General features: G+C 29.9%; 10 protein-coding genes and 5 pseudogenes across 18 annotated transcripts; 5 read left to right on the forward strand and 10 right to left on the reverse strand.

Annotated features, from left to right (window-relative positions):
• Positions 1-11,558: 11,558 nt before the first annotated feature.
• On the forward strand, positions 11,559-12,737 carry LOC149519164 (heterodimeric geranylgeranyl pyrophosphate synthase small subunit 2, chloroplastic pseudogene; annotated as a pseudogene).
• Positions 12,738-13,958: 1,221 nt separating this feature from the next.
• LOC111302263 (uncharacterized) lies at positions 13,959-15,901 on the reverse strand. 2 transcript variants are annotated; one of them, XM_022898191.2, is made up of 3 exons: positions 15,566-15,900; positions 15,409-15,457; positions 13,959-15,281 (listed from the first exon to the last, which is right to left on the reverse strand). In XM_022898191.2, the coding sequence occupies exon 3, from the start codon at positions 15,269-15,271 to the stop codon at positions 14,705-14,707; it is 567 nt and encodes a 188-aa protein (XP_022753926.2). In that variant the 5' UTR covers positions 15,272-15,281; positions 15,409-15,457; positions 15,566-15,900; the 3' UTR covers positions 13,959-14,704. The 2 variants fall into 2 exon arrangements, with proteins under 2 accessions (XP_022753926.2, XP_089616464.1); XM_089760338.1 differs by lacking the exon at positions 15,409-15,457 and having other exon boundaries at positions 15,566-15,901.
• A 6,647-nt stretch (positions 15,902-22,548) lies between these two features.
• Positions 22,549-23,742, forward strand: LOC111288851 (aconitate hydratase, cytoplasmic-like; annotated as a pseudogene).
• A 5,525-nt stretch (positions 23,743-29,267) lies between these two features.
• On the reverse strand, positions 29,268-29,689 carry LOC149519165 (ATP synthase subunit gamma, chloroplastic-like). The gene has a single exon (XM_089759620.1). The coding sequence runs from the start codon at positions 29,538-29,540 to the stop codon at positions 29,403-29,405; it is 138 nt and encodes a 45-aa protein (XP_089615746.1). The 5' UTR covers positions 29,541-29,689; the 3' UTR covers positions 29,268-29,402.
• A 2,607-nt stretch (positions 29,690-32,296) lies between these two features.
• LOC111287281 (aconitate hydratase, cytoplasmic-like) lies at positions 32,297-39,584 on the forward strand. Of its 2 annotated transcripts, none has more exons than XM_022877696.2 (20): positions 32,297-32,647; positions 33,185-33,289; positions 33,489-33,649; positions 33,732-33,824; positions 33,931-34,116; positions 34,290-34,451; positions 34,764-34,908; positions 35,003-35,145; positions 35,253-35,309; positions 35,393-35,475; positions 35,552-35,627; positions 35,907-36,092; positions 36,442-36,509; positions 36,628-36,746; positions 37,221-37,342; positions 37,726-37,824; positions 37,912-38,391; positions 38,632-38,730; positions 38,860-39,102; positions 39,191-39,584. In XM_022877696.2, the coding sequence occupies exons 1-20, from the start codon at positions 32,347-32,349 to the stop codon at positions 39,257-39,259; spliced, it is 2,997 nt and encodes a 998-aa protein (XP_022733431.2). In that variant the 5' UTR covers positions 32,297-32,346; the 3' UTR covers positions 39,260-39,584. The 2 variants fall into 2 exon arrangements, with proteins under 2 accessions (XP_022733431.2, XP_022733432.2); XM_022877697.2 differs by having other exon boundaries at positions 35,396-35,475.
• A 6,625-nt stretch (positions 39,585-46,209) lies between these two features.
• LOC111287117 (calponin-like domain protein) lies at positions 46,210-52,293 on the forward strand. The gene is made up of 8 exons (XM_022877365.2): positions 46,210-46,365; positions 46,477-49,168; positions 49,263-49,400; positions 49,485-49,664; positions 49,953-50,147; positions 50,780-50,878; positions 50,954-51,547; positions 51,648-52,293. The coding sequence occupies exons 2-8, from the start codon at positions 46,493-46,495 to the stop codon at positions 52,005-52,007; spliced, it is 4,242 nt and encodes a 1,413-aa protein (XP_022733100.1). The 5' UTR covers positions 46,210-46,365; positions 46,477-46,492; the 3' UTR covers positions 52,008-52,293.
• A 638-nt stretch (positions 52,294-52,931) lies between these two features.
• LOC111286987 (RNI-like superfamily protein) lies at positions 52,932-56,459 on the reverse strand. The gene is made up of 6 exons (XM_022877111.2): positions 56,258-56,459; positions 55,971-56,098; positions 54,565-54,734; positions 54,420-54,497; positions 53,806-53,950; positions 52,932-53,692 (listed from the first exon to the last, which is right to left on the reverse strand). Exons 1-6 carry the CDS (start codon positions 56,370-56,372, stop codon positions 53,279-53,281), a joined length of 1,050 nt encoding a protein of 349 aa, XP_022732846.1. The 5' UTR covers positions 56,373-56,459; the 3' UTR covers positions 52,932-53,278.
• Positions 56,460-56,613: 154 nt separating this feature from the next.
• LOC111286986 (AUGMIN subunit 4-like) lies at positions 56,614-60,557 on the forward strand. 2 transcript variants are annotated; one of them, XM_022877109.2, is made up of 13 exons: positions 56,614-56,788; positions 56,880-56,927; positions 57,022-57,147; positions 57,784-58,119; positions 58,309-58,405; positions 58,698-58,743; positions 58,832-58,925; positions 59,080-59,151; positions 59,297-59,355; positions 59,525-59,593; positions 59,679-59,730; positions 60,137-60,214; positions 60,290-60,557. In XM_022877109.2, exons 1-13 carry the CDS (start codon positions 56,666-56,668, stop codon positions 60,365-60,367), a joined length of 1,278 nt encoding a protein of 425 aa, XP_022732844.1. In that variant the 5' UTR covers positions 56,614-56,665; the 3' UTR covers positions 60,368-60,557. The 2 variants fall into 2 exon arrangements, with proteins under 2 accessions (XP_022732844.1, XP_089615752.1); XM_089759626.1 differs by lacking the exon at positions 60,290-60,557 and having other exon boundaries at positions 59,679-59,735; positions 60,143-60,212.
• A 30-nt stretch (positions 60,558-60,587) lies between these two features.
• LOC111286985 (calcium-dependent protein kinase 2-like) lies at positions 60,588-66,404 on the reverse strand. 6 transcript variants are annotated; one of them, XR_016341562.1, is made up of 10 exons: positions 66,311-66,404; positions 64,903-65,720; positions 63,659-63,802; positions 63,371-63,523; positions 63,016-63,131; positions 62,476-62,643; positions 62,273-62,400; positions 61,513-61,612; positions 61,285-61,432; positions 60,588-61,128 (listed from the first exon to the last, which is right to left on the reverse strand). XR_016341562.1 is itself a non-coding variant. In XM_089759625.1 (9 exons), exons 2-9 carry the CDS (start codon positions 65,630-65,632, stop codon positions 61,361-61,363), a joined length of 1,611 nt encoding a protein of 536 aa, XP_089615751.1. In that variant the 5' UTR covers positions 65,633-65,720; positions 66,311-66,404; the 3' UTR covers positions 61,130-61,360. The 6 variants fall into 6 exon arrangements, 3 of the variants coding, with proteins under 3 accessions (XP_089615751.1, XP_089615749.1, XP_089615750.1); XR_016341560.1 differs by having other exon boundaries at positions 65,810-66,404; XR_016341561.1 differs by lacking the exon at positions 66,311-66,404 and adding an exon at positions 65,836-66,226.
• A 2,467-nt stretch (positions 66,405-68,871) lies between these two features.
• LOC111286984 (G-type lectin S-receptor-like serine/threonine-protein kinase LECRK3) lies at positions 68,872-71,676 on the reverse strand. Its single transcript, XM_022877107.2, has one exon. It carries the CDS (start codon positions 71,447-71,449, stop codon positions 69,005-69,007), a length of 2,445 nt encoding a protein of 814 aa, XP_022732842.1. The 5' UTR covers positions 71,450-71,676; the 3' UTR covers positions 68,872-69,004.
• Positions 71,677-77,093: 5,417 nt separating this feature from the next.
• On the reverse strand, positions 77,094-77,741 carry LOC149519166 (G-type lectin S-receptor-like serine/threonine-protein kinase LECRK4; annotated as a pseudogene).
• A 17-nt stretch (positions 77,742-77,758) lies between these two features.
• LOC111288853 (G-type lectin S-receptor-like serine/threonine-protein kinase LECRK4) lies at positions 77,759-81,899 on the reverse strand (annotated as a pseudogene).
• Positions 81,900-92,295: 10,396 nt separating this feature from the next.
• On the reverse strand, positions 92,296-95,130 carry LOC111288678 (G-type lectin S-receptor-like serine/threonine-protein kinase LECRK3). The gene has a single exon (XM_022879659.2). It carries the CDS (start codon positions 94,922-94,924, stop codon positions 92,477-92,479), a length of 2,448 nt encoding a protein of 815 aa, XP_022735394.2. The 5' UTR covers positions 94,925-95,130; the 3' UTR covers positions 92,296-92,476.
• Positions 95,131-106,631: 11,501 nt separating this feature from the next.
• LOC111288023 (G-type lectin S-receptor-like serine/threonine-protein kinase LECRK4) lies at positions 106,632-109,602 on the reverse strand. The gene has a single exon (XM_089759621.1). The coding sequence runs from the start codon at positions 109,242-109,244 to the stop codon at positions 106,803-106,805; it is 2,442 nt and encodes an 813-aa protein (XP_089615747.1). The 5' UTR covers positions 109,245-109,602; the 3' UTR covers positions 106,632-106,802.
• An 18,985-nt stretch (positions 109,603-128,587) lies between these two features.
• Positions 128,588-131,463, reverse strand: LOC111288116 (G-type lectin S-receptor-like serine/threonine-protein kinase LECRK3; annotated as a pseudogene).
• Between the last annotated feature and the right edge of the window lie 12,716 nt (positions 131,464-144,179).

Below are 144,179 nucleotides of genomic sequence, written 5' to 3' on the forward strand. Positions count from 1 at the left end.
TTATTTATTGGGTAGGTCGTGGATCCATATGGCAGGTACTGTTTCATCCTTATTACATCAGAAAGTTAAATTCATTGTTAAAGAGAACCTAACATGTGTGGTAAGAGAAAAAATTTTATTGATAACTCAATTGATAAATACTCTTTATGTAAAATTAACAGATAAAGCTCTGAAATGCTCTTATAAATCTTTCGAGATTGCCAATGCAACATATATAGCTAGAGGATCTAAATTGTATTCGTCACACTTGTCTACGATAACTAAAATGGTAGTCAAATAGCTTATCAAGATAGGATGGTAACTTGAAGTCGAACTTGGGAAGAACCTGCAAGGAATCACAAAGCCATCAACCATATATGAAAAAAAAAGACAGATTTAACTGGGATATAAGCCAATTAGAGGGGATAAAATAAGAATGATGAATGAAAAAAGAGATATAAGGATAGCTAAACTTAAGAGACATGAGCTAGAGTCAGAACCTATGGTCATTCTATACCCTTTATGATTTCTTTTATTTAAGAGGATATATTTATCTAGATTTATCAAAAGCCCTAATACAAGATTCGTGAAAGAATTTTCAGAGCTGGTCATTCAAATGGTGGATGATGGAGAAAAGAAGAGTCAAAATAAAGAGCTGTTTGTGTACCTTTATCTTTTAGATTTTGAGTTGGATAATTAAAAAGTTATAGAGTTGTCTGTTACTTTTAAAACTTTAAAAAAGTAATGTACTATGAAACTTTAAATCCATAATTACTTTCTACGAGTATTAAAAGATCTTTTATGGTATGTTTATGTTTATCATTTTAATAAAAGACTTAGAAGATGCATCCGTATTTTTTCTATTATTTTCATCTTCATCTTGCTTTTCTTTTTTTTTTTCTATCATTTTCTTACCATTCTATTTTTGTGTGCCAATATTCTCTTCATCTTACCCTTTGTAGGGTTTCAAATAATAAACACGAAGATAATCATGGTAATAATCTCATATTTGATTTTGAAAACTTAATTCATGTTGATGAACTTGATAATGAGAAAGATTCAGATAACTACACACTGCCTCTTGATTTGTTAAAATTAATAGAATTTGAAGATAAGCCAATTGAATCCCATCAAAAAATTATCAAATTAGTGAATATGAGAGATGATAAAAATAGAAAAGAGGTTAAAGTTGGTATATTTCTTTTACCAGCTGAAAGATAGAAGCTAAAAGAGCTGTTCTGAAAATATGTAGATGTGTTCGCGTGGACTTACCAGGATATATCAAGACTCAGCACTGATATTATAGAGCATAAGTTACCTTTAAAACCAGGATGTAAGCTGATGCAGCAAAAGCTAAGGCGCATGAAACCAGATATGTCGTTAAAAATTAAAGAGAAAGTGAAGAAGCAATTTAATGCTAGATTTTTAGAGGTGAAAAAAATCTTGAATGGGTAGCCTATATAGTGCTAGTTCCTAAGAAGGATGAAAAAGTGAGAATGTGTGTCGATTATCAAGATCTGAATAGGACAAGCCCTAAAGATAACTTTTCTCTATCTCACATCGATACTCTAGTGGATAATATTGCTAGACATTCTATATTTTCCTTTATGGATGGCTTCTCAGGCTATAATCAAATCAAGATGACTCGAGATGATATGAAAAAAACTATATTTATGACCATGTAGGGATATTCTATTATAAAATCATGCCTTTTGGATTAAAAAATACTAGTGCTACTTATCAAAGAGCTATGATAACTCTCTTTCATGACATGATGCATAAAGAAATAAAGGTATATGTGAATGATATGATTACGAAATCTCGTGAAGAAAAAGATCATGTAGTCAATCTCAAAAAACTGTTTGATAGGTTAAAAAGATTTCAGTTGAAGTTGAATCCCTTTTAAATGTATATTTGATGTCAAATCAAAAAAACTATTAGGCTTTTTGGTCAGTGAAAGAAAAATCGAAGTGGACCCGAATAAGGTACAAGCCATCCAAAACTTATCTCCTCTTCGTACCTTAAAAGAAGTGTGAAGTTTCATAAGGAGATTGAACAATATTGCTCGTTTTATCTCTCAACTCACCTACAAGTACGATCTTATTTTCAAGCTTTTTAGAAAATATGATCCAGGAGAATGGAATGATGAATGCCAATAAGCTTTTGACAAAATCAAAGAATACTTATCAAATTCGCCCATATTAGTACCACATGTTCCAAAAAAGCCTTTGATCTTATACTATTTGAGTAAAAAATTCACTGATTATGAGTTCAAGTATTCACCATTAGAGAAGATATATTGTGCATTAGCCTGGACAACTTGAAGGCTTAGACAATACATGCTTTATCACACTACTTGGCTCATAGCAAAGCTGGATCATAGTAAATATATCTTCGAAAAGCTCTAATTGATAGGAAGAATAGCATAGTAACAAGTTATGCTTTCAGAATATGATATCATTTATGTGACTCAAAAAGCTATAAAAGGAAGTGCCATAGTCGAGTTCCTTGCTAAACGTGCTGTCAAAAATTATGAACCAATGAACCTGAAGTTTCTAATGAAGATGTGATGGCCATTGAAGAAAATGAACCTGTTGGAGAGTCTTGGAGGATGTATTTTGATGAAGCTGCTAATACTTTGGGTCATGGTATTGGGGTAATTTTAATATCTCTTGATGGGCACTATTATCCCATTATAGCTAGGTTAAATTTTAATTGCACAAATAATGTGGCTGAGTATAAGGCTTGTGTTATGGGTTTGCAAGTAGCAATTGAAAAGAAAATTAAAGTATTAAATGTATTTGAAGATTCAGCTCTAGTCATCTATCAGTTGCAAGGAGAATAGGAAACCAAAGATTTCAAGTTGATACAGTATCATAAGTATATCTCTTAGTTGGTCAAACAATTCAAAGAAGTTCAATTTGAGCATTTGCCTAGAGAGAAAAACCAAATTGCTGATGCACTAGTTACTCTAGCTGCAATGATTAAAATAGATACAAATATTGAAATCCAACCCATTAAGCTGGATGTGAAGGATGAACCAGCACATTGTTCAGGTGTTGAAAAAGAAGTTGATAGGAAGCCATGGTATCATGACATCATGCAATACATTAAAAGCCAGCAATACCCAGAACATGTAACAAAAAATGATAAGAGAATTATTAGAAAGTTGGTTATGAATTTTTTTCTTGATGGAGACGTCCTCTATAAAAAGGGTCGAGATCAAATACTCTTAAGGTGTGTGAATGCAACTGAAGAGAAGAAGATTATTGAAAAAGTGCATGATGCAGTTTGTGGGGCACATGCGAATGGCCATATAATGGCTAGACAAATTATGAGGGTTGGATACTATTTGTTGACAATGAAAAGTGACTGTATTGATTATGCCAGAAAATATCATAAGTGTCAAATTTATGCTGACAAGATCCACACTCCTCCAATAGCATTGCATGTTTTGACTCCTCTATGGCCATTCTCTATGTGAGGTATGGATGTCATCGATCCCATCACTCCAAAAGCTTCAAATGGACATAGATTCATTTTTGTGATGATTGATTACTTCATAAAATGGGTAGAAGTCACATCATACACTAGTGTGACCCGATCTATGATATGTAAATTCATTAAAAAAAAAAGATAATATGTATATATGGGCTTTCAGAGACAATTATTTCTGATAATGCCAAAAATTTGAATAGCAAAATGATGAATGAAATTTACACTCAGTTCAAGATTCATCACCGTAATTTGACATCATATCGTCTAAAGATGAATGAGATAGTGGAGGCTGCAAATAAGAATATGAAAAGAATCTTAGAGAAAATGACTGATACTTACAAAGATTAGCATGAGAAGTTACTTTTTGCTTTACATGCTTATAGAACATCAGTTCAAACATCTACTGGAGCCACTCCGTTCTCTTTGGTATATGGAATAAAAAGTTGTGCTACCGGTCGAAGCAAAAATTCTCTCGCTGAGAGTCCCGATGGAGGTAAAATTATAAGAAGTAGAATGGGTTTGAAATTGCTACGAGCAGTTGAACCTCATTGAAGAGAAAAGACTTAAGCATTTTGTCATGGTCAATTACATCAAAAGATGATGATGAGAGCACATGATAAAAAAATTCGTTCTCGTTGCTTTAGGGAAAGAGATTTAGTGCTGAAAAAGATCTTTCCAAATCAACATGATAATCAAAGAAAATAGACACCAAATTGGAAAGGCCCGTATGTGGTGAAAAAAGCCTTTTCTGGTGGGACATTAATTTTAGCAGAGATGGACGAAAGTGATTTACCTACTTCAGTAAACTCAGATGCTGTGAAAAAATTTTTACTTGAAAGAGAAAAGAGAAAAAAAAAAGTAAAAAATAAAAAATAATAATTCATCTAAGCTGAAAACCTAAAAAAGGTAACTTAGATGCGAAGAAAAAGCATCATTCCATAATACAAGGGTAAGTGTAGTTTAATGAACTCTGAAGGATAAAAAAGTCATCTAATTTAGTTTTAGAAAAAGAATCTGAGAATATTTTGTTCATGATTATCTTATGATCATTATTTGGGCATCTTTGTTTCAACTTAAGTACTTTACCATGCACTTGTTACCAGTCTAATAAAATATGATATTTTTCTTTTGGAAATAACACATATCCATTCTTTTATTCTCATTTTTTGTCCTTTATACAAATAAGAAAAATATGTGATTGCATTTTATTGGACTTGGATTTAAAATAACGAAAAGAAAAACAAACATAAAAGATCTTAGCATTATTTTTTAAAAATTGACAAAGGCAAATGAAAAGGGATGAGAAAAGCATGACAAGGCATTAATGTTGCAGACTTTTGAAGAAGAAAAATATTATGGTCAGATGTTAAGAACAGATTGGTCATATAAGAATTTTGATAAAAGAAGATAAAAAGCGAGAGATTTCGAGAACCTTTTTATTATAATGAATAATTTTGATTGCATTACATGCATTGCATTTAGAGCACTTAGTACATGCATCCATGAGCAGTTTTAATAAGGATAGAGACTTTCTATTTCCTAATAAAAAATAAGATCAAACAAAAAATTTCAAAAGAGAGAAATTTACTTGTTCAAAGATGAGAACTCGATTTGAAGAACATATGAGATTGATTTTAAAGTTGTTGAACCTCTACTGAGAGGAGCTTTTTCAAGATAAGATTTTTAAAGTTGTTAAGCCTCTGCTGAGAGGAGCTTTTCCAAGATAAAATTTTAAAGTTGTTGAGCCTCTGCTAAGAGAAGCTTTTCCAAGATGAGATTTTAAAGTTGTTGAGCCTCTGCTAAGAGGAGCTTTTCCAAAATGAGATTTTAAAGTTGTTGAGCCTCTGCTGAGAGGAGCTTTTTCAAGATGAAATTTTTAAAGTTATTGAGCTTTTGCTAAGAAGAGCCCTTTTCAAAATGAGATTTTAAAGTTATTGAGCTGCTGCTAAGAGGAGCTTTTTTCAAGATGATTTTTAAAGTTATTGAACCTCTATTGAGAGGAGCTTTTTAAGATGAGATTTTTAAAGTCGTTGAGCTTTTACTGAGATGAGCCTTTTTCAAGATGAGAATTTTTAAAGTTATTGAACATCTACTGAGATTAGCCCTTTTCAAGATGAAATTTTTAAAGTTGTTGAGCCTATGCTGAGATGAGCTTTTTCAAATGAGATTTTAAAGCTGTTGAGCCTCTACTGAGAGAAACCCTTTTCAAGATGAGATTTTTAAAGTTATTGAGCTTCTATTGAGAGGAGCTTTTTCAAGAGAATTTTAAAGTTGTTAAGCCTCTACTGAAAGAAGCCTTTTTTCAGATGAGATTTTAAAGTTGTTAAGCCTCTGCTGAGAAAAGCTTTTTCAAATGAGATTTTAAAATTATTGAGCCTCTGCTGAGAGGAGCTTTTTCAATATGAATTTTAAAGTTGTTGAGCCTTTATTGAGATGAGCTTTTTTAAGAGAATTTTTAAAGTTGTTGAACTTCTATTGAGATGAGCCATTTTCAAGATGAGATTTTTAAAGTTGTTGAGCCTCTACTAAGATGAGCCATTTTTCAAGTGAGATTTTTAAAGTTGTTGAGCCTCCGCTGAGAAGAGCCCTTTTCAAGATGAGATTTTTAAAGTTATTGAGCCTCTGCTGAGATAAACCATTTTCAAGATAAGATTTTTAAAGTCGTTGAGCCTCTACTGAGAGGAGCTTTTTTCAAGATAAGAATTTTTAAAGTTATTGAGCCTCTGCTGAGATGAGCTTTTTAAGATGAGATTTTTAAAGTTGTTGAGCCTCTACCGAGAGGAACCCTTTTTAAGATAAGATTTTTAAAGTTATTGAGCCTCTACTAGGATAAGCCCTTTTCAAGATGAGATTTTTAAAGTTATTAAACGTCTGTTGAGAGGAGCTTTTTTCAAGATAAAATTTTTAAAGTTATTAAGCCTCTACTAAGAGGAGTTTTTTTTTCATATTTTAAATTTTCAAAAGTTGTTGAGCCTCAAGTGAGAGGAGCATTTTCGATTTAATGAGAAAAACTTTCTGAGTAGTTTATGTTCAAAAAGAAGAGAAAACGAAAAAAAAAGAAATATCTTTTTGGATTTCGGACAAAATTGTTGTTTTTGTCTTTGTCCTATTCTTGATTCTCAACAATGTGCAAAGAGAGGTAGCTGTGGACATCAAATTTGTCCAAAAAATAATAATAATAATAATATTAAATACAAAATACAAAAAAAACCAAAAAAAATAGAACATAAAAAAATGAAGGATGGCAGTGGTGCCTTCCCTGGCACCACTGCCACCATACCTTACTATCTATCCTTCATCTTACCCTACCACCTATACTCTAATCACTTATCCCGCTTGTCATAACGTCTAGATCCGAAAATCTATCGTGAGATATTGACTTAAGGAGTTATCACCAATCTTTTTTTATCTAGGTGCGATTAACTACCTAAGGAATCTATCCTTTCAGAAAACACTTAAGTTTAAGGGTCCCTAAAAAAATAGGTTCGGGTCTACTAACCAGAATAGGGTTCGGGAGTTTGGTTATGTGTGAGGAAGGTTATAGCACATTCATAACGTCCATCAAAAGATGGTACCAGCTTAATTTTGTGTTATCCAATAAGCTTTAAAAATTTACCAAGTAATTAATTATTAAAAATTATTCTCAATTGACTCTAATACTTTAGCAAAAAATTGAAAAAATTCCCTCACCTCAAGAGTATGCAAGAAAATTATTGTTTCACTTGCAGAGGCTCCATTGTCGGATTATTTAACATTAAAAAAATTTAAAAAAATATAAAAAAAGAAAAAAATGATTACTTTTGTGCAGAAAAAATTGATACTTTCAACTTTTCCTCAAAATATTTTTTAGAAATTTTAATTTCGAGGAAAATTGATACTTTCAACTTTTCCTCAAAAATATTTTTTAGAAAGCTTATTTTCAAAGAAAATTAATACTTTCAACTTTTCCTTAAAAATATTTTTTAGAAAGCTTATTTTCGAGAAAAATTGATATTTTCAACTTTTCCTCAAAAATATTTTTTTTGAATTTTATTTAAAGAAAATAAAATAATAAAATAAAATAAAAATAAAGAAAAGTAAAATAAAAATAAATAAATATTAAACAATTCTAATATAATAATAATAATAAATAAATAAATAAATAAAAACCTGGGAACGGCTCGACTTAGCGACTCAATTTGGCTTGGCTTGAAGAAGAAAAATGGCTCAGAGACGCGACTCGAGGGTGTCGGCTGGGCTCGGCTAACGGCTCGGAGACGCGGGTCGCGCAAGGTTGAAAGCGGATTGACTATCGGGTCAGGTCAGATCTTGACAAAATGCGCGGATCCTCTAGGTTACTAACGCAAAAACGACGTCATTTTTGGGAGGGTATATAAGGCTGAAAGTCAGTTTTTTTCTTAAAATCCCTTCTCCTCTTCTCTCTCTTCCTTTTTTTTCCTCTCCCATCTCTCTAAACGAACGAAGAACTTCGGTTGAATTCTCATCGGATTTTAAAAATTTTCATCGAAATCTGAGTTTTTTGCCAGAAGTTCGTCGAAAAACTAATTGGTTTCTGGATAGGTGCTGAAAATTGGGAATCTAGCCGAAAAATTCAAACTTCACCGGAATAATCGTCGAAAATTTCAAACTTCGCCGAAAAATTCAACCAAAAATTCACCAAAAATTTTAAAAAATTCCCACTGATTCCTAATGCTATTCTAACCCACAAAAACTCTTTTTTAGCTTTCTTTTCTTCTCTGTATCTGCATTTCTCTATGCATTTTTTTCTGTTCTTTCAGCACCTATTTATAAGGATTGATCAGAAGAGTTTCTGATCAATCTCAACTCTTTCTTGGATTTGGATTCAATCTTTGAATTCAATCCCAACTCTGCCAATTCCCAAATTACAGCCAAATTCATTCCAATTTTTTTATCATAATCTTAATCTTAACTGAAAATTAATCAAAATAAAAAGATAAATATATTAATAGATAACAAAAAAAAAAGATAAATAAAAAAATAGATAAATAATAATAATAATAATAAATAAAGTAGATAAATAATATAAATATTAATAGATAAAAAAATAAAAACAAAAATATATATATTAATAAATAGACAAATAATAAAAATAAAAATAAAAGCCCATTGGGCCAGCTAATTGGATCTTGAATCAGACCCAATAGGCTTAAGCCCAACTATTGGACCAGGCCCAATGGCCTTAGGCCGGGACCAAATAGGGTGTCTACACCACTGCCTAGCCCTACCACTGTCAGATGTTGCAAAAAAAAAAAGAGGCATGGGGCTTGTGCTTGCACTTCCATGCCTAGCCCTGTGCCCTTCTCTAAAGCATATGCACGGTTGGAGCTCTATAAATAGAGCTCCTAGCCAAACCCTTGATGAGAGAAATGAGAAAAACAGAATAAAAAAGAGAAAGCTGCAAAAAAAAGAGAGCTTTCTGCCTAAAAAAAAAAATTCAATACAGTCCTCCCCGTAGGGAGAAACCTAGTGCCAAGAAACTTCTTGCACAAAGAAAAAAAAGTCAGTTTCAAGAAAAAAAAGAGAGAAAAAAAATGGAGGGGTTTAACCGAAATTTCAAGATCAGATCTAGGAAATTTGAGACTCTTTTTGGTTAAAAGGAGGTCGGTTCTATGTTTAGGGTGTTTAAGGGAAATTTTAGGAAATTTTAGAATTTTTCGACACCGATGATGGCGGTTGGAGCTCGCAACCGGCGAGGATTACGACGGCTGTCACGACGGATGGCCATCGGTCCCAGATTGGTCTGAAAAAAAAAAGAGATAGGGCATTTTTTTTTTGTGAAAGGGGAAGAAATGACCGAAAAAAAAATTTTGGGCTCTTATATATGTTGCTAATAGCCAAAACGATGTCGTTTCAATAAACACCAAAAACGAAATCGTTTTAAGCACCCAAGATTAGCGCGTCAACTCGTGACCCAACCTGGGATCCGTGCACCCGTTTCTCTATCAGTCTCTGATCGGTCTGACTGAACCAGAATCAAACCGCTTAGATCGATCGGAACCAATACCGAACCGCTAAACCAATCAAACCGTGCCCAGATCGAACCGAACCACTAATCGCACCCAAATTGTCTAGCCAACGGGATCCGCATTGACCGGTTTGGTTTAGGTAAAAAATTTATTTATTTATTTTCTTATTTTTTATATATTATTTTATTAATATTTATGCATATTAAAATATTTATATTTGATAGATTAAATGATGAAATATTTTTTTTTATAATTTTGTTAATTTTTAAAACGAACTTTAAAAATAAAATAAAAATAAATTAATAATAATAAAAAATAAGAAAAAAAATTTTATCCGACAATGAGATTCAAAGGTATTCCGAGTAATGATACCTACGAAATCTCTAGATGAGAAGATTTTTTAAAATACTATCAGTGTATTGGAGTATTTATAAAAAAAATTTAATACAATAAAAATTTTCTTTTTTTCTTATAAAATAATAATAATAAAATTAACTAATAAATTAAAAATAGGTAATAAAAAATGAGAAAAAAGGAAATTTTGCCAATTATGGGATTCCAAAAGTATTTTGAATAGAGATGCTTTAAGAAATTCCTAAGTACGAAGATTTTTTCTTAAATATTACTAGTGTATTGGAATATTAATATTTATAAAAAAAATTTAAATAAATAAAAATTTTTCTGTTCTTCATTTCTTTTAAATAAGAAAAATAATAAAAATTTATAAAATTACCAAAAAAAGAATAAAATGTGTGCATTAATATGGTAATATTCTGCATTGCATGCACGACATAATTTTTTACAAAAAGTAAATTTGAGCCTTCAAAGGTGAAATTCTAAGGTATTCCAAGAAGTGATGCTTAAGAAATCTTTATGTGAGAAAAAGTTCTTCTGATGTTATCAACGTATTGAAACATTTTAAGAATTATTTCAATAAAAAATATTTTAATTTATCTTTCTCGAATAAAATTTGAACAATAAAAAAATAATAATAAATAAAAAATCAAAAAAATTATTTTTTCAAACACCGAGAATGAGACTATTTTTAATCACAATGAAAAGATAACACATAGTTAAATGGTACCGTTTTTAAACTCGCATCGTGGGGGTGCTAATCCTTTTTCACGAGTAACCAATTCCCGAACCCAGACTATTTTGCAGACCATAAAATTATCTTTTTAATAAATTTTAATTAATTTTAAAATCTTATTAGAAGGATAAATTTTAATAGGTGGCCAATCGCACCTAACCAAAAAAGATTGGTGACGACTCTATTTTTCGTTCTTTTATTTTTGTTTTCAAATTCGTCGGACAGACATAAAACCATTACGATAATATACTAAAAAAGAAATTTATATTTGATGTATTATCAATATATAAATTTTATACACTATCAATAAATGATGATACTATTTTGTTAAAAAGTAAATATCAATAATTAAATTAGATGTACAAAAATTAATATTTTTTAAATAATTTATTTATTAATAAGGTGACATCATTTATATACTTAATTCTACCACCTTTGTTTTTTTTTTTTTATATATTTTTTTGGTAAATTCGTCTTTTATCTCATTAATAAAAAATATCATCCGATTCACTAATAATATATATAATTTATATACTAAAAATACATCAAATATAAATATAAAAAAATAATTTTTTAGTTTTTATTAAACTCATGTTTTTATCAAAATTTTAAATTTATTTTTTTATTTTTTTAATTTCAATTCACCATATCGTAAAGTTATCAAAAATATTTATTGAATTAGTAGGTTTTAGATTTTTTTAGTTGAATGATTGTAATAAACTAAAGTAATTTTATTAACAACCTAAATTTTGGCACAATTGTACAATCCATGTTGACCGAACGCATGACCCAAAAAGTTTTTTTTTTTTTCTCTCTGGAGAGAAAATAATTAAATAAATAAATAAAATTTTAAGGTTATAATGTTAAACATGTTTCCCAAGTGTGGCCCTCACAAACCATATAAACCTCATAATCCAATAATAATTCCAAAAATGGTCATTATAAATATCTAACTTGGAAAAAGACCGACATCTCAAAGTTTATAAATGTACTTTAGCTTTTCTCCTCCACAAATGTACCCATTAGAGCAAAAGGCAAAAGCTCATTTCTTCACCTTTCTTTCCCTTTCTTTCCCTTTCTTTCTCTTTTAAAGCTTGAAGCTTCTGCTCAATTTCGCATCCATGGCAAGAGCTCTGTCAATTGTCAATGGCAACCCAATGTTCCATGTTCGTTGCAGACCAAATCCCAGCCGTCCATGTCCTTTGGTATTGCCTTATAGGCCTCTGAAAGTTACCATGTCATGCAACCAGTCTTATTGGACCTCCATTAACGCAGACATTGAAGCTCATCTCAAGCGGGCTATCACGGTAAGAGAACCTCTCTCTGTTTTTGAGCCCATGCACCATTTGACATTCGCCACCCCTCGAAGAACTGCACTGGCGTTATGTGTGGCTGCCTGTGAGCTGGTTGGTGGCTACCGGGATCAAGCTTTGCCGGCGGCATTCGCACTTCAGCTCATGCACGCAGCTTCATTCACTCATCAGCATCTTCCATTGACAGAAAGCTCTAGACCCAAGTCCACGATTCAACATGCCTATGGCCCAAACATGGAGTTACTGATAGGGGATGCAATGATACCATCTGGGCTCGAACTATTGGCTAAATCAAATGATCCAACCCAAAATAACTCAATTCGGGTTCTCCGTGTGATGGTTGAGATCACAAGTGCCATAGGTTCTCAAAGAATGATTTATGGACAGTACTATGAAGTAGAACTTTGTCAATCGGACAATAAAGGCTCATGTCACATTGGTGAGATCGAACGTCTCTCTGAGAAATATGAAGGAGCATTCCATGCATGCGCAGCTGCCTGTGGGGCAATATTAGGAGGTGGAAATGAAGAGGAAATAGAGAAAATGAGAAGGTATGGTCTATACATAGGAAAAATGCAAGGATTGATGAACAGAATTGGAAGCAATGACAAAGATTTGAAAGTTTTGGTGGAGGAGCTCAGGAACTTGGCTACCAAAGAATTGAGAGGCTTTAATGACGCAAAGGTTGAAGCAATATCTAGTTCTTTTGAGTCTAATCTGATATATGCTTAGGTCTAAGGTTTTTCATGTGTGGAGAGACATAGAATAGAGGACTAGACATGATAATTCATATATATTTATATTATGTAAAATATTGATAGTTTATATTTTTGTGTTATATTTTATATAAAAATTATATGTTATAATTTATATCGATATAAAAAACTTATTTTATTTTTATTAAAATTTTAAACCATATCATTTTTTAATATTTTTTTGTATTACGTTATTTGTCATATTTTAAATTATTAAGTCTACAACATAGACCTTGAAACATTGACTGTATTATAAACTTCTTTATATGTTAAAAAGTTTAAGTTATTGGCAGAAATTGAAATATTTTGTGTTCTAGGATTTGAAGTTTTGAAAAATGAAGAGAAGTGTTTGTTGTTCAAATAATCTGGTTACCACGATGTTTTCTGGTTCACAAGAACAATGATTTTGTGTGGTGAATATGTGTTCCTGCCAAATGCCAGGATACTAGTTGTGTGGCCTTGTTTATCTTACTTGTTTTGTTCCTTTTTAAATGGAAGTAAATGCTTGAATTGTTTCTTTCTAACTTGAAACATTGAAAATCTGATACTAAGAAGATACATACTTTATTGAGCACAAAAAAAGCCGGTCCTGAAATTATCTGAAAAAAAGAAAAAAAATACAAAAAAAAAAGAAGACCTTAGCTCATATATAATTTAGAAGAATTCAGCTTCTGGAAAGTCCCTTTCACTTTGGACTTGGGTTCAGGGCCAGTGATGAAATGTAGGCATTGGTCTATTCTAGTTGATGTGATTGCAGGCCTTAACATAGCTGAAGGAGCCCAGTCCACTTCTCTTAGGCTAAATTATTGACGACATCTGATATTGCCTAAATGAAAAAATAATTTATTATGAATTCGTTAAATTCGATATAAATAAATTTATTTTGATTGACTCGAATAAGGGATGTAATAGACAAAGCTAAAGAACCCCGCTAAAGAAAAAGGAAAAAAATTTTGATGACATCTTTCAAGTAGCAATCAGACTTGTTAAAAACGTGCTTTTAAGTCTAAATCAATGTTAGATTTCTTTCAACTTCAACCAAAACTCCTCGAGAATCTGTTTTCTTTTATAATTATTGCTATTAACAGTAAACAAACGAGTTAGTTGAATGTGAAAGACCTCACATGTGATTCATGGCATGACATATATCGAGAAGGTGTTGACTATTCATCAGATCAAGTTATTTGGATAAATGGGAAATTAAAGAAAGATCTGAAGTTGGATACCCAAATACACAAATTTCCCATTTTATTTTGTGATTTTTCATTGAATGAATTGCTTATTTGCCTATAGAGAAGCACGAAAATAATACGAAAAAGATACAACAATATATGGATTTAACAAAAATAAAAAAATATATTTTGTATTTTTTTTATCCATACAAATTATAATTTGTAATTTTTGTATAAAATATAACAGAAATATACGAATTGACGGAAACAAAAAGGAGCATGATGAATAATTCTATGGTCCGAACTTTGGTACTTAGCAAGGCATGCCCAAGCATGTGACTGAAATGGACATATCAGACATTGGCTGAGTTGATTGAGAAGGTGGATCAATCCTGGCTTATGTGAGCTTCATTTCATTCTGTTCGAACTCTTTGATAACATAATGCTGCACGTGCTGATTTTTTGAAGTACCATGAAGCCAAGTATCTTGTCTGATTTGTGTTTTGCTTTTATATGGATGTTCATGTCAATGAATACTGCCATTTAGAGATTGTTTATCCTCTTACTCAAAGCTTTCTGTCCATGGAATTCCCAAATTTTTATCATCATACTGACTTCAAACCACAAATCTTTGCCACCAGTTTGAAACAAGCTTCAGCTTACTAATAATATAAATCACTATATCGACTCAATTCAACTTGAATATGTTTTAAAACACATATGGCAATGATCATCGATTCATTCTTTTTTTTCACACAAGAATTGATCTATAATACCCTAATAAATCCATTCAACCCCCCCCCCCCTATACAACATTAGACTAACAAAATACTAGCATGAAAACTGAAAGAGAAATTCTTTCCATAATGACATTACCATTTATGATAACAATGATGTGGCCTTGATAACATCATTCAAGGAAACCTGTTTTTGTTAAAACAGCATTTCTCACTTTCCTCAAATCCCTCCCTTTGAGTTTTCTGCCAACACCTTCAAAAACAGAGAAAGAAGTTATCTGACTCCTTGCAAGTCTCCTGGCAAGAAATTCATGTGGTGGAACCTTAGAATTGTATTCATCATCATCTTCTTCTTCATCATCACCATCACCATCATCATGCCATGAGTCATTCCTAGAAGAAGCCTTCATTGACTTCTTTCTAGAAATCTTTGACCAATCAGGAATGTTGACAGGAGCTGATAGCTGTTTGACTCCATTAGCCTCATGACTGGAACTAGAAATAGAGCTGCCAATATTACTGCTGTTATTGGTTGCAGACAAACTTCTTGGGATCATTCTTGCAGCACTAGGGAGGTGTCTTCTAACAGGAACAGAAGATTCAAGGGATTGGCCAACCATGGAAGTAGAATTTTTTCTTTCCTTGAGAACTGCCCAAACATCTTCTTCCTCAAAATCCACATCTCTCAAGGATCTCCATACACCACTGCCCTGCCTGGAAAAAGTATATCTATCTTCCATTGCTGAATTCCTACAAAAATATCATAGACTTCACTTTCACACAAATTTATACAATCACACAAAGGGTTGCTTTGAAGAAAACCAAAGACTGATCATGTGGGATCAAAAACAAAAGATTTATTCCCTGGATTACAAACCTCCAAAAGCCACAACTTTCCCAAGATTCTAAACAGGTTATACTTATATCTGCATCAATTAAAAAATTCAGTCAAAGAAAAACCATGCACAAGGAGAAGCTGCCAGGTTCATCAGAATCACAGTAGCTTCCAAATTCAGATATTTTAAGAATCTTACCTACAGAAGATTTGATACAAAACTTCAAAGATGGCAGGTTTTTGCAAGGGACTCAAATAGGCAAAAGTAAGGCAAAGGGCAGTAAACAAGGAACCAAGGACTAAGAGAGACCTTACTTTTTGCCTTTATAAATCTGTTTCTTTCTTTCCTATTTAATAGCTGCCTACTTTCTTGAGTATTTTCATTTAGTCCTTGAAATAGCTGACTTTGACAGAGAAGGACAATGGAAAAAAAATGAAATTGCAGGGAAATAGAGCTAAGATCTGTTTTGGTGCTTTGTACTGACTTTCTTTATAATCAATCATACATGACAATGACTCTCCCTGGGTGACTCAGATATATACATGAATGAATATCTAAATGAATCTTAACTGTAAGCCATGGAGGATTCAAGATTATTTTTCAAGGTGTCCACTTATATTGTATATACAAAATTATGTACGTATTGATTAAATCTAACAATTCGTATATTCATATTATATAAAATATTGATAATTTATATATTTATATTGTTTTTATACAAAAATTATTTATTACAGTTGGTATTGATATAAAAATATGAAAAATATTTTTTTATTAAATTTATTTATGATTTTTGTTAAAATTTTAAATTATATTATTTTTATATTTTTTATTTATATCATTTTTATTTTGTGTTACATGTTTTTGAAATTACATGATTGAATACCAATTCTGTCTACATTAAGAGTGTTCAAGAGAAAATTTTTTGTATTCAAAAAAATTTCTTTAAAATTTCTTATTTTTAAAATTTTGAAGATGTCCTTGAACACTCAACTTAAAAAGATAAATCCGTCTATCACTGTAAGTACCATTTTTAAACAAAGTACCCCAAAAACTTTTCATTAAAGATAAAAAAAAGTTGGGTCCTGACAGAACTAAAGAAATTAGTAAGCTGTTCGTGCAATTATTTTTTGTATTCAATAAGTTTGTGATTTAAATTTTAGTATTTATAATTTTTTTTATTATCATACTATGATCTCATTTGTATAAAAAATATATATATTTAATTATTAAAATATATTTAATAATTATCAGCTATTTTTTCTCTAATTTTTCTTATTTTGGGGAAGAAATTAACAGATTCTACTAATAATTATCTTGAAGATATTTTTTAATAAATCTGATAATTCATATATTTATATCATTTTTATTTCATATCAAATACATATAAAATATAAAAATTATCATATTATAATTTTTGTTGATACATCAAATACGATATATAATTTTTTATTTTTATCAAATTCATATATAATTTTATGTCGCTTCATATAATTTTTTCATATCATTTTCATATTGTATCTAAAATTATTAAATTTACTTTTTAAAAAATTGTATTAAGTAATTTATTTTTTAATAAATTAAAATCATAACATTAACGTTTATTAATTATGACATTTACTCTTTAAAAGGTGTTTTTTGGACTCTAAGAACAAAATTTGAGATAAAATATAGAAGGAACTGAGACTTAAATTTTATACTTGGAAGGAGACCCTTCTATGTGCTATAGTGAACCACTAAAAAATTAAAAGGTTTGGTTATCCGTACATGTTATTTCAAGAAGATTCTTATATATATTTGATTCCATCAAACATTAGTGGTTGGAACAACTAATGAGCAAATTAAAAAAAAACATGATTAGGGTTTATTAATGTTCATGTTTTTCTTCATGTAGAAGTAAATTGAAAAGGGCATAGATAAACAAATTCATAAATAAAAATTTCAATAGATTTATAAATAAATAAGGAGAGTATGGAGATGAACAATTTTTTTGTTTTTTTTTGCAAAATATGCAAATATTAGTGTTATTTTTGTGATGGTTTTCCTTTTCATGACTCTATGTTGATTTTATATGATAGCTTGGTGCTATTCTTAGTTGGATATTAATTATTTATAAATATCCCAAAATGCCTTTTTTATTTTCTTTAATTAAAAAAATCATAATTTAAAAATAAAAAAATATGAATGTTAGAAATTTAAAATTTGAATTTATTAAATATTATTTTTTGAAAATAATCATATAAATAAATCGAATTAAATTTCGAATTCAATGCATATTTATTTATTTTTTTATGCATCTTCCACGTCACTCTTTTTTTTTTATTGACTAAACTGGTAATTAAGAGAATTTGTGTTTTTATTGGTTGACTTGAGCTCGATTAATCTACGAAAAAATTTTAAAAAATAATATTTTATTAATCTATTAAATTTGACGTACATTGACCTATTTGAACTAACCTGAAAGAGAAATATATTGATCGACACCTAAGAGTTTGGTAAAACAGTAAGGAAATTTCAGGGAAAGAGCTGGAATGCTTTTACTAACCTTAAAACTTTAGAAGATTATGCAAGTTGAAGATAATTTTCCAAGGTTACATTCAAATAATGTAAAAAAAAAATTACTTAAATTACTTGCTAAAATATTAGCCAAGAGCTTGATTAAGTCAATAATGATGTCAAATCAACTTTTCATTTAGAGCACATTGCTAGTTTAAGCCAAAGAAAGGCAAGGCAAAAGTGTTTTGAAATGCAACAAATAATAATTAATAAAAAAGAGGAAAGGAAAAAAGGTAACTCAGTCATAGTCAAAATGAATACAAAATTGCTTGGAAAAAAAAATTACAGTCAATATAAACAACAGTATATAAGATTATGTAAAGAAAGAATTGGATTAAAATGAAATTTGTTATTATAATGTGGCTTAATATTAAATTTTACTTTTATTAATAATTTATTATTTTATTTTAATTTTATAGATTTTGAAAAAAATAAAATTAAAATATTTTTTGAGACATTTTATTAATTTAAATTACAAATTTTATCACTATATTTTTTTAGAAAGAAATAATATTTTTAATATGTGAATACGAAATTTAATTTAATCAATAAATAAGGTCTCTTTTATATTAAAAAAATGCATCCCATTTACCAAAAAAAAAAAAAAGAGAAAGGACGAATACCCTTTCGACACTCTTCATGATCAAATCCAACAATTAATTTTGAAAAAAAAAATAATGGAATAAAAATATTTTACAGAATATTTCGTTAATATAAATTGTAAATTTTTATCAATTTTATTATTTTATGTTTAAAAATCAGTAAAATTAAAAATTACAGTGACAAATTTAACCTTAATCTCAAAATTATTCTTAGATTATTTCATGGAAAATCTAACATGAATTCAATTGGATAGTAAAAGTAAGTAACATTGGATTTTAGAATATATTCTCATGATTAGATTCGAGACGATTAATTTTATGAATTGAAAAGGGAATTTTTATTGGCAAATTCAGAAAAATGTGACCCACATGCTGAGAAAAGAGAAAAAGTAAACTTATATATAGAAATCTAAATCAACCAATGAAGATTCTTCACTGCTCTTTCACTGATTTTCAACTTTTTTTTTTTTTCGTTTTCTTCAAAAATAAGAAAGAGGAGATTCTTGGCTTTGCTCATTTGTGTCAAAATTTTCTCCGATAAGATGCTCTACGGCGGCGTAGTGGGGAAAAATGCACGAGTTCGAACTTCGACGGCCATGAAAGGCTAGATGTGCTCTTCCTATGTGGCGGTGGGTCCTCTTTTCGGTGTCCTACCATGGAACCTAACAATTCGTACATTTATGTTCAAATATTAAAATTTATTTTTATTATATTTTATACGAAAAATTATATTTTATGATTTGTATTATATAAAAATATAATTTTTTTATTTTATTAAATTTATATATATATTTTTAAAAATTTTAAATCATATTATTTTTTTAATCATATTAATATCATATCACTTTATCTTGTTTTAAATTATTAAATTTTCAGCCAACACGAGTAAAAAAAAAAAAATTTAGATTTCATTTGAATGCATGATTAAAGAAATTTTTATTTGATATCATTTTATGACTGAATTTTTAAAGGTTCAATATGAAGTGAATTCAAATAAGATAGTAGAATATTTATTAACATCCTTAAATATAAAAAAAATTAAATAAAAAAAAACTTTTAGACATTTCAAAATTTTTCATTGAACATTTTTTTTATTAAATTGAAAAATTGTACCATAAAAATCTTATGTGCTTAATTTCAATCATTATAAATGTGAAAATAATTCAAATAAAATAATCGTGATTGCTTTTAATTTTAGAATGATTGTCATACGTAGCAAAGTGCATGATTTGATCATTTTAATTGTAAAAATAATCCCATCTTAATGAGAATACATGTCCTGCTAAAGTAAATCAAGATTAGATTGTTTTACCTGTTTAATTTTAGCTCTTGATTATGAAAAATTATGAGTGCTTTTTTAAAATAAGAATATTTCAACTATTTTAAAAGACTTTGTAATACGAGAATAATAAAATGAATTGTAAATATTAAAATTTAAAATTTAAATTTATTGAATGTAAAAAATTATTTTTAAAAAATAATTATATAAATTAATTGATTTAAATTATAGAATAATTATTTTATTAGGATCATGACAAAAGGGGTGATACATTGAATGAGAATGGTTAGAGCGTAGATTTGTTTCTAGAAAGAATTATTGCTTGTGAATTAAAACGACTATAAATCCATGCTGCAGGATAAAAAATATCACAAGTCCATTGAATTGATACTTATGCCTTCCACTGTAACCAACTAGAATATCAACAATATTCAATAATAAATACATAAAAATTTAATTCATATATATTTTTCTTATGTTCTTTAAAGAAAAAGCCGACCATTGTTGAAAATTTTGAAAGATGAGCACCATTGACATTCTATCATATCATGTTTCCAAAGTGATTTAATTTCCCATCAATGAAATAGTAAATAATTTAATTAATTCATCTATTTATATAATATAAAATATTAAAATTTATATATTTTATTATATTTTATATAAAAATTATTTATTATAATTTAAATTAATTTAATTTTATAAAATTTATTTATAATATTATTAAAATTTTAAATCGAATTATATTTATATATTTTTTATTATAATTATATTATATCAACATTTTATATTTTAAATCATTAAATTAAAAGAAAGTCGGCAGAATAAAAAGCCAAACGTACGTCCTTTCAGATTTTCCTTGATATGAACATTCATCAAATTGATCACCTCCCATTAATTAGATATAGAGGAAGAAAACTCCAGGTGAGCAAAAGCTTGGCTAAGAAAGTCTTTATAGCACATGCTGACAGTTCCCCCACCAAACTGCCATTAATGGCTTAGACAAGAGCTTGATTGACTAAAGTTTCATAGATAGTGAGATTAATTTGATAAAAATAAAAATAAAAATAATTATAATTATGTATGAAAAAAATAATAAAAAATTTATATTAAATATATTTTATTAAAATTAATATTTTAATTAAATTGATGATGCAATAAATTTAATTGTATTACATCGAAAGTATAATGAGAAGAAAATAAAACAATCATGAGTAAAATGTGAAGGATTTTAGGATAAGAACAAGCTTCCATCTATCATTCTTACATGCAGCAAAATGGTCATTGCATCCAATCTGATCAACTCAACCTATGATTTTTTTTTTCTTGTTGTCTTGAATAATTACAGAAACGTGACTAATATTTATGTCTAGTTCTTTGTTTTTTTTATGAAAATGTTATCTTTCCAGGCAAAGTTACTTTAATTCTTCGGAGTTACGACACTCTCATGAAGGTAAAAATGTTAATGGCAGCCACTGGCCTGTCTGGTCAGGATCCATCTTTCAGAAGATTTAATGAAAGAACAATTAAAAACGAATTAATATTTTATAAACTGTTAATGTAATTTTTAATTTTACAATCAGAATTTAAAAATTGACATTCATATTAGTTTTTGAAATTGTATAATTGTATGCTAAACAAAGTTAATTAAAATGTCTTATTAACATAGACCTAATAATTTTAAATAAAATATGATAATCAACATGAAAATAATATAAAATAATACGATTTAAAATTTTAACAAAAATTATTTATGAATTCGATAAAAATAAAAAAATATTTTTCATATTTGATATATTAACATGAATTTAACATAACAATTTTTGTATTCTACATATGTTTAACATGAAATGGATACAATTAGAATTCTTTAACATGACATTGGTAACATCTTCTGTTTGTGTACGAATTCTTTATGCTGTTATCAACTTTCAAATTCACTTTATGGGTGGTGGGAAAAGATAGAGCTTTATATCAGATTGCAATTTAATTGAATCCGAAAGCATTGATGAGTCTGAAAGTCATGCTTGAAGCTTTTATATTGTAAAGTCCAATCATTTTTAATAGATAATCGTTCAAAAGGTATCAATCTAAGGATTTGATTAGTGATAACTAACAAAAGCACCATACTTTCCAAGCATGTGGTCTCTTTACTGATATGCTTAATTTTCCAAAATCTGGAATACTATTATCTTTAATTAGGGTTTTTTTTTTTAAAAAAGACTATTTATGTATCTAGATTTGCAAGACACCAGTGCAGCAAGAATCCTGATTTCGAGTTTGAAGATGGGAAGAGTTATTGGCTCGGATGATTTACTCTGTTTTGCAAATATGCTTGGATACTTCGCAATCTGGTGAATCGTTTAGTCCTTTGAGAAAAAGCCCATAGGAACAGGGTAAAAGCGTTTATTTCAGGGATATATGGCCTAGAGGGAAAATTTATTAATTTAAAATACGACATGATAAAACAACACGAAAATAACACAAAAAGAAAAGCATTAAGGTGATATGGATTAAAATTTTAATAAAAATCATATATGAGTTTAAAAAATATATATTTTGAATTTTTCATGTCGATTCAAATTGTGATATAATTTTTATATAAAATACGAGATGAAACATGTATTGTCAATGTTTAATAAAATATGAATACACAATTAATAGATTCAAAAACTAATTGACAGAAGGGACACAATGATATTGTCTAACACATGTGGAGTTCCATGTTGTAGCAGGAGGCTTAATCCAATGTGTTGCCTGATATGTGCTTATGTAGCTATCAGAGAAGGGAATCCTATGCGGAATCAGCCTGATGTCCCTGCTTCCACTCCCTACTCTTGGGATCCGAACTCGACATATATTCATGATCCTCTTTGCTTAAAAAACATGACTGTTGAACCACCAGGTCCACATGAAGTGAAAGATGCTTACTCAATCTTGGTTATAGTATTACGACTGATCATAGTTCCCCAAGGTAGCCCTGCTGCAAAATATCTTCTGCAGGTGGGCAAGACCGGAGGGACTTCAATACCTATGGCAGCTGTCCAGTCGATGATGAAGTGATGGCAAGGGGTGCTGCATTTGCCAGCATTTGCCAATATCCGCATTGTTAACGAGTTCTTGAAGGGAGAAATGAACCCAAAGACAATTCCCATTCCCACAGGAGATAAGCTTGATGTATATGATGCAGCAATGGCGAGTGTCATATTTACTAAATATTGATCATATACTCACAGAGGTACAAGGCTGCTGGCCAGGGCACTGTTATCTTTACCGGAGCAGATTATGGAAATGGCAGCTCACGAGATTCGGCTGCCAACGGTACAATGTTACCGGTGCAGACACATGCTGATTGTTCCTTGACATTCGAGTATCATTTTTCGGTTTCTAGCTTGTCTTCTCTGTTATCTCTTATTCACCCTTACCCAAAATGGTTTTTCTGCTTTGTGCAAGGAGTCAAAGCAGTGACTGTTAAGAGCTTCGAGAGAATCCATTGCAGTAATCTGGTTTGTATGGGGACCATTTCACTTCGTTTCAAGCCTGGGGAGGATGCAGATACGCCAGGATTAACAGGTCATGAGCACCATACAATTGACCTTACAAGTAAATCCGTGAGATAAGACCAGGCCAAGATGTTGTGTCATGAGCCAACCTTGTATAGACCATGATTGGGCTTAGGTTGTCATGAGCTACCCATGTATAGGGTCATGATCGGGTAGAGGTGTCAAGGAGGAGGGTAGATCTTTTGTGCTGAGAAAAATATCTCCAGTTCAAACATTGTAATGGTTAGTGGTAGCATAACTAAAAAATCTCATTTGCTCTTTAGAGGGATGAACAGTAGGTGTATTGTTGGGCTGCCTCACTGGTTAAGGTATGTGCTAGGCCATCTGTCAAGGGCTGCCCCTTTGGCCCCGACAATGGTAGGAAGTCTCGATTTACTATTCTCGATATTAATAAAATATTTCTTTTATTCGGAAGTCCCGAGTGTTGCCTTGATGCGTTTTCCTTTTCCCCGATATAAATGTGTCTACTTGTGTATGCTTGAGATTAACTCGTGGCTTATTGTTGCATGTTCAAATATCGAGCCATCTTTGGTTGACTTAGGTGGAAGCGTCCATTCAAGTTCCACACGGTCTATTGCTTCATTGAAAGAAAGCTTAGGCCGTGACATGTGGTATTAGAGCACGATTGAGAAGTACTAAATAATTGATGAAATGGCCATAAGTGGTGGATTCAATTATCAACAGAGACTTGAGGAGCTTGAGGTTGCAATGGCCGTGCTAAAAGCTCATGTGGTGAGCAATGATCAACTGAGGGAGATCGAGACAACCCAGCGAGAGTTGTCTAATACTCTACATAGCTTGAGTAAAGAGGCTAGAGATACCTTGAATGTCCTTTAAAAGGAGTTTGAGGGGCTCAGAGCGCAAGTGAGCATCTTACAAATGGCTATGGCCAGATCGAGTTCTAGCTCAACGAAAAAGGGGAAAAAGACCAAGGTGCTGGAGCCTCGATGCTAGAAGGGGCGAGAGATGCCAAAGAGCTTGAAAACTTCTTGTTTGACATGGAACAATACTTTTGAGCTGTACACATGGATTCAGAGGAAGATAAGGTAGCAATGGTGTCGATGTACATTACGAGGGATGCCAAGCTATGGTGGCGTTCAAAGTTTGTAAACGATGAGTGCCCAATTAAAACTTGGGCAAATCTGAAACAAAAATTGAAAAACCAATTCTGACTCAAAGGAAACTTCAAGAATTGGTTCAAACGGGAACAATGTGAGAGTTTGTGAGAAGTTTTTCTACCTTGAGGTTGGATATTAGAGACATGTCCGAAAAAGACAAGATATTCTATTTCCTTGAGGGCCTCAAGCCTTGGGCCATAATAGAAGTAAAAAGATAAAAAGTGCAAGATGTAACCACGGCCATGGTTGCGACTGAACGTCTCCATGATTATAGTGATGGCTCCTTAAAATGAAAAAAATCTTTCATTAGGTGGCAGTAACTCCAATTTTAGGAGTGGGGAAAAGATGATGACCAGAGTAGATCGACCTTTCAGTGGAGGATCTGATAGGAGGCCCTTTGGTCGAGACAGCACCCAACCCAAAGTAAACAATGCAATGATTTTCAAGCCCATGCAATCGCTAGCTTACTTCTTATGCAAGAGGCCATATCAGGTGGCTAAATGCCCATACAAAGGAGCCATTGATGCCTAAAAACCTCATCTTAAGAGTCTACAAAGCACCGAAGACAGTTGAAGAAGTTAAAGATAAGCCAGCTAGGATGGGTTCAATAAAGTTCCTCAATGCCCTCCATACCCAACTAAACACGATAAAGAAAAAGCAAGGTAGAGGCCTGATATATGTGGACCTAATACTCAATGAGAAGGCCATAATGGCCATGGTAGACACGAGTGCAACTGACACCTTCATCACACCAGAAGAAGCAAAAATGTGTAGTCTCAAGTTCAGTAAAAACTATGGGCAAATGAAAGCAGTTAATTCGTCAGCCTTTGCGATCAGTGGAAGCTTCAAAAGTGTGATAACCAAGTTAGGGCCATGGGAATGAAAGGTAAACTTTACAATTTTCCCCATGGATGACTTTGATGTTGTCATCGGATTGGACTTCATGATGTTGGCTCAGGTGATCCCAATCCCCGTCGCTAGTTGTCTATTATTCTTAGGGGAACACCTCATTGTGTGGTGCCGGCCACAATCTTGTTGAAGAATAAGAATAAAGTGATTTCAGCTTTATAGTTCAAGAAAAAGGGTAAAAAGAGGGGAAACCTCATTTATGGCCATGCTGATTTACAAAGTAGGATGGAGTTGGAATCGATACCCGATGGGGTGAAAAAAGTGTTGGAAGAGTTAGAAGATATGATGCTAAGGAAATTGCCTCAAGTCCTACCCCTTCAAAAATCGATGGACCATGAAATTGAGCCCCTTCCAAGAGTCAAACCCTCTATAGGGCCCCTTATTGTATGGCTCCACCAGAGTTGGCTGAACTAAAGAAACAGTTAGATGAGCTTTTATAGGTCGGATTTATTAGGCCATCCAAGGCAACTTTTGGAGTACCCGTGCTATTTCAAAGGAAGCATTATGGAAGTTTACGGTTATATGAGACTACAGGGCCCTGAACAAAGTCAACGTAAAAAACAAATATCCTATCCCTCTTATTACATATTTGTTTGATCAACTAAGTAAGGTCAAATACTTTTCCAAATTGGATTTGAGATCTAGCTATCATCAGGTCAAAATTACAAAAAGAGATGAGCTAAAAACCACTTATATAACTCAATATGGTGCATTTGAATTTCTTGTTATGCCTTTTGGACTGACTATTGCTCTTGTCACATTTTGTACATTGATGAATAAAGTGTTCTATGACTATTTTGACAAATTCGTAGTTATCTATTTAGATGACATAGTGGTATGTAGCTTTACTTTGGAAGAGCACCAAAAACACTTGTGTCTCATGGTTCGAAGATTACAAGATCGTTAGTTGTATGTGAAAAGAGAGAAATATGCATTTGTCAGACCCAAATCCACTTTTTAGGTCATATTATCGAACATGGCCACATTCAAATGGATATGGAAAAGGTTAGGGCTATCAAGGAGTGGACAACACCGAAAAATGTTAGTGAATTTTGCTCTTTTTTAAGATTAGCCAATTATTACAAAAGATTTGTAGAAGGGTACTCTCGCAAGACAGCCTTCACAGAGTTATTGAAAAAAGAGCATAAATGGTGTTGGATAAATGAATGTCAAGAGGCTTTTGAAGGATTGAAGGAAGCCATTATGGAAGACCCTTCTTAGCTCCCCCTGACATCAAGAAGCATTTCGAAGTTCAAATGGATGCATTTGATTTTGGTATTGGGGGAGTGCTTTTACAAGAATGTAATCCAATAGCATTTGAAAGTAGAAAGCTAAGCAAAGTTAAGAGGAAATATACGGCCCAAAAAAAAGAACTCTTAGTGGTAATTCACTGTCTGAAGACTTGGTGACATTATTTGTTGGGTTCACACTTTGTCGTGAAGACGAACAATATGGCAGCTAGCCATTTCCTTACCCAACCAAGGCTCATAATGAAGCAAGCTAGATGGCAAGAATTTTTAGTTGAGTTTGACTTTTGTTTTGAGCACATTGCTGAAAAGACCAATCAAATAGCCAACGCATTGAACAAGTGAGTAGAGTTAGCGACCGTTAGGAGAATTACCCCAATGACGACTAGTAAAGTTATGATAAACGTTCATAAGTTAAATAAAGATAATTTGGGAAATGACCTACAGCTAGTGCCATCCTGAAATTAGTTGAAGAAAGGAAGTCCAAGCACTTCTGACAGGAGAACGAGGTTTTGTGGACAAAGGGCCCTCGCTTGTTTATTCCGAAAGTAGGAGGTCTAAAATAGATGTTGATGAGGGAATGCATGACACACTGTGGGTAGGATAACTAGGTTGGCAACGCACTTTGGCTCTATTAAAATAGGGATACTATTGACCTCACATGCGACAAGACATGATGGATTATACAAACACTTGTCTCATTTGCCAACAAGACAAAGTTAAAAAGAAAAAACTTGCAGGCATGCTTAAACCACTACCGGTGCCAGCTAGACCATGAAAAAGTATCTCTCTTGACTTCATTTTGGGTATTCCCAAAGTTGACGATCTTTGGGCTATTTTGGTGGTGATCGACCGTTTTTCAAAGTATGCCATATTCATCCCTACCCAAAAGTATTGTACTACAGAAGATACAGCTCGACTACTATTTAAACATGTGATCAAATATTAGGGCTTTCCTCAGAATATTGTAAGGGATAGGGATCCAAGATTCATAGGGTCTTTATAGAAAGAACTTTTCAAGATATTGGGGTCCTAACTCAACATCTCCTCAAGTTACCACACCCAAATCGATGGCTAAACTGAATGGTTTAATGGGTTGCTGAAGGAATACTTAAGGCACTTTGTTCAAGCCAATCAGAAGAACTAACCTTCGTTATTGGATGTTACTCAACTTTGTTTTAATTCCAACAAGAGCTTTTCCACTAATAAGAGTGCGTTTAAGGTGGTCATTGGACAACTACCAAGGCTACCTTATACGTCCCTGGAGTAATATGGAGGAAAAAATTTATGAGCGTTCAACCTCGATAAAGAATGGAGATAAAACATAGAAATTACATAAACCTATCTAGAGAAGATGTCGAAGCAAATGAAGAAATTGGCAGACAAGGGTTACAGGATGCAACAATTCCAAGTTGGTAATTTGGTTCTTGTCTGACTAGTCCCCGAACAAACTAGGTTCTTAAGGAAGCGAGATTATAGATTGGTGCACAAATATGAGGGTCCTGTAAAGATCCTTTTTAAGGTGGGGAATGCTTCTTATGAAATTAACCCACCAAAGTGGATGAAGGTGCATCTAGTGTTTCATGTAAGCAACCTAAAACCTTTCCATGCAAAACCTACAGATGCTAGCCCTCAAAGTGTCAACCAGGGCCACCATCACCATAAAGCCACCTTCAGAATGTCAGGTTGAAGAGATCCTAGCTGACAGGGAATCTAGGATATCTTGAAGACTAGTCCGTGAATACTTAGTGAAATGGGAAGGATTAGGACCAGAAGAAACCAGTTGGAAAAGAGACCACGACCTCCAAGTATTTACAAGGAAGATTGAAGAATTCCTAGTCAGTAAGTCAACGAGGACGTCGATAGAATATGTGGAGGAGGATGTCATGAGGCAATCTTGTATGGGCCATGACCGGGTAGAGGTGCCAAGAGGGGAAGGTAGATCTTTTGTGCTAAGAAAAATGTCCTTATTTCAAACATTGTAACGGTTAATGGTAGCATAGCTCAAAAATCTCATTTGCTCTTTAGAAGGGGTAAGCAATCGGTGTATTGTTAGGCTGCCTCACTAGTTAAGGTATATGCTAGGCCATCCGTCAAAAGCTACCCCTCTGGCTTTGAGATGGTGGGAAGTCTCGATGTACTATTCTCGATATTAACAAAATATTTTTTTATTCAAAAGTCCTGAGTGTTACCTCGATGTATTTTTTTTTTCAATATGAATGTATCTACTTATGTATACTTTAGATTAACTTATGGCTTGTTGTTGCTTGTTTAGTTATCGAGCTATCCTTGGCTGACTTGTATGGAAGCATCTATTCAAATGCCACACAATCTATCACTTCATTGAGAGAAAGCTTAGCCTGAGACATTCAAAGGTATGCCAAGACTCAACAGTTATAGAAAAAGAAAAGTGAGGGTTTTCTGACTTTCATGAGAATGTCTGCAGGTGGAATTGGAATACTTTAATCATGGTGACAATGGCATTCTTCCATATGTTATTCATGACCTGAATAACACTTTGCAATCCGCGTTGATGATCTCTTTACAAGTTATATGAGCAAAAGTTGCAACCATAAATCAATAATAGAATCGTTGAACAAAAATTTCTCTTTATTCAGTCCCCAAATAAGAAGCTCAAGTTACCTGCTATGGTGCAATCATAATTTCGTTGCATATTTCAGCAAATCAGAATGTTTTCATCAAAAGGTTATTGGAGAGGAGTAAGATACAAGAACGAAAGAGTAAAAATGGTCAAACCATGAAATTATGTAAGTGCCTCAGCTCCAGCAAAAATCTCCAAAATCTTATCAGTGATCATTGCCTGTCGTTCCCAATTGTAGACAATTGAAAGATTCTTCTTCAATTCAACTGCATTATTAGTAGCATTACTCATTGCATTCATCCTGGCCACAAGCTCACTCGCCAAAGGTTCCTGCAATGCCCTCAAGATCTGACTATTCAAATAAAGTGGAATCACGGCATCAAGAATCTGAACTGGATCTTGCTCAAACTGCGTAAGAGGCGAAATTCCCCCTCCTTCTACCGTCACACTATCCCCTCCTCACAATCAGCTTCCCTTCCTTGGTTGTCAATCTAAACAACTCTTCCATAGCATTAACACAATTCCCATTTACATAAAAAACCTCTCCTTTCAATGACACACCAAAGATACAAACTTGGTATACACAAGCTCAACGTTATCAACCTCTTCAGCAACAAATATGAAAAAAACATAATCAGCAATCATTTGAGCCTCTGTAGCTGTAGGAAACCCTCCTCCTTTAACAAACCTACCAACCAAAACATGATCTTTAAGCCTAAACTAAGAATTTCCTACACTAATAACAGTATAATCCAATCCAAGACCCTTCAATTCTGCAATCAGGCTCTCGGCCTTTTTAATCACTATGTTGCTGAATCCACCACAAAGACCTTTATTCACCAGTTATAACAACTAGAGCTACTTTCTTTACAGGCTTAATAACAGTTAAAAGGAAAATCCATATCATCACATTGTAAATTTTCTTTAATGGTTGTAAAGGAACTCAACTAAAGCCTCAGTAAAAGGCCTACCATTGAGCTCTTCTGACATTTGCAGCTGCCACCAGCTTCATTGCTACAGTGATTTTTTTATAGTGTTTTTGAATATGAGAGAATTGGAGAAATGGGTCTTGGTTAAATTGATAAAAGAGTAGATTTTTAGAGTATCGATTTGTATAGTATCTATTTTAATAAAATACAAAAGTTATTATATCATGATTTGTATTAAAATGCTAAACATAAAATATATTTTTTAATATTTACTAAATTCATATATAATTTTTGTAAAATTCAAAAGCTAAAAGTGAAACAGGACTATAAATTAAAATGCATAATTATCTCTTAAACAAACCACATATTTGATAACATTTGGTTCCATAGTCCTTTAGTTAAAAGTGTTTCTGGGTATCCTGCTGAAATGATTTCAACTCTGATATGACAGTTTATTGTTTCTATCCTCAGGAAATAATGGAACTTGAAGCAAGACAGGAACATGTTCGGCATTGCTGGGAGTTGAACAATCGTCAAATGGAAAGTGGGTGATACAAAAAGTTTTACAACATGACTAAAACATTGCTGAGAATTGAAGCACTTGAAATACAACTTGCTCAATTGTTTGTCATAGTGGCTTATCTTTCTCTTAATCTGATTCCCATGTTTGATTTCCTTTTGGCATCATGTTGTAAAAGTTGTAGCCAGAGATATAATTTAATAAAAATTATATATGAATTTAATAAAAATAAATAATATATTATGTTTATCAACATATAATAAATATATATTAAATATGATATGAATAATCATAAATCTTACTAATTCTATTTTTTTTCACTAAATTAATTGCAAAAGAGTGACAGCTAGAAAAAAGCACTAAAACATGCCACTTGGCAAATGGCAAAAAGAATTTTCTTGGACCAACCTTGCACTTGCTAATGTGGTCCTTAAAAGAACCAAAGAGATGCCTTTAAAGACACAACTGCATTCTTCTACTTGCGAAGGGCGCCATTGACCAAAAAAATAAAAAAAAAGCTTCTATCCCCTCAGCTCTAATTTGTTTAAAATTTATCCCTCAAAAGCTACAAAGGGATTAAAATTTGAATGGAAGTACATTGGATCACCTGACTTGTCAACAAGTGTACTTCTTTATGTTACGTGCATTAATTAGTAATTAACTTGACTTAAGCTATAAACATTGTTGTTTTTTTTATTCTAAAAAATAATTTGTAAAAAGCTGTATGAAAACCAAAGAAATTGAGACCAAACTTGAAGATATCGTTAATAGTAAAAATCATAAAATTTATGAAAAATAATTTTACGAAAATTATTAATTTCACTTATGGTAATTACGGTAAAGATAAAAGGAGCAAGATCACAATCTTCTAAAAAAGTTTTAACCCTTTTATTTTATAGTGATTAATCCCGTCAAATTTCTATTTTAAAATTTTTATTGAAATTATTATTTTGATGTTTTTACGCAATCTTTTGCTTTTACTCCGCATGATAACGATGATATCCTTAATACTCCATCCATCTCATATTATTTGTTATATATTAACTTTTACGGAATTAAAAAAAATCAATTTTAAAGTATTTAATATTAAATTAAAAATTTTTTTATAAAATCAAATTTTTGTAATTTTTAATGTCAAAAAAATAAAACAATTATAAAAATATTTTTAAAGTATAAAAATGTTTTTAATATTTTAAAAAATAAATTGCAATTTTAAGACATCATAAAAAAAAGCAAAAAAAATAGACAAAGGGAGTAAAAAATTACAAATACTAAAATATAGATCCAAAATCAATTAGATTTCTTTTTCAATAAATAATTTATATGAGCTAATTGAATTATTTTATATGTATTTTGCTTTTTGAGGTGGGAATCTTGGGCGTGTGTCTAGCACGCACCAATGTTCACCTTAATCTTACAATCATTCCTCGGATTGGAACAAATTAAGATAAATAAATTTTGAAATGATTAAACAAAAACAAGGCAAAGGTTCAAGTCAAACTTTTTCCCTAATCCTTACCGTTTATTCTCCATCCAACGGTCCACATAAAACCCCACCATTTTTCTCCTCGTATATAAAGCCCATTTCGCTGTCGCAGTTGTCTCCCGTTTCTCCTACGAAGCTCACTGACAACAGAGAAATTTGAAAACCTTAGCGATGTATTGTAGGGCGCGATTTGGTCCGAGGCTAGCTTCGATGTCGACGGCGTCGTTTTCATCTTCTGTGTGCGGTAGGGTTTCGTCGCCGATTGCTTCCCAGTCTTCTGCTTCTTCTTCTGTGTCGTTTTGGAACCAGAAGTATCGGTCTTTGAGCTTCTCATCTTCGCTCTGGTCGTTGCGGTGCTCGGCTCCAAGGTGGAGCCACGGCGTGGATTGGAGGTCGCCTGGGAGACTTCGAGCTCAGGCGAGGATCTCTGGTCCGGTGATGGAGAGGTTCCGCCGGAGAATCGCTACTATTGGTATATATAACACTTTCGATGTCATTTGTTTAAATTTGATCTTTTTTTCTTCTTGCATGTGTTTTTTGTTTGATTTTTCTTGCAAGTTGTTGCTTTGGTGATTATTTGAAAAACTTTCTATGTTAATCAGAGGAAATAAAACTATTTTGCTGTTGATTTTGTTGAAAATTTTGTCTTTTAGGACTCCCTGGTTTTTTCATTAATGAGAAAATTGGCAGGAAAAATTAGATCAGACAATATAAAACACGACACTGATATGAAAATAGAACATGAAGATGACACTTTAGCAATAATTATGTGTGGGTTTAATAAAACTGAAAAAATATATTTCATGTTTTCGTATCGGCACAAATTATGACATGTAATTTTCGTGTAAACATGGTACGAGTATATGAATATCAGTACTTTACATGACAAGAATATGCAAATCGTTAGGTATACGGGAAATGGTCTTGTTTATACTCCTTTATGAGTAAATAAAAGATTCATGTTTAAAGGTGGGTTCTTTTTCTTATGTGTTTCTTATAATCTATGCAGCTTCTGAACATCCTTTCAAGGGGGTTGTTACAAGTCTTCCCAAGCCTGGAGGTGGAGAGTTTGGCAAATTCTACAGCTTACCCGCTTTGAATGATCCAAGAATTGGTATGCTGCCACAACTCATACTTCCAATCTACTTTATTTCATTTTCATACTCTAAGGGGATTCTTTTCTATGTATCCCATGAAGTTATGCATTTTACTTACCAGAAAAGGTAATGAATATTGTGCCTTAAGATATTCATTCAGATACTTCTAGATATGATCACTGCACAAAATTTACTCTTTTCTTTTTCATATTGCAGACCGCCTGCCGTACTCGATAAGGATCCTTTTGGAATCTGCTATCCGTAATTGTGACAACTTTCAAGTTACAAAGAATGATGTTGAAAAGATCATTGATTGGGAGAATACATCACCGAAGCAAGTTGAAATCCCCTTCAAGCCTGCTCGTGTTCTCTTACAGGTTTGTGGCATAATGTGAATGTGAATCTTATCTTTTAATTTAGGATGTGTTTTCACATTGTAACGTTTCTCTTTTATGCCAGGATTTTACTGGAGTGCCAGCTGTAGTTGACCTTGCTAGCATGCGGGATGCTATGAAGAATCTTGGCAATGATCCTAAGAAGATTAATCCATTGGTTTGTTATTGACCCTTTCATGCACCTTTCCCTTCTATGCTGTGGTATGGGTACCTTAATCAGCAGATACTGCAACATGTCATTTAAAGAATTTTTTTGCTTTCAGGTTCCAGTAGACCTCGTCATTGATCATTCAGTTCAGGTTGATGTTGCAAGATCTGAAAATGCAGTACAATCAAATATGGAACTTGAATTTCAGAGGAACAGAGAGAGATTTGCTTTCCTTAAATGGGGTTCATCTGCTTTTCATAATATGCTTGTTGTTCCTCCTGGTTCTGGAATTGTGCACCAGGTAAAGACATGTTGCATCTTACACTTACACTGGGATTCTTCCTCTATCAGTTATTATTGGGTCTTGTAAGGGGCCATACTTAGGACTATATGCTGAATTGAATCAATGCCTCACTTTAATTTGGTTCTGTTTTATTGTTTTGGAATTGAGTATGTTTCTTGATGAATTTGTAGGTTAACCTGGAATACCTTGGACGTGTTGTTTTTAACACTGATGGAGTACTCTACCCTGATAGTGTTGTTGGTACTGATTCCCATACAACTATGATTGATGGGTTAGGAGTTGCTGGTTGGGGAGTTGGAGGGATTGAAGCCGAGGCAGCAATGCTTGGCCAGGTAATCTTTGCCCTCTTTTTCTCATATATATATATATATATATATATTCACTCAATATAGAAATTCCTTTGTTGGTTTGTTCTTCTAGCAGTATGCATCTTTATTTTTTGTTCTTCTAGCAATATGCATCTTTATTTTTCTATGTATCATTTAGTCACTTGGTTTCCAATATTTCGTGATTCATTTTCTTTTATAGCTATTCCATTGTAGACTTGACTTAAAAGTGCTTTCATCTTTCTCTAGGCATTATTATCTAGCTGAAAGCTTTGGTTTTACTATTGCTTCTAATGCTTTATTTTGCAAAGTTGACAGCCTATGAGCATGGTGTTGCCCGGTGTTGTTGGATTCAAGTTGTCTGGCAAATTGAGTAATGGTGTCACAGCTACCGACTTGGTTTTGACTGTGACACAGATGTTGAGGAAGCATGGTGTTGTTGGCAAATTTGTTGAGTTTTATGGTTAGCTCTATGATTGCAAATCTATCAAAACTGTTTAACTATTAATGTCCATTGTGTCTTTATTATCTTTTTTATAATTTTAATGTGTATGTAGGTGAGGGAATGGCTGAATTATCATTGGCTGATCGAGCCACAATAGCAAATATGTCTCCTGAATATGGAGCAACCATGGGCTTCTTCCCTGTAGATCATGTAACACTGCAGTATCTTAAGTTAACTGGTAGAAGTGATGAGACAGTGAGCTCTCTTTTCCTTCAACTTCCTATCTTGTGCTAACTTACTTAACTGAGTTTGCTTGATTAAAGTTTTACTGGGTGGTTTGACATATGCTTATGATACATCAGGTGTCAATGATAGAAGCTTATTTGCGTGCAAACAAGATGTTTGTTGACTACAATGCGGTATTGTTTCCTCAACTCTTGTTGATAGGAATGTAGATTTGAATGGTATCATCATTCTGACATTATGGGCCTATTTCCATCAGCAGCCTCAACAAGAAAGAGCATATAGTTCTTACTTACAGTTGGACCTTGCTGAAGTTGAACCTTGTGTCTCAGGGCCAAAGCGGTATGCACATTACCTCTTTTCTTTTAATGTTTCTTTATTATCTTTTATGATTCACGGTTTTCTTTGAGGCTAACAGGCCTCATGACCGAGTTCCTTTGAAGGAAATGAAGGCTGATTGGCATGCATGTCTTGATAACAACATTGGATTCAAGGTTTGACACCGACAGCTTTGTTCCAGTTGGTTCTCTTGTTTGATTTCTTTTCATAGTGTTAGTTTATCAGAAATAAGTTCAAACTTTGTTAAAGGTGTTATCTTTAAGTTTAGAGTGCTACCCCTCCTTGTGTAACCTCAGGCCCAGTAAACCTCCATGCTTAAAAAAAACTTATCGTTTGTACATCTTTCATCATTTTACAAGGATAAAACTTTGAACACATTTAATACATTTATTTAGTGTACGTTGTACCATAGTTTAGTAATCCTTTCGTTGCAGGGTTTTGCAGTGCCAAAGGAGGAGCAGAATAAAGTTGCTAAGTTCACATTTCATGGCCTGCCTGCTGAACTTAAGCATGGGAGTGTTGTAATAGCAGCTATCACAAGCTGTACAAACACATCAAACCCTAGTGTCATGCTCGGGGCCGCGCTTGTTGCTAAGAAGGCTTGTGAACTAGGTTTGGAGGTTGGTTTTAGCTTCTTGAATGTGTTCTCTGTTTTTAGCCATCTGAGGCATGAACATTATCTGGGCTTGGAAATTAAGTGGTAGGAAGTAAATTAAACTTGAAACATTATCTTAACTTTCTCAACTCATGTAAAGATTTGGTCATTTTGGAAGTAATTTTGGATTATAATTGAGTACCATTCTCTCATATCATCATCCCTTTATTTTAATCTTATTTGAGTATGTTTTTGTGTTGAGTTATCTTTCCTCTGTTTAAGAAAAAAGGACACTAAACCTCAACAATGCTGTAGCTGGAAGATGAGTCTTCTGCATTATACCTTAAAATTTATTTTGCATTATTATGTCCCAGGTCAAGCCATGGATTAAAACAAGTCTTGCTCCTGGATCTGGAGTTGTGACAAAGTATTTGCTCCAGAGGTATGTTGATTGCTAATGATATTTCCTTTAAGAAGTTAGTTATCCCTATTGTCTTTCTGCCATATCCCTTTAAAAATAAGAAAACCGTCATACTTGACTCTTGTTTTGGTGTCTGTAGTGGGCTGCAAAAGTACTTGAACCAGCAGGGCTTTAATATTGTTGGTTATGGCTGCACAACTTGTATTGGGAATTCTGGAGAACTTGATGAATCAGTTGCTTCTGCAATTTCAGAAAATGGTAATTCCTTTTATTATACACAAAATATGCTTCTTCATTATATAAGAATTGTTGGAAGTTCTCTTCGTAGTTTGGGGTCCGTTTTCGGAAGTGTGATGATTAGGGGATAATCTCCACTGATAATTAAAAGTCTATGCGGTTTTGTTTATAGTTAAATTTTCAGCAAGTTGCTAAATGTGCTGATATTTGCTGTTCTAGAATTTAGGCCAATCCTTATCTCATTTTAATTCAAGGTTGTTGCCTTCTTTGTTGTTCAAGTTCATGTCATGATCTATATATTCCTCTTGGTTGTTTCCTCACAAATTTGATTGAAGTTTACTCATATTGGTTCTTTTGGTTTTTCTCTAATAATCTGCCTTCACCAATCTTTGGCACTTGCTTTTTACTGTCACTATCTTTCTCATTTTCCTCAGCTTTTGTTCTCTGCTCACTGTAATTTATCTTCACTGACAACTATCTTGATTACTGTTTCAGATATCATTGCTGCAGCAGTTCTTTCTGGGAATCGAAACTTTGAAGGTCGTGTTCATCCCCTAACAAGAGCTAACTATCTTGCTTCACCTCCATTAGTAGTTGCCTATGCCCTTGCTGGCACGGTATGTATATGATCATTACCTATATTTTCCTTGTTTTCTGTTCATTTTACTAATAATAGAAGTGCAGCATATGGTACATTTTCTTAGTTTTGGGTTAGTCATGCTGCAAAATTTAGGCAATCCAGTTGATACCATTCATGTGATAAGAGTTTCAAAATTAGGAGCTGCATTGTTCTCTTGCAAACCCTATTCAATGTTAAAAATTCTGTTTATCTAACTAGATTTGCAAGATGGTGATCCATCATGAATCCAAGCTCGCAAATTTAAAATTTGAAAGTTGAAACAATTGTGGTTTATGATGATGTGTATCCTCTCATTTGCCTATAGCAAGTTCAAGTTGATATCATGTTACCGGCATCCTTAAGTCCTTTGTCATATTTCAGGTTGGTATTGACTTTGAGAAAGAGCCCATAGGAACAGGAAAGGATGGTAAAAGTGTATATTTCAAGGACATTTGGCCTAGCAATGAAGAGATTGCACAGGTAAATACTTTGTGAAATTACTTGAAAAAAGACAATATTATCTATAATATTTTTAGCCACATAATGTGGAAATCCATGCTGTGACAGGTTGTTCAATCTAGTGTGTTGCCTGATATGTTCAAGAGCACCTATGAAGCTATCACAAAGGGCAACCATATGTGGAATCTGCTTTCTGTCCCTGCTTCCACTCTCTATTCTTGGGATCCAAACTCAACATACATTCATGAGCCTCCATACTTCAAAAACATGACTGTAGAACCACCAGGCGCACATGGAGTGAAAGATGCCTATTGCTTGCTCAATTTTGGTGACAGTATTACTACTGATCATATCTCTCCAGCAGGTAGCATCCACAAGGATAGCCCTGCTGCTAAGTATCTTCTTGAGCGTGGGGTGGATCACAAGGACTTCAATTCTTATGGTAGTCGTCGAGGCAATGATGAAGTGATGGCAAGGGGCACATTTGCCAATATCCGCATTGTCAACAAACTCTTGAAGGGAGAAGTTGGTCCAAAGACAATTCACGTTCCAACAGGAGAAAAGCTTTATGTATATGATGCAGCAATGGTGAGTGTTAGCATGTGGTTTTTTTTTTTTTTTTTGGAACAAAGGGGCACGAAGCCTAGGGATAGGGTAAGAAATTGTAAGTGCTAGGATTGGAACCCCAAACTTGTTCGTTGCCACCTCTTAAAGGTGATTGTATGAATCAATTGAACTAAGCTTTGGGTTTGTTAGCATTGGTATTTGAAGCTTCATTCGCATCAGCTAAGATTAAAATTACTAATAGTGGATATTATCTACTTGCAGAGGTACAAGGCTGCTGGGCATGACACTATTGTCTTAGCTGGAGCTGAGTATGGAAGTGGCAGCTCACGTGATTGGGCTGCCAAGGGGCCAATGCTACTGGTGAGGGCATCTACTTACTATTCCTCCATATCAGAGTATCACAGTGTTCATGTTGTTTTTGTTTTAGCTCTTCTCTATTATCTCTTTTACTTGACCTTTTGTCCCCGATGATTTTTCTGCTTTGATCAGGGAGTGAAAGCAGTTATTGCCAAGAGCTTTGAGAGAATCCATCGAAGTAATCTGGTTGGTATGGGAATTATTCCTCTTTGTTTCCAGCCTGGCGAGGATGCAGATACTCTAGCATTAATCGGCCATGAGCGTTATTCAATTGACCTTCCAAGTAAAATCAGTGAGATAAGACCTGGCCAAGATGTTATTGTCACAACCGACACCGGCAAATCCTTCGCATGTACAGTCCGCTTCGACACAGAGGTATGCCAAGAGTGATGGAAAGAGAAACGAGAGAGGTTCTTGCTTATTACATAAAGAGTTTTTAACTTCTCTGAACAATTCTATTCAGGTGGAATTGGCATATTTTGATCACGGTGGCATTCTTCAATTTGTCATTCGTAACCTAAACCAGGAGTAGACGATTGAGCTTCAAGTAAGCAGTCTCTTCACTTTGCTATCTGCATTGATTGGTCTTTATGCAGTTGTTGGGAAGCTTTCTGCTGACAATAATTAATGGAGATTTCTCAAGGCTCTGAATAAGACCCGGAACGGCACTGCATGTCGCATGGCCCTAATTTTAACAGGTTGAGTTACCCTATTGTATCAATTATGTTTTATTTTTTTAAAGAGGGATGGTCGATTGTCGTATTCAATTTCAGCATGCATTTGCATTCAAACATGTATATTATATTATTAATCAATTTTATCGAACATCTAAATAGGTTTTTAATAATTTTGTTTAATGATCTGCTTTTTGAAAATTTTGATTATACGTTAAAAAAAACGTCACACCTTGTCATTTTCAAGCAAAAATGATTCTTAGAACCACAAATTTGAAAATGAAAAAAAAAGAAAAGTTTCTTCTAGAAAGCTGTCATTGTCATGCCAGGACATAAGAATGCTACTTTTAATTTTTGACTATTTTTTTACTTATTCAGAGTCAGGGGAAGATGGGAACAGCTTGATTTACTTGAATAATTAAACATTGGAATTCTAATATTGTAACTCCACAGAAATCAGCTGCTCTTCTTCGTTTATATATATTTTTATTTATACTATTTATAAAAGCTACGAGAACTCATGACACCGACCTAGTTAAGAATATTATTTAAAATTCAAAGGATAAAACATAAGATATATATAGATATATATAGTTCAAAGGATTTTTAAGTCTTTTAACTTTTCAAAGTACAAGTAAAATTAACAAGATAATATTTACCTTTTAAGGATATATTTAAAAATAAAAAATTAATTTTTAAAAAAAGTGAGGTTAAAAATTTTATTTTATTCACTATTAAGGTTTTAAGATTTCATAAATTAATAAAGTAATCTTTCGGGATATATTTAAAAAAATAAAAATAATAATTACAGAAAGATAAGTATCAATCCTTTAATTTTGAAATTAAAAGTTACCTTGATATTGTAAAATTCTAATTATTTTTTTGCCAAAAAAATTAAATTTTTATTTTTTTGTTTCTCTTTTAAATAACTTCTATTTATTATTTTACTTACGTAAAATTTATTTGATTTATTTAACAGTTCGATTAGAGAGTTTTTATCACACTAAAAAGGTCTAACCAGAATTAGTGTGCACAAACTAATTTATTAATTAAAAGGCTGAATAGCCTTAACTTTTTTAATGTATTTATTTGTCATGAACTTATTGACCACTATCAATAATTTTAATGAGCAAAATGCCGAAGAAAAAAAATATAAATATAAATTAAGAAAAATAACAGCTGGGACAGAAGCATTATGTTCTATACTTATCTTATACACGTGCAGACGGCAACCAAAGTTAGCCATTAAAAATTATTAAATTTTTTAGGCAAAAATTTGTTAAAAAAGTGCATATCTTTTTGTAAAAAAGTAATAGTTTATTTGTTTGTAATAAAAAAAATGTTTTAGTTTAGCTGTCTACAATTTTTAATCACAAAATTTTTTTTTTCATCTGTCTTTAGATCTGCTTTTGACCTAGATCATTAATGCTCTTAAACTATTGATGAGATATACCACATTCTGGAGAGTTACTCTGAGAAATTTTGGGAGATCCAATAATAAGAAAATATAAAAATGCAATTCCATGATCTGTTTGAAAATATGATCTGGATCTAATAAATGGACTATTGCTTATCCTTGACATAATTTTTTTTTTTTATTGTTAAGGTCTGATTCATTTGAAGATACGTCTAAGCCTTGCAATCCCATGCACTAAAAAAATAAGAAAAAGTATTTCAAATCTAATTTAATTAATTTTTATAATTAGTTTTAAGATATTGTATTTAATAAATGTACGGTTTAAATTTTAATATTTATAATTTATGTTGCTATTTTATATTGTAATTTAAAAATGATAACGGTTTGAATAAGATTTAATTTAATTTTTGGATAATATATAAAATTTTAAAATTTTAGAATCTTATTTAAATTCGAATTGAATTTTTATATAATTCAATTTGATTTGAACCAAATTATATTGGTTCATTTCAATTCATCGATTTTTAAATTTTTTTATATATTATTTTAATATGTTTTTTAATATATTTAAATATATTTAAGTATAAAATAATTATTTTTATTTTATAAAATTTAAAATATATAAAAAATAATAAAAATATATAATTCGATTTGTTTTTTTAAAATTTTTAATTTTTTATCAAAATTCAATATAAATTTAAAACATATATTTAGTATCCGAATTTAATTCAATATAAATTTTTTATTTTTTTAAAATTTTTTCTTGCAACTTCTTTTATTAAAAAAAAAAAGAAGAAAAATGTCATGTGGATCCATGTGAAGATGCAGCCTCAGTTGTAACCCAACATGTTTCTTTTTTCAATTGATAACAAGGCATATTGCTTGAATACGAAACATTCATTTTCTCTCAAAGGGAACATGTTTTGACCTTTTATTTTACGTAAGAAACATGTGCTATGTGAAAATTCTATATACATTTCATTATTTTCCATACACGTTAACTTATTTCCCACTCATGATTCTCAAATTCAACAGTGACATTGACACAATTTTTGCTGCCTTTTTTCACACATAAAAGCAACTTTTCTCCCTTCTTCTATGGCTCATTCATGAATCATGCAAAATTTTTTGTGCAAAAGCATATGAGAGAGTTGAAAATTAATTAAAATTTTATACATTGATTTTCCTTTGGCAGCTGGATCTTGTTCATGCTTAGCCCATCACTGATCTATCATATTAGTCAACAACACAACATGTAATTAAGGCTCCTATTAAAAAATCCAAAATAAAATTTGGAGCAATAATGTTGAAGATAACTTTTTTTTTTTTCCTTAATGATTAAGCTACACCATGAAAATTAAAGGATTTTACGATTCGGTCGGTTCAAACAAATTTATTTATATCGGATTTAATGAATTTATGAAAATTTACTTTTCTATAATTTTTCAGTGGATTCAAACTTAAGATTCATGTGGATGGGAAGTAAAATTAATTTCAATAAAATTAAAAATAATAATAAAAATTTTCGTAACTATGATTGAAAAAAAAATACTGTTATTATGATTAAAAAAATTAATAAAAAATTTATATTATAAAAATTTCATTAAAATTAATATTTAAATTCAACTAATACTGATTGAAGCTTAATTGTACCTCATTGAAACATAAGCTTAAATGACAAAAATTTTAGCTATTATATAATCTGTGGATAGAATACTAAATTTTTAATTTTACTGATCAAAGTTCAATTTAAATAATTAGTAAGCTATAACATGAAAATAAAAGGATCTTATCACTCGATCAATCCAAACAAATTTATTTACATTTGATTTAATGAATTTATGAAAAATTATCTTCTTATATATTTTTAACATATTTGAACTTAAACAATAAAGATTTTAATTATCATATAATTTATTGATAGAATATTAAAATTTTAATTTTTATTATTAAAATTCAATTTAGATAATGTTATTAAATAAGTAAGATTGGAGTTATTTAATTGTGATATTATTAGCAAATAAAAGTGGGATAGTGTCCCTGTTAAATGGACATCCAATGTTGGCCCTTTGAAATCAAATAGCAAAAAATATTAAAAGACTATTTAAAAATGGTCCCCAATCATAAAAGGTCTCAATCAATACTATTTAAAAAAAAAAAGTTAAGGGCATGTCCTATTCTATTTGTCTATTTTGTTAACCATGTCTATTAATAGATAAGACACTCCACCCTTCCAATTAATTTACCATTCAAGTAGCAATTTTACAAAATGTTCAAAACAACAATCAGCTAAATCCTGAAAGGATCACAATATTTTAAAGTTAAACTTAATTTCTAGGATCCCAATCTTTAATTCTTTGATGGTAATTTTGAATTATGTGCTTTCGGATTTTTTTTTTAATTCGATCGTTAAGTTCGATAATTTACGTATTTATATAATATATATTTTATGTAAGATATGTGCAAAATAAAAAATTATTATGTCATAATTTATATTAAAATAAAAAATGTTTTTTTTTTTATTTTTATTAAATTTATATATAATTTTTATTAAAATTTTAAATTATATTATTTTCGTATCATATTTAAAATTAACAAATCTACTTAAGATTTAACTCTTAATTGGTTCATATAACTTCAAATAAGAGATAATGGTTAACTAATTTAAAATTTAAATCATAACACATAATTTATTCTTATTTTCAAATTACAGTTACATTTATACAAATTTTTTTCTTAAAATAAAATTTTATATTAAATTCAAAATTTATTTTAATTAATTTATACACTCATTTTTAATAATTAAAAAAGTGACATTTAATAAATTTATAATTTTTTATAAAAAAATAAAATTTCATGTTCTTTATAGCCTAGAAATTAAATGTCATGGTAATTAATTAATTAATTTTGTTTATACTTTTCAAATGAATTTGACCTTAGCTATGATTAGTTACGAACTCAGAATCAAAAGCAACCTATTTAAAATTAATAGTAAAAAATTACTAAAGGAAAGGGACAGCAAAATGTACAGAAGAATGACCCTTCAAATCAACTAGGGCTGCCGACAATCCTAGAAACCAAATGTACTAATATCTTAAAATTTCACATTTATTTTTTTTATTATTTTCAAATATATATTATTGATGTTTGATCGAACTTAGATCTGACAATATGCCAATATTTTAGGATAGTGTCATACAAAATCATCAAATCAATTAATTTTTTGAATTTGAGTTTGATTTTATATTTTAAAAAATAAAATTTTGAAACTTTACATTTAAGATTTATTGAAATCAAATTTTAATTTAATTTATTTATATAATTATTTTAGAAAAATAATATTTAATAAAAATAAAATTAAAATTTTAATATTTACGATCTCAAACTATGATTATTTTTATAAATATTTGATCAAGATAAATTTTCATATTTAAAAATTGACTAGTCAAATAAATATTTTATTTGGATTTTGTTGTATATCCCACCGATAATCATTATCAAACTCAATATTTTTTATATTTAAAATTATAAAAAAGATTAAATTTTAATCATTAAAATAAAAAATTTAACATCCGAACAATTAGATTATTTTAATAAAAAAATATATTTTATATTTTTTATGTTAATATAAATTATGATATATAATTTTTATATTTTATATTATATAAATACACGAATCATTAAATTTATTTATATATTATTTTTTATCTTAAAATATGATATCTCGTGTATGTTAAAAAATATTTTTTGATTAAAATAATTTTTCATATTAAAAAACAACTTGCAAAATAAATATTTTTTTTGGATTTTGTTGTATATCCCATTTGATAATCATTATCAAATTAAATATTTTTTATATTTAATATTATAAAAAATTAAATTCAAATAATTAAAATTAAAATTTAACATCATAACAATAAAAATATCAATCAAACAAAACATAACCATTAACGAAACGAATTGGAAATAAAAAAAAAAAAAATGACGTCCAATTATGCCTTAAAACTTAGGATTCTTTTTGAAAATAGATGATAATGGAAAATAAAAAGGAAGATCCTCGAGTTGTTGCATTTAATAGGAATCGATCCTTTGGCCTTTGCTCCTTTACTCACGAGTTTCTTCTGCTACGCAAAATTGAAGACGATGGCTCCAATTTTTTATTTTTTATTTTTACTGAAAAGGGCAAATCTTATTCCTTATCCTTATCTCATGCCTCGATAAAAAATAATATAATAATAATAATATGTTGCCATCTTTTCCTTTTGTTTAACGCGTTTCCGCAATTGAGCTGGTCCCCACCAATGAAATTATTTTTTCCTTTATTTATTTTTGAAAAAAAAAAATCTTTTAGGGGTATGTTTGTTTTCCGTAAAGTTAGAATTTTTTTTTTTCCGAAAAAGTGATTTCTCTAAGCACTTTACTTAACAGAGTTCGAAAGATGTTAGATTTATATATTTGGTTTAATTATAAAAATATAAATTTTTTATATTTAATTAAAGAAATAAATTATTAATAATGAAAAAATAACATTAGGCTCAAATTGTTAGAAATTTTTTGAGTAGAGTAAAATTTTTTATTTAGGGAAAGTTTTAAAATAAAACAATAAAATGAGATTATGAAAAATAAAATTTGGATAAAGAATCTTACTTTTTGCAAATCAAACATCCTTGAACGATTTTTATCATAATTTTCAATATATATATTTATGAATTATGTAAAATTATCGTGTCTTTAATTTATATTGATAATTTCAAAAATAATATGATATATAATATAAAAATAATAAAAAATATAAAATTAATATAAATTAAAATTTTAATAAAAATTATATATTAATTTGATATAATTTTATATTTTACGCATATTCGACATAAAATAATATGATAAAAAAATATGAATTATCAAATTATATTTTATGAATTTTTATATGATTTTTTAAAAATTTTTTGTAGTAAATAATATTATGAGCCAGCAATTGTGAGAGATACCTATCAATCCCTAAGAAATAGAATCCAAATTTATAAGCAAATTAAAAAAATATTTATTCCTTATTTTTGCCAAAAATAACTAATTTGGAGATTTTGAGTAAGATAAGATTTTTTTCGACAAAGAATCAATCCCTAACAAAAACAAAGGTATCCGTTTGGATACGCTTTTCAAATAGGATTATCTCATCCTGACATCATAATTACTTCATAATAATATCCAAAAAATAAGATAAATAATCTTCATCATCAATAATCAAGTATAAATAAAAAATGAAAAATTAGCATTTTTTATAATTATTTTTTACTGCTTGAGATTAATAGGAAAGTTATTAAAGAAAGTGAAAATATAATTAAATAAATAAAAAAAAATGAGTTTGAAAAAGGGAAAAATTTTAGTAAGAGAGGAGTTTCAAACTTGCAAGACTCCTTCCTCTCTCTCTTTTTCTCTTTTATATTTTTTGCTTTCACTTCTTCACCTTAGGCAGCTCTTTTGATTCTATCTGATCCCTTCTTTTCCGGTATTGGCGTTGACGAACTCTGGCTCTTGCATTTGGTTTGAGTAAGTTTTGATTTTTTTTTTGTTGTCATTGTTCATTGTTAAGATCTGATTTTTTGAAAGAAAAATGGTTTTTTAAAGTGTAATTTAGATCTAAATTTTGGATTTTTTTAGTTATTTGAGAGCGACAATGGCGGCCGACGGGATGACGGTGGTGCATGCGGCGGAGGAGGAGGTGGCGGCATCGTCTTCATCCAAGGTTGAGATTGTTGTGGAGGAAAAGGAGCAGGAGAAGGAAAAGGAAGATCTTTCCAATGGCGTCAATGGGAGGATTGTTAAGGTAGACACTGACGGTGACGGTGACGGTGATGGTGATGGTTCGTACGTTTTCGTTAACGGAAACGACGTCGTTAATGGCGATCCGGTGGAGTCGGATCTTGAGAAAAACGGCAATGGCGTTGGTGGACACGATCGGGTAATTGAGAATTTGGAGACTGAAGGAGGAGTGAAATCTGAATCTGATTCGGTTAAGGATTTGGAAGGAGAGGTTGAATCTTGTATTGGAATTGTGGATCAGGACAAGGAATCAATGGAATTGTGCCACGTGAAGGGTCCTGTTGATGAACAAAAAACAGGGGATCTTGTTGAGAGTGGTCCTGTTTCTGCTATAAATGCTGAAGATGGTGTTTCAGTAACTTCCACCCTTGATCAGAATGGAGTCTCTGAATCGCCTGGAGATGTTTCTGATAGTAATGGAGTTGGTTTGCCTAATGCTATCGCTGAACACACTGTTTCTGAAGTTGCTGTTGTTGATTCCAGTGCTGAAAAGAGTGATAAGGTTTCTTTGATCTCTGTGTCTGATAGTAATGAAGGTAGTTTAGCTAATGACTGTGTCGAAGACAATGTAGTCGATTCCAGGTCAACAGATAATGAGGACTCTGAAATTTCTGTAGCTGATGATGTTGGTTGCAATGGAGATGGTTTAGCTAATGATAGTGCTGAGGAAAATGTCGTTGTTTCCAGGTCAAAAGAGAATGGGGACTCTGAGATGGCTTTCGCTGATTGTGGTGATTGCAATGGAGATGGTTTACGTAATGATAGTGTTGAAGACAACGTTGTCGATTCCAAGTCAAAAGAGAATGAGGCCTCTGAGATGGCTGTAGTTTATGATGGTGATTGCAATGGAGATGGTTTAGCTGATTCCAAGTCAAAAGAGAATGAGGACTCTGAGATGGCTGTAGCTGATGATGGTGATTGCAATGGCAATGTTTTAGCTAATGGTAATGCTATGGACACTGTTTCTGAAGGTGCTGTTGATACCAGGAATGAACATAATGGGGTTTTTGAATTGCCTGTATCTGATGATGGGGTTCCTATTGTCTCAGTCTCTGACAGCAGCGGGGATGGTTTACCTGACGCTGGGGCCAAGGACAATGTTTCAGAAGCTGTAGTCTTTGATTCCGCGGCTGAACGGAATGATGTTGTTTCTGTCTCTGTCTCTGATAGTAATGGGGATAGTTTACCTGCTGATACTGTGGAAGATACTGTTTCGGAAGTTTCCAAGCCTGAAGAGAATGAGTCCTCTAACAGAGTTGAAGTTGAAGCTGAAGCTGATTCTCATTGTCCTGTCTCTACTGGTGATGGAGACAGGCCTGAACAAAATGGCTTCTCTGAAATGTCTGGAACAGTGCATCCAGATGTTGTATCTGGCGATGAATTGATTAATGGTGGCGAAAATTTAATAGCTGTGAATGAGGTTCCTGTGGAAGGTGGGTTGGAGTTGGAACATAATTCTGGACGCGATTTATCGTCGGGGGCTGATACTCATTTAGAAAAGGAAACTGGCATGGATTCTATCTCCGATGAATGTGGAGAGTCCTTGCAGGATGTTCACGCTCAGGATGGCATTTCAGGGACAGTTGTGATTGACGACTCAGTTGATTCAAGTCAAAGCTCACAACAAGGTCAGTCTTCTGAAATAGTGGAAAGCACTGCCTCCCTTATTACAAATGAGAATGAAAATGTAACTGTTGAAAGGGTTGTTTGTGATACAACAACTGATTCAAATATCGACACTGGGGCTTCTGCTGATGTTGTGGAAAGCTCACCCTCCAAAGTTACACTCAAGAATGTTACTGTTGAAAGTACCGTTAGTGATACTACTTCTGAGACTTTACTGCCATCTCCTGTTGCTGATGAGAAAGTAGAAACTGAAGTCATTAAGTCAGATGAGAATAGCAGAGGGGGTTCAGATTCCCTAAATATTGAGAATTCAGAGGTAGATATCGAGGCTGAGAGTGGTTCTGTTGATGATGATTCTAAGTCAAGTTGCTCGGCCAATGGTTTGAAATCAGACACAAAAATTAGTTCTGATTCAATAGTCTTTGAAAAGGCTCAGGTTCCAGAAGGGCTTGCTGAATGTGATAGCATTGAGCCCGTCACTGTGGGTGATACAGATGAAAAATTGGCTGTGGCTAATGTTCAAAATGATAGTAGCTTGGCTGCTTCTCTAAGTAATGATGAGAAAGCACCTGCTGCAGTTGAAAATTTGTCTGCTGTGAGTAACCGCGAGATTTCTGGCAACAATGGCTTTGCACATGAATCTGGAGCATCAAATTGTGATATTAACGATAATGAACGAACCTATACTGTCATAAAGGGAGGAATTCAGTTTGGTAGTGTTGTTACATGTCAAGAACCAGAAGGCCTTGATGAGGTTGAAAGCAAAAGGCCATTTTACTTCTTGATCAGGGTCCCAAGATATGATGGTGAAAATTTAAAAGAAAAAGTCAGACTTGCTCAGATTAAAGTTGATGAGAAAACTCAAAGTCGGGATGCAATTCGAATTGAAATGCAAAGCAAGAGGGTAAGGATCTTTATGAAATTCTTTTGTAATATTGCTGAAAAACATTCATATGCGTGTTTCTTTTCTTATGGTTGATAAAATGCTCCAAAAATAGGCTACTTGCAAGGAATACGGGGATAATTTTGATGCTGCCATATCCCAAGAGAGAGCAGCACGAGACTTGCTTAGGTCTAAACGCCAGGAAATAGAGTCTATCCAATCTGTGATGAACATTGAGGATATTGATGCCAAGGTAAGTACCTTTTTTTACGCCTTTTAGGGTATATGTTTTGGTTATGATATGATTATTTGTTCTAATTATATCACCTTTAAGCAGATACGAAACATGGAACACATGATACAGCATGAAACCCTGCCTCTTAAGGATGAAAAGCAGTTCATTCGTGAAATCAAGCAATTAAAGCAAACTCGTGATCGGCTCTCTTCTAATATGAGTAGACAGGATGAAGGTCAGCAGGGTTTGGACCAGAAAAGCCAAATTGAAGAGCGCCTGAAGGTAGTAATTTCATTTTGCTCTTCTTGTTCCTGCCTTTACCCTTTTATCTTTTCCTACTTTTATTTTCCTACTGGTTAGCACATTCTATGATTATAGATCCACTTAGTATCGTACATCAAAGTTGTGAAGAATTAGAGATGAAACTAGGGATTCTTTTCATAGCTTAATGTCTTTGATAATAACTAAAGTTGGATGATATCCACTTTGTTAGTTGTTGGAACCATTCATCCTTATTTTGTTGTGTTAATACTGTTTTTGATTGCTTATTCAATTCTTCTGCATCTACAGTCTTTAAAGAAGGAAGCTGACCAATTGAAGGTCAATCTCCTGAAGGCTGAGGCAGTCACTAAGGCTGCTAAGAAAAAATATCATGAAGCAACTGAAAAGTTAAACAAATTGCTGTCCCAGTTCAAAGCTGCAGATGACATACGCCAAGAAGCGTATGCGCAGTTGCAGAGTTTGAAGAAAGAATCATATGAGAAGGTACATTTATAAACCTTTCTTATCATGTGTAGGAAGATTGTTATCATTTTATCTCTCTCTTACATGCATGTTATCACCCACTCACCCTTGTGTAAACACTGAGAGATGTATATAATCTGACAGAGGCAGTTAGGTTTGCACATGTGTTTTGAAATTTATTCAAATAGTAGAAGCACTGTTTTAAAGTAATGAGGTGTGGAAGTTATTGTAGACCTAGTTTATGATGCATCATGAATTATTAGTGTTTCATCATTTTAATTGTATTTTGTATACTATATGATTACTTTAATGCTGTTTTTGCATTTTTTTTTCTGCTGTATCTGATGATTTGGGGAAGCATTCCTGATGGAACTAAATTGGTTGTTTCTATTTTCTGTTGTGAATCATGTTTAAAGTCATCGAGATACCGCATCTTATCTTCTAGACTTCTTCCTGAGGTTGATTACAATTTCTCTAGTTTTTTGCTTTTTCTGTGCCTCTTCGATATGGCCTTGTTCTGTAGTGTGATAAAACTGCATTTTATGTTCCTGTTCTGATTGAATACTGCTTATGGAAACTAATAATCTGTTTTTTTGCACGATGAAAGTAAAATTATCGATAAAAGATGCTGACCTCTTGCTTGAATTTCGCAGAACAAGTATTTTTGGCAGTACAGGGATGATGCAAAGACAGCAAATGATTTGGCTTTGAAAGGGGATAGAGAGGCACTTCAAAATCTGTGTGTTAACCAGGTGAACCCATGCATTGATTTTAGTTCTTCGATATTAAAATTTCTATAATATTTTTCTAAACAGTTAATGGTTCAGGTGGAGAAATTTATGGACTTATGGAACAACAACGATGAATTCCGTAAAGAATATGTGAGATGCAATGTCAGGAGCACATTAAGGAGACTGAGGACGTTAGATGGCCGTGCACTTGGTCCTGATGAAGAGCCACCTGTAATTCCTCAAGTAGTAGATAATACAGTGGCCAAGGATCATACTGTGTCGAGCCCAACTTTGGAAGAACAAACACAAGAGAAAGTGGCACTTGCAAAATCTGAAAAGGCAAATGACAAACCTGTGGCAAAGGCTGTGGAGCAAAAGAATCAGACAAGTAAATCAGAGAAGTCCTTGAAACCTGTTCCTCTAGCAACTGGTTCAACAATTGCTTCAAGCGGGGATAAAATTGACGAGGCAGGAGAAGAAAAACCGAAGAGAACAAAGGAGGAAGAGGAACTGGCTAGGAAGGCAGAGGAATTGAGAAAGGAAGAGGAAGCAGCTAAATTGAGGGAGCAACACCGGTTAGAGGAGATAACTAAAGCTAAGGAGGCACTAGAAAGGAAAAGGCGAATTGCAGAGAAGGCCCAAGCCAGGGCTGCATTAAGAGCTCAGAAAGAAGCTGAAGAGAAAGAGAAGGTGAATTCCTCTGACGATTCAGTAACATTCTGTTTGGTAGCAATACTTTTTGCTTGTTGCTATACTGATTCAGTGGAATTACCAATTATTCTTTATGCAGGAAAGAGAAAAGAGGGCAAAGAAGAAGGAAAGAAGAAAGCTGGCTGCTACAGCAGCAGGGGATGAAGATGTTACAGATGAAACAGGATTTGCTCCAACTTCTGAAACTCCAGCTGAAACTCCAAAAGAATCTGAAACTAAATACAAACCTGTGACAGTGGCTAAAAGGCATCAAAGGCCATCACAGTTCACAAGGCAGACCAAGGCAAAATCTATTCCCCCTCCTCTTCGCAACCGAGGTAAGAGAAGGATGCAGCCATGGATGTGGGTCCTTCTTACCACTCTGGTTATTTTCGCCTTGTTTTTAATCGGAAACTATAACTTCTCTTTCAACTTCGGGCTGCAATGGTTTAACTTTTAGATATATATATATTGGCTTAATAAGTAGGTAAGTAATCAAGAGAGACTTGGTGGATATCTCCATAGATAGACAATTCTTTTGTGCTCTTCTCAAGGTGTTTCTTTTATTTTTTATTTTTTCTTATTTTTTCCCCTATATTGTTTTCAATGTACTCTAGTGGTCATTCACGTCATTCATTAGATTGGTTTCTGTCAAATTCTAATATGAGGAGAACTTCCATTGGTATTGTTTCAAGTTGGCATGATGATGGTGATATATAATAATAAGTACTGGATTGGTTTTTCTATCCTCCTCTTCCTCCTTCCGATACTCTCTTTCACTTTCATTGGAGTTATTTTATTAAGTTCATTTTATATACACTTGCATGAAACTTTTTTTTAACTCTACACATGGAGTTAAGAAATTGATATATATTTCATTTTTTAATTAATTTTTTAATTTTTTTAATATATTTAAAAAGATATGTCATTCTGCAAATTGGGCTTGTTAAGGATGAAATAATTTTTCTGTTTTTGTGAGAAAATGGGCATCAATGTTTACTCATAACATTGATAAGTTCTTAAAACCATAGCTACTTAGTGCATGTATTGGAAATTTGTCTAGCAAGAAAAAGGTAATAGCAACGTTGATAATTATACATAGTCATCAAAATTATTGTATTATTTTAATGTTTTATATTGCCTACTCAAAAGTGTTTTAATCAAAATGATATTTAGACAATGATTGTTTGTTTGTTTAAGAATCAATATTTATGAATTTTAGACTTATCACGAGTAGAGTGATAAATAAATCTTCAAAAAGTTTTTTGAATCCGAATCCTTGCTAAAAGTTGCTTAAAATTGATTTGAATTCAAAAAAATTAAAATATAAATTCAAAATGATTTGAATTTAAAAAAAAAAATCTGAATTTGAATTAAAAAAAAATACTAAAATAATTACATCTTTCATTAAACTTAAAAATCAATATGAATTAATCCGAATCCGAACTCATGGTTTTGAACTTCATACGATTTGAATTCAAAATGACCAATCAAACCCATGATTTATGAAAACAAGTCCATAGAAGCTGATGTTTTAGTATGAAGGTATCAAAAACGTTCACTGGGCTAAGTGCGCTCCAAGTTTCCATCTGTCTTCGAGGGGAGGATGATGATAGATATAGCCAAAAATGCAAAATCAAGTTATCACCAAGCCCTTGCTTTCTCTGTTTCACTCACGTATTTTACAGGTTCTAAATTTCTAGTGCTTGTTATTAACATTATCTTTGACCATCAGCTTCGACCATGTAGTGATTTGGTTGCTTGTGAGGCCAGAGCTAATGCCTTGGCTCTTGTACTTGTCATCATCCACTCCCTCTCCAAGCGACGCTGATGTTGTCTTGCATTCTTTGCACGCTTTGGAGCTAACCGTGTGTCTCTTTCCTCGAAGGCGAGTCTAAATTTTTCTGCGATGGATAACTCGCTGGGACTTGAAAGAGCTTGAGATGTTGCCTTTGGTGCAAACTGACAAATAGACCATGTTTTGGGATCAATTTCCTTCACAATGGGATCATCCAAAGCAACATCAGACAATGCTTCTTTGGGAACTTCAGTTCCTTTAAAACCAAATAGTGATGGCTTCGGATTTACTATTATCCGGGGGCATTCAGTCAACAACATTTCTAATGAGTCTTCATCAATCTTTGGCTGCCAGAAAAGAAGTGACTAGGTGTATAACAAAAACACCAAAGATGAACACAACCAAGAAAGATCAACGGATTGAAAGGATGAAGAGAACTCAAATAAGAAAAAGTCCTCACCCACGCAAGCCAACGCAAAGATTGTGCGCCATGACCAATCTCCATGGTATCAAGCTCCTCCCAAGAGTCTCCCTCCACATCATTCAGCTTTGGCTTCAATAGGCCCAAGCATCTTCGGGCTGTAGCCTCACTCGAAGGGGATCCTCTGCAATATTAACTTTGGTTCAGATCCTGTTATGAAGTGTATGCCCCTAGTCAAACACAAATATCATGCTCCAATTTCGTTGCACATGATTGAAACAGGAAAAAAAAGGGTTGAATGTACCAGGTAGTTGTATTCGCAAAAAGCTTTAGTAAGATAAGTTTCCATATCTTGAAGGTGTGAAAAGTTCAGAAAATTTTAGAATGGAAGTGCCTTTTCATTTTTGCAAACTAGTAAGGTTCGATAAAAATATTTTGTCTACACAAGTCTCATCCGATATGAGATTGGTATTATTTACAATGTTAAAGCTTTCAAGAGAATATAAAAAACTTTGGAACTCGTACTGAATACATATATTTGCATAACTTATAAATTGGAACTCAATTATGCATAGAGCCATAAAACTGATGAGAATTGCATGCTTAAGACCCCTAAACCCTAATGAAAAATGTGCGTGTGGATGAGAGTTTACCCTAATCTCAACGTCTCCAATGAATGGCAGTGCTGCACAAGTTCAGATACACCGTTGGCAGTAATTTTGTTGCATTGGCTGCATAGGAACTGTCTCAGTAATTGATTTATCAATTGATTTAAATGATAATTTCAAAATTTGATACCTTATATCCACAGCACGAAGAGATTTGCACATCTCAGCTACTTTCGCTAAGCCAAAATCCGAAACATCTGACCCAGAAAGGTCAAGAATTTCCCAAGAACTATCGGCTAAGGAGATTATGACATCATCATTCAGTAATTTTCTTCTCCTTGCAATTGCAGCCAACGATATCTGTCATCATTAAGCAATGTGCCTTAGAAGAATACTAAGACAATGTTTCTCAAGCAATCACGCTTTATATCAAATCGGAACATATAATGAAGTAATTCAACAACAAATGAATATAATGCTCCTAAGCATAAAAACTGAACTATAAACCCTAGGCAAACAAATGATAATACATCAATCATCAATAGGTTGGAACTATCAATACAGGCAAACAAATCCTTAAAAATACATCATCTACTCGAAATGATGAAACTATAGCAAAACAAATCCTAACATATCATTGTCACTACATACAACTAGGGATTAACAGATACAATTCAATTTCAACTTAATATAAAATAAAGCAATTCAACAATGAATGAATATAATTCTCCTAAGCATAAAAACTGAACTATAAACCCTAGGGAAACAAATGATAATACATTAATCATCGATATGCCAGAACTATCAAACTATGTAAACAAACCCCTAAAAAATCATCATCTACTCAAAAAGATGAAACTATAGCGAAACAAATCCTAACACAATATCATCACTACATTCAAAATAGGAACATATAATGAAGCAACTCAACAACAAATGAATATAATTCTCCTAAGCATAAACATTGAACTGTAAACCCTAGAGAAACAAATGATAATACATTAAGCATTGATAGGCCAGAACAATCAGCTTAGGCAAACAAATCCTTACAAATTCATAATCTACTCGAAAGGATGAAACCATGGAGAAACAAACCCTAACATATCATTGTCACTACATACAACTAAGGATTAACAGATATAATTCAATTTTACCTTAATACACAATGGAGCAATTCAACAACGAATGAATGTAATTCTCCTAAGCATAAAAATCAAACAATAAACCCTACGGAAACAAATCATAATACATTAATCATCGATACGCCAAAACTACTAACCTATGCAAACAAACCCCTACAAAATCATGATCTACTCAAAAGGATGAAACTATAGCAAAACAAATCCTAACATAATATCATCACTACATTCAAAATCGGAACATATAATTCTCCTAAGCATAAAAATCGAACCATAAACCCTACAGAAACAAATGATGATACATTAAGCATCAATAGGCTGGAACAATCAGCCTAGGCAAACAAATCCTTACAAATTCATCATTGACTCGAAAAGGATGAAACTATGGAGAAACAAACCCTAACATATCATTATCACTACAAGCAACCAAGGATGGACATATATAATCAAATTTCACCTTAATATCCGCAGGAAAATTAACAGCAATTTCACTTAAATCCTCAATAATATCCTCCAAATGCCGACCAACAACTCCAAGGCACAAGCTCACTAAACTAGGAGGTTTCGTCTTCTCAACGCGTAATCCTATCATCAAAAAAGTTGTAGGCTTGTTTATTATTTCAATATAAATTATTAAATTTACATCAATAATTTTCAATTACGAAGAAAATAATGGATTTTTTGATGATAAAATAACATAAAAATTATATAAAAATTAAAATTTTGAGAGAGAAAAGAGATTACTGGAAGAGTGAAGAGAGGGGATCAAATTAGACGATTTGGAGTTTCGATCGAAGTTCAAATCGAGCTTCTTCAACGAGATTTCCACGGCTTGTGGGGCAGATTTTGCTTTCTCCATAAAAAATTTTCTTCTTTTGATCGTTAAATTTTAGACAGAATGAGACGATTTTGACGATTTTCGCTCGTTTTTGAGACAATGAAACGATAGCGGACTTCAAAATGGAATATTTACTAAAAAGCCCAATAAAAAGCAAAAGAAATGGAGGGTTCATTTTGTACTTTCCCTTCTCCAACCACCTTTCAAGTTTAAAAAATCCAAAGGCCGGTCTTTTCCTGTTTATTTACTTTTTTTCCCCAAGCAGAGAGCATAAACTACATCGTTTTGAAGCCTAACAAACAAACAAACCATCCATGGTGAAAGGAGGGCAAAGCTTGCCGGCTGACGTCATCCAAGTAATCGATCAGCTAGATCGCCATTGCTTAGCCCCCGATGGATCTCTCGTCTCCAAATCCGCCTACTACGATCTCCAACTCGTATTATTCTCTATCAAATTCAAAATTTTCTCATAATATGATGAATTTTTTTCTTTTTTATTAAAATTAGGTGATTAATTTCAATTTTCAGGCGAGAGAGGAAATGTCGAGAGAAAGATTACGCTACTTAGAAGCAATGGTAATAATATAATTTAATTTCTTTAATTTTTTTATTGTACATTTGTTATTATTATTTTTTAAAAAAAATAAAAAATTGGTGTTAATTTTTCCAGGCAATTTACTGTGAAGCAATAAGTATGGTGGAAGAGTATCAGCAAGCGGTTTCGGTGGCGAATCTCGGCGGGATTCGAGACCTTCAAGGTCTTTACCCGCAGCTTGGATTGAAGAACTCTCCTCAGGTTTCAAATTATTTTTATCAATTTTTAGTTTTTATTTATTTATTTTTTAGTGTTTGCAATTAAATAGATTGACAATTTGTATATTCATGTCTGGTTTGTTTCGTGTCAAACCATATAAAACACAAAAATTGACATATCAAAATTCGACAAGGGAATACAAAACACATGTTTTGTTTTTGTCAAATATGTACCCTTTTTGTCAAAGTTTTAAATTGTGTTGCTTTAATGCCTTTTTTTTTCTTTTTAAATTTTCGTGACGTGTCATCGTATCATGTCTAAAATTATATGGTCTTACATGAGGAAGTTGTTAGATATTTGATTATATGAATTTCTTTCGGAAGCAAAAAGCGAGTGTAAATGATATTTTTGAAGAGTGAGATAGTAAAAATAGCAAAATGTAGGATTTTACTTTTATATTGAATGCTTAAATTAAAACTAGTGTTACGTTTTAGTCATTTGTTCGATTTTAGTCTGTTGTGATCTTTCATTTTGAGAGTATTTACTACTCCCTTAGAACTACTTTATAAGAAGGAAAAAGAAAATTACAAACAATAAGTTGCGAAAACAATAGGAAAATAGAGTTTTAATAGTTGGGAATTTGATAAACTGCTATGCTATGTGTTTTATGAACTGCAGGTTTATGAGACTCTAGAGCACCGATTGGTTGTTGCAGAAGCGGGTCAAAGAATGAGACTTCCACTTATATCAAAAGATGGGGAAATTCATGAGGAAGAAATTGAGAAATGGAGTATAGTGTCACGGAGTTCACTTGATAGTACTGGTACCAGTCTTACTATCAGCTCGAGTTCAAACTCATTGAGTTATGCAAATAGTTCTGCAACTAGTGGTGCAGCTGCAAATAATGCTGGTGATTTGGGAGAACCTGCTGTTGGCGGTGTGCCTAATCGTTTTCTTGGAATAACACCTGCTTATTTGTGGCAAACTCAACTTCAGCGGCTCCCATTGTCAATGGTATGAAAACTTTGTTTCATGATGGAAGATGGTAGTCTGAAAGCTTTTATTCTAAAAACGTTATTTGAATCTAGGTTCACAAAAGAGGTCCTTGCTTCTGTAGTTATAAGATCTAATCATGTAAACTGGCTGAACGTTCTTACAATAACATGATAAATTTCTAAAATTTTTGTGAATTTGCGATTCTAGGATATGGCTGACTATCAGTTAGCTCTTTCAAGGGAAATTGATGCTCGTTTGAAGTCTAAATGTGACAAGTTAGCTGATGCTTTTGTTGATGATATTGGTAATTTCATGCATCCTTTGCCTTCCTCTCTTCTGTACTTGCGTAATAGTTTATATATGCCCATGGTTTTTACCATGTTGTTCAGAAAGAACTAATCCTTCATATATTCTGTCCCAAAATTCAATATAGGTTTGTGATAACTGTTCATGGATTTGTCGTTCATCATTTTATTGCAAGAGTCAAAAGGCCTAGATTAATGGCAATGAAATTAGAATGTGATCACAAATATTTAAGCTTATTTGCTTTTTGGAACAGTTATGTGCCTAATACTATCATTCTTGTTGTGCTGCAGACTCATCTTCTGGAAATCAAAGTTCAAGTTCTCGGCTTCCTGAAAGGTTTTAGTAACTTACTATACTTCTGATGTGGTTCCGTGTAACTATATGCTTGATGTTGATCATATGTTACTAATATTTCATTTACCAGGGTTAAGTTGATAATTGAGGAGATTGAAAGGGAAGAAGCAGCTTTGCGGGAGGATCTGTATTCTGCAGATAGGAAATTTGCAGAATATTATAATGTACATACTGAGACAGTTTATTTTATTAGGTCTTTTCCTCATATGAGCAATAAGAAAGTTTTCTTCTCTCCTGACATTTTTCATGGATGATATCTTGTTCTGGAACAAGGTTTTTTTACGTGACATGTGATGTAAAACAATTTTCTCTTGACAGGTCCTAGAGCAAATACTTGGAGTGCTCATTAAGCTTGTGAAAGATTTGAAGTTGCAACATCAACATAAATATGTAAGCATTATACACAGTGAGTTCTGTTAATGTTATCCATTGTAAAAGTAAATGACAATATCAGTATTTGTTGCGACTTTCTTTATGTTTTTCATTTTTTCTTCCTTGGACTAATCTCTAAACTTTTCTTTTACAAATTTTGTAGGATGAATTACAGAAGACGTGGCTCTGCAAAAGATGTGAGACCATGAATGCAAAATTAAGGCATGTTGCCGTATTTTACTTGCTATATTTGGATTACTTCGTCTGCCGTCATATTGTTTAGAGTTTCTTTTATTTAATTATTCATTTGTGCTGATTTATTTTCCTGCACACCGCCATACTTCTGCCAATCCTTTGTTATTGCTTGTCATATCTGCATTTATTGTCTCAGGGTGTTGGAGCATGTTCTCTTGCTTGAAACTTATACACAGGAGTCGATACCAGCATTACACAAAATAAGGTATTTCTACGGGTGATGCGTATAATTATCAGTGCAGATTATGGTTTTATATCAGGCTATAACTTTGTCTTCATTTTGTTGCCAGGAAATATCTTCTTGAGGCTACGGAAGAAGCTTCTGCTGCATATAATAAAGCAGTACGTTCCATAATCTATCCTCTAGTTTGGATGTCAATTGTTAGATTAGAATATACAGGGTTTTGAACCACGAGTTTAGTTCAGTTAGTTCGTGTAGCCACTCTTAAAAGGTGGCATTTAGTAGGTCTAGAGCTTGAATCTCAGCACTTGCAATCCTTTTTTCTATCCTAAGCTATGGCCTCCTTGTACAAAAAAAAAAGGGGGAATATACACTGTTTTGCATTACAAATTATGCTTATTTTCGGAATTGTGATTGTAACTCTTGCTCAAAGGGGGGGTTTTTTGCAAAGCCAATTCCTGGCTATTGTTGTTTCGATTTTGGTTGCCATTGTGCTTTTCCAAGTTTTGATGCTTTCTTGTTTCTTGTCATTCTCAATATCAACTTATGTTACAACTTTTTAAACAGGTGACACGCCTGCGTGAGTATCAAGGTGTTGATCCTCACTTCGATACAATTGCAAGGCAGTACCATGATATTGTGAAGGTAACATCAGCTAACAACTGGTTGTCCTTAACTCAAGTTCATTTGACAAACATTAAAATCACCATTTTTTTACAGAAACTGGAAAACATGCAATGGACAATCCACCAAGTCGAGATGGATCTCAAGCGCTTACCAGATCAGGCAAGCACATAACTTTGGGATCCCGTTTGGTTTTACCTGTCAAATTTTTTTGTATTGTACTCAACGATTTCGATCCCCAGCCTTTTGTTTGTGTGCATTTTTTGAGCAAAATTTTAAATGCATTTGATTAATGAATGTTCTTGACTTATATTCGTAATTAATTTTCCGGTTAATAAGCAATGCTCCCCTATTGCTTTGTATTTCATCCATTCTAGAAGCTTTTGCCCCTATCTAGATCGCAAATATCTGCTTGATGGACTTTTAACGAATTATATGAAAATTTTCCTTAAACCCTTTCATGCTCGGGCAACGGAAGGTTTTGAGAGGCCATTCTTGGTGGCAAGATTCCTTTACTCTTTGGTTCTCAAGGCATTTTATTGACCAAGTGCTGCTGTCACGGTCTGTGCCCTGGTCCAGGCCAGGGTTTCATCAGAGGCAGATACGAGTTCTAGTTTGAGTCGAAAATCTAGAGAGACCAAGCACAGATGTGCATCAGAATTCCAGACCACAGTATCAAGCCCCAGCGTTCGGGCTGATTTGGACACTGAAAGAATCTATTTCCGGGTTCAAGATCCGCACATGCTTGGAGTTTGACTCTCAGCCTGTGACATTGGTATGCCCACAAAGTTTCCTCACAGCAAATTAATAGAATTAAAGGTAGAATGATTATGTGATCTTTGTCTGGCCGTGGACAGCATGCAATATTTTTAACAAGTGAAAATCAACATTGATGTGCTCTCAAGGAGTGACTTTAACACTCGTGGAAACCAGAACTGAAAACAAGAAAAAAAACATTAGCAAACTTCAAGCTTAAAACAATCACTCTTCTCCAAGATTCACCGAAAATTGTAAATAAATAGCTACATAAAGCATATAATACATTCGAAATGAAAAACCAAACCAGACAAAGTTGTGTGATGAACACCTACAAGATAATCTTAAAGCCATTGTGCAAAATGTTTGGGAATTTTTAGCTGATTTTTTTGAGTCCAGCCATATATGATTCTAAAAGAGTTGGCCCTGTTGGGTTCCACTTCTCATCATGTCCCGGAACTCCTCATAGTTGATTTTACCATCCTGGAAACAAGACATAAGTGAGAACTGGTGCATCATACTGCAAAGAAAATTGTGTTTCAAAAGGTACAAAAGGGGCTTACATTGTCAGTGTCGACTTCAGATATTATTTCCCTGATTGTTTCATCATCACCCATTCCATATTCTTTCATGGCAGCTTCTAGCTCATCTCTTGTGATATACCTGCAAAAAGTTTCAAACAAGTTATTGATTCCTGTCATATCTGATTTAACGGCTAATTCTGGCCGAAAGAAAAAGAAAAGAATTAATGGTTAATTAAGGGTCTCATATGCACGTTTGGATCAGTTGGCATGATATTGGAGCCGGCATTTGAAAGTTGTGGGTTCAAAGAATTTATGCTCGTAAGGGCTTCAGGGGCAGATTTGGAATTTTAAAAAAAGGATCTCATATTGTTGATATAGTGTGCCCTTTGTTATAAATCATTTGTAATAATCGATGAAAATTAATTCAATGGCTGATCGAGTAATCAAATTAAATTGACTCGATCAGTTAATTCGGTTAAAACTGAATTTGGAACACTCCTAAGCATTTATGCCCACCAAACAATTGCAAATATCAACACACCAAGACTAGATCAAATATGGCAATGGCCGATTGAGTAATCAAATTAAATCGACTCAATCAGTTAATTCGGTTAAAACTGAATTTTGAATGCTCCTAAGCATTTACATCCACGCAAAAATCAACACACCAAGACTAGAACAAATATGGCACTGCCTTTCTAATTTCCAACAAATATGATGTCTGGCCAGCTCTGGTGATGGAGAATTGCAAGGAAAAATGACAGTATAATTATCTTCAGGGTCAAGACAGAAAACTCACCCGCTGTTGTCCTTATCAAAATGTTGAAAAGCTTTGAACAAATGTTCATCTGTCTCAAGCCTATGTCTATGCATTGTAGCAGTGATAAATTCAATGTAATCAATAGTACCATTTCCATCCACATCAGCCTGCAACATAAAACCAATGTTAATACGTATGATGTAAATAAAAAAGATCTACATGATACGTAAATACTATCTTACAGCTTCCATCAGCTGCTGAACTTCAGCCTCTGTGAGCTTTGATCCAAGTCGAGCCAATCCAGTCTTAAGTTCATCATAGGTGATTGAACCACTGTTGTCAGTGTCAATGTTCGCAAACATTTGCTTCAGACCTTGGATTTCTTCTGTAGAAAGATTTTCTGCGATGACCTATAACCCACCAATCTTGTTATTAGATGCAGAGGAAACAAATGATGTAGCAGGGTGTACGGAAAACAAGAAAATTTCCAGGAAAATTTTAGTCAGGCACCCCTAAAATATCCTCAAGACACTTTTTTCATCAATAAAATTGATAAATCCATCAGCAATTTTTATATATATTATTAGTGGATACCCTCGAAAAAAAATCTTAAATCCACTATTGATTAGATGGCAAGTAAAGTTGCTCAAGGTGAATTACGTATAACCAATGAAATAACTGGAGACTGCAAAATGACTTGCTGGTTTGCTATTATATATCAAACAACATAAATCAAACAACTTCAGAAAACAGTGATACCATATAAATAAATTTTAACCTACCTTTAAGGCAAGTTGTTTTAGTTTGTTCATTCTTCTGAATTGCTTCATTCTAGAAAGGACTGCACTATCTAGTGGCTTGTCTGATGCACTTCCACCTTCTCTTATCCATGGATGCTCTGCATAAACCACAGAATTTCAATCTTTGAGTTGGGCTTGACATGAACTATAGTAACTCATAAGCCAAGCATGACATGGTAGAATAAGCACAAACACACACACACACACACACACACACACACACACATATATAGAATGTAATTTTGCACCTTCACAACCGATTTTCCTCTAACACATACACGTGATGGAATGCCAGGATGCATAGCTGATGAAGAGATTAACTACTGTAAATAAGTACCTAGGACTTGAGTAGAAGTAATCCGCTTTTTTGGGTCTTGTGTTAACATCCTCCGGACTAGGTCTTTGGCACTGTCTGAAATAGATGGCCATGGTGAACTTTGAAAGTCAATTTCTCCTTCCAATATAGCATCAAATATCCCCTTCTCTGTTTCTGTGAGGGAAAAACATTCATTAAATTATTTACTACCATTGAGGTGGCAGTTATGAAGCCAATTTAGTGAAGTGCCAGCTAGAGGTTTTGGCTGTTGATGGTATTATTTTCCTTGAGCAAGCTTTAAACTTTTACCTGCCCAAAATGGAGGCACACCACTGAGTAAGATATACAATATAACTCCTGCACTCCAAATATCGATTTCCTTTCCATATCTACGCCGTAATACTTCAGGGGCAACATAGTATGCACTCCCAACTATATCCCGGTACACCTTTCCTGCCAAAGGTACCAAGAACAGTCAGAAAAGAATGCTACTGCTTATATTACTTATGAATGTACACGACAATTTCTAAAAAATGAGGACACAGATACACCAGGACATCACAATAAAACAATATATTTTTTTATATATTATAATCATTAGTTAAGAATATATGGTAGATATTGGACTGATTTTTAAAAGCTAAAGGCCCTTGTGAAAAAATGCTGATGATAGACATGACAATAAAAGAACATATGGTGTTATCATCCACACGAGAATTGTTTTTTTCTTCTTTTTTCTTCTTCTTTGTCGTATCCAGCCAAGTTTAACACGTATTTTGACGTGTCTCAACCATCAAAGTGTCGGAGACAGATATGACATGGATACACAATGGGTTTAGAAGTATCTGGGCTTCATAGTTGCCATGCATAATACATGTTATTTTGGATATGTGAAAGCATGTATCCATATTTTATTTGTGTTTGTAGACACCCACACACATATATGCAAGTTTATACTCAATTAGAATTTGTAGAAACACTACAAACATCATGCCTCTTGCTTAAATTAATGCTTAAAGCTATGCAATTTGACACAGTTATAGAAGTCTAATGCCATCATCAACATAAATGCAATTTACTCTTCTGAGTCAGTTTACAGGAAATTGAGAAAATAGATGCTAAACCAGAATATCTGAGTTGCCCTTCCTTTTTGCGTAGTTGAAGCTTATTCAATGCTAAATATAGTATGAAGATAGAGTCACAATACCATATACAATTTAACTAAATTGTGAATGAACATGCAGACAATGAATTGAAAGTGGTCCAAACAAACTGGGGAATAAGCAGCTGGTTAAGACATAAGACCAATGAACAATTTATTTATTTATTTTTATATTTGAGGTTACCAGCCTTTGAACCCTGATCGCGGAAGTCAGAGTCGAGCACTCTACCGTGTGGCTGTTGGCCACCAATTAACAAATTACATGTACATAGAATAAACATCCACAGGCAGAACATACTGAAACAATAGGAATATGCATAAATTTTACTGCAAATTAAACCCAATAATGTAATGTGCAAATGACCAAATATAAAGGGTGACAAGAATTTACCCTCTTCAATGAAGACTGACAACCCAAAATCTGTGGCCTTCAAAAGAGCATTCTCATCCTTGCTAGACAACAGGAAATTCTCGGGCTTAAGGTCCCTATGCATCACACCCATAAAATGACAAGCATGGACAACATTCACAATGGCCCTGCATATGGAAGCAGCTGCCCTCTCACTATAATGCCCCTTGGCAATAATCCTATCAAACAACTCACCACCGGCACATAATTCCATTACAAGGTGAACAGATTGCTTATCTTCATAAGCGCCTTTAAACTCTACAATATTAGGCTGTCCACTCAAATGCTGCATAATTTGTATTTCCCTTTTCATATCCTCCTTATCATTCTTTGTAACTAACTTCCTCTTAGATATAGTCTTGCAAGCATATTTATTTCCAGTTGAATTCTCAGTGCAAAGATAAGTTACACCAAACTGACCTTTTCCCAATTCTTTACCAATTGTATAGTGCATCCTTATATCTTCATATGGTTTACCAAGAATTGTATCAATCCTGGGGGCAGGCTTGGGGCTTGGTGCTGGAGCAACTGGCTTCCGAGGTGGTTGAGAACCTGGCTTTTCAGGGATGTGGTGGAATTGTGGTTGAGCAGGTGCAGGCCTAACAGGCTCCTGATATCTTTGTTGAGGCACAGCAGCTGTAGTTCCTGCTCCTGATCTGTAGCCGTTATGCTGTGGCTTCGAGTCTTTGCTTTTTGCCAGGCAACCACCCATCTGGTTTTACTTGTAACAGATAAGTTACAAAGACTGAAAACAAAAAAAGCTGAATTTGGATTGAAAGAAAAAGACCCAGATGAAGAAACTGAAAGAAAATTAAGAAATTAGATCAGAATTCAGTGATTTAATAGAATTGAGGCAGAAAGAAGAAAAAAAACCAGATTCAAACAGTACATAAAAAAAAAGGTGATGCCTTCTACATTGACACAAAAGAAAAGCCAAAACCAAGATGGGGCCTTGGGAATATGCTAATGGGATGTGATGAAAAAGGATCCAACTTTAATAAGGGAAACAAAAAGTAGATCAAAATTTCTGGCTTTAACAAGATGGGGAGGCTATGACTATTGCGACAAGCAAAGGGCAGAACTGCGAGGTTGGGCTTGCCGGTTTGGTCAACTATGGAGTCTATGTTTGAAACATTGAATTTTTTATAGGACCAAATAGAGAGAGAATCTTCTTGACGAGGGACAGCAAAGAGCAACCAATGCAACAAACCTGTCATGGAACATGTTAAAAAAAAAAAACTAACTAAACATGCATCCGCTATCTGCTGTCTTAGATGATTTTCTTATAATAATTTTTTAAGATAATGCATGTATATGATCTATAAAGAGATTTTAAAGAAAAATTAAAAAAAAAAACAGAATAAATTTAATATTTTTAATTTAAAATCACCTCAAATTTAATTTTAACCACTAAAATTAAAAATTCAATACTTTACTAATTCCCTGGAAGCAAATCATATTAAGTTTTATGAAAAATGTTAAGTGATTCTTATTGATAATGATTGACGGATATGTAGAGAAATAATTTTTTTAATGTATTATTTTTTCTTGAATTTAATAAAAATAATCTACATTAAATGGAAAACAGAATCCCTAAGTTATGAACTTTGTGATTAGAAAAGGGTGCACTTCCAATTTTTTTAGAATTTTTTATTCTCTAAAGTTGAGATATTTGGTTGGATAAACTTTTTCTTTTTGTCTTCACTTGTTAAAAAAATGAAATGTTAATTCATCGACAACAACTACATCCCTATCACCAAAAGAAAAAGTATTTTTCACATATTTATTGCAAAATTTTAACATAATTTTTTAATTAATAAAATATTTTTTTCTTAAATTAAAATATTTATCTCTGAAAAACGTGCCATAACCAACAAAAAGATGACAAAAATAGGACGGCTGAGATTTAAGATCATCAAAGTATGTGAATTTTTTAGCCACAAAGATAACCATACAAGCTATCAATGAAGAACTCACACGTGGCAAAAAGGGTTTACGTCAAAGTTTGTGCTAGAGTTGATTTTGAAATTGGTTCAATTTAATTTGGATTTCTTTTGTAAATAACTAGTTTGGATTGCCAAATTGTGTTGGAATTAACACGGTTTTGTTAAACCAAAATCCAATTTTCAAAAACAAATCAAATGACGCCAAGAAAATTTGAGCAAAAAGGAATTGTACAACATACGTTTCTTTTTTTTTTTTCTTTACATTTCTTATTATATATCTTTCCAAGAAGGAACAAAAATTGAAGCTTTTGATTTGGGCTAAAAGATAAACACAAATTATTGGTGAAAGAAAACATGAAAAGAATCTCCTAATTAAGAAGCAAACATAACTTGCAAGGAAAATTCTCTATTTTAGAAGTTTGTACTCTTTAATATAGCTTTTTCTCTAACCTTTTTGGATGTATATGTGAGTTTTTTAATTTAATAATTTATGTTTTTATCATATTTATTTTATATTAAATGTTTATAAAATTATTGTATTATAATTAAAATCGATATATCAAATACAAAATATATATTTTTTATTGTTATCAAATTTATTCATTAATAATAATAAATTAAACTTTTTATTTCATAAATTTGAAATTAATTGTATCAAATTTATGTATAATTTTTATAAAAATTTTAAATCATATTATTTTTATATTTTTTTGTATTATATAATTATATCGTGTTTTAAATTATAATATAATTTTTTCTCTTTAGATAATTTCTTTATTTTCTAATTCATATTTGGTTTATATTTTCTAAAATTTTTGAAAAGTGAAGTTGATGGGCGAAGCCCAATGGTCCCAAGAGAGTTACCTTTAAAATTCATTTTTTTTTTTTTTTGGTATAGGAACCTAGGCCCACTAAGTGATGGTTGCATGATTTTATTAATAATAAAAAGACTATTTCAGGCCATAGATTAGGACCTGAACAACCAAAACCAGCCATTTATGCTGTGGGAAATTATTAAAATTTAAGGACTTTATTTTAATTAATAAGCTACCAATAAAGAATGAAGACTCCTTAGAAGAAATTATATCCTTGGCTCAACATTTATAGAATAACACAAAGGAGTTTTTTTATTTATTTATTTTTTCCTTTTACCAAGTAGATCAGCATGAAATACTAACTATATTTGTGATCCCATGTCAAAGATCAAGCAAATAATATAAAAGCAACAGGATTCTAACAAGATTGATGAATATATATACAAGAAATGAGCTTGTATATATATATATATATATATTATTTTTTAAATTATTACTGAAGTTTAAATTTGAAATTTTTTATTCTAAAATCGATCTAAGTATTAATAATTCTCGTATTTTTATTTTATTTTCTTCTAATGGTCAATATGATCACATCAAACCAAACAATCAATCCAAAGAACTAATTTTGTTGGTGAGCCAAGAAAATTGGTACACCTAAATTGTTTTGATAATTGATAATCATGTTTGGGAGGGCTAACCTAAATGATTAATTAATTTCTTTAAACAATTCATTATTAGGTTATTATAAATAGTTTTAAAGCTGCTTAATTTGATTTAATTGCCTTTGGTCAAAAGACCATAAGTTGTTGCATTTCCCATTCGAAAATAGTCATTGATGGTTCTACTCTTTTTGCTTGCCACTCCAACCCAATTTTGTAAATTGTAATTTTTTTTTAATTCGTGACAAAGAGATTTGAACATTGTTTTTGAAAAAAATGATTATGTTAATAAATTCAAAAATTAATTCGATTGGTTCATACAATCACTTTTAAAAAATGTCATTCAACAAATCTAGAGTAAAAATTTTTACATTTGCAATCCCTTGTTCTATTTGCAAATATGAAATCTTACGCAAAAAGAAATTGTATCAATCATTAAACTAAATGGGATCTTGTGATGAGCTAATTTGTGGATGTCGGCTAATTTTATTTGAACAAGAATGTAAATTCGCTTAATTGCTGCTAAAATTTAAGCAAAAAGCTGCCATTTCATTTATTAACAGTAAGTGAGGCAGTCTATTTTTCCTCTGAATTTTTCTTGCTCTGAGACAAATTATTGAAAACTGGAACTTTTTAAATTTGTAAACTGCAAGGAAATCGACTAGCTCATTGAATCGACAAGGAAAGGGCATGGTGGAGTAGGAACCTGGACAGCACCATCGAGCATCATTGTAACAATCCTCATAGATGGCCTCAACAATGGATTTTCTTGTACACACCAAATTGCCACTTTTAATAACATCTCCAATTTCCCCACATCACTTCCAGCCTCTTCATCATTTTCCACCAGCTTTTCAACTATGCCTTCTCTGTAGCATTCGAATGCCCATTCTGTTAATATTGTTGCTTCCTCCATCTCAACTTCAACACATCTTCTGCGACAAATGATCTCTAACAGCATGACTCCAAAACTGTAAACATCTACCTTCACTGTGACTGGGGTGTTTCTGAACCACTCTGGTGCCACATACCCTTTAGTCCCTCTTATGCCGGTCAGAGTTCGAGTGTTGTTGTTGATCAGAAGCTTTGACAACCCAAAATCAGATATTTTGGCAGTAAAAGAATCATCCAATAGTATATTTTGTGGCTTTATGTCACAGTGGATGATTTGTGTGTTGCATTCTTCATGCAAGTATGTGAGGCCTTTCGCAATCCCTGATGCAATTTGCAGTCTTCGTTGCCAACTTGGCCTTAGCACTCCAAAAAGGAAGCTAGCCAATGAACCATTTTGCATAAACTCATAGACCAGCAGTCTATTTTCACCTTCATCACAATAGCCAAGTAGTCTCACCAAATTCTTGTGGTGAGTTTGGCCAATGACCTTCACTTCTGTTTTAAATTCCTTTTCACCCTCTTTAGCAAACTTTTCTAATTTCTTGACTGCAACATAATTTCCATAACTTGATGGCAATTCTCCTTTGTAAACCGTACCAAAAGCACCCCTTCCTAGTTCTTCTTTGAATCTGTTTGTGGCTTGTTCCAGATCTTTGTATGTGAAAGAACGTAGATTAGTCTCTAAATCTCTTCCGCTAGGAATACCGTCTAAGTATCGAAGTCTTCTTTGATATAAACACAAGAAGATCAGAGAAATTGCAGCTAAAGAAAAGAAGTTGAAAATTGCAGAGGTGCCTAAGAGAACTGAAAGGATCAAAATAACTTGATTCCGATTTTCAATGCTTGGTTTTGTAGTGGCTTGGTTTGTCCTAGAGGCATTTGACTTTGGTACCTTAAATAGAGCTGTTCTAGCTATATTATCTCTGTCAAACCACCCACTTGAAAGTGGTAATTTCTTTTTCCAACAAGTTCCAATGCCATTTTCAGTTAAAGTTGGATCCTGTAAAATGGCAACTGCACAAGAACAGTCAAGAAGGCAAGATTGCTTACATTCCAACTCAGTTGCAGGTTTCAATATCCCATAGTCACTGAAAGGAAAATCAGCAAATGACATTGGCTTGAAATCAAAGCGATCTTCCCCATTAGTGGATCCGTCCGGATTGCAATCTTCAGGGTAGCTTGTGTAATCCGGTTTGCAGCCCGTGTATGGATTATTTTCATCCAAGAAAGAAAATCCAGGGGGACATGTGCAATTAGGCCTCCTATCATTGATAAGTTCACAAATACTGTTATAACCACAAGGGCCATTTCCGAATGTAGCTGTTCCGTCTACAAAGCTACGACAGATGTCCCTAGGCCTGAACCACAAGACAGACCAGCTTTCACCGCCACTGGGGTTCCTTGGATAAGAATAGAGAGTAAAAACTCCATAAAAATCAAGGGTTGCCCTGTAGTAGTTTGAGTCTGGTCTTGGAACAGCATTTTCTGGTGCAAGTTTGCGTGGACTTCCAGTTGAATTCTGGATTTGGATATGCCCTGACTTGTTGAAGATCAACCGAGAACCCGTTTCAAAACTTGAATAATTATTGTAAGGTTTTCCGGTGAACATATCTATTTGATTAAGTATGAGAGATCCTTTATCGAAACGAAGTTGATATTTCCCCTTATTGTAACTTGTTTCATCCAGGGCTGATAAAAGATTGCCATCAAAATCCAATTCTTGAGTCGGTAAGATGGTATCAGTTGGATATTTGAAGCTTTCCCATATGTTGGCTGAGTTGTTGCTAGCTATCACAAAATTCCCTGTATCAAGCATGGCTGCGTGTGACACTTGAGAATCATTTGTGAGGCTTTGGGACCTCCACAACTCTTTGTCTTTAGGATCTTTAAGCACAAGATGTCCGGTCCTGGTGAGCTCAACCTTTGAATCTTTATCAGTTGCTGGATTCTCTCTATTAGCATACCATACTATAGTTCTTTCCGGGATCTTAGCATACCAGATCGCAAGAACGAACCTATCTTTTTGGCCTGGAATGGGATGAAAACCAAAGGCAAAATCACCTGATGGTGATTGCCAGCTCATGGTTTTGTCATTTGCAGATAGAGAATCACCTACATTTACATTACGTTGAGCCTGAACTGTTGCGAGAATCCAGTGGATGCTTACAAGAATAAGCAGGAAAAGACGAGTATGAAAAAGTGTTGAGATCATTGAATCTCTCCAGTAGGAATTCAAGTATGATTCCCAAATGTGACGAAAACGAAAACTTTGTGCCTTCTGGTACGATTCTCTGCACTTTAAAAGGGACTGAGCCGGTTGCGTGCGCGTTTTGTATGATCATGGGATTCCAGGGAACAACTCCCTGGAAACTTCAAGGATGAGGGGAAAAAGAACAGAAATTTGGCACGGCACGTACTTTTTTTTTTTGTGTAGCGGCAAGGGATTCTTACTCTTCTTTCAATATATATATATATATTTGAATCAGTTTAAAACGATTTATCTAAATGAGATTTAACGAATTTATAAAAAATTATCTTCTTACTTTAAACCGAACAACAAAAAGAAGAGCACATTTTTTTTTGCTACTTGAACTAACTACTCGATAATTTGACAATTTGAAAAACTATATAACGACATAATACAAAAATAATATAAATAAAAAAATAAAAAAATATGATTTAAAATTTTAATAAAAATTATAAATAAATTCAACAAAATAAAAAAAATTTTATATTTTAATATCAACACAAATTATAACCTATAATTTTTATATAAAATATAATATAAATACATAAAATTTTAATATTTTATATAATATAAATATACAAATTATCAAATCTATAATCTATCATTGGATGGTGTCACAGCTCATATTTTGACATTTCTGCTTTATTGCATTATTTTCAGTTGTGTTCCACTGATGTCTGATAACTTTAGATTAGGTTCAATTGATTTAAATGTGATGTTACTGAGTCTGGACCCACTTTACAAACACAGTGAAGTATAAATTTCTCAAACTTCTGCAATTCTATTTTGATCCGTCTCTTACCGTTTGTCCGTTTCTAACAAAATGTTCAAAGCCATTGTTCATTCATGAAAATTGTGTTTGCTATGTTTAACAAGTAATTCGAATAAAGGGGAATAAAATAAAATTATTTCTTAATCAAATAACACATACATATATGCATAATAATGATCAAATGTTTATTTTCATTAAATTTAGCTCTTAATTGGTTACTGACTGTAATATGAGGCTTACAAAATTAATTTTCTTTCAATTAAAAGTTCAATTAGGTGAAAGTGATTTTAAGATTTCCATTCAACTTTTAAACATTTTTTAAAAACTCAATAAGTAAATAAATAATTATTTTTAAAAAATAAAAATATTGCTACATCATGATTGTGCTAATCAATCTGATTAGAATATAAAAAATCATAAATAAAAAATAGAATCTTACAAATCCCAAACTTTACAAAGATTTTTGTTAATATGATCTATGGGAAGATGCTTCAATCTTGTTAATCAAGTTGACAACCAGCTTAGGATTTACATGGAAAACTTTTATAAATTTTTATATAACCTGTTGTTCATCTCCCACAATATTTAAAAATATAAGCTTTCAAAATAATGCTTAAAATAATGAAAATCAAGGATTTCTTGTAGCTTTCTTACTGTCCATCTCTAAAAACCCATTTTTTGTTTTACGAAACAAGTTGATTTTTAAAACTCTGTTTAATTTTTTTCAGTTTTGTGGAGCATTAGTTGAGCAAGTATCAAAGAAGTCGAGACAGGTTTTGTTTTGCTGATCAGCTCATCAACAAGTTATCTCATAGGAAAAATCTAACTTAAAATAGATTTTGTTTTGCTTTACCATCCATCAAATATTTTTTCTAATAACCTGTCAAAGACTTACTTACAAACTAGTGGATGGTTGGCTTAAGTGAAAAAAAAAATTATGTTTTTCTCTTTATTATTTGAATTTGAATATACTAAAACGTCGTGAGAAGTTAATTTTTTATAAATTCATTAAGTCCGATATAAATAAATTTGTTTAGATTAACCTATAAAGGGAATGCAGCAGGTGAAGTTTAAAAACCCCTTGCCACTAAATAATAAAAGATTTATATACAAATAAATAAGGATTAATATTCAAATAAATCCTCAAACTTTGAGCTTTTTATTTTATTGTAATTATATTCATTAAATTTTAAAATTGAATGAATACTGTCCAAATTATAGAATTTTGGGTAATTTCTTGATTTTTAGGATGGAAAGATCTTAAAGGTAATTTTGAGGGAAAATTCGTGGACAAACAAATTTGAGAAGTCAAAATTTGTTAGGGGGAATTGTTGAAATTTTTTTGCATTAATTTTTAAAAATTTTAATTTTTTGGTGTTGTTTAAGTTTTTTAGTTGGATTCCAACAAGTTTTTCGAGTTTTCAATGACTTTTTGACTAATGTTCTAGAATTTGGCGATCAAATCCAGATTTCGACTAAAACCTCGATAACATCTTGATGATGTACAAATTTTCCAGCAATATTTGCAAAGTTCGGAGACAATATTCATTAATCTTTATGCAATGTTTGGATAAATATTAATAAAAAAAATAAAATAATTTTTTTTAAAAAAATGAAAAAATATATGCACTTTTTGTTAGATAGTTAAAATTAATAAATGAAAGAAAAAGAATTCTAATAATCTTTGTTTGCATAAAGAGTAAAAAAGAAAGAAAATAATTTATTATAATAATTTTTTTCAGTTATAATCTTTCATTACTTGTGATTTTAGAACACTCATACATATAATAATTTTTTAACAAAAATAAATTTTTTTCAATTTTCCTTACTTTAACTTTTCTCCCAAATTGGGTATTGAAAAAGTGAAGATTACAAAAAAAATCAAAAGTTATTGAGTTTTTACTTTTTCTTTTCTTTGAAGTAAAAATTTATCCAAATAAGAAAAAGATTTTTCTATTTTCATTATTTTTATTTTATTTTCCTTTCCCTTACTTCCTCTCTCCTCAGTCTAAACATAGTATTAGAGATAGAAGTAAAGGAAAAAATAAAGAGGAAAGAGAGTTGAAGCAATTCTGAAAAGAAAAAAAACAAAATTTGATCTTTTATACCCAGAGTTAAACGATGTCTTATTGTATTTTGACATTCACCCATGATTAGGGTCGGCAATCAAACCTATCCTCGACGGATTTCGACCCAACCCGACCCTATGAGGTCGAATTCTTTTTTTGAAATTCGAGTTTCGGATCGGGTCGATCGGGTAAGGTTAGGAAACAATCAGGGTCGGGTCGGGTTCGCGTTTTAGGCAAATCGAACCCGATCCGACCCGATATTATATAAAAAATTATTTTTAATTAATTATTTAATTATATATATATTTATATAATGATATTTTTAAATATTTATATTTAAAAAATAATATTTTATATTTTAAAAAAATAATATTTTATATAGTATCGAGTTGGGTACGGTTTATATAGTATCGAGTCGGAGTCAGGGTTAGGTATGAAAAAATAAAAAAAATTTCGGGTAAGGTCAGGTTCAGGTTTAATAACACATAAAGTCGGGTTGGGTTTGGAGCGAGCAAAACCTGCCCCAAACCCGACTCAATGTCAACCCTACCCATGATCAATGTGTTTTGCCATTTATTGCTCGACCTGTTTTGTGACCCGACTTACTACTCAACAACCATTTTATTCTTTAATTGAATTTAATTAATTTATATTTATTTTAATTGATTTTTTTCAAGAAAAAAAAAAGAAAGAATTCTTAAAATAAACTCATGATTCCTATAAAATTATTGAATGATTTTCATGAAAAAATTTTTAATTATGAATTCTATCAAACTATTTGAGAATTTTATAATAAAATTTTATAAAAAATAAAACTTTTAATCTTTCCAAACTATTAGAAGACTTAAATATCTAAATTAAGTATTATCAAATTATTAGAGGAATTAATGAGTTTTTATTAAAAATAATTTTTTTAATCCTATCCAAATATTAGAAGATTTAAATTTTGAATTAAATCTTACTAAACTAGTGAAAGATTTAGTGATTCTTCTTAAAGCAAACTTCATAAATAGATTTCTTAATAAAAATCTCACCATACTATTTGGGGATGTGCATCCAAATAAAATCTTAAAAAATTATTAGAGGATTTTATTGTTTATCTAAGGCTTTGGATAACATAAAATCAATTAGTACTATCTTTCAAATTAGTGTTGTGAGGATGCTATAATTTTTTTCACGCATAATCATTTTTTTGGACTTAGTGTCGGTTTCGTAATGCTAAAATCTACTATTTTAAATATACTTAAGTCAAACTTGAGATTTTTTTTAAAAATAAAATAAATTCAGTTAAGTGCTCAATTGTATCTAAATATAAAAGATTGCTAGAAACTCATAAAGTTATATTTAGTGATAGGTTCATGAATTTATATATTATAATAGTTTGACGACTTCACTGAAAAAAGCAAAGGGTTAGACTAATAAATAATTTTTTATTATCTAAGTCTGACTTAATAATCACCTAATTAAGAAAACATGAAAAGAATCTCCTAATTAAGAATCAAACATAACTTAGCAAGAAAAATTCTCTAGTAGTTTAAAAGTTTGTGCTTTTTAATCTAGCTTTTTCTTTAACTTTTTTGGATGCATACAAGTGTTTTTTAGGTTTGATAATTCATGAATTTATATCATATTTATTTTATGTTGTTATTATGTTATTATTTATGTTAACATATTAAATACAAAATATATTTTTAAATTTTTATTAAATTTATATAATTTTTTTAAAAAAAATTATATTATATCACTTTCATATATATATATATATATTTCATATCATGTAACTTTTTCAGTTTAAAATTGCAAGATCTTTTCTTCTCTTGGGATAATGTTTTTATTTTCTAATTGAAATTTGGTTTTTACTTTCTAATTTTTTTTTACAGTGAAGTTGATGGGCTACGCCTAAAGTGGTCCCTAGAGTGTTGCCTTTCAATTACGTTTTTGTATAGGGACCTAGGCCCACCATGTTCTAGTTCAATGATTTTGTTGATAATAAAAGACTATTTCATGTCGTAGATTAGGATCGGACCAACCAAAGCCAGCTATTTATGTTGTGGGAATTTATTAAAATTTAAAGTGGACTTTATTTTAATTAATAAGCCAACAATAAATGATGAAGACTCCTTAGAATAAATTATATCCTTGTCCCAACATTTATAGAATAACCCCAAAGGAGTTTTTTTTTAATTAATTTTTTCCCTTTTACAAATAAATTGGTGTGAAATACTAACAATACTTGTGATCCCAAGTCAAAGATCAAGCAAATAATATAAAAGCAACAAGATTCTTACAGGATTGATGAATATACATACAAGAAATGAGCTTATATATATACATATATTGATTTTTTGAATTACGATTAAAGTTTAAGTTCCATACCTTCAGTTCTAGAATCGATTCAAGTATTATTCAACTGTTATATAATTTGATGATTCATGAAGAAGTGAAAATCCTATAAAATTAATGACCAAGAAAAGATTATGAACAAGAAAATATTGATTATCAAAACATTTTCTTAACAGCCACTCTTTTTTGTAACTGAATTGGCAAAGTTTCAACAATTTTCACATTTTCATTTTATTTTCTTCTAATAGTCAATATGATCACATGAAATTACCCAACTTATTGAAAGAACTAATTTGTTGGTGAGCCAAGAAAATTGATACACCTAAAATTGTTTTGATAATTGATAATCATGTTTGGCAGGGTCAACCTAAATGATTAATTAATTTCATTTCTTCAACAATTCATTGTTAGGTTATTATAAAGACTAGATCATTGAATTTACAAGGAAATGGCATGGTGGAGTAGGAACCTGGACAACACCATCAAGCATCATTGTAACAATCTTCATGGATGGCCTCAACAATGGATTTTCTTGTACACACTAAATTGCCACTTTTAATAACATCTCTAATTTCTTAACATCACTTCTAGCCTTTTCATCATTTTCCACCAGCTTTTCAACTATGCCTTCTCTGTAGCATTCAAATGCCCATTTTGTTAATATTGTTGCTTCTTCCATCTCAACTTTAACACATCTTCTGCAACATATAATTTCTAACAGCATCACTTCAAAACTGTAAACATCTACCTACACTTTGACTGGGGTGTTTTTGAACCATTCTAATGCCACATACCCTTTAGTCCATCTTATGCCTGTCAGCGTTTGAGTGTTGTTGTTGATCAAAAGCTTTGACAACCCAAAATCAGATATTTTAATAGTAAAAGAATCATCCAATGGTATATTTTATGGCTTTATGTCACAGTGGATGATTTGTGTGTTGCATTCTTCATACAAGTATATGAGGCCTTTTGCAATCTCTGATGCAATTTACGGTCTTTACTGTCAATTAGGCCTTAGCACTCCAAAGAGAAAGCTAACCAATAAACCATTTTGTATAAACTCATATACCATAATTCCATTAGTAAAAATCCAGTTGGCCTTCGTTGCCAACTAGGGTTCCTTGGATAATAATAGGGAGTAACAACTCCATAAAAATTAATTATTGCCTTACAATAGTTTGAGTCTGGTTTTGGAGCAGCATTTACTGGAGCAAGGTTGAGTAGACTTCAATTTGAATTTTGGATTTGGATATACCCTAACTTGTTGAAGATCAACTAAGAACCAGTTTCAAAACTAAAATAATGATTGTTAGGCTTTCTGGTGAACATATCTATTTGATTAAGTATGAAAGATCGTTTATCGAAATAAAGTTGATATTTCCCCTTATTATAACTTGTTTCATCTAAAACTGATAAAAGATTGCCATCAACATTCAGTTCTTGAGTTCGTAAGATGGTATCAGTTGGATATTTGAAGCTTTCCCATATGTTGGCTGAGTTGTTGCTTGCAATCACAAAATTCCTTGCATCAAGCATGGCTGCATGTGACATTTTAGAATCATTTGTGAGGCTTTGGGACCTTCACAACTCTTTATCTTTTAGATCTTTAAACATAAGATGTCCGTTCCTAGTGAGCTCAGCCTTTTAATCTTTATCAGTTATTGGATTCTCTCTATTAGCATACCATACTATAGTTATCTCCAGGATCTTAGTGTTAAAATGTATATTATGTTTAGTTGACTTATAAGGTTGGACTTTATTTTTGAATATATATCATGGGCTTTAAATCCATTTATACATTTGCATATATATGTATTTTACAACCTTAAAAATATTGTTGTTTTTCACTCTTCAAGTTATCATGGTATCAGAGCTTTCGGTGACTGGTATTTTTCTTTGTTTTAGGTCACTTTGATTTGCTATTGTTTGACCTTTTTTTTTCCCTTAATAAGTGGCTGTTGCATTTGTATTTTTTTTTGTTTTGTCATTTTATGAAATTGGGTAGAATTGGTTTTGTGCCATTGACTATAGCTTGGTTTTGTAAAATTGGAATTGCTTTGTCTTTTCCTTCTTTTATTCATTAGCTACAAGTTGACTAAATATTTTATTAGTTCTGGATTGTTTACTTGTGTAATCGACTTGTTTGTTTCACCTGCTACGAATTGATCAATTTATTAGCTTGTTACAAGTTGATCGGTGCATTGGCTTTAAATTATTTTTACTCATGGCTCTTTTAAAATTATCACAGCTTATTACAATAAAATTAGATGGAATAAATTACACTCATTGGTCTTATTTGATGCGAAATTTAATTTTTAAAAGGAAAAGGACTCTGGAAATATGTTCAAGTGATAAAAAATGTCTGAGATCTCTTGATAGATTGAAAAATTTTGTGCCTGAATATGAACAATAAGAGATTAATAATAGCAAAATTGTTACTTGGATTGCCAATATTGTTGCTCCTTCAATTAGTATGTAACTTGAAAATTTTGACACTGCTAAAGAGGTTTGGGATTTTCTTGAAAAATGTTATGTTTAAAGTAATTTTGCTCGAAGATATAAACTTGAAATGGATCTTGCCACTTTGAAACAGAGAAGGGGACAATCAATTTCTAATTTTCATTTTGAAATATCAATTATTTGAGATCAATTAGCTTTTATAGAACCTAAATGGATTGTTGATGCAGAACTATATTATCGATAGAGAAAAAATAGGTCGTCTTATATAATTCATAATGGCACTTCAAGATGATTTTGACTTCATTCGTACTTTTATTCTATATCGTGCCCTTTCTTTTTCTGTTGATGCTATTTTGTTAGAATTGATGGCTGAAGAAACTAGGAGAGGCATCCTTAATCAATCCAAATGAGGGGATGATACTATTTTAGTAACTGCTGCACGTTCAAAAAATTTTTATCTCTAATTCATTTGGCTCATCTTAACGAAGGGATTCTTATAAAATTGAATGTTATTACTGTCATGAGTTGGGACATACAAAACATAATTACCTAGAATTGAAAAGCAATGTTGTCTACAGAAACTTTTGATGTTAACTCTCACTCCACTACAAATCAAACTCAAAATATTATTCAACAGGTTATTTCTTGTATTAATAATAACTCTACGAGTAATAATTCTTTGACATCTGCATTATCAATTACTTCAGGTACTAATTCTAAAGATTGGATCATTGATTCTAAAGATTTTAATTATAAAACTTTTGATAATTCTATCTTTGACTCTTTAACTCCTATTACTTTTTGACCTTCTATTCATACTACTAATGGTTCAAATATGTTTGCTACTCATATTGGCTTTGTCTCATGTTCTCAAAATATTTCTTTTGATAATGTTCTTTTGGTTTCATCACTTTCATGATTTGCTATTTGTTGGTCAATTATGTGATCAAGACCTTGATGTTATTTTTTGCTCTCGTGGTTGTGCGGTGCAAGATTGCTTAATAGGGAAAGTGGCTGAGACAGGTTAAAAAATTGGAAGATTATTTGTTTTGGAAAACTTATATGTGTCATATCATTTTTTTGATGAATTTGATCATCTTTTGTGAGAAAATCCTTATTAGTTTCTAGTGTTCAAAAGCTTGCATCTTTTTCTCTTTGGCATCATAAGTTAGGACATATTTCTTGTTCTAGACTTCAATAGTTGGTATTTAGTGGCAAGTTAGTTTATGTTAAGTCAGAAACATCCAATAATTGTATTAGTTGCAAACTAGCAAAACCTTTGAGATAAAGGATCTTGGTCCATTACAATCTTTTTTGAGTATTAAAATTGATTGTTCCTCTCATAGATATGTCTTGTCTCAAGTGAAATATGCTTCTGATCTTATTTTTGAAGCTAGCTTATCTGATAATAAAACTGTTGACACTCCTCTTGAAACTAATGTCAAAAAGAAAGTTACTGATGGAAAACTTCTCAATGATACTACTTTGTATAAACAGTTGGTTGGTAGTCTTATATAGTTGATAGTGACAAGACCTAATATTAGTCATACAATTCAAGTTGTAAGCCAATTTATGATAGCACCACGAACAATTCACTTTGCTATAGTTCTTAGGATATTGAGATATTTGCGAGGAACACTACATAAAGATTTGCTATTCTCATCAACTTATAAAATTGAACTTTGTGCTTTTTTTTTTATTTTGATTGAACTAGTGATGTTAATGATCGGTGTTCTATAACTGATTACTGCGTTTTTCTTGGTGATTCTTTGATATCTTAGAAAAGCAAAAAATAGTCAGTTGTAGCGCATTCAAGTACAGAAGTAGAGTATAGAGCTTTATCAAACGAAACAACAAAAATTATGTGGTTATGTTGGTTACTTATGAATTTAGGTGTTGACATGCCTACTCCTATTCTATTTTTTTTTTGTGATAATAAGAGTGTAATTCAAATTGCTCATAATAATATTTTTTATGAACGGAATAAACATATTAAAATAGATTGTCATTTTATTAGATAAGAGATATGCAAAAGCACCATCATGCTACAACATTTTTCTTTTGAATAACAAGTGACGGATCTTTTTATAAATTTCTTTCAAGTTCATGTTTTTGTTATTTAGTTTCCAAACTTATTTGATTTCGAATCATTTTCAATTTGAGTGGCTATTGAAATGTATATTATATTTAATTGACTTATAAGTTTGGGCTTTGTTTTTGAATATATCTCATGACCTTTAAATCCATTTATGCATTTGTATATATATGTATTTTACAACCCTAAAAATATTGTTGTTTTTCACTCTTCAACTCATCACTTAGCATACCAGATTGGAAGAACGAACCTATCTTTTTGGCCTGGAATGGGATCAAAATCAAAGGCAAAATCACCTGATGGTGATTGCCAGGTCATGGTTTTGTCATTGCAGATAGAAAATCACGTACTCTTACATTACGTTGAGCCTGAACTGTTGCAAGAATCGAATGGATGCTTACAAGAATTAGCAGGAAAAGATGAGTATGAAAAAGTGTTGAGATCATTGAATCTCTCCAGTAGGAGTTCAAGTATGATTCTCAAATATGACAAAAACGAAGACTTTGTGCCTTCTGGTATGATTCTCTGCACTTTAAGAGGGACTGAGCCTGTTGCGTGCTTGTTTTGTATGATCATAGGATTCCAGGGAACAACTCCCTGGAAACTTCAAGGATGTGGGGAAAAAGAATAGAAATTTGGCGCGGCACGTATTATTTTTTTATGTAGCGGCTAGGGATTCTTAAGCTTCTTTCAATATTTTTTTTTTTCGAATCGGTTTAAACAGATTTGTCTAAATGAGATTTAACGAATTGATAAAAAATTATATTTTTACTTTAAACCAAATAATAAAAAGAAGAGCGTGCACAATCTTTTTGCTACTTGAACTAACCATTTAATAGATTTGATAATTTGAAAAATAATACGATAACTTTATACGAAAATAATATAAATAAAAAATATAAAAATAATACGATTTAAAATTTTAATAAAAATTATAAATAAATTTAACAAAACAAAAAATATATATTTTATATTTCGTATTGATACAAATTATAACATATAATTTTTACATAAAATATGACACAAATATACAAATATATAATATTTTACATAATACAATATACAAATGATCAAATCTGTCACCGAATGGTGTCACGGCGCACATTTTGTCATTTCTGCTTTATTGCATTATTTTGAGTTGTGTTCCACTGATGTTTGATAACTTTAGATTAGGTTCAATTGATTTAAATCTGATGTTACTGAATCTGGACCCACTTTATAAACACAGTGAAGTATAAATTTCTCAAACTTTTGCAATTCTATTTTGATCCGTCTCTTACCGTTTGTCCGTTTCTAGCAAAATGTTCAAAGCCATTGTTCATTCATGAAAATTGTGTTTTCTATGTTTAACAAGTAATTCGAATAAAGGGGAATAAAATAAAATTATTTCTTAATCAAATAACACATACATACATGCATAATAATGATCAAATGTTAATTTTCATTAAATTTAGCTCTTAATTGGTTAATGGCTGTAATATGAGGCTTACAAAATTAATTTTCTTTCAATTAAAAGTTCAATTAGGTGAAAGTGATTTTAAGATTTCCATTCAACTTTTAAACATTTATTAAAAACTCAATAAATAAATAAATAAATATTTTTAAAAAATAAAAATATTGCTGCATCATGATTGTGCTAATCAATCTGATTAGAATATAAAAAATCACAAATAAAAAAAGGAATCTTATAAATCCCAAACTTTACAAAGATTTTTGTTAATATGATCTGTGGGAACATGCTTCAATCTTATTAATCTCAAGTTGACAGCCAGCTTAGGATTTACATGGAAAACTTTTGTAATTTTTTTTATAACCTGTTGTTCTTCTCCCTCCATATCTAAAAATATAAGCATTCAAAATAATGAAAATCAAGGATTTCTTGTAGCTTTCTTATCTAAAAATCCATTTTTTGTTTTACGAAACAAGTTGATTTTTAAAACTCTGTTTGATTTTTTCAGTTTTGTGGAGCATTAGTTGAGCAAGTATCAAAGAAGTTGAGACAGGTTTTGTTTGGCTGATCAGCTCATCAACAAGTTATCTCATAGGAAAAATCTCAGTTAAAATAGATTTTGGTTTGCTTTACCATCCACCAAATATCTTTTCTAATAACCTGTCAAAGATTTACATACAAACTGGTGGATGGTTAGCTCAAGTGATAAAAAAAATTATGTTTTTCTTCTTATTATTTGAATTTGAATTTGTTAAAACATTGTAAAAAGGTAATTTTTCATAAATTTACTAGGTCTAACACAGATAAATTTACTTAGATCAACCTAAAAAGAAAATGTATTGGATAAAGTTTAAAAATCTTTTATGGTTAAATAAAAAAGGATTTACATACAAATAAATAAGGATTAATATTCGAATAAATCATCAAATTTTATTTTGAAATGCAAATAAGTCATCGAGATTTTATTATATGAAATTAAAACTTTGAGCTTTTTTTTTATTGTAATTATATCCATTAAATTTTAAAATTGAATGAATAATGTCCAATTGATAGAATTTTGGGTAATATCTTGATTCCTAGGTTGGAAAGATTTTAAAAGTGATTTTGAGGGAAATTTCATGGACAAATAGATTTGGGAAGTCAAAATTTGTCATGGGGAACTTTTTAAATTTTTTTGCATTTTTAAAAATTTTTTTGAAAATTTCAATTGAATTTTTTGACTGTGTTCAAGTTTTTCAATCGGATTCCTACGAGTTTTTTAGTTTGCAATGACTTTTCGATTAGTGTTCTAGAATTTGGTGATCAAACCCAGATTTCTACCAAAACCTCAATATCATCCTGGTGATGGTCGAATTTTCCAGCAATATTTGCAGAGTCTGGCCACAGTGTTCATCAACCTTTAGGGAGAGAAGTAGAGGAAAAAAATAAAGGGGAAAGAGAGTTGAAGCAATTCTAAAAGCAAAAAAAAAAACAAAATTTGGTCTTAAATATCCAGAGTTAAACGACGTCGTTTTTCATTTTGAAATTCACCCATGATGCGTTTTGCCTTTTACCACCCGACCTGTTTTGTGACTTGACTTGCTACTCAGCAGCCATCGCCCAAGTTGAGCCGAGATGCGATTTAAGCCACTTTAATCGGTTTCTATTCCTATAGCTAAGCCATGATTCAAGCCAAGCCAAGCTAACTTCACTTTTTGGTAATTTTCTATTCTTTAATTTAATTTAATTGATTTTTCTCAATAAAAAAAGAATTTTTAAAATAAACTTATGATTCCTATGAAATTATTGAAAGATTTTCATGAAAAAAATTTTTAATTATAAATTCTACTAAATTATTTGAGAATTTTATAAAAAATAAAAATTTTAATCATACCAAATTATTAGAAAATTTAAATATCTAAATTAAGTATTATCAAATTATTGAAAGATTTAATGAGTTTTTTTATCAAAAATAATTTTTTTAATCTTATCAAAATATTAAAAGATTTAAATTTCAAATTAAAACTTACTAATCTATTTGAAGATTTAATGATTCTTCTTAATACAAATTCATAAATAGATTTTTGAATAAAAATATCACCAAATTATTTGGGATGTGCATTCAAATAAAATCTTGAAAAATTATTGAAGGATTTTATTGTTTGTTTAAGGTTTTGGATAACATGAAATCAATTGGTATTATTTTTTGGATGAATGTTATGAATGTATTATAACTTTCTTCATACATAATCATACTTTCAAACTTAGTAGTAATTTCATAAGACTAAAATCTATTATTTTAAAGATACTTAAGTTAAACTTGAGATTTCTCTTTAAAATGAAATAGATTCAGTTAAATATTTAATCGTATCTAAATAAAAAAATTATTGATGACTCATAAAATTATATTTAGTAATAGTTTCATAATATATGTTATGATAATTTGACAATTTCATTCAAAAAAGCTAAGAGTTAAACCAGTAAATAATTTTATATTATCCAAGCTTGACTTAATAATCACCTAATTAAGAAAACATGAAAATAATCTCCTAATCACGAATCAAACATAACTTAGTAAGAAAATTTCTCTAGTAGCTTAAAAGTTTGTACTTTTTAATCTAGCATTTTCTCTAACTTTTTTGGATGCATACAAGTGTTTTTTAGGTTTGATAATTTATGAATTTATATCATATTTATTTTATGTTAAATATATATAAAATATGAAAATTATTATGATATTATTTATGTTGACATATTAAATACAAAATATATTTTTTAAATTTTTATTAAATTTATAAAATTTTTTAAAAAAATTTAAATTAAATCACTTTCATTTTTTTTTTCATACCATGTTATTTTTTTCAATTTAAATTTTTTTCTTCTCTTAGGATAATGTTTTTATTTTCTAATTCAAATTTGGTTTTTATTTTCTCAAAATTTTGTTGCCACTGAAGTTGATGGGCTAAGCCCAAAGTGGTCCCTAGAGAGTCGCCTTTCAATAACCTTTTTGTATAGGGACCTAGGCCCACTATGTGATGGTTCCATGACTTTGTTGATAATAAAAGACTATTTCATGTCATAGATTAGGACCTGACCAAGCAAAAACAGCCATTTATGTTGTGGAATTTATTAAAGTTTAAGGTGGACTTTATTTTAATTAATAAGCCAACAATAAAAGATAAAGACTCTTTAGAAGAAATTATATCCTTGTCTCAACATTTATAGAATAACCCCAAAGGAATTTTTTTTAATTGATTTTTTCCCTTTTACCAAGTAAATCGGCATGAAATACTAACAATATTTGTGTTATCTTAAGTCAAAAATCAAGCAAATAATATAAAGGCAACATGATTCTTACAAGATTGATGAATATACATACAAGAAATGAGCTTATATATATTGATTTTTTGAATTTCTATTAAAGTTTAAATTCTGGAATTGATTTGAGTACTATTGAACTATTATATAATTTGGTGATTCATGAAGAAGTGAAAATCCTATAAAATTAATGAACAAGAAAATATTGATTATCAAAACATTTTTTTAACTACAACACCCTTTTGTAACTGAATTGACTAAGTTTCAATAATTTTCACATTTTCATTTTATTTTCTTCTAATGATCAATATGATCACATCAAACCACCCAACCTATCAAAAGAACTAATTTTATTGGTGAGCCAAGAAAATTGATACACCTAAAATTGTTTTAATAATTGATAATCATATTTGGCAGGCCAACCTAAATGATTAATTAATTTAATTTATTTCAACAATTACTTATTAGGTTATTATAAATAGTTTTAAACCACTTAATTTGATTTAATAAGAGTTTAGATTTTACCGCACTTTCAGTGTGATACAGTTGAGTTCATCATATTATCAATTAAATTTAAATGTCAATTCTAACGAGTTTTATTTGATATAAATTTTTTTATAAATTTTTTTAATTGTAACTTTAATAATTTTTTTAATTGTAATTACAATAATTTTTAACATTATTTTTTATTTTATTAAAATTAATTTCATCATCCATACAAATAAATTTTTAATTGCCTTTGAACAAAAAAGCATAAATTATTGCATTTCCTATTAAAAAATAGTACTATTTTTCCTTGCCACTCCAACCATTTTTGTAAATTCTAATGTCTTAAAAGAGATTCGAACATTGTTTTTAGACTAAAGAGATTATGTCAATGAATTTCTTTATGTCAATGAACTTCTTTGCACTTTAATTGGGGCATAGCCTGTTGCTTGCATGTTTTGTATGGTCATAGGATTTCAGGGATCAACTTCTTGGAAAGTGGAAAGTAGAATAGCTCCTCAGTTGAAAGTTCAACAATGCGGGAAAAAAGAATAAAAAATTGGCACGGCTCGTGTAAACACCTAATTTTTTAGATTCATTGAAATGGATCACCGCTTGCATTCATAATTTTAATGTGTTTAATTTAAATTTATTAAGACATTTTGATCATATTTATTTCATATATAGAGTTCAATAATAATAAAATATATATTTTATTATTAAGACGTTGGATAATAATAAAAAATATATTTTGATTATGCTCATTGCATATTAAGTTCATTAATAATATAATTTATATTTTATTAATTAATAAAAAAAAGTAAAAAATGAATCCCATATTTTCGGAAATTTGATCCCTACTCAAAACATCAGGGATTTGATTCCCTTAAACTATGGGATCTAAAGATTCCTTAAAAAGATTCCTTCACTTAAAATATGGGGAGGCCAATTTAAACCAAAAAAAGAAAAGAAAAGGTTAAATATAATGTATTATACAATTTTTATCAATTTAATATTTTAAAAAATAAAAATATCAGTTTGATATTTTAATTTTTGTTCCATCATTTACTTTTGTATATGAGAATAATGTGTCAGTTAACATGTTGACAAGACATTAACATTCAATAAAATTATAATATGTATAAAAAAAATCAAGTTAGTATCACATCGTTAATTGTTACGTTAATATTAAAAAATTCAAAAAAAATAAAATATTATAGTTTAAATTTTTTTAAAAAATTGAAATATTAAAAAATATTAAAAAATTATGAAAACTTAAAAAACTCAAAAAATTATGAAAAATTCAAAAGAAATAAAATTTTAATAAAAATAAAATATTATTCAAATTGAAAATTTTTTTTTAAATTTTAAATTTTTAAAAAAATTATAAAAATTTTAATATTTATGAAATATTTTTTGAATCTTACAATTTTAAAATTTTATATATTTTTATGAATTTTTAGAATTTTTTATTTTTATTTTTTGGATTCTTTATTAATGTATTAATTTTTTTATTTTTAACTTTTTTGAAAAAATTTCTCTAATTTTTTAGAATGTTTCAGATTTTTTAATTTTTTAAAATTTTTCATAATTTTTTAAAAATTTTAAAGAATTTTTTTATTAATTTTTAGATTTTTTGAAAAAATTTTAGACTTTTTTGTTGTAAATTTTTTTTAAATTTTTGTGAATTTTTTAATTTTAAGATCATTTTATTTTTATAAAAATTTTTATTTTTGAAAGTTTTCTTAATTTTTTAATTTTTAAAAATATTTTAAATTTTTTTTTTAAAAAAATTTCATTTAATGTTGATGTAATAATTAATGATACCACGTTGAATAAAATTTTTGAGTTACATAAGTATTTTATTATATGTTTATATCACATTAATAAATTGATTAACGATATTAATTCGAATTATAAAATAGATAATAAAATAAAATTTAAAGTAATAAATTAAAAATTTTAATTTTAAGTACTAAACTAATAAAAAGTTTATAATACATGAGTCATCTTTATATTAAAAAAAAAGCCTCATCCAAAATCCCGTCACCACTTGTATGTCACTGGCCTTACTTCAATACGAACTAACCACCACAACCCCCAACCGTGACCACCCATTGCCGAAAACAAGGAAACACATGGCCAAAAAAAAAACAAACCTACAACAGAAACGACAAGTACAGCAGCACCGAGACCACTGACTCAGACCACATCCTGAACATACTGTCCATTATCACCATCCGCCGAATACTCATCAACGCCATTACCCCATCAAACCCACCACAATCGAAAACCATCCCTTGCCCACCACTAGCTAGTTGACAACAGACAACCCCTCTTCAACATCAATCAAAGCTCACCCAAAAAAAAAAAAAAAAAAAAACTCGCACACACAAAACCAAAGATCATCTTCATCCCACAAGGGGAACACCGATATAGCAAACAATAGAAAAAAAAAAAAAAACAAACAAATTCATAAAACCAAAGGAGCAAGAAAAGAATGTTTCATTTGGATTTTGGGTTTTGCAATTTATAGAAGGATTTTGAGAAATCTCAAAGGTGAAAAGATAGATCAAAGAAGTAGGACCTAGGACTTTCTAGCATAGTTGATAATTTCGTTTCAATGTTAGCGATATGTTTCAATTATATTAAAATATAATATATTTAAAAATAATTTTTTATATCAAATTTAATATTATATAATATCTATTGTTTGTATTAGTTTTGATTGATTTCGATGAATTTTAGTAAATTTATTTGTTTCAGTTGATATGTGAATGTAAATTATGTTTTGTAATTTTTAATTTATTTTTTGTAATTTAATTATTTTTAATTAAATAAAAATAAATTAATTGACAAAATAATCTTTAAAAATTAAAAATTTTTATTTTTATTGTAACTTATTTTTTTATATTTTATATTTTTAAACTAAAATTCATAAATATTTTAATACTTTTTAAGAAAATAATTGTTCGTCTTTTTTAAAGTTTAAAAATCATGACATTAACATTAATTTTTTTTATCTTTTTTTATATTAATGTTTGCATAAAAAATATTTATTTAAATATCATATTACATGTTTAAAAATATTCATTTGATTTTATTTCTTCCAACTTGTAGAAAGAAGTTTTGGTGTGCTAGACTTGGGCTTCCTTTCATTTATTTGGACTCAAGCCCAACTTCAAATTAGGATTAATTTATAAATTCTAGTTTAGTTTTATTTTATTTTGTTTTTATGTCCTTAGCTATTTGTTCATTAGCTTATTTTATCTTAATACATTTTAAAAAAAATTAATTATGAGAATGATATTATTTGTAAGTAGGATTTCAATGATGAAATTTTATGAAATTAAAAATGAATGATTTTTTAGAACTTTTTAAAATGAGGATCTTATGTTTAAATTATTATAGAATGATGGATAATTTAAATAAAGGTTTAATATTAAATAAAAATTAATAAAATACTTTAAATAAAATTTATAATAATTATCTAATAGTGAAATTCTAAGAAATTAAGAATGATTGGTTTTCTTAGACATTTTTAGGTGAAAAAATATTTTTAATTGTTTTCAAAATGATTAAAAATTTAACATATTTTCAATATAATAAATCATAAAATAAAAATAATAAAAATTAGATAACCAAATAATTGAAAGCTAACATTTTAGGATTTTTTAAAGGATAAATGTAGATTAAAATCAATGATAAATTCTAGATGGATTACGAATTTGTTATTTTCTAGAGATTTTTTTTTCTGAATTTTTGCCAAAATGATAGAAAATTAAAAAAATAAAAGGAATAAAATATAACATGACAAAATAATTAGTAACAAAGAAAAATAATAAAAATAAAAATAACTAGAAATTATGAAGAAATTAATGAATAATGACAAAAGCTTTCTAAGTTTGGAAATAATGAAAATCGCCTTAATCATAAAATTAGAAGAAAATAAAAGAGTTAATTTTATGAAAGGTTCCTACATATGAATATCCGTTTGATTTTTTTCAGAATGATAAAAAAATTAGAAAAAAAAAGTTCTAATACCGATGATATTTATTCCTAAATAAGAAAAATATAAAAAAATTAATTTTTATATTTATATCATATTTATTTTATATCAAACATATATAAAAAACGAAAATTATTATATCATATTTTATGTTGACATACCAAACATGATATTTTTTTTGTTTTTACTAAATTTATATATGATTTTTTTTTCAAAAAATTTGAACTATATCGTTTAGTGTCTTTTTTCATAGGAGTATATCACTTACAAATTTTTTTACTATAATGCTATAATTATCTAATTAAAATAAAAATTTATGTAAAAATTTATCACTTATAAATGTGAATTCCATATAAAATTTTAGTAAATTACACATAATTTTAAATTATAATTGATTAATTATACTACAATAATTATAAATAATATATATTTTTAGTATCTTGTTACCTTATCCGGTTTAATAAAATTACAAGATCTTTCTTCTCTTTGGATAATGTTTTTATTTTTTTTTAGCTCAAATTTGATTTTTATTTTCTAAAATTTTTGAAAAGTGAAGTTCAGTGGCGAAGCCCAAAGTGGCCCCAAGAACGCTGCCTTTCAATTTTTTATTACCTAGGAGCACTAAGTGATGGTTCCATGATTTGTTGATAATAAAAGACTTTAATGTCATAGATTGGGACCTGACCAACCAAAACCAGCCATTTATGTGGTGGGAATTTATTAAGATTTAAGGAGGATTTTATCTTAATTAATAAGCCACCAATAAAGAATGAAAACTCCTTAGAAGAAATTATATCCTTGGCTCAACATTTATAAAATAACTCCAAAGAAGTTTTTTTTTTTTTTTTTTAAATTAATTTTTTCCTTTTTACTAAGTAAATCAGCATGAAATACTAACAATATTTGTGATTCCAAGTCAAAGATCAAGCAAATAATATAAAAGCAGCATGATTCTACCCAGATTGATGAGTTTATACACGATGAGCTTTTATATATATATATATATATATATATAATATTAGGTTTTTTGAGTTACGATTAAAGTTTAAATTTGGTACTTTCAATTTTAGAATTGACTTGATTATTTTTGAACTATTGAATAATTTGATGATTCATGAAGAATTAAAATCCTATAAAACTAATGAGCAAGAAAACATTGATTATCAGACCTTTTTTAATTCCCACTCCTATTTGTAACTCAATTAACCAAGTTTCGACAATTCTTGCATTTTCATTTTATTTTCTTCTAATGGTCAATATGATCACATCAAACCATCCAAACTATCCAATGAACTAATTTTGTTGGTGAGCCAAGAAAATTGATTAACCTAAAATTGTTTTGATAATTGATAATCAGTTTGTCAGGGCCAACCTAAATGATTAATTAATTTAACTTCTTTAAACAATTATTTATTAGGTTGTTATAAATAGTTTTATGCCACTTAATTTGATTTAATTGCCTTTGGTCAAAAGACCATAAGTTGTTGCATTTCTCGTTCAAAAATAGTCTCGACTCTTTTTTATTGCCACTCCAACCAATTTTGTAAATTGTAAAGCTTTCTTTTTTTTTTTTTTTTAAATTCGAGAAAAAGAGATTCGAACATTGTTTTTCTAAATAAAAAGAAGATTATGTTAATGAATCCAGAGATTAGTTTAATTAATTTTTATAATTACTCTTACAATGTGATATTTATTAGGTTTAGAATTCAAATTTTAGCATTTATAATTTCTGTTTTTATTAATTATGTCAATCATTAAACTAAATACTTGGGATCTTTTATTACCAACTAGGCTAATTTTATTTGAATAAGAATGTAAATTCGGTTAATTGCTACTAAAGTTTAATGTTTCAAAAAAGCTGCATTTCATTTATTAGCACTAAGGCAATCTATGCTAGGATGATTTCCTCTCAATTTTTCTTGTTCTGACACAAATTATTGAAAACTGGAACTATTTAAATTGCAAGTTTTATTTATAGGATCAAACTTCAAAGATAAAGAGGATAATCGACTAGATCATTGGATCGACAAGGAAAGGGCATGGTGGAGTAGGAACCTGGACAGCACCATCGAGCATCATTGTAACAGTCCTCATGGATGGCCTCAACAATGGATTTTCTTGTACACACCAAATTGCCACTTTTAATAACATCTCCACTTTCACCACATCACTTCTAGCCTCTTCATCATTTTCCACCAGCTTTTCAACTATGCCTTCTCTGTAGCATTCGAATGCCCATTCTGTTAATATTGTTGCTTCCTCCATCTCAACTTCAACACATCTTCTGCAACATATGATCTCTAACAGCATGACTCCAAAACTGTAAACATCTACCTTCACTGTGACTGGGGTGTTTCTGAACCACTCTGGTGCCACATACCCTTTAGTCCCTCTTATGCCGGTCAGCGTTCGAGTGTTGTTGCTGATCAAAAGCTTTGACAACCCAAAATCAGATATTTTAGCGGTAAAAGAATCATCCAATAGTATATTTTGTGGCTTTATGTCACAGTGGATGATTTGTGTGTTGCATTCTTCATGCAAGTATGTGAGGCCTTTTGCAATCCCTGATGCAATTTGCAGTCTTCGTTGCCAACTAGGCCTTAGCACTCCAAAAAGGAAGCCAGCCAAGGAACCATTTTGCATAAACTCATAGATCAGAAGTCTATGCTCTCCTTCATCACAATAGCCAAGTAGTCTCACCAAATTCTTGTGGTGGGTTTGGCCAATGACCTTCACTTCTGTTTTAAATTCCTTTTCACCCTCTTGGGCAAACTTTTCTAATTTCTTGACTGCAACATAATTTGCATAACTTGATGGCAATTCTCCTTTGTAAACCGTACCAAAAGCGCCCCTTCCTAGTTCTTCTTTGAATCTGTTTGTGGCTTGTTCAAGATCTTTGTATGTGAAAGAACGCAGATGAGTCTCCAAATCTCTTCTGCTAGGAATAGCGTCTAAATATTGAAGTCTTCTTTGATATAAACAGAAGAAGATCAGAGAAATTGCAACTAAAAAAAAGAAGTTGAATATGGCAGAGGTGCCTAAGAGAACTGAAAGGATCAAAATAACTTGATTCTGATTTTCATTGCTTGGATTTGGAGTGGCTTGGTTTGTCCTAGAGGCATTTGACTTTGGTACCTTGAAGAGAGCTGTTCTATCTATAACATCTCTATCAAACCGCCCATTTGAAAGTGGTAATTTCTTTTTCCAACAAGTTCCATTGCCATCTGGACTTACAGTTGGATCCTGTAAAATGGCAACTGCACAAGAACAGTCAAGAAGGCAAGATTGCCTACATTCCAACTCAGTTGCAGGTTTCAATATCCCATAGTCACTGAAAGGAAAATCAGCGAATGACATTGGCTTGAACTCAAAGCGATCTTCCCCATTGGTGGATCCGTCCGGATTGCAATCTCCAGGGTAGCTTGTGTAATCTTGTTTGCAGCCCGTGTATGGATTATTTTCATCCAAGAAAGAAAATCCAGGGGGACATGTGCAATTAGGCCTCCTATCATTGATAAGTTCACAAATACTGTTATAACCACAAGGGCCATTTCCGAGTGTAGCTGTACCGTCTACAAAGCTACGACAGATGTCCCTAGGCCTGAACCACAAGACAGACCATTTTTCACCACCACTGGGGTTCCTTGGATAAGAGTAGAGAGTAAAAACTCCATAAAAATCAAGTGTTGCCCTGTAGTAGTTTGAGTCTGGTTTTGGAACAGCATTTTCTGGTGCAAGGTTGCGTGGACTTCCAGTTGAATTCTGGATTTGGATATGCCCTGACTTGTTGAAGATCAACCGAGAACCGGTTTCAAAACTTAAATAATTATTGTAAGGTTTTCCAGTGAACATATCTATTTGATTAAGTATGAGAGATCCTTCATGGAAACGAAGTTGATATTTCCCCTTATTGTAACGTGTTTCATCCAAAGCTGATAAAAGATAGCCATCAACATCCAATTCTTGAGTCGGCAAGATGGTATCGGTTGGATATTTGAAGCTTTCCCATATGTTGGCTGAGTTGTTGCTTGCTATCACAAAATTCCCTGTATCAAGCATGGCTGCATGTGACACTTGAGAATCTTTAGTAAGGCTTTCGGATCTCCACAACTCTTTGTCTTTGGGGTCTTTAAGCACAAGATGTCCGGAACTGGTGAGCTCAACCTTTGAATCTCTATCAGTTGCTGGACTCTTTCTATTAGCATACCATACTATAGCTCTTTCCGGGATCTTAGCATACCATATTGCAAGTACGAACCGATCTTTTTCGCCTTGAATGGGATAAAAACCAAAGGCAAAATCACCTGATGGCGATTGCCAAGTCATGTTTCTATCATTTGCAGATAGAAAATCACCTACACTTACATTACCTTGAGCCTGAACTGTTGCAAGAATCCAAAGGATCTTGCTTATAAGAATAAGCAGGAAAAGGTGACTGTGAAAAAGTGTTGAGATCATTGAATCTCTCCAGCAAGAGTTCAAGTATGTTTCTCAAATGTAACAAAAACGAAAACTTGGTACCTTCTGGTATGATTCTCTGCACTTTAAAAGGGATGAGCCTGTTCCCTGCTGGTTTTGTATGATCATAGGATTCCAGGCAACAACTTCCCGGAAAGTGCAAAAAGAATTGAAATTTGCACGGCACATACTTTGAAATGTCTGCTTTACTTTCAAGTAGAAATTTCTCGAACTTATTACCGTAAAAAACAAGCTATTTGTCTGTCTTTGTACTTCTATTTTGATCCGTCTCTTACCATTTGTCTATTTCCAACAAAATGTTCAAAGTCATTAAATATTGCTATGACCTTGGCTAATTTTACCAAGTGATACGCACAAAAGAGAAGAAAATAAAATTTTTCTTAATGGAATATATAAAAAATCAAAAACTACTTTCACTCTTCAAAAAGTGGTTCAAAATACTATTAAAGGATTCAAATTGTTATTCGTACTAATGATCAAATAACTTATACATATATGCATAATAATAATCAAATGTTTATTTTCATTAAATTGAGCTCTTAATTGATTAATGGCTGTAATATGTGGCTTAAAAATAAATTTTCTTTCAATTAAAAGTTTAATTAGGTGAAAGCAATTTTAAGATTCGGATTCAATTTTTTAACTTTTTCTAAAAACTCAATAAATAAAAAATTTATTTATAAAAGAGAAAAATATGATTGAGCTAATCAATCTTATTACAATACAAAAAAATCATAAATAAAAAATAGAATCTTAGAAATCCCAAACTTCACAAAGACTTTTGATAACTTTTTTATGAACTGATTAGCCAAACATAACCTGTCTAAACTTCTTTGATACTTGCTCAACTAATGTTCTAGAAAGCTGAAATAATCAAACATAGTTTTTTTTTTAAAAAAAAACTTGTTTTGTCAACAAAAAATGAGTTTTTTTTTTAGAGATGGACAGTAAGAAAGCTACAAAAAATCCTTGATTTTCATTATTTTGAATGCTTATATTTTTATATATGGAGGGAGAGTACCAACGAACAATCCAATATCTTTCTTAAAAGCCTATCAAAGGCTTACATACAAATCAACTCAACTAATAAAGAGAGTGCTATTTTTCTTTAGTTTTTATTATTTAGGTTTGAATTTGTTGGGAATAGGTGAGAAAGTTATTTCATATAAATTCATTAAGCTTGACATAGATAAACCTGCTTGAATTGATTCAAAAAGGGGAAGTACTAGACAAAACCGAATAACCCTTGACCACTAAATTAAAAAAAAGAGTTATATACAAATATATGAAGTTTAATACCCAAATAAACTCTCGAACTTTATTTCAAAATGCAATCAAGCCATCGAATTTTTATTACATGAAATTAAGACTAAAAATTTTTATTTTATTGTAATTATACTCATTAAATCTTAAAATTGGATGAATAATGTCCAAGTGATGGATTCTTACAAATAGTATTACCTTAAATATTTGTCATTTAGTTCATCCAAATGAATCTAAGTAAACATTTTTTACAAATTAAATCATCCAATTAAAAAAATTAAGTAAAAAATAAATATTTTATACCATCAAGGTTCTAATAAAATAAAAGTTTATAGGATTAATTTTGTGCAATAAAAAATTAAAAATTTATTTGCATGTTGCAATGAAGTCAAGCTTATTTGAATATTATCTCAATAAAAAAAAGGATAACTATATATATATATAAATATATATATATATATATATATATATATAGAAGATAAAAATAAGAAATACAATTGGCTACTAAAATACTACTAAGCATAAATACTACAATCAATCTTTATATATGTCATTTTTTTTTACAAATAAGGCTGTAATTTAAACATAAAAAAAGTGATGATGGGTATTGAAATTTAAATTTTAAACTTGTTAATGTCATATTTTAGAAGTAATTACATAAATAAACTAAATTATACTCCTTTTTTTTTTTTTTGCCAACGACCATTTCAACGGATTAAGTAATAGTAAATTTATTGCAAATCCAAACTCTCAATAGTAAATTTATTTCGTTCAGTCATGTTTAGCTATATATTCATTTTGAAATCTCTAATTTGTTGTATATATTTCAAATATATATTTTTATCAATATTTTTACTATTTCAGTTTGTGAACAACCATCTATCAGTTTAGATTGTAAAATTGTATTTAACACTATCTTTACTTTAGCACATGGTTTCTCTGAGATTTTCCTCTAATCCGCTTAACCTGCTATTGGTGCCCATTGCTTTTTTTTAGGCAACTGACAAGCCAAAGAAAACCCTTTATTACATGAAATCTACTGATTTAAACATTGGTAGAAAATTGGCTATGGCCGACCAATGTCTCTATTTCCAATTGACTAGGGTTTGCAGACAACTTGCCAGGATTCTTCCTCTAATTCCCAACTGGATTTAACCCAAATTCATTCTTCAGTCTTCAGTCATTTGTCTGTAGAAAAAAGTTTAGACCTATGAGAATTGGATGACTTAAATCAGCATTCAATATAGAATGCAGTCAGAAACCATCTTCCAATTTCTTCTTCTTTCTCATTTTTTGGGCCCATGTTGTAAATTGAACCTCCCACTGGCATTTATTTATTTCGTTTGGTATATTTCAACCTCTCTTAATGTTGGTTGTCTTAACATGCTTTTTAAATTGGGTTAACGTGTGATTTATGCATCGAACGATATGACTTTTCAAGATTTGATATTTACAAAAAAAATTTATGGTTAAATATTGGAAATTTGTTTTTGTAAAATATTTTATTTCATACATTAATTCTATTGATGATAAGTTAATATGGTCGAATATAAATAAATAATACCATAACATGTGACACATTTTTATTGATTAGTACTTATCATGTCAATAGTTTAATTAATCATGTAAGTTGTTTGACAAAAACAAAATTCGGATACATAATCCTAATTTTTTATAGGTATTGTATGGTTAAAAATAATACATTACGTCTTTAAAATTACGGATTTTGAGATGTTGTCCACAAACTAAATCTTGTCCTAATTAAAAGTAACTTTAGACAAGGGCCAAAGGGTAGCTAAGCTTTTCTAATTTCTCGTGACCAAACCATGCAAACGATGGAAACACTTCTACAAAACCACAAATTTATTGTGATTTTAGGCTTTCTCACCTAATGCCATTAATATTTTGTTTTAAGGAAGTTTTAGCTTCTAACCTCTTGTGTACTAGAGTGTTTCATTATGTAATCAGTGTATATACAAAATTCAAATAGTTTGTAATAAATGCCTAGTCTTTTTTACATAAATTATAAATTTATACATCTTAATTTTATTATATAAAATAAAATAAATTTTTGATTATCTAATATTTATTTGAACTATTGATTTTTGATTTTCTTGTATTCATTTTTTTTTTTTTGAAACCATTATTTTTAAAGTGTATTGGTAAACCTTTTAGTTTTGTAACATTTATATTTTTTACTTTTAATTTTCTTATGACTTATGATCTTTTATTTCTTTTAAAGGTGAGAGTTATATGAGTGTATTTCATGTCTCTATTATACTTTTTTCTTTCAATTATTATTTGTCATATTACTTTGATTATTGACTTTTGATTTTCTTGTATTCATTTTGATTTTTGATTTTCTTGTATTTATATTTTTTAAAACCATTATTTTAAAAATGTTACACTTCTTGCTTCCAATTATTGTTTGTCATATTATTTTGACTATTGGCTTTTAATTTTCTTGTATTCATTTTATTTAAAACTATTGTTTTTTAAAATTTATTGATCAAACATTTGATTTTGTAACATTTAGTTTTTTAACTTAATTTTGATTTTCTTGTGATTTATGGTTTTATATCTCTTTTAAGGGTGAGAGTTATATGAGTTTCTCTCATGTCTATTTTACATTGTTTTCTTCCAATTTTTATTTGTCATATTACTTGGATTTTAGATTTTAGATTTTCTTGCATTCATTTTCTTTAAAATCATTATTTGTTAAAATTTATTGATAAGATCTTTGGTTTTATAATATTTATATTTTTGCCTTTTGATTTTTTATGTGACTTATAATTTTTCATCTTTTTAAAGGATGAAGGCTATATGAGTGTCCTTTATACCTCTATTACACTTTCTTCTTTTAATTCTTATTTGTTATATTACTAATTATAAAATTTTGTTTATCCATTGTGTTTTCATTTTGATCATTTTATAATTTTGTAATTTTTTAATCATGATCTATGTTTTTCTACATTTCATGTTTGTTTATTAGTTAATTGATGATTTTTTTATTGTTTTTATTTTATTATAATTTTTTACTTTTTTACCATGATTTTTTTTTTGTAGTTTAAGCTTTATTATTAACCATTACTAATCAAAAGATTTGTTTATTATTAAGTTTTCATTTTCATAATTTTTTAATTTTTTTAATCATGATTTATGATTTTTTTTGTACATTTCAAGTTTGTTTCTTAACCAATTGGTGTATTTTTTATTATTTGTATTTTTATAATTTTTTTTATCATGTTTCTTTCTTTCTTTTTTTCATTGTTTAAACTTAGCTATTAACAAATTAGAATATATCATGGTTGATGATTATCTCTTAAAAAAATGAATGGATTCATAATTTGTGTTTGCCAATTGTGAGATATTTATAATTTTAGAGATATTTATAATTTTAAGACTAAACAACATGTTAGTACAAAAATGATATTGATTGATGAAAATGTATATATGCTTTTTCTATATTTTTGTCATGTTATTTTCTTATCTCTAATTTATTTTCTTATTTTTTTAATTAAATCATAGGCATGAATATTGTTTTTTATATTGTTTATTTATGACTTTTGATTTTTGTTTTTTAAATTATATAAATTCTTTCATTTTTTTAGATTTTTTGTATGTAGCATGTTACTAATCATGAGATTTGTATGCATCCTCTTTATGTTTGCATATTTATAATTTTTAATTTTTTATATGATTCGTGATTAATACTTTTGCTATTTAAATATATTTGTTTGGCATTTGAGACATGTTTAAAACTCATTTTTACTTATAGCTTTTGAATTTCTTATTTAAGTGATAAATAAATGGTTGCAATGAGAATAAAAAGGTTTGATTTATCAATTATATCATAATTTTTTATTTATTTTGAAGTAGGAATTGATATTTTATTTTTAGAGAATCAAGTTAACATAAAATTTGCTTCTTCTTCTATTTTTTCATTGTGTTTGATTTTTTTACAAAACTTGTAAATTTTTGGTAATATATAAACTCATTGACAATGGAAGGTGACACTCAAGTTTCAATGTTTCAATAAGATTTTGATTCTTTTTGTTATTCCATATTTTTCTCTATTTTTTTTCTCTTAATCTATTTACTGATTTTTTTTCTTTTTTTTTCCATAATTTTTATGTCATAATTAAGCTGTAAAATGTAGATATTTTATCTTGTTATATTCATTTATATTATTAACAAATTTATGTTTTGTTAAGAAGATTTTTTTTTAATTTTTAATGGTTTTTCTATGTGATTATATTTTGATTTTTTTTTTTTTACGTTAAGGTAGCAGTGTAGATTCTTCAAAAAAACTTTAAAACATTGAAAATAAAAAAATCTAAAAATTTTAAAAAAATTGTCAAAATTTTTTTAAAAATTATGAAAAATTTTATTTTTTTTTAAAATCTTATAATTTTAAAATTTTATATATTTTATAATTATTTTTGGATCTTTTTATTTTTTTGGATTCTTTATTAAAATATTAGTTTTTTATTTTTTGTTTTCATTTAAAAATTTTTCTCTAAATTTTTTAGAATGTTAAGATTTTTTTTAAATTTTTTTTAAATTTTTTAAAATTTTAAAGAATTTTTTAATTAGTTTTTAGATTTGTAAAAGAAATTTAGATTTTTTTATTGTAAAAAATTTTTAAGCTTTTGTGAATTTTTTTTTAATTTTAAGATAATTTTATTTTTAAAGTTTTCATAATTTTTTAATTTTTATAATTTCTAAAAACATTTTAAATTTTTAATTTTTTAAATAATTTTAAAAATATTTGAATTTATTTAAATTTATTTTAAAATTTCAATTAATATTAACATGACGATTGATGATATGAAACTGACTAAACTTTTTTATTTGAATCAATATTTTATTAAATGTTCATATCACATTTTCAAGTTGATTAATGATATTAATTTAAATTATTAAAATGGATAATGAAATGAAAGTTAGAGTAATAAGCTAAAAATTTTATTTTATTTTTGTATCAAACTAATAAAAAAAATATAATACATGAATTATTTTTATATTTTAAAAAAATCAACCAAAATCCCATCAGCACCGCTATTTCACAGGCCATACTTCAATCCGAACCAACCACCATAAGTCCCCCACCGTGACCACCCATTGCCGAAAACAAGGAAACACATGGCAAAAAAATTAAAAAAATCCCTACAATAGAAACGTCAAGTACAGCAGAACCAAGAACACTGACTCAGACCCCATATTGAACCTACTGCCCATCATCACCGATCAAGGATTTAAATTAAGATTACGATCGCATTTTTGATTAAATTACGTTTTATTGTGATTGCAAACATAAGATAAAATAATGATAATTGTATTTATTGCGATCGTGAATAATTTTTTTAATTTTAAATAATTTATCATAAAATAAAATAAATAATAATTATAAATATGCTTATTATATTTAAAGTAACTTATAATATTTTAATTCTTTAATTTATATATTAAAATAAATATTTTATATTTTTTCAATTTTGAGTCATAAATCAATATACATATCTAAAATATTGATAATTAATATATCCATGAATTTTGTTTATATAAATACTATAAATACATATGATTGATAACAAATTATCATTGTGAAATTAATATTATAAATTAGTCTAATTAAAAAGAATAATAATGAACATTTAAATATTTTTAAGTATAATTATTAAGGTAAATGGATTAAAATATAATTTTGTGGTATATATACATGTAAAAACACTTGTACATATCATTTTTCATTTTCTTTTAAAATTTTCTCTAAAATTTAAAATCTTCAAAATATTTCCAAAAACTTATTTCCCATTATTTAGTTTTGTTCTATAACTTCTTATCTAAAAATATTAGGTATAAAAAAGTTAAAAATAAATATACTTAATAATATTAAATTTTTATTATAAAATTATTTTTTAGATAATTAAAAATTAAATTCACTATTTAGCAACTAACAACTCTATTAAATTCTTTTTAAAATCATAAAAAAAATTCAAATACCCATTTCCCAAAAAGTAAAAGAAAAGATGACTAAAATACAAAAATAAAAATCAACTTATATCCGACATCAACTTCCCTTTTGTCTTTCCCTCTTTCTTAACTTTTCCATCCCAAAATAAAATCACCCATGACCCTATTCATCTACCTCCTTGTCATTCCCTCAAGTGATTTCAACTCTCTCCTTTCCATTGGATTGATTTGGGAGTTGTTTGCAATTGTTTTATGGCATCATACAGTTTTTAAGTTACTAAACCTAAGGATCCCATAGGACAGTAAAATGAGTTTGACGGTTTGAAGGTTGGTTTCCTTATTGGAGCTCTATCTTTATATTACCTCTTATTCGATTATCTTGATTGAGATTTAAATTTGATTAAATAGTTTAGACTTGGGGCATAGTTTTCTTACTGTTTTGGAATGTGTATTCATTTTATTTGATGAAAGAAAAGCATAAATAATAGCTTTAACATCTCGTTATAATAGTTTTTTTTTGTTATACCATTATTTACGACTGTAAACAGCTATCATAGGTGTGATTGCCAATCACATCTCCATCGCAGGTGAATAACAGAAGCAGTAGGTAGCGCTACCACTAAATAACAGCTGTTATATTGCATTGCCGGCATTATTTAAAGCCTTGTCACCAATCGCCCAATACTCATCAACACCTTTACCCCATCAACTCACCACAATCGAAAACCATCCCTTGCCCACCACTAGCTAGTTGACAACATACAACCCCTCTTCAATGACAATCAAAGCTCAACAGAAAAAACACTCACACACACAAAACAAATGATCATCTTCATCCCTACAAGGGGAACACCACTATAACAAACAATAGAAAAAAAAAAAACAAATTCATAAAACCAAAGGTGCAAGAAAAGAATGTTTCATTTTTGCATTTTGGGTTTTGCAATTTATAGAAGGATTTTGGGAAATCTCAACGGTGAAAAGATAGATCAAAGAAAGAGGATTTAGAATTTTCTAACATAGTTGATAATTTCATTTCAATGTTGGCGATATGTTTCAATTATATTAAAATATGATATATTTAAAAATAATTTTTCATACAAAATTTAGTACTATGTAATATCGATTGTTTGTATTGGTTTTGATTGATTTCGATAAATTTGATGAATTTACTTATTTTGGTTGGTACGAAAATGTAAACCATGTTTTATAATTTTTAATTTATTTTTTGTTATTTGACTAATAAATATAAATTAATTGACAAAATAACCTTTAAAAATTAAAATTTTTTATTGTAACTTATTTTTTTATATTTTATTTTTTCAAACTAAAGTTCATAAATATTTTAATATTTTTTAAGAAAATAATTGTGTGCCCTTTCTAAAGTTTAAAATCATGAAATTAAATTAAATTTTATTTATCTTTTTTATATTAATATTTGTATAAAAAATATTTATTTAAATATTATACGATCATATTCAATGTTTAAAAATATTCATTTGATTTTTTTTCTTCCAACGGCCTGTAGGATGAAGTTTTGGTGTGCAAGACTTGGGCTTCCTTTCATTTATTTGGATTCAAACCCAACTTCAAATTAGGAATAATTTCTAAATTTTAGTTTAGTTTTATTTTAGTTTGTTTTATGTCCTTAGCTATTTGTTCATTAGCTTATTTTATCTTAATACATTTTAAAAAAAATTTATTATGAGAATGTTATTATTTGTAAGTAGGATTTCAATGATGAAATTTTAAGAAATTAAAAATAAATGATTTTCTAGAACTTTGTAAATGAGGATCTTATGTTTAAATTATTATAGAATAATGGATAATTTAAATAAAAGGTTTAATATTAAATAAAAATTAATAAAATACTTTAAATAAAATTTATAATAATTATCTAATAGTGAAATTCTAAGAAATTAAGAATGATTGGTTTTCTTAGACATTTCTAGGTGAGAAAAATATTTTTAAGTGTCTTCAAAATGACGAAAAATTTAGCATATTTTCAATATAATAAATAATAAATAATAAAAATTAGATAACCAAATAATTGAAAGCTAACATTTTAGGATTTTTTAAAGGATAAATGTAGATTAAAATAAAATGATAAACTCTAGATGAATTACGAATTTGTAATTTCTAGAGAATATTTTTTTCTGAAATTTTGCCAAAATGATAGAAAATTAGAAAAAAATAAAAGGAATAAAATGTAATATGACAAAATAATTAGTAACAAAGTATAATAATAAAAATAAAAATTACCAGAAATTATCAAGAAATTAATGAATAATGACAAAGGCTCTCTAAGTTTGGAAATAATGAAAATCGCTTTAATCATAAATTGAAAGAAAATAAAAGAGTTAATTTTATGAAAGGTTCCTACATATGAATATCCATTTGAATTTTTTCAGAATGATAAAAAATTAAAAAAAAAAAGTTCTAATACTGAAGGTTTATGTTTATTCCTAAATAAGAAAAAAAATGAAAACTATAATTTATGTATTATATCATATTTATTATATATCAAACATATATAAAATACAAAAATTATTGTTTCATATTTTATGTTGACATATCAAATATGAAATGTATTTTTTTTTTGTTTTTACTAAATTTATATATGATTTATTTCAAAAAATTTAAACTATATTGTTTATGTGTCTTTTTTAATTGGAGTATATCACTTTTAATTCTTTTTTACTATAATGCTATAATTATCCAATTAAAATAAAAATTTATGTAAGAATCACACTTATAAATGTGAATTCCATATAAAATTTTAGTGAACTACACATAATTTTAAATTATAATTAATTAATTATACTACAATCATCATAAATAATATGCTTTTTTCTTTTAGTATCGTGTTACCTTATCCGGTTTAATAAAATTACAAGATCTTTCTTCTCTTTGGATAATGTTTTTGTTTTCTAACTCAAATTTGGTTTTCATTTTCTACAATTTTTGGAAAGTGAAGTTCATGGGCTAAGCCCAAAGTGGTCCCAAGAGAGCTGCCTTTCAATTTATTGTTATTATTATTATTTTTTAATAGAGACCCAGGATCACTAAGTGATGGTTACATGATTTGCTGATAATAAAAAGACTCTCACGTCATAGACTAGGACCTGACCAACCAAAACCAGCCATTTATGTGGTGGGAATTTATTAAGATTTAAGGAGGATTTTATCTTAATTAATAAGCCACCAATAAAGAATGAAAACTCCTTAGAAGAAATTATATCCTTGGCTCATCATTTGTAGAATAACTCTAAAGGAGTTTTTTTAATTAATTTTTTCCTTTTTACCAAATCAGCATGAAATACTAACGATATTTGTGATCTCAAGTCAAAGATCAAGCAAATAATATAAAAGCAACAGGATTCCAACTAGATTGATGAATATATGCAATGAGCTTATATATATTTCAAGTTTTTTAAATTACGATTAGAATTCGAAATTTGGACTTTCAATTTTAAAATCGACTCAATGATTACAAAATTATTGAATAATTTGATGATTCATGAAGAATTAAAATCCTATAAAATTAATGAGCAAGAAAACTTTGATTATCAAACTTTTTTTAACTCCCACTCCTATTTGTAACTGAATTAACCAAGTTTCAACAATTCTTACATTTTCATTTTATTTTCTTCTAATGGTCAATATGATCACATCAAACCACCCAACCTATGAAATGAACTAATTTTGTTGGTGAGTCAAGAAAATTGATTAACTTAAAATTGTATTGATAATTGATAATCATGTTTGTTAGGGCAAACCTAAATGATTAATTAATTTAACTTCTTTAAAGAATTATTTATTAGGTTGTTATAAATAGTTTTATGCCACTTAATTTGATTTAATTGCCTTTGGTCAAAAGACCATAAGTTGTTGCATTTCTCATTCAAAAATAGTCATTGATGGTTCTACTCTTTTTGATTGCCACTCCAACCTATTTTGTAAATTGTAAAGCTTTTTTATTTTTTTTTAATTCAAGGAAAAGAGATTGAACATTGTTTTTTGAATAAAAAGATTATGTCAATGAATCCAGAAATTAATTTAATTAGTTCATATAATTATTTTTAAGTGATGAAATTTATTAAATCTGAAGTTTAAATTTTTGTATTTATAAATTTTTTATTAATTATGTCAATAATTTTAGTATTGTAAAGCTTTTCATTTTTTTTTTTTTTAATTCGAGGAAAAGAGACTGAACATTGTTTTTTGAATAAAAAATTATGTCAATGAATCCCAAGATTAATTTAATTAATTCATATAATTATTTTCAAAAAGTGATATTTATTAAGTTTAGAGTTCAAATTTGAGCATTTATAATTTTTTTTTATTAATTATGTCAATCATTAAACTAAATACTCGGGATCTTTCTATTACCAACTAGGCTAATTTTGTTTGAATAAGAATGTAAATTCTGTTAATTGCTACTAAAGTTTAATGTTTCAAAAGAGCTGCGTTTCATTTATTAGCAGAAAGGCAATCTATGCTAGGATGATTTCCTCTCAATTTTTCTTGTTCTGACACAAATTATTGAAAACTGGAACTATTTAAATTGCAAGTTTTATTTATAGGATCAAACTTCAAAGATAAAGAGGATAATCGACTAGATCATTGGATCGACAAGGAAAGGGCATGGTGGAGTAGGAACCTGGACAGCACCATCGAGCATCATTGTAACAGTCCTCATGGATGGCCTCATCAATGGATTTTCTTGTACACACCAAATTGCCACTTTTAATAACATCTCCAATTTCTCCACATCGCTTCTAGCCTCTTCATCATTTTCCACCAGCTTTTCAACTATGCCTTCTCTGTAGCATTCGAATGCCCATTCTGTTAATATTGTTGCTTCCTCCTTCTCAACTTCAACACATCTTCTGCAACATATGATCTCTAATAGCATGACTCCAAAACTGTAAACATCTACCTTCACGGTGACTGGGGTGTTTCTGAACCACTCTGGCGCCACATAGCCTTTAGTCCCTCTTATGCCGGTCAGCGTACGAGTGTTGTTGATCAGAAGCTTTGACAACCCAAAATCTGATATTTTGGCGGTAAAAGAATCATCCAATAGTATATTTTGTGGCTTTATGTCACAGTGGATGATTTGTGTGTTGCATTCTTCATGCAAGTATGTGAGGCCTTTTGCAATCCCTGATGCAATTTGCAGTCTTCGTTGCCAACTTGGCCTTAGCACTCCAAAAAGGAAGCTAGCCAATGAACCATTTTGCATAAACTCATAGACCAGAAGTCTATTTTCACCTTCATCACAATAGCCAAGTAGTCTCACCAAATTCTTATGGTGAGTTTGTCCAATGACCTTCACTTCTGTTTTAAATTCCTTTTCACCCTCTTGAGCAAACTTTTCTAATTTCTTAACTGCAACATAATTTCCATAACTTGAAGGCAATTCTCCTTTGTAAACCGTACCAAAAGCACCCCTTCCTAGTTCTTCTTTGAATCTGTTTGTGGCTTGTTCGAGATCTTTGTATGTGAAAGAACGCAGATGAGTCTCCAAATCTCTTCTGCTAGGAACACCGTCTAAGTGTCGAAGTCTTCTTTGATATAAACAGAAAAAGATCAGAGAAATTGCAACTAAAAAAAAGAAGTTGAATATGGCCGAGGTGCCTAAGAGAACTGAAAGGATCAAAATAACTTGATTCTGATTTTCATTGCTTGGATTTGGAGTGGCTTGGTTTGTCCTAGAGGCATTTGACTTTGGTACCTTGAAGAGAGCTGTTCTATCTATTTCTCTATCAAACCGCCCATTTGAAAGTGGTAATTTCTTTTTCCAACAAGTTCCATTGCCATCTGGACTTACAGTTGGATCCTGTAAAATGGCAACTGCACAAGAACAGTCAAGAAGGCAAGATTGCCTACATTCAAACTCAGTTGCAGGTTTCAATATCCCATAGTCACTGAAAGGAAAATCAGCAAATGAGATTGGCTTGAACTCAAAGCGATCTTCCCCATTGGTGGATCCGTCCGGATTGCAATCTCCAGGGTAGCTTGTGTAATCTTGTTTGCAGCCCGTGTATGGATTATTTTCATCCAAGAAAGAAAATCCAGGGGGACATGTGCAATTAGGCCTCCTATCATTGATAAGTTCACAAATACTGTTATAACCACAAGGGCCATTTCCGAGTGTAGCTGTATTGTCTACAAAGCTACGACAGATGTCACTAGGCATGAACCACAAGACAGACCAGCTTTCACCACCACTGGGGTTCCTTGGATAAGAATAGAGAGTAAAAAGTCCATAAAAATCAAGTGTTGCCCTGTAATAGTTTGAGTCTGGTTTTGGAACAGTATTTTCTGGTGCAAGGTTGCTTGGACTTCCAGTTGAATTCTGGATTTGGATATGCCCTGACTTGTTGAAGATCAACCGAGAACCGGCTTCAAAACTAAAATAATAATTGTAAGGCTTTCTGGTGAACATATCTATTTGATTAAGTATGAGAGATCCTTTATCGAAACGAAGTTGATATTTCCCCTTATTGTAACTTGTTTCATCCAAAGCTGATAAAAGATTGCCATCAATATCCAATTCTTGAATCGGCAAGATGGTATCAGTTGGATATTTGAAGCTTTCCCATATGTTGGCTGAGTTGTTGCTTGCTATCACAAAATTCCCTGTATCAAGCATGGCTGCATGCGACACTGGAGAATCATTTGTGAGGCTTTGGGTCCTCCACAACTCTTTGTCTTTAGGATCTTTAAGCACAAGATGTCCGGTCCTGGTGAGCTCAACCATCGAATCTTTATCAGTTGCCGGATTCTCTCTATTAGCATACCATACTATAGTTCTTTCCGGGATCTTAGCATACCATATTGCAAGAACGAACCGATCTTTTTCGCCTTGAATGGGATGAAAACCAAAGGCAAAATCACCTGATGGTGATTGCCAAGTCATGTTTCTATCATTTGCAGATAGAAAATCACCTACACTTACATTCCCTTGAGCCTGAACTGTTGCAAGAATCCAAAGGATCATGCTTATAAGTATAAGCAGGAAAAGATGACTGTGAAAAAGTGTTGAGATCATTGAATCTCTCCAGTAGGAGTTCAAGTATGGTTCTCAAATGTGACAAAAACGAAAACTTGGTTCCTTCTGGTATGATTCTCTGCACTTTAAAAGGTATTGAGCCTGTTGCCTGCTGGTTTGTATGATCATAGGATTCCAGGGAACAACTTCTGGGAAAGTGCAAAAAGAATAGATATTTGCACGGCACATACTTTGAAATGTCTGCATTATTTTCAATTATTTTCCACAGATATTTGATAATTTCGTCCAATTAATTTAAATCCTAAGTCAGTGAGTCAGGTCCCACTTTAACAGTCAAGTAGAGATTTCTCGAACTTATTACTGTCGAAAACAAGCTATATGTCTGTCTTTGTACGTCTATTTTGATCCATCTCTTGCCATTTGTCTATACCTTTGTTCATTTTACCAAGTGATATGCATAAAAGGGGAAAATAGAAATTTCTTAATGGAATATATAAAAAATCAAAAACTACTTCCACTCTACAAAAAGTTGTTCAAAATATTACTAAAGGATTCAAATTGTCACTCGTACTAATGATCAAATAACATATACATATATGCATAATAATGATCAAATGTTTATTTTCATTAAATTGAGCTCTTAATTGATTAAGGACTGTAATATATGGCTTAAAAATTAATTTTCTTTCAATTAAAAGTTTAATTAGGTGAAGCAATTTTAAGATTTAGATTCAACTTTTTAACTTTTTGTAAAAACTCAATAAATAAAAAATTTATTTATAAAAGATAAAAATATTGCTACATCATGATTGACCTAATCAATCTTATTACAATATAAAAAATCACAAATAAAAAATAGAATCTTAGAAATACCAAACATTATAAAGATTTTTGATAGCTTGTTGATGAGCTGATCGGCCAAACACCTGTCTAAACTTCTTTGAGACTTGCTCGACTAATGTTCTAGAAAGCTGAAATAATCAAACATAGTTTTTAAAAAACAACTTGTTTTGTCAACAAGAAATGGGTTTTTTAGAGATGGACAGTAAGAAAGCTACAAAAAATCCTTGATTTTCATTTTTTTAAACATTATTTTGAATGCTTATATTTTTATATATGGAGGGAGAATACCAACTATCAAATATCTTTCTTTAAAGCCTATCAAAGGTTTACATACAAATCAACTCAACTAATAAAGAGAGTCTACTATTTTTCTTTAGTTTTTATTATTTAGGTTTGAATTTGTTTGGAATCTGTAAAAAAGTTATTTCACATAAATTCATTAAGCTCGACATAGATAAATTTGCTTGAATTGATTCAAACAGGGAATGTACTAGACAAAACCCAATAACCCTTGATCACTAAATTAAAAAAAGGGGTTATATACAAATATATAAAGTTTAATATCCAAATAAACTCTCGAACTTTATATCAAAATGCAATAAAGCCATCAATTTTTTATTAAATGAAATTAAGACTACAAATTTTTATTTTATTGTAATTATACTCAGTAAATCTTAAAATTGGATGAATAATGTCCAAGTTAAAGATTCTTAAAAATAGTATTATCTTAAATATTTTTCATTTAATTCATCCAAATGAATCTAAGTAAACATTTTTTACAAATTAAATCATCCAATTAAAAAACTTAAATAAAAATATTTTATACCGTCAAGGTTCTAATTATAATAAAATAAAATTTTATAGGATTAATATCATGCAATAAAAAATTAAAATTTTTTTTGCATTTTGAAATAAAATTTGAAGTCAAGCTTATTTGAATATTATCTCAATAAAATAAAGGATAATTATATATATGTATATATAAGATAAAAATAAGAAATACAATTGGCTACTAAAATACTACTAAGCATAAATACTACAACCAATCTTTATATATGTCATTTTTTTTACAAATAAGGCTGCAATTTAAAAATAAAAAAAAGTGATGATAGGTGTTGACATATAAATTTTAAACTTGTTAAACATGGTATTTTAAAAGTAATTACATAAATAAACTAAATTATACTCCTTGTTTTTTTTTTGGCCAACAACCATTTTTATCCATTTGGTGACTGTGTTCGACAATGGATTAAGAAATAGTAAATTTATTGCAAACCCAAACTCTCAATATAATTTATTTCGTTCAGTCATGTTTAGCTATATATTCATTTTGAAATCTCTAATTTATTGTATGTATTTTAAATATATATTTTTATCAATATTTTTACTATTTCAGTTTGTAAACAACCATCTATCAGTTTAGATTGTAAAATTGTATTTAACACTATCTTTACTTTAGTACATGGTTTCTCTGAGATTTTCCTCTAATCTGCTTAACCTTCTATTGGTGCCCATTGCTTTTTTTAGGCAACTGACAAGCCAAAGAAAACCCTTGATTACATGAAATCTACTGATTTAAACATTGGTAGAAAATTGGCTATGGCGAACCAATGTCTCTATTTCCAATTGATTAGGGTTTGCAGGCAACTTGCCAGGATTGTTCCTCTAATTCCCAACTGGATTTAACCCAAATTCATTCTTCAGTCTTCGGTCATTGGTCTGTAGAAAAAAGTTTAGACCAATGAGAATTGGATGACTTAAATCAGCATTCAATATAGAATGCGGATAGAAACCATCTTCCAATCTCTTCTTCTTTCTCATTTTTTGGGCCAATGTAGTAAATTGAACCTCCCACTGGCATTTATTTTTATTAATTTCATTTGGTATATTTCAACGTCTCTTAATGTTCGTTGTCTTAACATGCTTTTCAAATTGGGTTAACGTGTAATTTACGTATCGTACGATGTGACTTTTCAAGATTTGATTTTTACAAATAATTTATGGTTAAATATTGACAATTTGTTTTTGTAAAATATTTTGTTTCATACATCAATTCTATTAACGATAAATTAATATGATCAAATATAAATAAATAATATTATATCATGTGACACGTTTTTATTGATTAGTATTTATCATATCCATATTTTAATTAACCACGTAAGTTGTTTGACCATGACAAAATTTGGATACATAATCCTAATTTTTTTATAGGTATCGTATAGTTAAAAATAATATATTAACTCTTTAAAATTATGGATTTTGAGACGTTGTCAACAAACTAAGTCTTGTCCTAATTAAAAGCAACTTTAGACATGGGCCAAAGGGTAGCTAAGCTTTTCTAATTTCTCGTGACCAAAGCATGCAAACGATGGAAACACTTCTTCAAAACCACAAATTTTTTGTGATTTTAGGCTTTCTCACCTAATGCCATTGATATTTTGTTTTAAGGAAGTTTTAGCTTCTAACCTCTTATGTACTAGAGTGTTTCATTAAGTAATCATTATATATATAATTCAAATATTTTGTAATAAATGCCTAATCTTTTTTACCTAAATTATAAATTTACACATCTTAATTTTATTATGTAAAATACAATAATTTTTTTATTATCTAATATTTATTTGAGCTATTGATTTTTTATTTTCTTGTATTCATGTTTTTTTAAAACCATTATTTTAAAAGTGTATTGGTAAACCTTTTAATTTTGTAACATTTATATTTTTTACTTTTAATTTTTTTATGACTTATGATCTTTTATTTCTTTTAGGGGTGAGAGTTATATGAGTGTATTTCATGTTTCTATTGTACTTTTTTCTTTCAATTATTATTTGTCATATTGCTTTGATTATTGACTTCTGTTTTTTTTCTATTCATTATGATTTTTGATTTTCTTGTATTTATTTTTTTAAAACCATTATTTTTAAAATGTTACACTTTTTGCTTCCAATTATTGTTTGTCATATTATTTTGATTATTGGCTTTTAATTTTCTTGCATTCATTTTATTTAAAACTATTATTTGTTAAAATGTATTGACCAAACATTTGATTTTGTAACATTTATTTTTTTAACTTAATTTTGATTTTCTTGTGATTTATGGTTTTATATCTCTTTTAAGGGTGAGGGTTATATGACTTTCTTTCAAGTCTCTTTTACACTTTTTTCTTCTAATTTTTATTTGTCATATTATTTGGATTATAGATTTTTTATTTTCTTACATTCATTTTCTTTAAAATCATTATTTGTTAAAATTTATTGATCTGAACTTTAGTTTTGTAATATTTATTGTCATAACGTATAGATCTGTGGACCTATTGCTAGACATAGATTAAAAGGAGTTATCACTAATTTTTTTAAATTAGGTGTGATTGACTACCTGAAACATATTCTAGTCTGCGAAAATAGATGTTAGGTTTGGGAGTTGGTTATGTATGAAAAATGTTGTAGCATTTGCACAACGTTCATCCAAATGATGGTACCAACTTGATTTCAAATTATCCAAATCTTGATTATTTTAATGATTTACCAAATAATTTAATATTAAAAATTAATCTTAAAGTTGTCCCAAAAGTTTGGTAGCAATTTAAGATAATTTTCTCACCTTATGAGTATTAATAACGACTAGTGTCCCATTTTGGAGAGATTTCATTGTTAGATTTATTGATTTATTTTATTGTAAAAGAATTAGTAAAGTCTCCCAATAGTTTGGTAAGACTTACTTTGAAGTAATCCTCAAATAGTTTAGAAGATAAAAATTATTTTATTTTATTTTATTTTTTTACTGTATATATATTTTTTGAAAATTGATTTATAAAATTTTTCAATAGTTTGGTGGATTCCATAAAAATTCTCTAATAGTTTGGTAGAATTTCATGAATTTATTTTGCAAAGATTGAAAAAGGATTTTTTTCTTTTTTTTTTTATTTATTGAAAGGATTTTTTTTCTTTTCTAAAAAAGCTTAAAAAGATTTTTTTTTTTGAAAATTTACTTGAAAAAGATTTTTGTTTTGTTTTGTTTGTTTTTTTTTTTTTTTTTAATTCACTGAAAAGATTTTTTTTATTTAAAAAAAACAATTTTTACAAAATTTGTCAAAAATAAAACCAAAAAAATAAAAATAAAAAATAAAATAAGTTAAAAAATATAAAATAAATAAAATCAAAAAATAAAAATAAAATGAGAAAAGAAAACCTTACGATCGGGTCTGGTCAAAGCCCAGGTTAACGGGTTAGTGCATGAATCATGGGTTACTAAAACACTACCGTTTTGGCTCCAAATAAAAGGTAATTCCTAATTTTTCTCCTTAAAAAGCCAACCCCTCTCTTTCTCTAGACAGAGAAGCTTTGACTTTTCTTTAGGAAACTCTGTCGGAGATTTAATCGAAAATCAGAAATTTTATCAATTTTTGGGAAGGTCCCTGAAAAATTTAACCAAAAACTGAAAAACCCATAAATTTCTGAAAATCTAACTAAAAATTGGCTGAAAAATTCAATCGATCATCGAAAAATTCATCGAAAACTTCATGTTCTTTCAAAAAATCTAGATTTTTTTAGAAAAATCTCAAATTTTCACAGATTTGCCTAGATTTCTTCAAAAATGCTCCAGAATCCAAATCTAAACCCTAAAAACCTAAATCTAATACAAAATCTTTTGAACGAAACCAAAATTAGAAATCCAAATCCCAAACATTCCTATTCTGCCCTAAAAAATTCCTGAACACATATTCTTCAAAAATCAACTTTTTTTTTCTTAAAATTCACCTTTTCCTGTTCTGTAATGATGCATCTAATTTATAGGTCCTCTTAGGATAGATTTTAAGAAATAAACAAAATCAATTAGGCTTGAATCTTGAGATTTGATTCTGCCCAAACCTCAAAATATGTCAGGTTCATTGCTAATTGAAAAATTTCTTGATTTAAGCTTTGATTGACCCTTTGACCAGATTCAATTCCTAATTTCAGTTATTCAATTGATAGTTAGAAAGAAAAGAAAGAAAAATAAAAAGTATAATAATAATAATAATAATAATAATAATAATATAACAATACTATATTGCCATATAATATACTATGTTAGTATACTATAATAATATTATAAAAATAACCCTAAGAATAATCTTATTGACCTCGGACATATATGGGTGTCTACAATTGCCCTTTTTTATATGTTTCTGTTGGATAGGGATGATACAAAGACCTAGACACCCATTCTGTTCGAGTCAAATTAGTGAGTAAAAATGATCGAGATGAAACTATGGGTCAAGAATGAAGCGAACAAGATCGGGTTGAGGTAAAAAATAAATGACCAGGATGAAATCACGAGTTATAAAAAATGATCTAAACTAAGTCAAGATCAGATGATTGGGATGAAACCATGAGTCAAATGAGAAGCGAATAAGATCGAATTGAGATTAAAAATAAATGATTGAGATCAAACCATAAGTCATAAGAAATTATCTGGATTGAGCCAAGATTAGGTGATCGAGATGAAACCATGAGTTAAATACAATGACTAGGATCGAGTCAAGATTAAAAATAAATGATTGAGATGAAACCACGAGTTTATAAGAAATGATCTGGACCGAGCCAAGATCAGGTGATCAAGACAAAACCATGAGTTAAAAATGAAACGACTAGGATCGAGTCGAGGTTGAAAATAAATGATCGAGATGAAACCATGAGTCATAAGAAATGATCTGAATTGAGCAAGATCAAGTGAGTGGGACAAAACCATGAGTCAAATGAGGCAACTAGGACCAAGTCAAGGTAAAAAATAAATAATCGAGATGAAATCAGGAGTTATAAGAAATGATATGGATTAAGCCAAGATCAGGTGACCGAGACAAAATCATGAGTTCAAAATAAAGCGACCAAGATCGAGTAAGATCGAAAAAAATAACTGGGGCAAAACTACGAGTTATAAGAAATGATCTAGAATGAGCTAGGATTAGGTGACTGGGATGAAACTACAAGTCAAAAATGAAATGATCAAGATCGAGTCGAGGTAAAATATAAATGACAGGAACAGAACCATGAGTCATAAAAAATGATTTGAATTGAGCCAAGATCAAGTGATCGGGACAAAACCACGAGTAAAAAATGAAGCGACCTGAATTGAGTTGAGGTAAAAAATAAATAACCGAGAAGGAACCATGAGTTATAAGAAATGATCTGGACTGAACCAAGATCAGATGACTAGAATGAAACTATGAGTAAAAAATAAAGCAACCAAGATCGAGTCTAGGTAAAAAATAAATGACCGAGACATAACTATGAGTCATAAGAAATGATCTGGACTAAGCCAAGATCAGGTAATCGGGACAAACTAGGAGTGGAATGAGGCAACCAAGATCGAGTCAATATTGAAAATAAATGATCGAGATGAAACCACGAGTCATAAAAAATAATCTAGATTGAGCCAAGATCAGGTGACCGGGATAAAACCGCAAGTCAAAAATAAAGTGACCAGGATCGAGTCAAGATAAAAAAAATGATCAAAATGGAATCACTAGTCATAAGAAATGATTTGGACTGAGTCAAGATTAGGTGATCGAGATTAAACCACGAGTCAAAAATAAAGTGACCAAGATTGAGTCAATGTAAAAAATAAATGACTGGGATGAAACTATGAGTCATAAGAAATGATTCGAATTGAGCCAAGATCAGGTGACCAGGATGAAACCACAAGTCATAAGAAATGATCTAAACTAAGCCAAGATCAGGTGATCGAAATGAAATCACGAGTCAAAATGAAATGACCAGGACCAAGTTGAGGTCGAAAATAAATGACAAGGATAGAACCATGAGTTATAAGAAATGATCTAGATTGAGCCAATATTAGGTGATTGAAATGAAACCACGAGTCGAATATGAAGCGACCAGGATCAAGTTAAGGTAAAAAATAAATGACTACGATGAAATCACGAGTCATAAGAAATGATCTGGACTGAGCCAAGATTAGGTGACTGGGATGAAACCATGAGTAAAAACTAAAGTGACTAGGACTGAGTCGAGGTCGAAAATAAATGATCGAGATGGAGCCACGAGTCATAAAAAATGATTTGAACTGAGCCAAGATCAGGTGAATAATAATAGAATAATGCAAGTGCATGCCCTATATGAGATGCAAACGTAATATGGTGCTGATGTCATAAAACTTCAATTGTGATGATAAGGTTCTCAAGACTCCACTAGTCTTTCCTAGCTTCTTGGTATTACTAGTCTCAAAGTAAATTTTGTTAGTTGATCCATGTCTTTCTTCTCATCTGGTCCTAACTCATAAGTCATGTCAACCAATCTATCATTAAATTTATTATCGAGTTATCTTATTTGCCCTTTTATAAATCATTTTTTCATGCTTCTTTTCGTTTATCTCATTTTGGATTTCTTTCAAAAGAATGAAAAACTCTTTATGAAAAATGTCATTAATTTATTTGCCATCATTCAAATTAGTGATAGACACAATACATTTTCTTGGTTTATTTAGGGAATGTTCATTTGGTGAAAGGTAAGAAAAATAGATCTTTATTATTGAAAGAACAAAAGGTGAAGTCAAGAATAACTCAAGGGTGAACAAATGCCAAATGCTGTAATTTATTCAAACAGGACATTAACATCCAAAATAATGATTGCTTAAACAATTTTGAGCTCAAACTCAAGATCATCATTCCAAAATACATTTCATTAATATCTTCAATCTTTGAGCTAATTATCCTTATTCTGGGAACCTTCACATAAAGTTATTTTTTTAAGTTTTCATCTTCACTTAAATCACCTTTTTAGGTTTTTAGTTTAAGTTTTTTTTTCTTTCTTTTTTTTTTTACTTTTTTTTCTCTTTTTTTGTTTCTCTTTCCCTCTTTATTCATCAATGATGCTTTGATTAAAGCTTCATATAATACAATAGCAAATCTACCCTAATTTAATTCATGATTATCCAAATCAAGTATTCATATTTGATCAAAATGGGCTTTTAAGGGACGCGACATAAGCTAGGGTAAAAGGTGCCAAAGAAACGGATAAAACAAGGCCAAATTATATTTAAAGGGTAATTAAACCAATGATCATTTCTTTACGTGAGGCATTTTGACATTTTGCCCCATCAATTTTCTTTTCCTTCATTTTTTTTCTTTTTTGCTTATTTTTGGGTGGAGCACATTGGTATTTTGCCCTATCAATTTTTTTTTTCGGTAGAGCACATTGGTATTTTACCTCATCAATTTCTCTTCATTTTTTATTTTTTTTTGTTTTTTCATCATTTCTCATGAGAATTTGAACACAAAAGGGCATTGCCCTTGGAATTACAAACTTTTCAACTTTGCCCCATAGTGTAAGGTGATCTTTAGTTAGGGTTTTTCAAAAGAATTTTCAATAAACTCAAAAGGGTTAGCAAGGGATTTTTTTCTCTTTTTTTTTTGAAAAGATAGAAGAATGATGGCCATTTCTCATTTCAAATACGAATACTCTCAATAGAGAATCTTTATTAATAAACTTGTAAATAATTACAAAAATCATGTGTTACATCACTTTCACCTTTTAATAAGCCAAACTTTTACTAGAGTTATATTTTTTGAGTAGTCTCAGTGGATCAACAATCTCAAATTTATCAATCAAAACATCATGAATGGTATTTTTAAAGTCAAATCTTGAATTATCGTCACGATTGTCTGAACATCCATTATTCAGAATCAATAAAAAGGTATAAGATGGTAAAAATAAATGATGGGAATTCACAAAAATGATGGGTGTCATGAAAATGCATCAAGCATGTCACTTTATTAAAATGATAAAAAATAAGATAAAATCCAAGTACATAAAAAAAGATTTACATTTTCAAAAGATCCAAGATGATAGGCAATTCTCATTAACCTTCCAAAATTATGCCTCTGGATGATTGGATGACGGGTTATTACTGACATTGAATGTCGTGTTTCTAGTGGCATCAAAATGTATTAGCCTTCCTTTAATCAAACTTTGCACCATACATTTCAAAAGGATGCAATTTCCAGTGAAATGCCTTGCCAACCTAAAATGATAGTTATAGTGAATAGTTGAGTCATACCATTTAGGATAGAGAAGTTTCAATTATTTTATAAGAATAGGGGCAATCAAGTGGTTCTTGTAAAACTTTTGGTATAATTTGGTATAACTCATGGAAATAGGGTCTAATGTAAGCTTTTTCTTATTCCATGATTCTTGTGCACCACTCATTAGGGTAGTAGGATGAATTGAGGGCCTAAGAGGGGATGGATAAAAAGGTCGTGCAATTGATTAGTGGAGTATAGCAAAAACATGACTTACAAAAGAATGATATATGATATAGATTGGCTGAGGGTAGTTTCTAGATTGCTGCCTGTCAAAATTCACAGTTTGAGTCTCATTTTTTTTCTTGAGCATTTTTTTAGTAGTAAATGATTCTCTTTCTTCTAGTTTGTCACTCTTGATTGCATTTTTGATAATTTCCCTGAAATCACCATGTTAGTAAAATTTTTAGTTGTATTTTCTATTATTTTCTTATAGTATGGTGACTTGAGAGTGCTTACAAATAGCACTATCATCTCTTTCTTTGTTAAAAAAGTGTTGTATCTGAGTAGTGACATCCCATCACCTTTGGGCATACTCTTTGAAAGACTCAGATACTTTTTTCTTCATCTCTTATAATGAGAAACGATCAGGGATCATATCTATAATGTGACGATATTGGTTAATGAAAGATATCCAACTGGACATACCATCTTACAGTAGATCCGATCAAGTTGTCTTGAAACACATGCATGAGTAACTTTTCATTGCTGGCATGAGCTATCATCTTACAACAATATATTATGATGTACGTGATTGAGCACTTGGTACTGTCATGCTTATCAAATTTTGATACCTTAAACTTTTGAGGAATCACAATATCTAAAACCAGATAAAGGTTGACAGCATTCATGGATCTATAGAAATTAATACCCTCTATAGCCTGCAATCATTCTTTAATCATGCTCATAGCTTGATTAGTCTTAGAGTCTTTTAGGGGTATAGCCATCTGTAGTTTTTCTTTCTCTTTAGTCTCATCCATTTTGGAAATTTGGATTGGCTCATCTACCTTTTTAGTAGAGACAAGATTGGTATAACTCTGGACATTCTCTTAATTAAAATTTAGGAATATGGTCTATTGTTGATGAAAGCTTGAAGTTGTCTGAGTTTGATGTGGGTCAAAACCTAAAGGATATAGTGGCTCAGTATTTTTATGTGAGATGTTTTTTTTTTTTGCCTTTCTTTTATTTCCTTTTTCAGAGCTTATAAGATTTTGCTTAATTTTTTTTCAAGTATCTCTTGGGCTTTTTCTATTCTTTCAAGCCGGTCTACATTATCTTGTTTTAATTTTTTGGCTTTAGCTTGAGTGTAATATTGGTGTTGAGCTATCTTTGAACCTTGATTTTCCATAATTATGGTGCAAATTTATAATGATGTTTATGGATCTATCAGATTATGCAGTCGAATGAATGTGATGATGCATGAATGCATGCATACACCATAAAAAAGGTTTAGTAAGCATAATATATAATTTACATGTATGTTTATGAATATGCATAAAGAAAAAAAAATAAAAGAAGATAAGAAAATCGGTTAGTCACCTTAAAATAAAGAATAAATACTACAAAGTAAGTAAAATAACAACATGACTCTAAATTTGGATTAACTACCAAAGGTGGAAGGACATGGCTCTATCTATGGTTAGGCTTTTAAAGTTAACTATATGTGGTTTGGATTGCCTCTAAAAAGTTCTTAAACTGTTCTTTACATGATAGTCCTTCACAAACTAGTAAGGCACCCCGATCTTTGTCCATCATAAGCTACAAGTAAAATGGGTCCAATTTGAGTGAGAGTGCTTCACAGGCCCATGCAGAGACATAAAATCTTATGAGGGTATAAGTACTTCACTCCCTCCTAAAGGTAGAGCCCGGGTGGAAGGCTTATATTATGCATATGCAAATGAATTATAGATATATAAAGTGAATAAATGAATAACTAAAACAAAACATAAGCAATTAAAAGAAATAAAATAAGAAAGAAAATAAATTTCAAGTTAAGCAAGGCTTGGATAATAAAGAATTATTTATTGGCCTAACTCTTGATGTCCCCAGTAGAGTAACCAAATTGTCATAATATATAGATCTGTTGATATATCACTAGATATGGATTAAAAGGAGTTACCACCAATATTTTTTTATTAGGTGTGATTGGTCACCTGAAACATATTTTGGTTTGCAAAAATAGATATTAAGTTCGGGAGTCGATTACGCACAGGAAAGGTCATAGCATCCCCATAACGCCCATCCAAAGGATGGTACCAGTTTGATTTTAAATTATTCAAGCCTTGATTATTTTTATGATTTACCAAATAATTTAATATTAAAAATTAATCTTAAAATTATCTCAATAGTTTGGTAGTAATTTAAGATAATTTTTTTATCTCAGGAGTATTTATAGAGACTAGTGTCTCATTTTGAAGAGACTGCATTATCAGATTTATTGATTTATTTTATTTTAAAAAAATTATTAAAGTCTCTCAATAGTTTGTAGGACTTACTTTGAAGCAATCCTCAAATAGTTTAGAGGATAAAAATTATTTTTTTATTTTTTTGATTTTTGATTTTATATATATTTGAAAATTGATTTATGAAATTTTTCAATAGTTTAGTGAATTCTATAAAAATTCTTCAATAGGTTAGTAGAATTCTATGAATTTATTTTGTAAAGATTGAAAAAGGATTTTTTTTTTCTAAAAAACTTAAAAAGATTTTTTAAAAAAATTTACTTGAAAATGAGTTTTTTTGTTTTGTTTTTTTAATTCACTAAAAAGATTTAAAAAAAAACAGAAATAATTTTTACGAAATTTCTCAAAAGTAAAACCAAAAAATTAAAAATTAAAAATTAAAAATAAAATAAGCTAAAAAAATAAAATAAAAAAAAACCTTGTGATCGGGGTGGGTCACGTGTGGGTCAATGGGGTGGGTCAGCGTGTGGATCTTGGGTTGCTAAAACATTGCCATTTTGACTCTGTGTAAAAGGTAATTCCCAGCCTTTCTCCTTAGAAAGCTAACCCCTCTCTCTCTTTAGACAAAAAAACTCTGATTTTTCTCTAGAAAACTTCGTCGGAGATTCAATCGAAAACTGAAAATTTCATTGGTTTCTGAAAAGGTCACCAAAAAATTCACCAGAAACTAAAAAACCTATAGGTTTCTAGAAATCTAACCAGAAATTGGTCAAAAAATTCAACCAGTCACCGAAAATTCATCAAAAACTTTATGTTCTTCCCAAAAATCTAGATTTTTTTAGAAAAATCCTAATTTTTTTAGACCTATTTGCCCAGATTTCTTCAAAAATGCTCTAAAATCCAAATCCAAACCCTAGAAACTTAAATCAAACCCAGAATCTTTCGATCGAAACCAAAATTAGAAATCTAAATCCTAAACACTCCTATTCTGCCCCAAAAAATTCCAAAACATCCATTCTCCAAAAATCAACCTTTTTTTCTTAAAATCCACCATTTTCCTGTTCTATAATGATCTGTCCAATTTATAGGTCCTTTTAGGATAGATTTTAGGAAATAGATAGAATCAATCTAGGCTTGAATCCTGAGATTTGATTCTGCCCGAACCTTAAAATATATCTAGGTTCATTGTTGATTGAAAAATTCCTTGATTTAAGCTTTAATTGACCCTTTGAATGAATTCAATTCTCAAATTTAGTTATTTGATTAGCAATTAGGAAGAAAAGAAAGAAAAATAAAAAGTATAATAATAATAACAATAATAATAATAATAATAATAATAATAATAATAATAATAATAATAATAATATATAACAATAATATATTGCCATATAATATACTATGTTAGTATACTATAATAATATTATAAAATAACCCTAGGAATAATCCTATTGATCTCAAACATATATGGGTGTCTACATTTATATTTTTGCCTTTTGATTTTCTTTGTGACTTATAATTTTTCATCTTTTTTAAGAATAGAGGTTATATGAGTATATTTTATATCTCTATTACACTTTCTTCTCTTAATTCTTATTTGTCATATTAGTAATTATGAAATTTTGTTTTTCCATTGTGTTTTCATTTTGATAATTTTATAATTTCGTAATTTTTTAATCATGATCTATGTTTTTCTACATTTCATTTTTGTTTATTAGTTAATTGATAATTTTTTAGTTTTTTTATTTTCTTATAATTTTTTACTTTTTTACCATGATTTTTTTTTTTTTGTAGTTTAAGGTTTATTATTAACCATTGCTAATCATATGATTTCTTTATTATTAAGTTTTCATTTTTATAAATTTTTCATTTTTTTAATCATGATTTATGATTTTTTTTTTTTTTAACATTTCATGTTTGTTTCTTAACCAATTGGTGTATTTTTTATTGTTTGTATTTTTATAATTTTTTTTATCATGTTTCTTTCTTTCTTTTTTGTTGTTTAAACTTAGCTATCAACAAATTAGAATATACCATGGTTGATGATTAGCTCTTAAAAAAATGAATGGATTCATAATTTGTGTTTGCCAATTGTGAGATATTTATAATTTTAAGACTAAGCAACATGTTAGTAAAAAAATGATATTGATTGATGAAAATGTATATATGCTTTTTTCCATATTTTTGTCATGTTATTTTCTTATCTCTAATTTATTTTCTTATTTTTTAGTTAAATTGTAGGCATGAATATTGTTTTTTATATTGTTTATTTATGACTTTTGATTTTGATTTTTTAGATTATATAAATTCTTTCATTTTTTATATATTTTATTTTTTTAAAGATTTTTTGTGTATAGCATGTTACTGATCATGACATTTGTATGCATCCTCTTCATGTCTGCATATTTATAATTTTTCATTTTTTATATGATCCGTGATTAATGTTTTTGTTATTTAAATATATTTGTTTGGCATTTGAGACATGTTTAAAACTCATTTTTACTTATGGCTTTTGAACTTCTTCTTTAAGTGATAAATAAATTGTTGCAATGAGAATAAAAAGGTTGATTTATCAATTATATCATAATTTTTTATTTTATTTTGAAGGTATGAATTGATATTTTATTTTTAGGGAATCAAGTTGACATAAAATTTGCTTCTTCTTCTATATTTTCATTGTATTTGATTTTTTTACAAGACTTGTAAATTTTTGGTAATATATGAATTCATTGACAATGGAAAGTGATACTCAAGTTTCAATGTTTCAATAAGATTTTGATTCTTTTTGTTATTCCATGTTTTTCTCTTAATCTATTTACTGATTTTTTTTTCTTTTTTTTTCTTTCCACAATTTTTATGTCATAATTAAACTGTAAAATCTATATATTTTATCTTGTTATATTCGTTTATATTACTAACAAATTTATGTTTTGTTAAGCAGATTTCTTTTAATTTTTAATAGTTTTTCTATGTGATTATATTTTAATTTTTTTATGTTAAGGTAGCAGTGTAGATTTTTCAAAAAAACTTTAAAACATTGAAAATAAAAACTATATAAAAATTGCAAAAAAAATTATGAAAATTATGAAAATTTTTCTTTTTTTTTTTTTGAATCTTACAATTTAAATTTTTATATATTTTATAATTATTTTTGGATGTTTTTATTTTTTTTGGCTTCTTTATTAAAATATTAAATTTTTATTTTTTATTTTCATTTTAAAATTTTTTCTCTAAATTTTTTTGAATGTTCAGATTTTTTTTAATGTTTTCATAATTTTTTAGGATTTTAAAGAATTTTTAATTAGTTTTTAGATTTGTAAAAAGAATTTAGATTTTTTTATTATAAAAAATTTTTAAGTTTTTGTGACTTTTTTTAATTTTAAGATAATTTATTTTTATTAAAAATTTTATTTTTTAAAGTTTTCATAATTTTTTAATTTTTATAATTTCTAAAAATATTTTATATTTTTAATTTTTTAAATAATTTTAAAAATATTTTATATTTATTTTAATTTTAAAGAATGTTTCATTTGCATTTTGGGTTTTGCAATTTATAGAAGGATATTGGGAAATCTAAATGATGAAATGATAGATCAAGGAAAGATGACCTAGAACTTTCTAGCATAGTTGATAATTTCATTTCAATGTTAGCGATACGCTTCAGTTATATTAAAATATGATATATTTAAAAATAATTTTTCGTACCAAATTTAGTGCTATGTAATATCGGTTGTTTGTGTTGGTTTTGATTGATTTCGATAAATTTTGGTAAATTTACTTATTTCGGTTGGTACGTAAATGTAAATCATGTGTTATAATTTTTAATTTTTCTTTTGTTATTTAACTATTTTTAATCTAATAAAAATAAATTAATTGACAAAATAACCTTTAGAAATTAATTTTTTTTATTTTTATCGTAACTTATTTTTTATATTTTATTTTTTCAAACTAAAGTCCATAAATATTTTAATATTTTTTAAGAAAATAATTATGTGCCCTTTCTAAAGTTTAAAATCATGAAATTAAAGTTAATTTTTTTAATCTTTTTTTATATGAATATTTGTATAAAAAATATTTATTTAAATATTATATGATCATATTCAATGTTAATATTCATTTGATTTTATTTATTCCAACGACCTGTAGGATGAAGTTTTGGTGTGCTAGACTTTGGCTTCCTTTTATTTATTTGGATTCAAACCCAACTTCAAATTAGGAATAATTTCTAAATTTTAGTTTAGTTTGATTTTATTTTGTTTTATGTCCTTAGCTATTTGTTCGTTAGCTTATTTTATCTTAATACATTTTTTTAAAAAATTATTATGAGAATGATATTATTTGTAAGTAGGATTTCAATGATGAAATTTTAAGAAATTAAAAATGAATGATTTTCTAGAACTTTTTAAATTAGGATCTTATGTTTAAATTATTATAGAATGGTGGATAATTTAAATAAAGATTTAATTTTAAATAAAAATTAATAAAATAATTTAAATAAAATTTATAATAATTATCTCATAGTGAAATTTTAAGAAATCAAGAATTATTGGTTTTCTTAGACATTTTTAGGTGAAAAAAACATTTTTAATTGTTTTCAAAATGATAAAAAATTTAACATATTTCAATATAATATAATAATAATAAAAATTAGATAACCAAATAATTGAAAGCTAACATTTTTGGATTTTTTAAAGGATAAATGTAGATGAAAATCAATGATAAATTCTAGATGAATTACGAATTTGTAATTTTTTAGAGAATATTTTTTTCTGAAATTTAGCCAAAATGATAGAAAATTGAAAAAAATAAAAGGAATAAGATATAATATGACAAAATAATTAGTAACAAAAAATAATAATAAAAATAAAAATAACTAGAAATTATCAAGAAATTAATGAATAATGACAAAGGCTCTCTAAGTTTGAAAATAATGAAAATTGTCTTAATCATGAAATTAAAAGAAAATAAAAGAGTTAATTTTATGAAAGTTCCTACATATGAATATCCATTTGAATTTTTTTAGAATGATAAAAATTTTAGAAACAAGATTCTAATACTGAAGGTTTATATTTATTCCTAAATAAGAAAAATATGAAAGCTATAATTTATGTATTTATATCATATTTATTATATATCAAACATGTATAAAATATAAAAATTATCATTTTATATTTTATGTTAACATATCAAATATGAAATATATATTTGTTTTTATTAAATTTATATATGATTTATTTCAAAAATTTTAAACTATAATATTTACGTGTCTTTTTTTATTGGAGTATATCACTTACAATTTTTTTTTATTATAATGCTATAATTATCCAATTAAAATAAAAATTTATGTAAGAATCACACTTATAAATATGAATTCCATATAAAATTTTAATAAATTACAAATAATTTTAAATTATAATTAACTAATTATACTACAATCATCACAAATAATATGCCTTTTTTCAGTATCATGTTACCTTATCGGGTTTAATAAAATTACAAGATCTTTCTTCTCTTTGGATAATGTTTTTGTTTTCTAACTCAAATTTGGTTTTTGTTTTCTACAATTTTTGGAAAGTGAAGTTCATGGGCTAAGCCCAAAGTGGTACCAAGAGAGTTGCCTTTCAATTTTTTTTTATTATTGTTTTTTTATAGGGACACAGGACCACTAAGTGATGGTTCCATGATTTGTAGATAATAAAAAGACTTTCATGTCATAGATTAGGACCTGACCAACCAAAACCAGGCATTTATGTGGTGGGAAGTTATCAAGATTTAAGGAGGATTTTATCTTAATTAATAAGCCACCAATAAAGAATGAAAACTCCTTAGAAGAAATTATATCCTTGGCTCATCATTTATAGAATAACTCTAAAGGAGTTTTTTTTAATTAATTTTTTCCTTTTTACCAAATCAGCATGAAATACTAACAATATTTGTGATCTCAAGTCAAAGATCAAGCAAATAATGTAAAAGCAACAGTATTCCAAGTAGATTGATGAATATATGCAATGAGCTTATATATATTTTAAGTTTTTTAAATTACGATTAGAATTCGAAATTTGGACTTTCAATTTTAAAATGACTCAATGATTACAAAATTATTGAATAATTTGATGATTCATGAAGAATTAAAATCCTATAAAATTAATGAGCAAGAAAACTTTGATTATCAAACTTTTTTTAACTCCCACTCCTATTTGTAACTGAATTAACCAAGTTTCAACAATTCTTACATTTTCATTTTATTTTCTTCTAATGGTCAATATGATCACATCAAACCACCCAACCTATGAAATGAACTAATTTTGTTGGTGAGTCAAAAAATTCATTAACCTAAAATTGTATTGATAATTGATAATCATGTTTATCAGGGCAAACCTAAATGATTAATTAATTTAACTTCTTTAAAGAATTATTTATTAGGTTGTTATAAATAGTTTTATGCCACTTAATTTGGTTTAATTGCCTTTGGCCAAAAGACCATAAGTTGTTGCATTTCTCATTCAAAAATAGTCATTGACGGTTCTACTCTTTGATTGCCACTCCAACCTATTTTGTAAATTGTAAAGCTTTTTTATTTTTTTTTTAATTCAAGGAAAAGAGATTGAACATTGTTTTTTGAATAAAAAGATTATGTCAATGAATCTCGAGATTAATTTAATTAATTCATATAATTACTTTTAAGAAATGACATTTATTAGATCTGAAGTTTAAAATTTAGTATTTATAATTTTTTTGTTAATTATGTCAATAATTTTAGTATTGTAAAGCTTTTTTTTTTTTAATTCGAAGAAAAGAAATTGAACATTGTTTTTTGAATAAAAAGATTATGTCAATGAATCCCAAGATTAATTTAATTAATTCATATAATTATTTTTAAGAAGTGATATTTATTAAGTTTAGAATTTAAATTTGAGTATTTATAATTTTTTTATTAATTATGTCAATCATTAAATTAAATACTCGGGATCTTTGTATTACCAACTAGGCTAATTTCGTTTGAATAAGAATGTAAATTCGGTTAATTGCTACTAAAGTTTAATGTTTCAAAAGAGCTGCGTTTCATTTATTAGCAGTAAGGCAATCTATGCTAGGATGATTTCCTCTCAATTTTTCTTGTTCTGACACAAATTATTGAAAACTGGAACTATTTAAATTGCGAGTTTTATTTATAGGATCAACTTCAAAGATAAAGAGGATAATCGACTAGATCATTGGATCGACAAGGAAAGGGCATGGTGGAGTAGGAACCTGGACAGCACCATCGAGCATCATTGTAACAGTCCTCATGGATGGCCTCATCAATGGATTTTCTTGTACACACCAAATTGCCACTTTTAATAACATCTCCAATTTCCCCACATCGCTTCTAGCCTCTTCATCATGTTCCACCAGCTTTTCAACTATGCCTTCTCTGTAGCATTCGAATGCCCATTCTGTTAATATTGTTGCGTCCTCCTTCTCAACTTCAACACATCTTCTGCAACATATGATCTCTAATAGCATGACTCCAAAACTGTAAACATCTACCTTCACTGTGACTGGGGTGTTTCTGAACCACTCTGGCGCCACATAGCCTTTAGTCCCTCTTATGCCGGTCAGCGTACGAGTGTTGTTGATCAGAAGCTTTGACAACCCAAAATCTGATATTTTGGCGGTAAAAGAATCATCCAATAGTATATTTTGTGGCTTTATGTCACAGTGGATGATTTGTGTGTTGCATTCTTCATGCAAGTATGTGAGGCCTTTTGCAATCCCTGATGCAATTTGCAGTCTTCGTTGCCAACTTGGCCTTAGCACTCCAAAAAGGAAGCTAGCCAATAAACCATTTTGCATAAACTCATAGACCAGAAGTCTATTTTCGCCTTCATCACAATAGCCAAGTAGTCTCACCAAATTCTTATGGTGAGTTTGTCCAATGACCTTCACTTCTGTTTTAAATTCCTTTTCACCCTCTTGAGCAAACTTTTCTAATTTCTTGACTGCAACATAATTTCCATAACTTGAAGGCAATTCTCCTTTGTAAACCGTACCAAAAGCACCCCTTCCTAGTTCTTCTTTGAATCTGTTTGTGGCTTGTTCGAGATCTTTGTATGTGAAAGAACGCAGATGAGTCTCCAAATCTCTTCTGCTAGGAACACCGTCTAAGTATCGAAGTCTTCTTTGATATAAACAGAAAAAGATCAGAGAAATTGCAACTAAAAAAAAGAAGTTGAATATGGCCGAGGTGCCTAAGAGAACTGAAAGGATCAAAATAACTTGATTCTGATTTTCATTGCTTGGATTTGGAGTGGCTTGGTTTGTCCTAGAGGCATTTGACTTTGGTACCTTGAAGAGAGCTGTTCTATCTATAACATCTCTATCAAACCGCCCATTTGAAAGTGGTAATTTCTTTTTCCAACAGGTTCCATTGCCATCTGGACTTACAGTTGGATCCTGTAAAATGGCAACTGCACAAGAACAGTCAAGAAGGCAAGATTGCCTACATTCAAACTCAGTTGCAGGTTTCAATATCCCATAGTCACTGAAAGGAAAATCAGCAAATGAGATTGGCTTGAACTCAAAGCGATCTTCCCCATTGGTGGATCCGTCCGGATTGCAATCTGCTGGGTAGTTTGTGTAATCTTGTTTGCAGCCATGTATGGATTATTTTCATCCAAAAAAGAAAATCCTGGGGGACATGTGCAATTAGGCCTCCTATCATTGATAAGTTCACAAATACTGTTATAACCACAAGGGCCATTTCCGAGTGTAGCTGTATTGTCTACAAAGCTACGACAGATGTCCCTAGGCCTGAACCACAAGACAGACCAACTTTCACCACCACTGGGGTTCCTTGGATAAGAATAGAGAGTAAAAACTCTATAAAAATCAAGTGTTGCCCTGTAGTAGTTTGAGTCTGGTTTTGGAACAGCATTTTCTGGTGCAAGGATGCGTGGACTTCCAGTTGAATTCTGGATTTGGATATGCCCTGACTTGTTGAAGATCAACCGAGAACCGGTTTCAAAACTTGAATAATTATTGTAAGGTTTTCTGGTGAACATATCTATTTGATTAAGTATGAGAGATCCTTTATCGAAACGTAGTTGATATTTCCCCTTATTGTAACGTGTTTCATCCAAAGCTGATAAAAGATATCCATCAACATCCAATTCTTGAGTCGGCAAGATGGTATCAGTTGGATATTTGAAGCTTTCCCATATGTTGGCTGAGTTGTTGCTTGCTATCACAAAATTCCCTGTATCAAGCATGGCCGCATGCGACACTGGAGAATCATTTGTGAGGCTTTGGGACCTCCACAACTCTTTGTCTTTAGGATCTTTAAGCACAAGATGTCCGGTCCTGGTGAGCTCAACCATCGAATCTTTATCAGTTGCTGGATTCTCTCTATTAGCATACCATACTATAGTTCTTTCCGGGATCTTAGCATACCATATTGCAAGAACGAACCGATCTTTTTCGCCTTGAATGGGATGAAAACCAAAGGCAAAATCACCTGATGGTGATTGCCAAGTCATGTTTCTATCATTTGCAGATAGAAAATCACCTACACTTACATTCCCTTGAGCCTGAACTGTCGCAAGAATCCAAAGGATCATGCTTATAAGTATAAGCAGGAAAAGATGACTGTGAAAAAGTGTTGAGATCATTGAATCTCTCCGGTAGGAGTTCAAGTATGGTTCTCAAATGTGACAAAAACGAAAACTTGGTTCCTTCCGGTATGATTCTCTGCACTTTAAAAGGGATTGAGCCTGTTGCCTGCCGGTTTGTATGGTCATAGGATTCCAGGGAACAACTTCTGGGAAAGTGCAAAAAGAATAGATATTTGCACGGCACATACTTTGAAATGTGTGCATTATTTTCAATTATTTTCCACAGATATTTGATAATTTCGTCCAATTAATTTAAATCCCAAGTCAGCGAGTGAGGTCCCACTTTAACAGTCAAGTAGAGATTTCTCGAACTTATTACTGTCGAAAACAAGCTATATGTCTGTCTTTGTACGTCTATTTTGATCCATATCTTGCCATTTGTCCATACCTTTGTTCATTTTACCAAGTGATACGCATAAAAGGGGAAAATAGAATTTTTCTTAATGGAATATATAAAAAATCAAAAACTACTTTCACTCTACAAAAAGTTGTTCAAAATATTACTAAAGGATTCAAATTGTCACTCGTACTAATGATCAAATAACATATACATATATGCATAATAATGATCAAATGTTTATTTTCATTAAATTGAGCTCTTAATTGATTAAAGACTGTAATATATGGCTTAAAAATTAATTTTCTTTCAATTAAAAGTTTAATTAGGTGAAGCAATTTTAAGATTTGGATTCAACTTTTTGTAAAAACTGAATAAATAAAAAATTTATTTATAAAAGATAAAAATATTGCTACATCATGATTGAGCTAATCAATCTTATTACAATATAAAAAATCACAAATAAAAAATAGAATCTTTGAAATACCAAACATTATAAAGATTTTTGATAGCTTGTTGATGAGCTGATCGGCCAAACACCTGTCTAAACTTCTTTCAAACTTGCTCAACTAATGTTCTAGAAAGCTGAAATAATCAAACATAGTTTTTAAAAAACAACTTGTTTTGTCAACAAAAAATGGGTTTTTTAGAGATGGACAGTAAGAAAGCTACAAAAAATCCTTGATTTTCATTTTTTTAAACATTATTTTGAATGCTTATATTTTTATATATGGAGGGAGAATGCCAACTATCAAATATCTTTCTTTAAAGCCTATCAAAGGTTTACATACAAATAAACTCAACTAATAAAGAGAGTCGACTATTTTTCCTTAGTTTTTATTATTTAGGTTTGAATTTGTTTGGAATCTGTAAAAAAGTTATTTCGCATAAATTCATTAAGCTCGACATAGATATATTTGCTTGAATTGATTCAAACAGGGAATGTACTAGACAAAACCCAATAACCCTTGATCACTAAATTAAAAAAAGGGGTTATATACAAATATATAAAGTTTAATATCTAAATAAACTCTCGAACTTTATATCAAAATGCAATAAAGCCATCAATTTTTTATTAAATGAAATTAAGACTACAAATTTTTATTTTATTGTAATTATACTCAGTAAATCTTAAAATTGGATGAATAATGTCCAAGTTAAAGATTCTTAAAAATAGTATTATCTTAAATATTTTTCATTTAATTCATCCAAATGAATCTAAGTAAACATTTTTTACAAATTAAATCATCCAATTAAAAAACTTAAATAAAAATATTTTATACCATCAAGGTTCTAATTATAATAAAATAAAATTTTATAGGATTAATATCATGCAATAAAAAATTAAAATTTTTTTTTGCATTTTGAAATAAAATTTGAAGTCAAGCTTATTTGAATATTATCTCAATAAAATAAAGGATAATTATATATATGTATATATAAGATAAAAATAAGAAATACAATTGGCTACTAAAATACTACTAAGCATAAATACTACAACCAATCTTTATATATGTCATTTTTTTTACAAATAAGGCTGCAATTTAAAAATAAAAAAAAGTGATGATGGGTGTTGACATATAAATTTTAAACTTGTTAAACATGGTATTTTAAAAGTAATTACATAAATAAACTAAATTATACTCCTTTTTTTTTTTTTTGGCCAACAACCATTTTTATCCATTTGGTGACTGTGTTCGACAATGGATTAAGAAATAGTAAATTTATTGCAAACCCAAACTCTCAATATAATTTATTTCGTTCAGTCATGTTTAGCTATATATTCATTTTGAAATCTCTAATTTATTGTATGTATTTTAAATATATATTTTTATCAATATTTTTACTATTTCAGTTTGTAAACAACCATCTATCAGTTTAGATTGTAAAATTGTATTTAACACTTATCTTTACTTTAGTACATGGTTTCTCTGAGATTTTCCTCTAATCTGCTTAACCTTCTATTGGTGCCCATTGCTTTTTTTAGGCAACTGACAAGCCAAAGAAAATCCTTTATTACATGAAATCTACTGATTTAAACATTGGTAGAAAATTGGCTATGGCGAACCAATGTCTCTATTTCCAATTGATTAGGGTTTGCAGGCAACTTGCCAGGATTGTTCCTCTAATTCCCAACTTGATTTAACCCAAATTCATTTTTCAGTCTTCGGTCATTGGTCTGTAGAAAAAAGTTTAGACCAATGAGAATTGGATGACTTAAATCAGCATTCAATATAGAATAGAAACCATCTTCCAATTTCTTTTTCTTTCTCATTTTTTGGGCCCATGTAGTAAATTGAACCTCCCACTGGCATTTATTTTTATTAATTTCATTTGGTATATTTCATCGTCTCTTAATGTTCGTTGTCTTAACATGCTTTTCAAATTGGGTTAACGTGTAATTTACGTATCGTACGATGTGACTTTTCAAGATTTGATTTTTACAAATAATTTATGGTTAAACATTGACAATTTGTTTTTGTAAAATATTTTGTTTCATACATCAATTCTATTAACGATAAATTAATATGATCAAATATAAATAAATAATATTATATCATGTGACACGTTTTTATTGATTAGTATTTATCATATCAATATTTTAATTAATCACGTAAGTTGTTTGACCAAGACAAAATTTGGATACATAATCCTAATTTTTTTATAGGTATCGTATAGTTAAAAATAATATATTAACTCTTTAAAATTATGGATTTTGAGACGTTGTCAACAAACTAAATCTTGTCCTAATTAAAAGCAACTTTAGACATGGGCCAAAGGGTAGCTAAGCTTTTCTAATTTCTCGTGACCAAAGCATGCAAACGATGGAAACACTTCTTCAAAACCACAAATTTTTTGTGATTTTAGGCTTTCTCACCTAATGCCATTGATATTTTGTTTTAAGGAAGTTTTAGCTTCTAACCTCTTGTGTACTAGAGTGTTTCATTAAGTAATCATTATATATATAATTCAAATATTTTGTAATAAATGCCTAATCTTTTTTACCTAAATTATAAATTTACACATCTTAATTTTATTATGTAAAATACAATAAAATTTTCATTATCTAATATTTATTTGAACTATTAATTTTTGATTTTCTTGTATTCATGTTTTTTTAAAACCATTATTTTAAAAGTGTATTGGTAAACCTTTTAATTTTGTAACATTTATATTTTTTACTTTTAATTTTTTTTATGACTTATGGTCTTTTATTTCTTTTAGGGGTGAGAGTTATATGAGTGTATTTCATGTTTTTATTGTACTTTTTTCTTTCAATTATTATTTGACATATTGCTTTGATTATTGACTTTTATTTTTTTTGTATTCATTATGATTTTTGATTTTCTTGTATTTATTTTTTTAAAACCATTATTTTTAAAATGTTACACTTTTTGCTTCCAATTATTGTTTGTCATATTATTTTGATTATTGGCTTTTCATTTTCTTGCATTCATTTTATTTAAAACTATTATTTGTTAAAATTTATTGACCAAACATTTGATTTTGTAACATTTATTTTTTTAACTTAATTTTGATTTTCTTGTGATTTATGGTTTTATATCTCTTTTAAGGGTTAGGGTTATATGAGTTTCTTTCAAGTCTCTTTTACACTTTTTTCTTCTAATTTTATTTGTCATATTATTTGGATTATAGATTTTTTATTTTCTTACATTCATTTTCTTTAAAATCATTTTTTGTTAAAATTTATTGATCTAAACTTTAGTTTTGTAATATTTATTGTCATAACATATAGATCTGTGGACCTATTGCTAGACATGAATTAAAAGGAGTCATCACCAATTTTTTTTAATTAGGTGTGATTGACTGCCTGAAACATATTCTAGTCTGCGAAAATAGATGTTAGGTTTGGGAGTTGGTTATGTATGAAAAATGTTGTAGCACTCGCACAACGTTCATCCAAATGATGGAACCAACTTGATTTCAAATTATCCAAGTCTTGATATTTTAATGATTTACCAAATAATTTAATATTAAAAATTAATCTTAAAGTTGTCCCAATAGTTTGGTAGCAATTTAAGATAATTTTCTCACCTTATGAATATTAATAAAGACTAGTGTCCCATTTTCGAGAGATTTCATTGTTGGATTTATTGATTTATTTTATTGCAGAAAAATTAGTAAAGTCTCCCAATAGTTTGGTAAGACTTACTTTGAAGTAATCCTCAAATAGTTTAGAGGATAAAAATTATTTTATTTTTTTATTTTTTACTATATATATATTTTTTGAAAATTGATTTATAGAATTTTTCAATAGTTTGACGGATTCCATAAAAATTCTCTAATAGTTTAGTAGAATTCCATGAATTTATTTTGCAAAGATTGAAAAAGGATTTTTTTCTTTTTTTTTTTTAATTTATTGAAAGGATTTTTTTTCTTTTCTAAAAAAACTTAAAAAGATTTTTTTTTGAAAATTTACTTGAAAAAGATTTTGTTTTGTTTTGTTTTTTTTTTATTTTTTTAATTCACTGAAAAGATTTTTTTATTTTTTAAAACAAAAACAATTTTTGCAAAATTTGTCAAAAATAAAACAAAAAAAATAAAAATATAAAATAAAATAAGTTAAAAAATATAAAATAAATAAAATCAAAAAATAAAAATAAAATGAGAAAAGAAAACCTTACGATTGGGTCGGGTCAAAGCCCAGGTCAACGGGTTAGTGCACGAATCCTGGGTTGCTAAAACGCTACCGTTTTGGCTCCGAATAAAAGGTAATTCCTAATTTTTCTCCTCGAAAAGCCAACCCCTCTCTTTCTTTAGACAGAGAAGCTTTGACTTTTCTTTAGGAAACTCCGTCGGAGATTCAATCGAAAACTGAAAATTTCATCAATTTTTAGGAAGGTCACTAAAAAATTCAACCAAAAACTGAAAAACCCACAAATTTTTGAAAATCTAGCCAAAAATTGGCCGAAAAATTCAACCGATCACCAAAAAATTCATCGAAAACTTCATGTTCTTCCAAAAAATCTAGATTTTTTTAGAAAAATCCTAAATTTTCATAGATTTGCCTAGATTTTTTCAAAAAAGCTCCAGAATCCAAATCTAAACCCTAAAAACCTAAATCTAATATAGAATCTTTTGAACGAAACCAAAATAAGAAATCCAAATCCCAAACATTCCTATTCTGCCCTAAAAAATTCCAAAACACCTATTCTCCAAAAATCAACTTTTTTTTCTTAAAATTCACCTTTTTCCTGTTCTGTAATGATCTATCCAATTTATAGGTCCTCTTAGGATAGATTTTAAGAAATAAACAAAATTAATTAGGCTTGAATCTTGAGATTTGATTTTGCCCAAACCTCAAAATATGTCAGGTTCATTGCTGATTGAAAAATTCCTTGATTAAAGCTTTGATTGACCCTTTGACCAGATTCAATTCCTAATTTCAGTTATTCAATTGATAGTTAGAAAGAAAAGAAAGAAAAATAAAAAGTATAATAATAATAATAATAATAATAATATATTGCCATATAATATACTATGTTAGTATACTATAATAATATTATAAACATAACCCTAAGAATAATCTTATTGACCTCGAACACATATGGGCGTCTACAATTGCCCCTTTTTATATGCTTCTGTCGGATAGGGATGATACAAAGACCTAGACACCCATTCTGTTTGAGTCAAATTAGTGAGTAAAAATGATCGGGATGAAACTATAGGTCAAGAATGAAGCAACCAAGATCAGGTTGAGGTAAAAATTAAATGACCATGATGAAATTACGAGTCATAAAAAATGATCTAGACTAAGTCAAGATCAGATGATTGGGATGAAACCATGAGTCAAATAAGAAGCGACTAAGATCAAATTGAGATTAAAAATAAATGATTGAGATGAAACCACAAGTCATAAGAAATAATCTGAATTGAGCCAAGATTAGGTGACCGAAATGAAACCATGAGTTAAATGCGATGACTAGGATCGAGTCGAGATTAAAAATAAATGATCGAGATGAAACCACGAGTTCATAAGAAATGATATGGATCGAGCTAAGATCAGGTGATCAAGACAAAACCACGAGTTAAAAATGAAACGATCAGGATAAAGTCGAGGTTGAAAATAAATGATCGAGATAAAATCACGAGTCATAAGAAATGATCTGGATTAAGCAAGATCAAGTGAGTGGGATGAAACCATGAGTCAAATGAGGCGACCAGGGCCAAGTCAAGGTAAAAAATAAATAATCGAGATGGAATCACGAGTTATAAGAAATGATCTGGACTGAGCCGAGATCAGGTGACTGAGACAAAATCATGAGTCCAAAATAAAGTGACTAAGATCAAGTAAGATAAAAAAAAATGATCGGGTAAAACTACGAGTTATAAGAAATGATCTGAACTGAGCTAGGATTAGGTGACTGGGATGAAACCACAAGTCAAAAATGAAATGATTAAGATCGAATCGAGGTAAAAAATAAATGACAGGGATGGAACCACGAGTCATAAAAAATGATTTGAATTGAGCCAAGATCAGGTGATTGGGACAAAACTACAAATAAAAAATGAAGCGACCTGAATCGAGTTGAGGTAAAAAATAAATAATCGAGAAGGAACCATGAGTCATAAGAAATGATCTGGACTGAACCAAGATCAAATGACTAGAATAAAATTATGAGTAAAATATAAAGCAACCAAGATCGAGTCTAGGTCAAAAATAAATGACCGAGACATAACTATGAGTCATAAAAAATGATCTAGACTAAACCAAGATCAGGTGATCGGGACAAACTAGGAGTTAAATGAGGCAACCAAGATCGAGTCGAGGTTGAAAATAAATGATCGAAACGAAACCACGAGTCATAAAAAATAATCTAGATTGAGCCAAGGTCAGGTGATCGGGATAAAACCATAAGTCAAAAATGAAGTGGCCAGGACTGAGTCAAGATAAAAAATAAATGATCAAAATGGAATCACTAGTCATAAGAAATGATTTGGACTGAGTCAAGATTAGGTGATCGAGATGAAATCATGAGTCAAAAATAAAGTGACCAAGACTGAGTCGAGGTAAAAAATAAATGACTGGGATGAAACTATGAGTCATAAGAAATAATTCGGACAGAGCCAAGATCAGGTGACCAGGATGAAACCACGAGTCATAAAAAATGATCTGAACTAAGCTAAGATCAGGTGATCGAAATGAAATCACGAGTCAAAATGAAATGACCAGGACCAAGTTGAGGTCGAAAATAAATGGCAGGGACAGAACCATGAGTTATAAGAAATGATCTAGATTGAGCCAATATTAGGTGATTAGAACGAAATCACGAGTCGAATATGAAGCGACCAGGATCGAGTCAAGGTAAAAAATAAATGACTAAAATGAAATCATGAGTCATAAGAAATGATCTGGATTGAGTCAAGATTAGGTGACTGGGATGAAACCATGAGTAAAAAATAAAGTGACTAGGACTGAGTCAAGGTTGAAAATAAATGATCGAGATGAAACCACGAGTCATAAAAAATGATTTGAACTGAGCCAAGATCAGGTGAGTGATAATAGAATAATACAAGTGCATGCCCTATCTGAGATGCAAATGTAATGTGGTACTGATGTCATAAAACTTCAATTATGATGATAAGGTTCTTAAGACTCCACTAGTCTTTCCTAGCTTATTGGTATTACTAGTCTCAAAGCAAATTTTGTTAGTTGATCCATGTCTTTCTTCTCATCTGGTCCTAACTCACAAATCGTGTCAACGAATCTATCATTAAATTTATTATCAAGTTATCTTATTTGCCCCTTTATAAATCATTTTCTCATGCTTTTTTTCATTTATCTCATCTTGGATTTCTTTCAAAAGAATGAAAAACCCTTTATGAAAAATGTCATTAATTTATTTGCCATCATTCAAACTAGTGATAAACACGATACATTTTCTTGGTTCATTTAGGGAATGTTCATTTGGTGAAAGGTAAAAAAAAATAGATATTTATTATTGAAAGAACAAAAGGTGAAGTCAAGAATAACTCAAGGGTGAACAAAGGCTAAATGCTGTAATTTATTCAAACATGACATTAAAATCCAAAATAATGATTGCTTAAACAATTTTGAGCTCAAACTCAAGATCATCATTCCAAAATACATTTCATTAATATCTTCAATCTTTGAGCTAATTATCCTTATTCTGGGAACCTTCACATAAAGTTATTTTTTTAAGTTTTCATCTTCACTTAAATCACCCTTTTGGGTTTTTAGTTTAAGTTTTTTTTTCTTTGTCTCTTTTTTCTTTTTTTTTTTTTACTTTTTTTTCTTTTTTCATTTCTCTTTCGCTCTTTATTCATCAATGATGCTTTGATCAAAGCTTTATATAATACAATAGCAAATCTACCTTAATTTAATTCATGATTATCCCAATCAAGTATTCATATTTGATCAAAATGGGCTTTTAAGGGACGTGACATAAGCTAGGGTAAAGGGTGCCAAAGAAAGGGATAAAACAGGCCCAAATTATATTTAAAGGGTAATTAAACCAATGATCGTTTCTTTACGTGAGGTATTTTGACATTTTGCCCCATCAATTTTCTTTTCTTTCATTTTTTTTCTTTTTTGCTTATTTTTGGATGGAGCACATTGGTATTTTACTCCATCAATTTCTCTTCATTTTTCATTTTTTTTTTGTTTTTTCATCATTTCTCATGAGAATTTGAACACAAAAGGGCTTTGCCCTTGGAATTACAAACTTTTCAACTTTGCCCCATAGTGTGAGGTGATCTTTAGTTAGGGTTTTTCAAAAGAATTTTCAATAGACTCAAAAGGGTTAGCAAGGGATTTTTTTCTCTTTTTTTTTGGAAGGATAGAAGAATGATGGCCATTTCTCATTTCAAATACAAATACTCTCAATAGAGAATCTTTATTAATAAACTTGTAAATAATTACAAAAATCATGTGTTACATCACTTTCACCTTTTAACAAGCCAAACTTTTACTAGAGTTATATTTTTTCAGTAGTCTCAGTGGATCAACAATCTCAAATTTATCAATCAAAACATCATGAATGATATTTTTAAAGTGAAATCTTGAATTATCGTCATGATTGTCTGAACATCCATTATTCAAAATCAATAAAAAGGTATAAGATGGTAAAAATAAATGATGGAAATTCACAAAAATGATAGGTGTCATGAAAATGCATCAAGCATGTCACTTTATTAAAATGATAAAAAATAAGATAAAATCCAAGTACATAAAAAAAGATTCACATTCTCAAAAAATTCAAGATGATAGGCAGTTCTCATTAACTTTCCAAAATTATGCCCCTGGATGATTGGATGATTGATTATTACTGACATTGAATGTCGTGTTTCCAGTGGTATCAAAATTTATTAGCCTTCTTTTAATTAGACTTTGCACCATATATTTCAAAAGGATGTAATTTTTAGTGAAATGCCTTGCCAACCTAAAATGATAGTTACAGTGAATAGTTAAGTCATACCATTTAGGATATGGGGTTTCAGTTATTTTATAAGAATGGGAGCAATCAAGTGGTTCTTGTAAAGCTTTTGGTATAATTTGATATAATTCATGGAAATAGGGTCAAATGTAAACTTTTTCCTATTCCATGATTCTTGTGCACTATTCGTTAGGGTAGTAGGATGAATTGAGGGCCTAAGAGGGGATGGATAAGAAGGTCATGCAATTGATTAATAGAGTACAGCAAAAACATGACTTACAAAAGAATGATATATGATATAGATTGGCTGAGGGTAGTTTCTAGATTGCTGCTTGTCAAAATTCACAGCTTGAGTCTCATTTTTTTTCTCGAGTATTTTTTTAGCAGTAAATGATTCTCCTTCTTCTAGTTTGTCACTATTGATTGCATTTTTGGTAATTTTCCCTGAAATCACCATGTTAGCAAAATTTTTAGTTGTATTTTCTATCATTTTCTCATAGTATGATGACTTGAGAGTGCTTATAAATAGTACTATCATCTTTTTCTTTGTTAAAAAGTGTTGTATCTGAGTAGTGACATCCCATCACCTTTGGGCATACTCTTTGAAAGACTCAGATACTTTTTTCTCCATCTATTGTAATGAGAGACGATCATGGATCATATTTATAATGTGACGATATTGGTTAATGAAAGACCAAATTAGATCATTTCACAACTTAATGCGAGTCCTATCCAACCGGATATACCATCTTGTAGTAAACCCGTTCAAGCTGTCTTGAAACACATGCATGAGTAACTTTTCATTACTGGCATGAGCTATCATCTTACAACAATACATTATGATGTATGTGATTGAGCACTTGGTACTGTCATGATTATCAAATTTTGATACATTAAACTTTTGAGGAATCACAATATCTGAAACTAGATAAAGGTTGGCAACATCTATGGATCTATAAAAATTAATACCCTTTATAGCCTGCAATCATTCTTTAATCATGCTCATGGCTTGATCAGTCTTAGAGTCTTCTAGGAGTATAGCCATCTGTAGTTTTTTTTTCTCTTTAGTCTCATCCATTTTAAGAATTTAGATTGGCTTATCTGCCTTATTAGTAAAGACAGGATTAGTATAACTCTAGACATTCTCTTGATTAAAATTTAAGAATATGGTCTATTGTTGATGAAAGCTTGAAGTTGTCTGAGTCTGATGTAGGTCAAAACCTAAAGGATATAGTGGCTCAGTATCTTTATGTGAGATGTTTTCTTCTGTTACCTTTCCTCTATTTCCTTTTTTCAGAGCTTGTAAGATTTTGCTCAATTTTTTTTCAAGTATCTCTTGGCCTTTTTCTATTCTTTCAAGCCGGTCTACATTATCTTGTTTTAATTTTTTAGCTTTAGCTTGAGTGTAATACTGGTGTTGAGCTATCTTTGAACCTTGATTTTTCATAATTATGGTGTAAATTTATAATGATGTTTATGGATCTATCAGATTATGCAGTTTAATGAATGTGATGATGTATGAATGCATGCATACACCATAAAAATGGTTTAGTAAGCATAATATATAATTTACATGTATGTTTATGAATATGCATAAAGAGAAAAAAATAAAAGAAGATAAGAAAATCGATTAGTCACCTCAAAATAAAGAATAAACACTACAAAGAAAGTAAAATAACAACATGACTCTAAATTGGATTAACTACCAAAGGTGGAAGGACATGGCTCTATCTATGGTTAGGCTTTTAAAGTTAACTATATGTGGTTTGGATTGTCTCTAAAAAGTTCTCAAACTGTTCTTTACATCATAGTCCTTCACAAACTAGTAAGGCACCCCGATTCTTATCCATCATAAGCTACAAGTAAAAAAGGTCTAATTTGAGTGAGAGTACTTCACAAGCCCATGTAGAGACATTAAATCTTATGAGGGTATAAGTACTTCGCTCCCTCCTAAAGGTAGAGCCCAGGTGGAAGGCTTATATTATGCATATGCAAATGAATTATAGATATATAAAGTGAATAAATGAATAACTAAAACAAAACATAAGCAATTAAAAGAAATAAAATAAGAAAGAAAACAAATTTCAAGTTAAGCAAGGCTTGGATAATAAAGAATCATTTATTGGCCTAACTCTTGATGTCCCCAGTGGAGTCACTAAACTGTCATAACATATAGATATGTTGATATATCATTAGATATGGATTAAAAGGAGTTACCACAAATCTTTTTTTATTAGGTGTGATTGGTCACCTGAAACATATTTTGGTTTGCAAAAATAGATATTAGGTTAGGGAGTCGATTACGCACGGGAAAGTTCGTAGCATCCCCATAACGTCCATCCAAAGGATGGTACCAGTTTGATTTTAAATTATTCAAGCCTTAATTATTTTTATGATTTACCAAATAATTTAATATTAAAAATTAATCTTAAAATTGTCCCAATAGTATGATAGTAATTTAAGATAATTTTTTTACCTCAAGAGTATTTATAGAGACTAGTGTCCCATTTTGAAGAGACTTCATCATCAGATTTATTGATTTATTTTATTTTAAAAAAATTAGTAAAGTCTTCCAATAGTTTGGTATGACTTACTTTGAAGCAATCCTCAAATAGTTTAGAGGATAAAAATTATTTTTTTATTTTTTTGATTTTTTATTATATATATATATATTTGAAAACTGATTTATGAAATTTCTCAATAGTTTAGTGAATTCTATAAAATTCTTCAATAGTTTAGTAGAATTCTATGAATTTATTTTGTAAAGATTGAAAAATGATTTTTTTTTTTTATTTATTGAAAGGATTTTTTTCTTTTCTAAAAAACTTAAAAAGATTTTTTAAAAAAATTTACTTGAAAAGGATTTTTTTTTGTTTTGTTTTTTTAATTCACTAAAAAGATTTAAAAAAAAAAGAAACAATTTTTACGAAATTTCTCAAAAATAAAACCAAAAAATTAAAAATTAAAAATAAAATAAGTTAAAAAAATAAAATAAAAAAGAAAACCTTGTGATCGAGGTGGGTCACGTGTGTGTCAATGGGTCAGCGTGTGGATCTTGGGTTGCTAAAATGTTGCCATTTTGACTTCGTATAAAAGGCAATTCCTAGCCTTTCTTCTTAGAAAGCTAACCCTTCTCTCTCTTTAGACAGAGAAGCTCTGATTTTTCTCTAGGAAACTCCGTCGGAGATTTAATTGAAAACTAAAAATTTCATTGCTTTCTGAAAAGGTCACCAAAAAATTCAAC

This window comes from Durio zibethinus, chromosome 4, assembly GCF_047325235.1.
Source record: "Durio zibethinus cultivar Kanyao isolate XHJ-2024 chromosome 4, ASM4732523v1, whole genome shotgun sequence".
Classification (NCBI taxonomy): Eukaryota; Viridiplantae; Streptophyta; class Magnoliopsida; order Malvales; family Malvaceae; genus Durio; species Durio zibethinus.

Excerpts from the sequence above, each read along its gene's own strand:
- LOC111302263 (XM_089760338.1), bottom strand. The coding sequence starts at position 15,271 with ATGGAAGATAGATATACTTTTTCCAGGCAGGGCAGTGGTGTATGGAGA.
- LOC149519165 (XM_089759620.1), bottom strand. The coding sequence starts at position 29,540 with ATGAATGCAATGAGTAATGCTACTAATAATGCAGTTGAATTGAAGAAG.
- LOC111286987 (XM_022877111.2), bottom strand. The coding sequence starts at position 56,372 with ATGGAGAAAGCAAAATCTGCCCCACAAGCCGTGGAAATCTCGTTGAAG. Across the intron at positions 54,498-54,564 it reads CTTCGTGCTGTGGATATAAG|CCAATGCAACAAAATTACTG; the intron begins GTATCAAATTTT and ends GTTCCTATGCAG. Across the intron at positions 53,693-53,805 it reads CTTTGCGTTGGCTTGCGTGG|CCAAAGATTGATGAAGACTC; the intron begins GTGAGGACTTTT and ends CTTTTCTGGCAG.
- LOC111286985 (XM_089759625.1), bottom strand. The coding sequence starts at position 65,632 with ATGGGTGGTTGCCTGGCAAAAAGCAAAGACTCGAAGCCACAGCATAAC. Across the intron at positions 62,644-63,015 it reads TAAAACAACTTGCCTTAAAG|GTCATCGCAGAAAATCTTTC; the intron begins GTAGGTTAAAAT and ends GGTGGGTTATAG. Across the intron at positions 61,613-62,272 it reads TTTGATAAGGACAACAGCGG|GTATATCACAAGAGATGAGC; the intron begins GTGAGTTTTCTG and ends AACTTTTTGCAG.
- LOC111288023 (XM_089759621.1), bottom strand. The coding sequence starts at position 109,244 with ATGATCTCAACACTTTTTCACAGTCATCTTTTCCTGCTTATACTTATA.
- LOC111288678 (XM_022879659.2), bottom strand. The coding sequence starts at position 94,924 with ATGATCTCAACACTTTTTCACAGTCACCTTTTCCTGCTTATTCTTATA.
- LOC111287281 (XM_022877696.2), top strand. The coding sequence starts at position 32,347 with ATGTATTGTAGGGCGCGATTTGGTCCGAGGCTAGCTTCGATGTCGACG. Across the intron at positions 34,909-35,002 it reads CAAATTTGTTGAGTTTTATG|GTGAGGGAATGGCTGAATTA; the intron begins GTTAGCTCTATG and ends ATGTGTATGTAG. Across the intron at positions 37,825-37,911 it reads GCAATGAAGAGATTGCACAG|GTTGTTCAATCTAGTGTGTT; the intron begins GTAAATACTTTG and ends ATGCTGTGACAG.
- LOC111286986 (XM_022877109.2), top strand. The coding sequence starts at position 56,666 with ATGGTGAAAGGAGGGCAAAGCTTGCCGGCTGACGTCATCCAAGTAATC. Across the intron at positions 56,789-56,879 it reads CCTACTACGATCTCCAACTC|GCGAGAGAGGAAATGTCGAG; the intron begins GTATTATTCTCT and ends TTCAATTTTCAG. Across the intron at positions 59,152-59,296 it reads TGCAACATCAACATAAATAT|GATGAATTACAGAAGACGTG; the intron begins GTAAGCATTATA and ends CAAATTTTGTAG.
- LOC111286984 (XM_022877107.2), bottom strand. The coding sequence starts at position 71,449 with ATGATCTCAACACTTTTTCATACTCGTCTTTTCCTGCTTATTCTTGTA.
- LOC111287117 (XM_022877365.2), top strand. The coding sequence starts at position 46,493 with ATGGCGGCCGACGGGATGACGGTGGTGCATGCGGCGGAGGAGGAGGTG. Across the intron at positions 49,401-49,484 it reads TTGAGGATATTGATGCCAAG|ATACGAAACATGGAACACAT; the intron begins GTAAGTACCTTT and ends ACCTTTAAGCAG. Across the intron at positions 49,665-49,952 it reads AAATTGAAGAGCGCCTGAAG|TCTTTAAAGAAGGAAGCTGA; the intron begins GTAGTAATTTCA and ends CTGCATCTACAG.